This window comes from Toxotes jaculatrix, chromosome 15, assembly GCF_017976425.1.
Source record: "Toxotes jaculatrix isolate fToxJac2 chromosome 15, fToxJac2.pri, whole genome shotgun sequence".
Taxonomy (NCBI): domain Eukaryota; kingdom Metazoa; phylum Chordata; class Actinopteri; family Toxotidae; genus Toxotes; species Toxotes jaculatrix.
The window spans coordinates 3,462,260-3,606,438 of record NC_054408.1 but is presented as its reverse complement, the minus strand read 5'-3'; the positions used below and the strand labels follow the sequence as shown (position 1 = coordinate 3,606,438).

Sequence of the window (144,179 nt, the reverse complement as noted above, 5' to 3'; positions counted from 1 at the left end):
TCCGTTACTAAAAATAGCACATTACCGTTAAGGGCTTGTTCGGGGTCGCCTTCTTTGCATCCAGAATCTCTAACACCTGTAACGGGTTCGGGATTACGATAAAAAAAAAAAAAAATGCTCTCGTATTTTTGGAGTACAAGCCTCTTAATATATTTATCTTTGTTATATGCTCACATTGGTGTTTTCTGTTGTTGTCAGTCTAGTCAGCTATGGGTGCTACTGCCGAGTGTTGACATTCAGTCTCTTCATTGACCAGGGTGTGGTGTTTAAAAATTCTACTCATGGTGTGTGTTTTTTTTTTTTTTTTTTTTTTTCCCCAATTGTACATACACATGCAGGAGGGTGCACATGATGCATTATACATTTCTGTGGCAGCTTACACTGTATTGTGCTTATCAAATGTGGATGTTGGTGAAATGGTAATGGAAGTGTAAAAATGCTGCTGTAAAGGCAGAGAAAAAGAAAGCTGCGAAGATGGATCTAAACAAGACGCAATTTAAAATGATCAAGAAATCAGTTTTGTAGTTTCTTTTCTGAGGGACCAAATACCAAATACAACAAAGAGGAAGTGAGGGACGGTGAATCTAAACAGAGGAACAGTTATAATGTTAACACACTTTTTCCTTAGCAGTGGGATATTTACAGGATTCATTCAACTTAATCACAAAATTGCTGTTTTGTAATTTCCTGGACTGTGTTTACTTACTGACCCGAGGGTGGAGGGATACACCCTGGCAGTCATGTTTATTAGCAGGGCCCAACCTCATTCACCTAACTGAAACCACTGAAGCTAATAACTGCCTCGGATGAACTTTAGATTGTGTGTTTACCTGAAATGAGGACAGAGCACCTGATCATTTCAATTCCAAGAGAGGAGATTCCTAACCCATCCCAAAACTGAGGAGAACAAATTATAGTTGATAAACGGAAGTAACGTATACCCCACTAGCCCCAAAATTAAAATACCAACCAGTTCATAAAAAATCATTTGACCTGCCTGCTCCACCAGCTGTTTTGTAGTCTGACTGACTGTAGCCCTTGATAATTAAAGTAATTTATGACTGTGAAGGGAACACAGGCAGCTATTTTTCTAATGAATTGACTTGCTACAGCAATATTTAATGTGCACCCCCTGTGAAAGTGAGAGTGAGAGTGAATGGTCTGTTAGGCCAAATACGGTTACAGTTAAAGAAAGAGCAGAACTCTGCTTCTGGGTTGTTGCATTTGTGAACAGTTATGTCCACACTCGAGAGACGCTTATTACAGTAATGAGCCAAACAGAGACACTGATTTACATCAGGCAGCAACCCACATTGAAGCCTTTCAAAACAGTAATGCAGCTGTTTAAGATAAACAAGCAGGGGCTGAGCTGGCGAGGGCGGCGGCAAATTCACCGCTCTAAGATGAAAGAGAACAAAGTACCAAACAGGCAACTTTGTTTTTGATTAATGAGAGAATGAAACTCCAGTAATCTGTGAAATAACTTGTTCGGGTCATTAATAAAACATGTGAATTAGCTAGATGAAAAGAAAAGTCACATTAAAAAATGAGCATATACAGTATGCTGTGAAACTAAGAAAGCTCACATGGATAAAAGCTTATTACATTTTCATTGTTCGTTGCCCCTTGAGCTGCTTCACAGAGGAAGTCATAGCATTTTCCTGTAGACTGTGGAGTCCCACCACACTCACCACATTAGTGGAAGGAAGCTAATATTAACACAGGCTAACATTTTTTTTTTTCTTTAAATGGTTTCTCTTAGTTATGGTAATAATAATAATAATAATAATAGTAATTCAAGATTTGAAAGTGCATAAAGACATATTGTTACAGGTACTGAATGAATCCCAGTTTTGGTGTGTAACTATCTTAATGCTGGGAAAATGTTTTTAAAACATCTAACTTTGGTACAAAACCAGTTAGCTCCAGTGCTGTTAGTGGTGCTGTCAGGAGACACATATAATGGCTTTCTACTCTATGTAAAGTCATGTTCTTTTGCTCCAGACTACTTAATTAAGCCACAGAGGAACACAAATCTAAAATAAGATTATGATAGTAACTTTGACTGCAGGAACTTTTAATTAATTGATGATTTTTAGTAATACTTTACTCCTGCAGTGGTTAAGACAGATGAAAATGAAACCCAACCCAAGACCATGTGTTAACCAAGTAAGATTTTCCACATCATACCTTGTAATAAAATGTCAAAACTAAGGTAACTGCTCATTTTACATAGAAGCGCAGTGCTAGAAGTGGTGCCACTTGGATAAGTGATGCACCCGACTATGAGATTATGGGGTGCTATCTTTGGTGCGCAGTGCCTAATGCGCCAAGGGCACGTTGTTGGCTTTTTGGTACTATTGTTGCTGGAGGGTTAGGGCTAGGATACAGGGTGAGATAAGTAAGAATCCATTACGATGCATTATAGGTTGGTGTGCAGCTGGTTGCACTCATGGGCAATCACACCTGCTCCTTTCCTTACCCCAACAGTTGTCTTGACAGTTTGGTGGTGAAGTAAAGAATCTTACATAGAGCAAAACCTACCAGCAAAAAAAAACTATCCAGGTCAATTTTGATTTACAATAATTTCTGATGCGTCTCTGCCGGTGATTCTTCAGGGTGTCGTACACCGGGAGAGTGAAACGCACTCAGCTTCAAATATTCTGTACTTTGCAACAAGCTGAAACTCTGTTGCCTCACACAGGCAAAGTCCCCGTCAGTCTTCTATTTCAGTGACAAACGGGGACATGCACCAACAGGCCATCTGTGCTGCATTACTGTGCTGTATACGCTGTCATGATTGACAAAACTGGTAACAGCGACACCCATTCCAAACTCCTGTTCGGCTCTGGGTCGCTGGAGATGAAGAGTGATGGCCTGTCACTTGGACTCTCGGCGTATGACTGGGGGACGGCTTCAGGCGGGAGGAAACAAGCTCATCTCTGGTGTGTATGAGGATGACAATATGCCACATGCTTGATAATAGCTCCCCTAGCTTAGGGAATAAACAGAGGGATGTTTATAATGAGATTGTGCTGTAGGGCCTCTGATGGTCCCGGGCTCCAGGATTCTGAGCAAACCATTTAGTTTGCATGCTTGCAGTATAATATAAAAGCCTGGATCCTTTTGAAGCTATTTATTTATCTGCGCAGTGAGGAATTGCAGGGAAAATGAGAGAAAGTGTCAGGGGAGAACTTCATTTGAGGTTTGAAGGTAAATAAAGACACATGGTTACAAGCACTAAATGTTCAATGCAGAATGCCAGCTTTGGCATTTATCTATCCTAATGCTGTTAAGATAGGTGTTTTTAAAACATCTATAAAGTTTAATGAGAGTGAAGAGAGGTTGTGTAAGGAGAAGAGTGATTTTAACACCAGCAATGGGAACTGCCAGAGTTAGTGAGGATACCATGAAATATGTTCCATATGTTTCTAGATCACTTCTCTTTGTTTTCTTAAAATTCCCTTTTTAAACCTTGGTCTTATATTTGTTTTTATCATTATTCCCATTGGTTGTGATTACATTTCACTTATTAACTTTAATGTGAGAGCTGGAGAAGTGTTGCAGAAGTCTCCAGTTACCATAAATCATCTAAGACCATTAGCAAAAAAAACATAAACCAAACGTAAACATTAAAGTAATTATGCAAAGTGTAAAGTTCTGGCTTTTTACTTCTGCAGAGCTACGCTTTGTGGTTTGAGAGTGACACGCTGTACAAAGTATAATGTTCCTGAAAGCATTTTCTCCTCTAAATGATGACTGTAATGGACATTTCAGGACAATGAAATCAACATTTGTTTAGATACTAATATGGCATAACTATGTTGACACCTAATAGCCTGCCGCTTAATTTGCTCACTGTATCGGAACCCGAATCTGTGCCGTGATGTTAGTGATCATATGTCATGTGAATTAAATAGACACAGCGTCAGTTGTTTCAGTGTTTAGTTGGTACAGACCTCGGGACAACCTTGGACTTCGACATGGGAAACAGCTGTTCACTTCTTTTTTTTCTACCAACCACACTGATATGAGCATAACCATTCCCTAACCTTCACCAAGTAGTTATCATTTTAACCATGTTGATGGAATTTCCCTGACCTTCATGAAGTAGTGATTCACATTGTTTCGCAAACTATAACTTATTATTTTTACCCAAACTATTGTTTTTGCTCCGATCCTAACCAGTCCTTTTTGTGCCTAAACCCCCAGACCTTAATCACAGGTGTCAGAGATCAGAAAGCTGTTTTAGTTTTGCATCAATTTTAGGAAGTTGATCGGAAAACACCATGTGTGTTGTTCTGGAGGACAAACACAAGTGATGTATATTGGCATTTTCGTGGACACAGACTTGTTGGAATTGCAAAGAATGATTTGTCAAAAATAAAGACAAAGAAACCCGTGTTTTACGCCTTTAGGGTTTTATGCAACATTAACCATGCATATACTGGAACTGAAAATCCTGGATGCTTTTCAACATCAGCATTGGCTGGAGTTGCACTTTAAGGGAAAGTGTTCAAAGGGACACCGTGAGCTAACAAAGGATTAACAGAAACCACAATGCAATTATTTGCCTCTGTTCAAACAAAGGGGGCTTATTCGTGTTCTGTTTACAGCATGGAGAGGAAGGAACTGTTCCATAGTTTGCAGCAGGCCTCCACCGGTCCAAACCTTGTTGTGAGAAATACCATATGCACGTCTCTCTCGATATGAATAATGGGAAAACATGTAATTACATCACCAAGGTGCCTTGGGATACACCATGCACTTGTGTTTAAATTAATTCCTCAGATGCCCTCTGCTTGACATTTCTGTGAGGAGGCTGGAACCCCATCAAGCTCTCAGTGTTGAACCCCTCCCATGGGGCGGAACAAGCCGAAAGCTGAATTTCTTTCTCTTTTTTTTTCCACTGGCTCACATGTGCTTTTTCCTTTACTGTACCTGTATCAGCGCAGCCCCCAAGGTGTCCTTCCCCGTGTTTACTGAGAGACCAGAGGCCTCAGATGATTAATCACTGCTGAGACACAGCAGTTCACTAGTTAAAACAACAGCAGCTCCCAGCTCCTTCACCTCTACCAAGGTTAATTAGCATCAGCGTCTCACTCTTAATTACATTACCAGCTTCCACAGAGCAGATAAGAATAAATCATAAAGATCTCTGACTGAGCCAGTTGCTTTTTGCTCATTTAGAAATGAGGATTGGCTTAAGGAAACATTGAGCAGATTGCTCCCAGAATGCTTTGCACTCGCCTGTGACACAGTTTCAGCTGCTTTTGCGATGCTAGCCATGCTAGTGTCGTGGCGTCTAGACTTTGCAGTGGGTTTACCTGTTTATTCCATGCTGATTATTCAATGCAACCATGAGAATTAGTTCAGACATTCATGGTTCTCAGGGGATTAATCTTTATGTCTTTGGCGAGCCCCTGACCTTTTCCTGTAGTGGCACTGGCAGGTTGACATGTGGTTCAGAGTTTTGTTTAAATGGATTACTGTGCAGTTTGGTGCAGACGTGTATGCTCATTCATACGCTGTAATGATCCCCCGACTTTTCATCCAGCACCATCATCAGGTCCAATTTTCAATTTCCCCAATCGACAGTACAGCTTCACCGAGGCGCTGGTGTGGCTCTATAGACTCTTAGTGTTGTTTTGACTGTAACAATAAGCCTTGATTAGAAAGACCCATTTCAGCCTTCAAGGAATTCACAACATACCCATTTCAGCTACTCTGAGGAGCAGTGGGGGGATAAGGGAAATCATATTCTTTTTCCTTTACTGTGATATCTCAGTAAACTGTAGTTGTAATTGGAAACTTGTAATTACAGCTGGATGTGGTTAATTTCCTATTAATTACAGTCCCATTGCTACATCAACCCTCTCTCGCTACCTTCATATGACCCATAGGGGTCGTTAGACTGGAAGAGATTGTAAAATAACTCCACTCTGATTGGAAACAGCCGACAGAGTCGACTTGTGCCACCTAGTTCAGCAACCTAAATGTGACTCTTGGCAGCTGCCTGCTCTAAAAATAAGCCTTGCTAGTTCCTGCACTGTGAATATGAGATTGTCATATCACTACCTCTTCCCATTAATCAAGTGTAGCTGAGCTATCCTCAAATGATGTTAGCCTTTCCCCAGGAATCAGAATGGCTGGCGCTATTGTGAGGAAATTGCCTTTTGAGAAATGGCTGTATTTCCCACTACAATATCTGAGTTTGTCCTGAGAGAACAAGAGAATCATTTTCTTTCTGCAACAGGGTTGTGCCAACAGATTCTGGTAGCATTTTTAATAGAGCAGGCCTGTTCATCCAGAATGGTGTTATTTCAAGCTGAGGGATACATGTGTGCTGGTAGCTTGTTCCCAATCAGTAGAGAGGAAAAAAAAAAACACCACTCAATCAGTACTCAATACCACTATGAACCGATGGAAGTAGCAAACTCAAATGTTTGTTTTGATCCACAGACTCAATTTGGTCAAAATGAAATGTCTCAGCATTCATGCCCATAAAGTACTCAACCATAGTTTACAGAGAAATATTTTTTCTCTGGAAGGACTTTATACAGGAAAACAGTCCGAGGTGTAAGGGTGTGAAAATCTCCCGTTTCATTGTCCCATACAATGGAAATGCAAGCTGTGAAATCTGAATAGTTTATTGAAAATGCTGTTAGAACCAGCAACAACCAGCAAACCGATAAAGCCAATGCCCTTCACAGGAATGTTGCGCTCTGACAAGCATCTACATATAATCACTATCCTCCAACGCTTCTCTGAACCCTCTGTCTGTTGATGACAGTTTCCAACACCAGACCAGCAGCTATTCCCACAAACATCAGACCGCTCACTGTCACCATGGCGAGGGTCAAAGTATAACAAGCTTACTGTGGCTGTGGCTCCCAGTTTGTAGGACAATTCATTTAGCTGTATAATATTAATGTGTCTGTCTATTATAAAATAATAATGGGAAATTAAGAATGCATGCATTAATTAAAAGATATTGGAATTTTTTTTTTTTTAATCAAATTTTAGTGAGACTGCTGCACCTGTTCTTTTATAATCCCTAGAAGCTTCCCAGTTTTTTTGCAAAGTGATTTTCTTTGTAAACCAATGTATGTCTGCAGTTTAACCAATAAAACCACATTATTACAGCAGCCATAGTTACATTTTTATGAAAACATGTTTCATAATGCCCTTTCAACACAGTAAATCACATTCTGACAGCATCATTGTGTTATATCAGAGAAAGAATAGGATACAGTTGAACATAAGTATCTTAACTTCAGCTCAACTTGCTGACCTTGCATTGAGTGCATCTCACTTTCCTCAGCAGATGGAGTTTGCTTAGTTGTCATGAAGTGGTCCCTGGCTCGACTGTCTTCATGTCAACAACGGAGTCATCTCCATGACAACTGAACAAACTCCATCCACTGAAGAAGACTGGGAGATGTGTTTGAAAGCTCCAGAACAAGGTAGTAACTGTACTTTAACTGTACCTGTTTCTCCTTTAACAGTGACATCCACCAACACTCACATCTAATCTGGTTTAAGCTGCCTGTAACCTCTTATGTTTTAATAAGCATCTATGCCATTTTTCACTCATATAGTGTCTGTCAGTAGAGTCTGTCTGAACCTCTCAGCTTCAGGTGTTATTTTTAAATTAAATACGTGGATCAGACATCAGTGTGATAGTCTTGTGTAAGGAAAGAATTTAATTATAAAGATTTTCTCCTCTTCATCCCACCTCCCACTGTCTTAAGACTGTGTAACATAAATATACAGTAATGTATATTAATGTGCACAATGTGTGCTAATATGTGTAAAAGAATATAACTGACAATATAAAGGAAAATACGGAGCGCAAAACCAAATCAAAGAAAACATGAGAGGCATGTCCGCACCCCAGGTGGATCACTGCAGTAAACACTGACAGTGACGGTAATTGAGATGCATCAAGATGGCTCTGTAAATGATCTGTCAGAGATTGGATATGGAGGTATATGTCTCACAAAGGGACCCAGTGAAATCCACCTTTCCTCTCGGTTTGGTTTCTGAATGCATGGAGGTGTCTTGGCAGTCAGCAATATTCCAGCTAAATGAGTTTGCTCTCCTCGCTGGGAAGCCAAATCTATAAAGCAGCTACTTTGGCATTTAGAAAATCCATTTACCATGATTGAAACTATCCAGCTGAAACCACTACAGTCAGTCTTTTCATTCCCAAGAGCCAGTGCATAGCACATATGATATTCTGAAATACACTGAAAAGAGAAGCGATCTCCATATCAATACAAAAAAAAATGACATCATTGCTTTTATGCCAACACAGTATTGAATCCTTGATACAGGTACGCATGGGACTGCAAGAGTGACAAGGTTTGAAGCGTATGAAATAGTGGATGTATTTCCATGGAAAGACTTGTTCAGCAGGGGGCTGATGCTATAGTCTCATTTCCTTTTCGTTTTTGGCGAGCATCTCCTCCCTCACAGATGCATCACTTTGATACTGGGAGTGGTTCAGCAGTAGGTTATAGGTGTGTCTCACCGCTTTTCTTTCCTGTTCCTTTTCCTTCTTTCTTTAAACCAATTTTTGCAGAAAAATTCTAATATGTTTTTAAAGGCAGATCAGTTTAAACTGATGGGATTTAATATTCACAAGTATAATAAACTTGTAATGTGTAAAACAATTTGTAGATGTTTGCTGGAGCAAGCCTGTCTCCTGCAAATTATGTTTCAGTTCAACCAAACTGCTGCACAAACGTTTTGTCGGAAATGTGATTGCTGGCTGGGTTATTTTCAGGGGATTTTCCGAATGTATGAAGACGCACATTTATTAGCTCATCATGAGGCGGCTGGGGTGGGTGGCGTAAGTGCATGACCATTACACCACAAACCACAGTTCACATCCAGAGTCCAGTCTGTGGTTACGTTAGGGTATTTAAAGCACTTTAAGGTTATAGGTAAAGATTGTGGTTTGGTTTAAATGTAAATAAACACGTTGAGTTCGTTCCCTAACCGTAACCAAGGGCTGTGTCTGAACATAAGCGTAAAAAAGTGCACAGTGCTGCCACAAATGGAAATTGTACTGCAGAGTTTGATGCTTGAGCGTAAAAGAAACTCGTTATCTGTGAACATTTTCTTGATATGTTCAGTATCAGCGTATTTTTGTGATTTTCCAAATACGTAAATTAATAACATATCCTTATTTATAGAAAATGTGCTGTCTTCACTATTGTGTTTCCAGATAACATATTTACCGTTGCAGCACAAGTCACCAGGCCAACTTCAATCGGACTGAACCTTGGGCCAGAAATGTGAAACACTGCTCAGCCGTTGCTGTAGCTAATCAAATACATGCAGGTGCACTTTCCTGGTAGTTAATATTTTAACATGAACGAGTAATTTCCACCAGTTGCTTGGCTATTGTTGTAATGGAGAATAAAATACTTCACAGCAGTAAAATCTTTCCTCACAGCAGTTAAACCATTGTCCAGAGTTTTGACATCTGAAAGCTGTAAAGCTCGTGTCTGTCCCTCAAACTGGCTTTTCTGGACTGTATCTCACCCTCTCACCGCTCCCTATAGTGTAGAATTACAGCCTCATTTGTTGATTTAACAATGTTTTCTGTCTGACAGCCTGGTAACATACTTATATTGTAAGAGCTATGTAAGTGGTTGTGATCAACAGCATGCAAACTGAGTACAGGGTGAGTGTTTTGAATTCAAACAGCAGGTCAACAGTCGAGTGTTTACACCGACAAAAAGAAAGTAACTAAATCAGTGTGATGGAAACAAAGTGAAGCTGCTCCCATACTGTACAAAAGTTGTTGTATATGCTTTTGATCATTCTGAACGGGGTGTAGTGATGGATAATATTCTCCTTCTCAAGGTCTCTTTGAAGACGTCTCTTTGTCTCCGGATCTGAAATCATCAAGCGTTGACTGCATTTAAAGGAAAGTGTTCAGTACAGTAACCAAAAAAAAAAACAAAAACAAAGCAAAAAAACAAAGAGTCTTTGGCAGAGACTGCAGCTCAAAATGTGATCAACTAATAGATAGAAAATAGAAAAATGGAGACTTTAGCTGATCTGCAGCGTGATCAACATGATTTGCCTCCAAGTCACTAAAAGATCGCAAATGATGAGACTGGAATATTTGACTTGCAGATGTGTCTTGTTCTGAATTCCATAACATTAAGAGTTTGACAGGGAAAGAGGAGACGGTGGTGAAGTGTGTGCATGTGTGTGTGTGAGACAGAGACAGTGACAGTGCCTGCATAATGTTATCTGTGCTGGAAAGTGAGTTTTAATAATATGTAGCAAGATGCAGCAATATTCTCTATTCATGGAGTCTGAGTATGTTCAAGACTTTGAAAGCAATCAGAGAAATTTCTTTCTCTCCCTGTAAAAGCCTGAGGAGCACGTCATTATTATTGTTAATATTATTAATATTATTGATAATAATAATAAAATAATAACAAGTGCAAATTAATTCCAATGACAAGTGTTTCTCTGCTGTAACTCTGATTTTATAAATATAGACTGCATCGCCTCAGATCAAATCTCAGTGACTTTGACCGTGGCAGGATTGATGGTGCCAGACAGGCAAAAACTGCTGATCTCCTGGGATTTTCATGCACAGCAGTCTCTAGAGTTTACTCAGCATGATACAAAAAACAAACCAAAAAAGAAAAAACATCCAGCGATTGGCAGTTGTGCTGAGATAAGAGAGGTCGGAGGAGAATGGTCAGGCTGCTTGGAGCTGACAGAAAGGCTACGGTAACTCAGATAACTACTCTGTACAACTGTTTTGAGCAGAACAGAATCTCAGAATGCACAGCACGTCCAACCTTGAGGTGGATGGACTTCAGCGGCAGAAGACCACGTTTGGCTCCGCTCCTGTCAGCCAAGAACAGAAATCCGAGGCTGCAGTGAACACAGGCTCAGGAAAATTGGACAGTTGAAGACTGGAAACACGTAGCCTGGTCTGATGAATCTGGATTTCTGCTGAGGCTGCAGATGGTAGGATCAGAACTTGGAGTCAGCAGCATGAATCCATGGACTCAACCTTCCTTTTGTCAACAGTTCAGGCTGCTGGTGGTGGTGTTATGGTGTGGGGAAAGTTTTCTTGCTTCACTTTGGGACCTTTAATACCAATCAGTCATGGTTTCAGTTCCACAGCCTGTCTGAGGACTGTTGCAGACCATGTGCGTCCCTTTACAGCCGCAGTTTACCGTCCTCTAATGGCTTCTCTCTGCATGATAATTCATCATGTCCCAAAGCAAAAGTCTTCTCAAGCTAGTTTCATAAACATGACAGTGAGTTCAGTGGCCTCCCCAGTCACCGGATCTGAATCCAGTAGAACACCTTTGGGATGTAGTAGATTGGACGAGGATCTCTAAGGAACGTTTTCGGGAATAAGGAATTATTCGAGAGATATCCGAGCCAGCAGTAAATTACCAAAGGGCTTGCTGAGATAGGACTGTTCTCCCCAGGCTGATGATGGATGTTGACCAGTCGGTCATCTCCGGAGCCGGGCTGCTGGCTTCCAACGTGACCGGCCAGTCTCTCCCTGCAGGCGGGTCGTCGCACACCTCAAAACATCTGAGCAAATTTCCAAATAGGGATGATTTGAATGAAATAGCTGCATATTCAAAATCTAAATGATGACTTTCTTGCCTGAATGGATGTTTTTTGATAAATTATCTGAAATGAAGGCCAGCGATGGTTCTTTTTTCAAGGAAATCCACAGAAACAAATAATACAGGCTACTACACAGAGATAAAATACACACTTATTATTTTGTGCCCAAAAAGGCCTCTGACAAATTATAACCCCATCTGTTTACATAATTTTAATATGCATTTCTAAAAAATTATAGACTGAAATATATTTCCTTCTCCATATCATCCTAAGAACTATCACTACCTAAATGTTATCAGATATATGAGCATATTTCTGGTGATAATCTGTCCTTGTCAGCAGGAATTGTAACATGCATGTAATTCTGTGAAGCATGAAACTCCCTCTGACACCGAGCAACTGCAACTTTAAAGGAGATGCTGTTTTTAGGGGCAGACGTTACGGCATGGTTAAGCCCGGAAGGCTTAAATCCATTAAGATATATTTCAGCGCAATTCAAAAGGATTACTGTCAGCAGGAGTTGAACTTCAAACAGGTATTTTGTGCATTGAGACTTGCTTTTGTTTCTCAGTCGGAGTGCTGTGAGAACCATTGCGACTTAGCTTCCAGCATAGAGGGCAGCATCTCTCTGTGCAAGACTTGACACTAATAATTATTTTATTTTCCTGTAGTCTATGATTAAATGACAATCATTTTATTTGAATAAAATCCAGTATTATTAAGTGAACAAATGCATCTAATGGAGAACATGGAAGTGAACAGACGTTTTGAGAGGCAGTGGCTCTTGACAGTTCGATAAAAATTCCTCACAGTGAGGAGGTTCGAGGATTACTCGAGGTAATGGTGGTTGTTACGTGAAGGACAAGTTGCTGTCAAGTTTCTCACGTCATTTTCTTTACGCCTCCACTGCACGGGGATGGCAGCAGAAATCTCAGACACACAACAACAACAACAACAACAACAACGCAAACCTCAGCAGATAGAATGATCTGCGTGGTTTTATAACCAAAACGTATAACTGAGAAAATGTGTTGTTTATGGTGTGAGTTAAATAACACTTTCATAGGCAAGGGAAGCAAGAGACCAAACAGCTGCAGCAACTAGATTAACACACATACAGCACATGACTTCTCTGCTGCTAAATTGGATTAGTAATTGCCACTTTCACTCTTGCAGGAAAAGTACATGACAGCACTGAGTTTCTAATAACCTCTCAAAGTGCCCTCGGTGGATTAAGTGGTAAATATGTCGGATGAAACAGAAGCTGACAGCCTTCTTTCTTCAGCTGGTAGAGAAGAAATGATCACTCATTCATCCCTCTGATACACAGAAAAGAACTTCCTTTAAAATAGCCGAGGCCAATTTAGCCTGTTACAGGTGGTATTTTTAATTTATGATGCTGACTCAATCGTCTCTACAGACTGTGACCTTAGATTTGACCTCAGCCAAACACTCACTGACCACAGACTCGATGAACCACAGACATCTCAGTATAATCTTCTAATTACAGGTGTTAGCAGCGGAGCTACAGCCGTTTCGAGGCTCCGCAGGGATACATGAATCTCTGCATAGTTCATTTGTAAATAAATGGGTGTTAATTTATCGGTTATTCCATCAGACACTTCACCAGTTACTGTAATGTTAATTGCAGGTGGGTGTAGGTGTTGAGCCTCTTGTTGGCATTTCTAAATTAGCACATGCTTTCTCTTTGTCTCCTCAGATACATAAATAGTATAAACATAAATAGTGATTAGCTTTTCAGAGGGAGGGGGGTGCGGGAGGGGCACATGATTCTCAATGTTATTTATTTATTTATTTATTTGGTTCAAATGGTTATTTGATGTTTTTTGAAACTTCCAGTTGTTTACACAGCACTTTATATGAGGCATATTGAAACTTAAATTGAAAAGTTAGGGATGGAAAATTAGCAATTTGTGTGTTACTCGTTCGATTGAAATGAAAATATAGGGCTGTTTTATGACAAAGCATACAACATGGTATAAACACATCTAAAAAAAAAATATATGAATAAATAAGCCTTTATCAAGCTAGAGGCAAACAGATGGTGAAATTGCAGATCGTTTCCCAGTAATGCCACTTCCAACAACGGCAGAAAGCTTGACACACACAGACCGGGATTTAATGCTCAGGATGAAATTCTGGGCTCCTGGTGTGAAGTTCTGCCTCATCTGTTCTGTGATGAATCCATCACCCATTCCCTGGCTCGGCTCTGTCATTTGAATTCATAGAAAGGCAACATTAGCATAAATGTGCAGGAACTTTAAAGATGCTCTGACAGAACAGTGCACCTTTACCAGAGGGGAAAAAAAAAAAACGTTTCTCCACAGTGATCTTCAGAAATCTGTGAAAGTGTCCCTCAAGCCTCCATCAAACATCAGACAGAGTATGGACATAGCATTATTTTTGTTCCATTTCTTTAAATGAGCTGTTAATAATTCTTTTTCATGCTTTATATGAGTCCAACATGACGGAAAGACATCCAGAGACTCTATCAGCTGGCGAAACGCCGCAGCATTAGCAACAGTGATGCTGAATTTCTCTTGGGGTTTTTTTTTTTTTTTTTTTTGCATTTGTGATGAGGTCTCCCACTGCTTCTCTTTAAAGCAGCATTTCCCAGCCATGAAGTCGCTCTCAGTTGGAAAAGTGTTTTCCAAACCCACAGTGGAGCTCAGCAAGGATTTGAAGGACGGTTATTTCATGTCCTTTATCGTCAGTTTTCAGGCAGCTGATGCCCAGCCAGTGGAGATTGTTTACTGTTTGAGGGTGTGAAACATGTTATCTGGCAGCCTAATGGAGCGTTAGAATAGAATTAATGCTATTACTCAGTGTCCCAGTGCGCTCATCTTCCCCTGTTTTCTAAAGGCAAGATGCTGTAAAAGTTGTGTAAGAATGCGGTGCTACCTCCTGAGCTGCAGGAGGACAGATCGGGTTGCTATAATGGAGCAGAGAGGCTGAAGACAGCATCCCTTTTGTTATCTCTGAGCATGAGGACAATGTCCTCTGAGAGGATGTGGCTGCTCTTATCTTTGTCACCTGACACACACAAACCAGCTGTGATACATCACCCTGCTTTATCATTGTGCTTCTCAAACAGTGGGCAAATCTGGCCCATCGCGGCTGCGAACAACGCGTTATTGTTTTCACAACAAAACAGAATCAGATAGCGCAGGCCGTCAGTTAGTGATTCATTACAGAAACATGGAAGCTTATCGCCCAAAACAAAAACATGCAAGCTTATCATCAACAGCGAGGAAAACTGAAAACAAGAAAATATATCCATGTTTACACGTATTCATTGACCTGATCCTGATCTGAGCGTTTATCAGATTGCACAGTACATGGACTTTTTTTTTAAACATGTGGCACGTGGATGAAAAAGCAGTGTGTGAAAGGAGCTGTGTGGAACAGGCGTGTGTTTATAAAAAATAAATAAATAAATAAAAAGAGAACAAAAACGATTCCATTTCTGTCCAGGAGCCATTGCTCTGGAGGTTACAGTGTGTCCCTGAGATGATGTGTCATTAACAGCTGCTGTTTTTGATGCAGGCTGATGGCAGCCTCCACCTTCGCAGCCAGGAAAACGGCGTCCTTCACCGTGGCCTCCACACTCTAAAGCTGGGAGACAATGTCTCTGACTTTTACTGTAAGAGGAAAAAGACAAAGTACTTTATTTTCTTTACAGTGTAATAAAGCTGCACTGAAAAACCAGAGCCAGGGGGTTATTCCAGCCCAACTGTTTGCCACAGTTTAAAACTTAATCAACCGCATCCTACTCATGACAGAGCATATCTGAGCAGTGCAGGTCCACAGTTCTCTGTAATCATAGAATAATCCTGCAAATTCAGCCAGGGCTCTGTTTTTACTTTACTCCTACACCAGGTGTAAAAGGTTATAAGGAAGGAGGACGATATCTGCAGTGTAGCGCTCACAAACAGAACCATCGGGCTGAGAGAACAACAAGGTGAAATCTTCAAAGATGTCCGAGACATCTTTCACTACACTGACTGTGAAGGGAAATCACAGTCTACTCTCCTCTCTTCTCTCTCAGCTCTACCATGAGCTGTTGCTGATGCATGGCGACTAAGGCTAATCAGGCGGCAGTTAAGCAGGTTTGCATTCACGAGGCCTGTTATCGGAAATGAAAGTTTGTCTCTGTGGATGGAGGAGCAGATTCATCGTGCTGCGCCTCCGCGATGTGTCGCATTGCTTGCTCCGACCTGATGGGCCACAGCTGTGCAGGCAGATGTTCGTACTGGGGATATAATCCTCATGTGACATGTTAAGTTTGCCACATACACTGAGATAAACAGTAATACACTGTGAGGCACTGTGATCAATCACATACCACAGTAACAACATATATGTGTGTGTGTGTGTGTATGTAGACAGTATCTACAGTATGGATGTATATATGTATCCTTTACAACGTAGGGCTCATTTATTTTAATGGTTAATAATGGCTCTATTCAGACATGATGGGGCCATTATAGACGGCATCGCTCGCACTATATGTGTCAGCTGGCACATGAGAGGGAGCAGTGATGAGAACAGCATTGTTTCTTCTCGTGTTCATAACCGAGTGTAGCACCGTGAATGTCTCTGAGGATAGACTTGCTAAAAAATGTTCACCATTAACCAAGTGTGTATGGTTTATTGCCTTGCACCCCCCCCGCCCCCACCCCCACCCCCGCCCCCCGACGGCTAAGCCCTTAGACTTCGTCAGATGCTAATGGGCTGACAATTAATGCTGAGTTTATTTAAAGCACACTGATGCCTTAAAGTAAAGAGAAAATAACCATAATGAAGCCTGTTAAAGGCACCATCATAATGCGTTGATGCTCCTCTGCTGCAAGCCCCGGAGGGACTGTGAAGGTGGATGAATGAATGCAGCAAAATACCAACATAAAAAAAAAAAAGCTGGAGGAAAACCTGCTGCAGTCTGACAGAGATCCACCACTTGGGAGAAGATTTATTTTTATAGCAAGACAACCAGCCCCAACATAAAGCCACGCAGAAGTGGTTCCAAAACAACTGCATCAATGTCTCGGAGAGACCAGGTCAGAGCCCAGACCTCAGTTCAGCTCAGAATCTGTGGAGTGACTTAAACTGTTCAATCACAGTCTTCATTGTACTTGAGTTAACAGACTTGACAGACCTGAAGCCATAGACTCAACGCTGTAACCGCTGCCTCTGCTATTTACCATCATTTATTTTTATGCTTCATACAGTAGATGAAGCTTACTGTTGCGCTTTATTTGCACACAGATGGATGCCATTCGTCTTATTGTGGCACGTCTAAAAATATGTGGCTCCAACACAGGGAATATTTTCTATATGATCATTTATTTATGTTTCGTTACCTCTGCCAAGTATGTCATGTTTTTCGTCATGTTTGTCGGTTTGGTACCAAGATATCACAAAAGCCACCGAGCAGATGTCAGTGAAATTTGGTGAAAAGTTCAGCCACGTGCCCAGGAAGAACTGATGAGTTTTTGGTGCCAATAGCAATTTTCATTTTGGCTTAAACCTCCAGAACATTTAGCAACGACTGCTAGGTGTGAAAACAATCCATGTTTTTGCACACAACAACTCAGAATGGAAACTATCTCAAACAAGAATTTACACACAACAAACCACAACTTGTGCTTGTTACTGTGCAGACACTAAATGCATGAGACATTTCCACCAGCAGAAAAGCCTTTCTCTCTTCATTTTTACATCTGCATTTATTGTTATTGTTAAATTTTAAAAACCCTGATTATAATCAACCTAAACAATTTGAGGAAAAAATGGCAATGGTGAAATTATAGCTCACGTCAAAATTGTTTCTACATGCCATTATGATTAATTTGCAGCAGATTGGAAAATGGCCACAAACCCTGAGGGGAACTGGGCATAAAAAAAAAAAAAAAGTTTAAAACAAGAACAAAGAAACAAAGCTGTCAAGTCAAGATTTATTTATAACGTAGAGGCCTTCATCACAAGGCACATCTCAAAGGACTGTAGAGAGAACAAGCCCACCTAGATCTGATAAAAGTTGTGAAGCTATGAATGCAATAATAAAGAAAAAAAGGACACCAGAAAGTTCTATTTTAAAGGACATGATGTCTAACTATGTTTAGTAAAATTGATTTTGTGTTTAAGTGTATGTGCAAATTTAACAGAAGAAGCAGAGGCGTTTTGTCGGGAGGAGAACCAGATTTCTGCCATATTGTGCTTTAACACCTATTGACACTCTTTACCGTTCCTTCACCAGGACAGATGGTGCCTCACACAGCTCACCTCACAGTTCAGCCACGATAAGATAAGATTATGGTGGATGTATTGGCACCAATCTCTCTGACCACTTCCTGTGCCCTTTTTCATTCTACCTATTTGACAATGTGCAGGTATGTTAAAGCTGAAAACAAGTAGAGGGACATGTCTTTGTTGCATGGATTGTGTTGCCTTACAGCACAGGTCACAGATACTAAAGTTTCTTTTATTTATTTATTCATTTTCTTTATTTCAGGATCGACCCTGGTACCAGCGCACTGAATTTTTATCTTTGATGCAGTTTGCATTTATTTACAGTATTTAGCATAAAACAAGATTCCATTACTACAGAAAGAATCGCATTTCTTTGCTGCATAAATTGTGCTACCTTACAGTAAATGTCACAGAAATAAATCAGAAAAGCTGCAGAATGCTTCTAGTAATGCAATACAAAACCATACATATTCACTATATATATATATATAACACATGGATAGAATAGCCACAGATATAGAACTACATCAGGCCACAAGTTCTCATCCACATCACCCCTCATTTCCTCCTCCTCTTCCATACACCATCTTTCTGCTGCCAGATTCATCCTGGCAGTCCACTGCAGATATGTCCAGACATCCAACCTTCATTGCATCCAGAAGTTTCCACCTCCATGAGGAAAAGTATTCCTCTCTCTGGCTGAGGAATGAAAATCGAGGTGGAAGTAAAAGTGACTCTGAGTCTCTGACTGCAAGAGAACAGGGAAATACCACATTATCCCATACGATTACAAAATGTTCTGGGTTCAGCCTCACCTGCCTCCTGTCCTCATCAGGCACACGTCTTTCACAGAGGTCCTCAAGGAATGAAAATAGACGCTCAGTCCCAATTAGGAGTTTGTGCGTTTTAATGTTTTTTAAAATGTGTTTCCAGCAGTACGGCAGTGCGGTAAATGTCAGTGTGATTTACAGAAATTTGGGGTCTTGAACGTAAATGAGAGGTTTGGCGGTGGTTGAGTTTGAGTGAGAAAACAGTTCATGAGTTTTGGAGGATATGGTCATTGAGTGAATTTTGTGTCAAAGCAATGAAAAGTGATCCAGAGTTCAGTCCACACTGACTGCTGATGTGCTGAGTGTGTGAAGGGTTTTATAAAAGTCAGCTCAGTAGATAAAAGTACATGTTAATTAGTGTAAAAACAACTGTAGTAATAATGATTTTCTATAATAGTAATGAACTACAGAGCCGATTATTGCTTCTATGGCCTAAAGTTTTAATGTTTGAATAAACTTAATCAGCTTGTGTAGACAACAAGCAGATAGAACAGTAGAGTGGAGGTTTGATTCCACAGAGAATGCCTCCAGGACACTTATACAATCCATCCTCATTCTAACAAACTCCACAATTATTCTGCCTCTGTTGTTCTTGCTCTGGATATAATGATCACTTCTCAGTATTTTGCATCAGAAACATTAGAAATGAAAAGCCCATCAACATCTGTTATAATGAGTTATGTCCTTCTGTTGGTAAAAACACGCTCTGTCCATGACCCAGATTATTTCTTGCCGTTTGTGGAAGAAATAAACTGAAGCATAGGTGCACTGCTCGCGCTCCGGGCACAAACACTGACTAACAAAATTTGTGATGGCAGAAGAACTGTGTCATCACCTTGATAAGGACAGCAAAAACCTGCCTTTTACATACACACCTGTCTGTAAATGCAGTGCTAATGGAAACACATTGTGGAATATACTGAGGAAAGTCGTCCACGCTGCTCTCACCAGTACCTAACACAGGAAACTGGCCTGTTATTGACAGATGTGATACGGTTGAAGCTTGCGTCATGAGAACTGTTTGACTACTTATCTATACACTCCACTATCACACCGTCTTTCTTCTTCTCCCTGCAGACATAATAGAAAACTTTCATAGAGATATGATACGTACTCAGAAGTATATAACGCACTGATAAGCAAGTCTCCCGGTGAGGACAAATATCCCCTGTGGTTCTTTACTCCTTGATGCTACTGTTATTTTTTATCACGTTTTAACTCAAGAAAAACATTTAACATAATTGAGTAAATAACTGATTAAACTGGCTTATGTGTTGGTGTAATGGTAACAAAAAGTAGAAATGCTATGCCATGTAATATTTGCATTTTAGCCTTTGATTGATTTTGTTTTTTTAGGTTAATGTTAACTGTGAATTGGAATTTACTGTAGATTGAATGATTTTTTTTATTATTTTTTTGTAAGCTATGAGAGGTGTCTGCAGGTTTTCATTTCAGGCTGCACACTTCCTCACCAATTAGGTAGAGCGGCCAGAGTGCAGTCTGAGAGGCAAGACCCAGGGCAAAAAGAGTCTGCAAAGGACTCGGCTCAAACCTCGCAGCCGTTCGGTATCGGTGCTCTGTGGAGTTTTCTTGTAAACAAACAAAAGTTATGTTCACGTTCAGTGTAACTCATCAAAATGCGCTGAGCTCTAACAGATGTGTTGAATTCATTTCTCTCTTCATGAAACATTTGCAATTTTGCATTTGTTTATTATTAGTTTAGTGTTATTGTTCACATCCATGTTTACAGTCTTTTTCTTCTCTGTCTTTGTTGGCACATTGCTCCATGTCTTAGCTTGTCACCGTAACCTGTTGATCAGTGTGACACCACTGGTAGGACGATGCGTTGCATCATTCATGTGTGTCCTCATTCACCAGATAAACAAAACACAACAAAAAATAAGGAAAACAAAGAGGGGCATGTCCTCCATAACCTCTACTGGAAAGCACTTCCTTGCTTAAACAACTATCAGCCAATATCAAACTTGTTTTTCCATAATGCTAAAATTACTGCTGCTACTTAACTACATGCCTTTGTGCAACGTAATAATGTCCTTTAGCTACAGTACCCGGGCTTTTACGTATTACAATAACAACTGCAGCTGCTGTTTTGAATGACATAGTGAATAACTTTGTTGTGCTCTCTTTCTGGTTCCATCAGTAACAGCACTTTGTCAAATAAGCTGCTCTCCACTGGTTTTGATTATTGTGATGAAAGCTGGCCACATCTTTCTGGTAGAGTTACACCCGGCTTTGTCTTTGGTTTCCATCCTCCATCCGGCCGTCCGCCACTGTGCTCATCAGCTCTGTCCTTTCAGGAGCGCAGCGCAGTTATATTAAGCTTTTAAAAAGACAGCAGCCTGCATCAGCCTCAGTGTCTTCACCAGGAGGATGTCAGAAATGCCATTAAAATTATCGATCAGTTGAGTGGACATCGCAGTTTTCAAGAAGACTACATGAGCGCACAGGCAGAGAACGTGTGTTGTTTTTATCCATTGATTCCAACCCCTGAAGCTTTGTGTCAATAGACTGGAAGGCTCTTAGAGAAACTGTGGATATGTCGATTGATCAGGAAAATAGAAAATGGAAGAATATCTGTCCTCTGAAATGGACGAGTGACAGGAAAAAAAAAAAAAAGACTCCAGAAGAACCTTGTCCCCATCAAAACTGTAAATATACAATGGATTGTTGTTGAATGCCACATGTGTTTTGGAGGATGCATAATTGCAGCCTGGATAATGTCTGGTTATGATTTATGCCTGGCCACAGTTTGGGGACAGCAAATCGCAGGACTTCAGCAACGGAGGCTGGGGTTCACATCCTGAATCCAATTTGTGGTTAGGCTTTGGATTCTAAAATGCTACTAAAGGCTTCTGGAAAGTAATTTTGGTCATATTTAATTTAACCTGGCCGGCAGCTTTTACCTGCATTTTTCCATCTTAAACCCAGTCCTCAGAGTTGCTTCAACTACCAGTAACTGAGTAACTTGCCTCTGGGCGGCAGCAGAAATTAGTTGTGAACACAACATGTTTTCTAGTTTGACAGACTTGTTAACAAACAGTTGCGTATTGACACATCCAGCAATAAATTTAGATTATTGCCACATTGAACATTATCAATGTGGCAATAATGTTAAGTCTAAACATTTCCTCTTACATTAATAATAAATAGTAGTAGTCTGGCCAGTGTTTGGCAGTGTGGATTCCCCTTTCCTGTTAGTATGATCTGTACTCACGTTTACAGCTTAAACCATGAGCACGTCCAACTATGAGCTTTAATTCACTGATGCTTTATTTAGAACAAGGATGCTATATCACAGCTGTGAGGTCGCCTGAAAATAATGCACACCTTCAGCCAATCAGAATCCAGTATTTTGTGTTGCCATGGTGTAAATCCATAGAAACCAAGAGTGTACATTCATGAGGCAGGCGTTCCGTAAGGAAGGCCTCGCTTATAATTAATGCTGTCCCCCTCTATACTGTCTCCTGTTCCATAGTATCACAGCTCTGCGGAGCAGAGTGCCGTCTGTGGCTGCTGTTGATTGGCAGACTCTCTCCTCCCTGCAGTTATTTGATCTCACAGGCCACGCTCTAACCAACAGCCAGTCAGCAGCAGCAGCAGCAGCAGCAGCAGAGGAGGAATCGGCAAAAACCCAACTACTTTGTCACCCAAGACGCCTCTCTCAAGTTCTTCATCTTAATCACATCTTGTAGCTGGCGCTTGCATTTTTGATAGCACATTAAGGATTCTGCACACATTTACAGCCATCGAGTACACACAAAGATCAGACCAGTGGTCAAGTCAAATCAGCTTAGCAGAGGAAACATAGAATACTTTGCTGTGCCTTCGTGGGAAAATGTGGTCATTAAGTGCGTTTATGCAAATGAAGCTGCTTTGTTAGAGTAATGGCAGGCAGGGATCTGCAGCAGCATAATCAGCCATGGAAGGTCATGAGAAATGATGGAGCAGCAATTCTCTGTCTCTCTCTCTCTCTCTCCTCGACCGGAGGAGAGTGTGCCACCTGGCTCATCTATCACAGCTGGAACTGCTGAGACGGTGAGAGCTGCCAATAAACAATCCTCACAAAAATGGAGCACACAGAAAATCCACTTACAAACAGAGAGAGGGGCCTCTGTGGGTTCCATAACATCTCATGCACAGCTATGAACACACCGCAGTCATTTACAGGTGCAGTAATGCTTTGCAGCCATCGTGTTATTAGGTGTATTGAATAGTGGATGTATATGGATTTAAAAATATACACTCTATATTTGGCCCAAAGTATGACTTTTATTTTTGGTGTGAGGCTTTTTTTTTCATCATTTTTCTTTTCTACTTAAGAGAATTCTTAATGCTACCGCATACTATGGTGTTTTGGACAGTCGTGTGCTGCCTGGCTTTGTGGCAACAGCTTGGAGCAGGCTCCTCCCTGTTTCAACATGACAATGGGCTAAAGGCAAGGTCATAAATGGCTTTCTGAGTCGGATGTGGAAGAACTGAAATGGCCTCAAAGAGCCCTAATCTAAAGCCCATTGAAAAACAGGTCTTATCACCCAACACCAGTGCCCAACCTCTCTAATTCTCTTGTGGTTGAATGGGGGCAAATCTTTTCAGCCAGGTTCCAAAATCTTGTTGAAAGCCTTCCCGGAAGAGCCGAGGCTGTTAGAGCAGCAGACTGATTCCCATTGGTTTTGAAATCATGCGTTCAAGAATCACATGCTGCACTGTAAGGGTGTCATGTCTGGCTGCTCACATACTTTTGGCCATGTTCTTTATATTCCATTATATACGGAATTTGAGATTTATTGCAAATGTTTGTTAGAGCAGTAATCATTGTATGTAGTAATTATCCGAACTAAATGATATATGGATGAATATATCACTTAAAGCTACAACCAATCAGAGAAATCAACAGGAAGTTGGGAATGGCAGAGCGTGGCTGTCAGTCAACACGTAAACACGCTTACTACTCCTCTCGCACCGAGGCTTCGACGCTATGGCCGACCCACAGGCTAGCAAGCTCCCGATTCCTGCGTTAGCTGAGACCGTGAACACGATGAAGGTGAAGGGCTGGGTGGAGCGTCAGGGAGCGGGGAGAGGGAGTGGAGTGGTTTGCTTTTGAGTCTCATGCTAGCGCTAACTTGCTCTCCAGAACTGTTGTATTGTGGCTTTATTACCAGGTGAACTGTAGAACTTTGTGTGAATGTGGCCTACCCCAGACTGGTTGCCAAACATTAAATTATGTGAGGGTTAAAACCATGATGTGATACAGTGGGGGAAAAAAAAAATGAAGGTGAAACTCTGCTTCTCCTGGTTCTAAACTAAAAATTGCGTGGCTGTTTCTTTCATACTTGTACTTAATATGTTTACATATTTATTTTCATATGTTTCGAATCTGCCTCCCGTCAGGAACTGAATCGACAAATCATCTCGCTCCGGGTCCACACAGCTCAAAGCTGAGATTTGGGGAGGTGTGCGTGTCGGCTCCTCTTCGAGCCTGTGCCACCCACCGTTACCCATAACACACTTCTCAGGGTGCGTTCGCAAAGAGTTTATTTATATCTTTGCAGAAGCATAATTCCTGCTTTAGGCTCACTCTGGCATAAAATTTGACAAATCATTGCTTGAACTACTGAAAGTGTGATGTGTGTGTGTGTGTGTGTGTGTGTGTGTGTGTGTGTGTGTGTGTGTGTGTGTGTGTGTGTCTGTGTGTCTGTGTGTGCGTGCGTGTGTGTGTGGGCTTTATGATCTACAGTTTAGAAGAAATATAAACAGAGTGCATCCTTCACAGAGATTGTGCGATGTCAGGGGGAATCTCTTCACTGCTGACATCTTCACCATCTCCATTATCACAGTATTACTCATGTGAAGTATGCAACACATAGCAACACTTAAAGTGTCTGTGTGGGGATCTCGCCACTTCAGCAAACATTTCAAACTGCACTCCATCCTGCTCTGCAGAGCCTGTATAAGGTAGCCTGTTGCCATATTCTGAGGAGAAGGTTTCAGTAACCGCGGAAATAATGGATGTGCTCCATCCCACAGAAGTAACATCGGTAAAATCACGGCACTGTGAAACAGGGGAACATTGTGCTCCACATGAATCCTGTCCCAGAAAATCACTTTGTCTACGACACGTTGGAGAATTAGTGATTGTAGTGATATGTGGGGACTGATCCGTTTTCTGTTGATCTGTAGACGTTTCCCAGAAGCTTTTCTCACTCACATTTGTTGCATCAGTTACGTTGTGCAAAACAATCACGAGTCTCGTTTTGTTAGGGAAAAAGTAAGTAAGTCTTTTAACCAGTGGCAAAGCTGCTGCTGCAGGTGAAAGCTTTTAAATTATAGATGACCTCGTTAATTGATTTTTGCAAGACAGTGTCAGGAGTGTGTCTGGTTACGTCTGACATTCAGGTACTCCTTAGTCATCCAAAGGTTTTTTTATTTATTTTATTTTTTTTAAGGTCGTATCACATATTTACTTATGTGCATTACTCCATATTTATTACCTTATTATACACAAAAATGGACTTAAGAAGCACTATTTTTAATTTTTGTAGTGAAAATGACATATAAAGCAACAAAAAGTTAAAAAACTTTTTCATCATTTTATTTTGTAAATAATTGATGTGAGTGCACAGACATAAACATTTACATGCAAATGTGTTTCTATAACAAATGTGATTAATGGCTGAATTTAGTCTTTCTTCTGGTAAGAGACAAGTCAAGAGAGAGTTTAGAGATGAACCATTCATTTCAGTAAGACACACTAGTACATTTTTCTTCCCCTTCCAGTCTTCATTCCCAGCATCTTTGTCACTGTCAAACATTTTCCCACACTGTTAGAGACCTTTCAGACCCACTGTTACACCACCCCTACTCCCCCTCCATCACCACCATGATCTTCAGATTGAGATTCTGCAAAGAGGTTCAATTTTCCACCCTCTGGCTTTACTCCACCACCACCACCACCAGCGTATAGACTCTGGGGAATCGTGTTCTTTTTATGTTCGTGGGTCTGTCTGGGTGTGCCCACGTTTTACAAAGATGCTCAGTCTAATTGCCCAAATCATTACTTGTCACATCATTAATTACTTTATATTAATGTTCAGTTGGTCTCTCTTTATTGAACTAATTCGGAAATCGTTTTAATCTGTCAGACTTGGCTTTCATTAAAAAAGATTATTCTTCATGAAGACATTTCTTCTTCTCTTCTTTTGTAAGGCCTCATCCTAACCCGCGCCTGTCAATTAACAAATTAGATGCTGTTTTTCTTTCTTTTTTTTTTTTTTTTTTCTAACTGTGACCTTTATCTGAGTTAGCAGGACAGCGCTAATGTAAGCTTACGAAGCTGAATAGGTGACATTATGGATAATTGCATTACTAGGTTTTTATTTAGCACCTGTATCATAGTGAAAATGCTTCACCACTCCGTTATTTACAGTACACCCTCACAGCTTCTCGCAGTGGTTAGGTCAGCTCACCTCCTTCTGTGGTGAGCACTTAACTCCAGACAGACCGTTTACATGTCAGGCAGCTCGAGTTTCTCACGCCTGTGTGTTTCAATGAGTTCCCTCACAATCACGACCTGACCTTTTCAGCCCAAAGCTGTGTTTGAGCTTGTACGGCTCAGTGTCCTCTTCATCTTAACCTGGCACAGCATGTCTTCTCTCTCTTCAGCCTCTCAAAAGTATTGCTCCCTCATCTTGCTACAGCTCAAAGACTTGAGAGCTTCACAAAAACAAGGTGCACAGTTGTTTTGATCTTGACTCTGTCCTCTTTTTTTCCCTCTGTATCAAAAAGGTTGTCATGGTTAAGCTTTGTTTCGGAACAATTTTTCATCCTGTCGTTGTTCTGCAAGCAGCAAGTCTGCATGTGGGGGACAACTACAGGCCATATTGTCATGAGTATGGATATTCATAGTTCCCCAAGGATTATTCTAAATGCTTTGGGTAACCCTTTGACCTTTTGTCTAGCTCCGCCACCAAATTAAAACTTCCCCTTGACTGAAATGAGCCTGTGGAGAATGTATATTCATGTCTGGGACCTGTTTTGTCAACCCTGTCTTGTCGAACTCATGTTCAAATACAGCTTCACGGTTTTCCCAGTTACGTTGTGGTGGCAGTGTAATCACTGGCTGCTACATTTATCCACCACGATCACCTCCTGGTGCCTGTCCACCACACTTTCAGTGTTTAGTGTCTTGTCTGATGCCACACACTGTATTGGGCACACCGACTCCTGCTCTGGCACTGAACGTTGGTGTTGGACGCCGGTAAACGTGAGGTGTGCGATTGTCCAACACATATGTAGTGTGCTTGTTGTGTGGTCCTTACACCAAGTTAATGTGAGGTGTAATTTCAGCGTTTACACAACGTCTACCATCTGTCTTTGCCGCGGGGAGGGAAAGAAGGGGAACAAGAAGAAGAGCAGAGGGACCAATGGCCAGCTCCAGCTGCATTTGGAATGATACAAGAGGGGACGATTATCTGTCCCCAAAGGGCCAGCACCACTCAAAGCCAGGACCAGTTCCTTGGCAAAGACAGCTGCGCTGGTATAGCCCCACAGAGGTTTGAAGAGCTGGAGAAGCATACTGATCCACCGCTCCAGAGGGCTAATTTCACATCACTTTATGAAGCTGTAGGAAATTAATTACAGAGACAGTTTCTCTCTGTGGACACTTTTGGACCAACATCACATGCACCGATCATCCACAATGTTAAAACCCTTAACTGGTTTTAATGTTGCGGCTGAATGGTGCACGGGTGTGTGTATGTACATATATATATTAAAGCCAGTAACTGGTTTTAAGGTTGCGGTCAGCATGTTGGTCATTGCAGAGGCTGCACTCACGCAGCCACTGGTCTTCATTATGAGCAGCTTCATTAAAAAAAAACTATGCTGGGATGCCCTGCTCGTGAACGTCCTGGGTAATTGGATGACACTATCATCAGAAGTTAATTTCGCAGACAGAAAAACAGCAAAACAAACCAAGTCATTTGGAAACCTTTTATCAGAGCTTAAGTTCTGCCCCAGTTTCCACAATTGGCAGTGTTTTTTTTTTCTGCCGCTTCATTTAGCGAGTCCTTTGAGAAGAAATTCTCTTTGCTGTTTTATTTGACATATCTTAATGTTTAGCATCCTGCCGCTTGCATCTTTAAGCCGTTTCCTTCAAATTGTCAGTATTTCCAAGTAAACATGGAAGCAAGGCAGAGAGAGGAAATGGGATTTTTGTCTATAAGTGACATCGGTTTGGCAGATGAAAACAGACTGACTGCCAAAATTAGAACTGAACTTTTACTTTTAAAGATTGCAGGATTGGAGCCAGTGTTGTTTCAAAGTGTTTGTGAAGAGAAGAGAACAATAACCGTGACCTTTTCACGGCCTTTACTTGGTAGTTTGAGTTGTCTAAACTTATCTAGACCTTAACCACAGAGGTGGTGGATCAGAAAATACACATCATCATTGAAGGGTTTAAAAAAATAAAAAATAAAAAGCTGTTGTTTATCTGTGAGAGCACAAATTTAGTCCTGCCAGTAAACAAAACAAACAGTGTTTTTGATGATATCAAATTAACATTATTCACAAATAATGAAAAACCTTCAGCCGTTACTGTAAGTTCAGGGTCACTAAGTCCTGTGTGTGTGGGCAGAGCGTGAAGAGCTCAGTAAATCATGTTTTCATGATTGAATTCTCTCCACAAGTCAAAATTACAATTGGACAGACATGAATTATAGAGAAACATGAATATTCTGAACTCTTCTAATTTATATATCTTACTCAGCAATGGTACACTTACACTATCTAACAGGCAAGCTTTCATTAAATGAATCATATACATATTTTAATGTGAATGTGGTAAGAAGCTTTATCCAGTCTGAAGGAAAAACTGCAATGAACTTGACTAACACTGCTGCTGAAACACCAAACATATATGTAATAGTAAAGTGAAATGCTTGTCCTACAGTGGACAAGATTCCAATTCTTAGTCACTGATCTTTCTCTTAAGCTTAAGCCAAGTGCTGCGAGTGCTGAAGCATAACCAAAAAAACTTTAATGAAGCTGTAGTCACAACAAGTGGATGTTGTATTGCACAACTGGTATCAGTGTATTTACAACTTGTAGAACACTTAAAAACATAACCTCGTTATATTAATAGAAACCTAACCCAGCTGCGGTTGCATGTCCGACAAAGCATATTTGCTGTTTGCACATTAGTTGTATATAAACAATAATAGCTAGGAGACACCGGTCCTGATGTGTGTGTGAGTATGCTGCATGTCTTCTGCCCTCAGGTTGTGTACACTGAGCGAGTTTTGCAGTAGAAAAACAACTTCTTTCTCCTTTGTTGTCGCTGCATATAATCTTGCTGTTTGTAGTCAGAAGCCACAGTAGAATTAGCAGCAGAGAAATGTGCAAACATATCACTGCGAGTTGTCTTACGTCCCAGCATCCGCCTGCATCTTTGGCTGCAGCGAACTAAAAATCTGTGTGCTTAAAGTAAAGAGTTTGTTCTGAAGGTGGTGATAAAGGAAGGACAATGAGTCATTAACGTGAAGATTCATCCCATTAAAGTTTGCTGTGCGTAAAGTTGAGATTTTGGCCCGACGCCTTCACCAGGGGAAAGCTCTGTCAGTTTCGTGACAGCCTGCCCGTTAGATTTAGAGATTTCTTGCCTGCAGGTGAAAAATTTGGTCTGATGGCGGAGATGAGGTGAAGAAAGGTCACAGGCTCACTAAAAAAGATGAGGAGTCATTTATCTGGGGACCGTGAATAACCACAGTGACTTTCATCACAATCTGGCCAGTTGTAGTGGAGCCATCTTGTGTTTGGGCAGACATCCATCTATCAGACGAGATCGAAGTGGTATTCTTCTGTTGCTTGTGGGGCAAAGAAAGTGATGCCGGTATCATTCGTTAAAAATGAACGTGTGAGTTTTTACCTGGTAGATGAAATGAGGCCTGTATTTCTCTCTTTCTGGGAACAGCCTATAAAAATGGGGGGAAAAAATGAAGCTGAATTGGCAAATTACGGCACCACAAGCCGCCGAAATGACAAAACATGGACCAAAATTACTTTTTCTGCTGTCAAGTTCACTTTACAAAAAAAAAAAGTGCACTTAGCAGAGCTAGAATCTGTTGAGAGGCACAAACAGTACAGAACTCGCAGCTAGAACACCCCACCAAGAGTATAGCTGTGATTTTTCCCACAGCTTTCGGCACATTTATTTTAGGACTGTTCTGGTCTGTTGCAGTGAGAGAACAGGAAATAATTTTGAGTCCAAAGACAGTAATATCTAAAAACCACATCTTAAACACATACTATTTTCATCAAGTGTCTCCGCTTCGTTTTGAGTACACGATTTGAGGAGTACTTATTTTGAGAACGCTTTCAGACCTTCAATCTGCGCAAAGGTTAGAAGCATGATAGCGTCACTCGAATAATACATGCATACTTAGATTGGTGACCTGAGGCACTGTGACATGACTGCAGGGAAGGATAATGCACAGCGTGGCTCATAGCTGCTGATGTCTGTGCCTGGCTTCACTGTAGAAGAGTGCAGAGGTGCATACCATGGGCCCTCTCATGCCTGACTGACACCACTATCCATCATCTGCTTTATCAGAGTCCACGTCCAAGTGGCAGTGCTGCTGCAGTGTCCTACAGCTGTCCATTATGTAAAGAAATGGCCCTCGGTTCTGATAGTGGAACCAGGTAACAAAAAGAAGCACAGGAGCTCTTGACCTTTAAAACTGGCAAATTTCAGAGAACAGATGAACTCTCACTGGAGTTCATCCAAATTCAGCAAAAGGCGTTTCACATCAATCTCCCCGGCGGCTTTGTGATGCCCTTTAATCACTGAAAACATAACACTGGATCAATTTTAAGGTCACCGTAGCCCTCGCCCGTGTTCTGTACACTGTATTTCATTTAATGTTTTTAACTGAAATAATTAAAACGTAACATCTGATCAAACAACGATGAATTCAGAGACCGGTGAGTGATGCCAAATCAGAAAACAAATACAGTAATGAAAGAGATCCCTGTCAGTGTTTCTGTGTCAGCTCAGAGTGCACAGGTTCAAAACCTATAATTCCACTGTCAATATGAGGTCAGTGATAAAAGAGCTACCCGCCACCGGTTAGTTGTTTTAAGTGAGATTATTTTCACCCACACAAACGCTCAGGTTTGAGAGAGGAGTCGCAGTTGTTAACAAATACATTAATAAACACTTATATCTGCTTCTCACAGCATAATAGTTTGTTATAAAACATTAATTAAATGTTCATATAGCACTTAGAAATGCTACCTACGTTACTTAAAGTGGAATGGAATATCTAATCTGGAATAACAGACACCTGATCTTTTGATTTGGTGCACTGTGTGTGTCATTTTGCTGTCTGATGGGGAGATGCTTGGTAGCACATTTTCTTTTCTAGACACAACGATGTTTACTTTTGTTGAGTAGTGGAGCTGACGACACAACACTGTTTCAGGCATGCTTCTGGTGTTTTGGTGACGCCTAGTCTGAAAACAAGGTGTTGTGTGTTTGACAGCGCACATACAGGGGAAAAAAAAGATTTAATCACTGCTGAATGACAGGTGTGCAGGTGTGACCTCGATGATTTGATGTTGGAAACGAAGGAAATAAGGCTCGTTTTGCCTTACCAGTTTGTAATGGTACTTTAATGGTAATTTTATGCACCGTACGAAACGTGTTTTAGAACACACAGTTTTTTGGCAGCCTTCTGGTGCTTTCTCCTTTGTGTCACTGTTTCTCTATAACCTGCTTCTTATTTCCTGCCTTTTTTTTTTTTTTTTTTTTTTTTTTTTTTTACAGCAGGTGTGAGATGACTGATTGATGATCAGGGCTGATTGCATCCATCATGTCTGGGCAGGGAAGAGTGTCAATTCTTTCCCCTGAGCCAGTGATTGAACATGGTGGGGAAGCAAATGTAAAACCAGTCCAGACCCAGTGAGGCTGACGCAGCTTGAACAAAAAAAAAAACAAAAACCCCAACCAACAAAAACAGACGTGTCTCATTTTGAGTTCAACTCATTTTTTCAAACAAAATGTTTGCGTTTATGTATCAGTAGCTGGGATGAGATATGTACGACACGGCTATATTTTTGTCTTTCTTGTGATGTGTTACTGTGAGAAAACACATAACAGATCCAGCTACACTTTGTCATTTTTATGATTTCACGAGTGACTTATGAAGCAGTAAATCTGACAGGCCATCTGCATACAATGTGTGGAGCTGCAGTCCTCCAGTCTGCTCTGAAATCTTTATAAAAACCTTTACAGAGGGCTCTAAAAGATTATTATGTCTTAGAGGTTGGGGTTTTCCGTTTAGAGCATCCTTAGCATGCTTTAAGCAGAGCCATTGCAGCAAGATAATAGTGGCCGTAATTACACAATTAATCAATTGTATTGCTTTGTAGATTCACCACGCAATGAAGACAAGCCAATTTAGCATGTGTCGGGATGAATCGCTTTTCTTTCTACGTCAAGGGTGTTCCAAAATCAGTTTTAATACTTCAAGTGCTTTCTTGAGCATCATCGTTTGAGTCACGATTACAAGGAATTGATCAATACGTTATTTAGCTATGGCGAATTTGGAAAAATAAAGGGACCAAGGCTTTAATCAAGTGCTTCAAGCAGCATTTGTCACTGGCACCCTCTTTGTGAGAGAATGAACTGCAATGCATCACTCCCTTTGTCTGGTTTTAGTATCAGCTTCTGACTGTACTCTGCCAAGAACCAGCAGCAGCCGACTGAGTCAGTATCGCTCAGCAGTAAGTGTGATTCACACAATGAGCAACAGATGGATGCAGCTTAATTTAGAAGAAGTTCTTAAATTAATAGTCGCACTGTATTTTCTTGTTTCCTTGAAATAATGTAGCGTCTGCCTCCCGTGCTCTGCTTGAGACTTTCACATGAACCAGTTCGACTGTAAAGACATTCAGAAAAGATTAGAGCCGAGTCTGTCCTGACTTACGCTGATACACTGTGTTATTTCCACTGCTCGCCTCAGTCCTTAACCACTCCTGTATATGACTAAACTCCTTCTCTGTAATCGCCCTGCTTGCTCCCAAGGATAAGGCCACTTTCCACAATTGCTGCATTCTGGTTTTTACTTCAGCCCTTCCTTTTCTGCTGTTCACGGTGAATGTACTGCCGCCCCAGGTCACTCTATCAAGTGACTGTAGAGCATTAGAATTATTGTTGGCACCTGGCAAATGCAATGCTAAGTTTTCATTATTGTCTCTTATGATAATACGGCCGTTGATTACGTCGGTCACCGCCACGTTACCAGTTAATCAGAATCTAATTTTGAGTCAGTTGCTGTCCCAGCCCACAGCAGGGATATTTTAGCCACAGGGACACGGCTCTGTTTTTGGAGGGGCCTCCTCCAATCGATGGCAACTTCAAAATAATGGAAAAGGTTAATGCGGAGCAATCGGAACAAAGTCGCAGCCAAACCTCAAACATAACTAAGGCCTGTTCTTCCTTAAATTGGTGCAGATCCACCACTCTTTGGCCCCTCACCTCACTGCAGTCAATAATTATTCAGCTCAAATGGAAGAAGTGACCTGATGATCTCATGTCCTCTTGTGCCAATAACAACTGGAAAAGAAATCCTTCCAAACTCTTGAACTAACACTGACTTAACCTACTTTCTCCTTTTTAAAAAAAAAATAATCAATGTCTCATATGTGACCTAAACTGAGTTACAGAACATCCTGGGGAAAACTGTCAAACCGCTTTTAGCAAGAACACTGCTGTCTTATGGAAGTGACTCCAGCAGGGGAAACATTTCTTTCACTGAAACCTGAGGTAGTGCAGTTCTTCTTAAGCATTTCATAAGTATTAAGTTTCAGACAGTTATGCAGTGGGCCGGTGACCCTGAACTGAAGTCCACGGAGGAAGTGCATGACATCAGGGTGAGAGAACAGTCGGAGGGACTGCATCTGTGCCTCGTAGCCTCTTCCACTGCACTTTCTTACCGCCTACGCAGCAACACATTGTCCTAATTGTCCTCAGTGGATGTGTTTCATAAGCAGTACTATATAATCCTAAAATCCTATTCATAGCACATATATCTATCTTTTTTTTTTTTTTTTCACAGCAACAGTTATACTAAAAAGTACTCCTCATTTAAAGCTGCAGCAGCACGTATATAATGGTGCATTTCAGTGTTATTTGACATAGGACTGTAAAAGTAGATGGAGAATTATAAAGACGCGGTCACATCAGTGTAAAGACCTCAGTGTACATTCAAAGTTTGAACCAAAATCCGTTCAGTTTTTTTGTTGTGGGAGAGGAAAAATCTTAAAGCTTGTGTATTTCTTAATAATTAATATTTAAATTAATTCACGACTAGACCAGAACATTGTGAATGAATAGCTATAACATCAGTAAATGAAGCAGCGTGTCGACCAATTTAAAATCACCTTGAGAGCGCTGAGCTTTGAGGGACCAGAAAAGTGGAGAGTCCAAAATAGACGAAGGGATCGAATGAGCTCTGTGACACCGCTGGGGCTCACATTGTTTTCTTACCCCTCTGCCTAATGCTAGAAACCACCGCTGAGTTCAGTGACCTAATTCAGTGTGACATTTGTGACAAGAGGTGCTCACTTGATAAGCCCAAGTGACATATCAGTATCAGAGCTGAAAATATACTGAACAGTATTCAATCCCGCACTGTTTATGTGAGGCAGCTGTTGACTGATGCTGCCTGTCTGATGGGCCTATGGATTTATGACAACATGTCCTGATGCTCTTTACAGTCATTTGCGGGTTTATCGTCTATCTGACATTTGAACCGGGGCTCTGGATAAAGTGAATGAAGGACAGTTAAATTCCCACAGAGGTTATAATTAGTCTTAAGATGTTTTTTTTTTTTTTTTTTTTTTTTGTCATACTAAAATATTCATGATGCATTTTTTTGTAAATTCTGCTCAGATTGCAGCTCGTCGTAACGTCACGTAACACCAATTATGACCAGAGCTGTGGACGGAGGCCGGAAAGTTCTAATCATAACCTTATTCTTATTAACAATTTGATCATTTTCAGCTTTTTCCTATGGTCTTTGAATTATTCTTTGAAAGCAGTGTATGTATGTTTCCAGCGGTCTGAAGCAGCAGCCTTTTCCTCTATGCATTCATGCTCTGTTAACTCCAGTTAACATTTTAGCTGATAATAAATCATACCGGGATCTCTGCTCCAGTGATAATCAAGGGGAATTATTCAAGGACTAAATTACAATACTTATGGTTAGGTGGACAGTAATGCAGTTTTCAATGTGCTATTATTCAGATAAGAAGGTGACACCATTTATCACTGCTTGAAGCACATATAGAATCAAGCAGATCACCAGACATGCATTAGGAACATAATCCACAATATTACACAACAATACACAATAATACACACACAGTATTTCATGAGAAAATGCATCGATATATAAAACAGGATACAACTCAAGATACATCAGACGAAAGTTTTAAAGGGCCTCTCTCTGGTTAAAGCATGAGTTAAAAATAATTACATATTCTTTATTTAAAAAAAAAAAAAAAGGAAATCAAAGTTTGTTTTGCAGTCTTTACCTGTCAAAGCACTGGTGTCTGACCTTGACTTGAGGACTTATGGTACAGAATGTTTGTTAATATTCATTCAAAGGCTTTGAAATGAAGTTATATAGGTAATAAGAAAAACATCCAATGGACATACCAATTCCAGCTTTATGTGTTAGTGCAGATAAATTATTGACAAAATGCAACACATTCCTTTGACTGGCCGTGTGTCACAGCCACAGAGAGACAACACTGCAGTTTAATGGACTCACATTAACACACAGTCCTGTCATTTAAATCAGGTGTGGCCAGAAAGTGTGGCCTATCTCATAGAAATGACATTCGTACGCAGCTAATTAGGAACAGCAATTACATTTTGTAGGGACTTGATTACATTTTCTATTAACGTAGTGAGGACATGTTCATAATTTGCGAATTTGGTAAGTAACACTACACTGATACTGAATGTATCTGTAAAATACACAGACTGTGTTTTTGTTTTCCACGAAAATATCTACTCTTGCAATACAAGGTCCACTTGCAGTGACAACTACATTATTAAATGCAGTTTTGGGCCATTTTTTCGGTGCATCCCTAATATGAACATATTTTTTTTGGGAGACGGCTTTAACAGCAAACACTCTGCAGTCTGTGTATCTTTATACAGTGCAGTCAAACAAACTCACAATTTAAAAAAAAAAAAATAGCAACCACAACAGTGTCATTGGTTGGAAGTGTGCTGCCTTTCGCCCTCAGCTCTTCCTCTGATACAGGACTAGAATAAGGCTGATAGGAAATTAAAAACAGTAACGCTGGATTACGGTCAATCCCTCGCGTGTAGGAAGGCCACTTGAGTCCAAGATGGGACTGGCAGAGACAGCCACGAACAATGACAAATAATATTTATAGAATAAAATTACGGAATTAAGCACGTTAAATGGATGTTGCTTAGTTTTTTTATTTCTACATTGAAATGAACACGTATTATGTTTCATGTCCTACAGATAACACAGACTTCAGTAAACTTCACAAAACACCAGGAAGACTTTAAAATTTCTGTACATACATTATGTTCCTCCTCTTCTATCCCTTTAAGTTTCCTTGCTTGATGCTGGTCTGTGATTCTAAATGTCAACTTTTCAAATAACAGTGAGTCAAAGCCAGAAGTGACTGCTCATTATAGCCGTGAGACTGGTAGAAACTCTGGGGTCCTTTCACACTGACCAAAGACTGTCAGTATGTTCCACAGTGTTAACCGTGTGCTTGTTATTATGACCATGATGCCGAAGGTCCAGCACGCCTTCGTCATTTGACCTACAGATCCTGTGGGGTTAGTAACACGGGACCTATGTGGTCATTTGAGTTGGAGGACTTGTCTGTAGCTGGAGTATTTAACTACCTTCCACTTCTAATCAAAGTGAATGTAGGCATGCAGCATTGTTCCAACTACAGTATGAACCCACAGCATGGGTGCGTTTAAATCATGTGGCTCTAAGTCCGGTTTGTACACGACAGGCTGCCCTTCTGCGTTTGGGAAAGCTAATTTCAAATTCACACCTCGAGACTTAACATGTTTCAGCGAGGCAGGATTACAAATTTGGGTTAGGTGATGAAAGAAGTTTGTAATTGGAGGGAAAAATACGGTGGAAAAATCTGATCTCACTAGCAGATCACTTTTTACTTGTTTTAAGAAAATGGTTTTATATGTGATGTGTCCGCTGCAGCTTCTCATGAATAGTGTGACTGCTGAATAGGTAATTACTCAGGACTGTGTAGGTGCTGTTTCAATAAAAGTGATATTCATCTTGGAATGTCGGTCAGAGCACATGTAATACTCACAGACAGTTACCTCTTCTTTACCGGCTTTATTTTAACACAATATCACAGCTCTGCTCTTACTCAAGCTTATATAAGTACAGTCTGTATTAGAGGTTTTGAAATGTAGATAACTCAAAATAATTTAAATGGCTTATTACCACAATTACAAATAAACTCTGTACTGATATGGTCACCAATGTGCATATGCCTTAAAAGAGAGATGAGCAGGAAAGTTACATTAAACTAGTTTCAAATGCACACAATGAAAAATAAATTGTCTGATCCTTTAAGTTGCACCTTAGTGTTATTGTCTGTAACATGTCCTGTAAACCACAGACTCTCTGGCTATGCTTTCATACGGTTTAAATTTAAGAATAAAAAATTGCAAATTACAATAAACTAAGAAGTAAATCAGAAACTTGAGCTGTTATACTGTCTAGTGAAATGTGATGTGACTTCCACTGTGACGTAACATGAGGCAAGCAAACCCCGACATTTGATATTTAAATTTATACAGTGTTGATTTTGCTGATGCATTTACATACACACAGGACTCAGGCTGGACGAACTGTTTTTCTCTTTTGGTGAAATGATTTCATCCTACTGATGAACGTTCTCCAGCAGCAGCAGCAGATAGCAGAGGGTCCGCTAAGGTAGTCTGGTATTAGGCACAGCCAGGATCTCTCAGGTCCCTTTACCCTTTCTCCATGTTCTTAAGTGATAACAGCAACAGACAGTGTTCACGCCTCATTTCGTTTCATTATCATGTCCCATTCGCCTCATCGCCTCAGTTCCCGGACTAGTCTTTTATCTCAGTATGTGGGCAATCACTCATCGGCAGCATACATAATGGAAGTAGGGGGGATTGTCTAATCAAAGGTTTGTGAAACCAATTTACCATGCTCTAGAAAGAGTACTCCAAAGAGGATGCACTCACAAACTGTGCATAATGCAGAGTGAGAGGCTACAATTTCAGTTACAGTATAGACTCAAAAACTAGATGAGACTCTTTATTATTTAGCTAACTGCAATGCTTTCAACTCCTCTTGCGTACAGCTAATTTGTGGATGCACAATAACACAGTAAACAGCAATTCATTGTATACGTAGTAGCTACACTAAGTTTTCATAGTGTACCCTTGAGCGCTGTTCTTTTCCTCAGTGGAGAAAAGAAAAAGAGAAGGATTCAGTGAGCAGTGAGACCTGTGAAGGTCGGATTTGTCCCTCATATCTCTTCATTTGGAAGGTTCCTGGAGTATCACCTGGTCTGATGGATTATGGGAAGGTGAATGGTCCCAGTCCTTAGATATATAACATTTATCCAAACAAATTAGCCTGTAAACTCCTTGACTTCATCCTACCTGGAAATTGCAAATCATTTTTTTTTTCATCCATTATGCGAACGACATTTTGTTAGTCAACACATTTACAGAGCCAATTAGCCCTTTTTTTGCCATCACTCATTATGACAGTCGCTGTATTGAAACCTAATTTGAGTCTGAGGATGCAGTGTGGGGTTTTTTTTTTTTATTGTTAGAAAACTGGGCTGAGAAATTTCTCCTAAGAGAACTGTGAAATTGATCCGGCACCCGCTGAAAAGCATGGGAAGAGACCACTGATTAAAGGAGACATCCCATCCCTTTGCCTGACCAGTGTCAGCCTCAGAGCTCTGAACTAATAGCCATCACTGCCACTTTTCTAACAAAGAATGGCTTTGTTCACTATGGTTTTTTTTTTTTTTTTTACCTTTGTGAGCCGCACTCAACAACAAATTAAACTTTGTGTACAACTCAGAGGAGCTTGTTCCATGATTATGATTCAGTGGCTGTGTCGTCTGAATCGATCAAGGGGTGCAACATTATCGGGCCGCAGGATTGATGGAAGTTATGAATTATTAGGTAGAGAGGAAAGTAATATTGGAGGACTGAGGATTGAAGACCTGCAGCAGAAATGACCAATGACTGCAGTGCTGTGGTATAAAACAGACATTCATGTGATTTATAAAGTGAAGGGAGGCCCCTGGAGAAAGGCCAAGGCTTATGCAATTAGACCGGACTAGCCAAGCCCAACCTTTTCACAACACCTGGCCACTTTTCAGTCCTTCAGACAGAGAGAAATTTGCCCCACTTTACTTTGATGGATGATTTTTCAGATGCTGTCACAACTGCATCAGAGCATGCAGCCTCAACCCCACGGTGCTGCTAAAACTAATAACCTCTCTCCTCATAATTACATTTATATACTATTAATTTGTTTTGCGTAATTCATTGTGAATCAAAGATAATTGTTACTCGCTGCCAAAGATAAATGTTCGCTGGCCACGGTTTGCCCCCTTCTCACATGTTCTACATTCCTGTACTGCACAAGGGGTAGATGATGGACATACAAAGCACAAGACTTTGATGCCAGAGACTGGGCTTCGCACCCTGCGTCCTACATGTTGTCATTCAAGAAGTTGAATGAACATTTTACAGTCTTGTAGATTTGTCATTTGACAGTGTTGAATTTTGGGAGTGAAACTACCATTTTATTTACTGTACTGTGTTTGTGATCCTGTTGACAACTGTTGCCTTTTAAAAATGGGCTGCAGGTACTTTCCAAAGATCACCTCATGACATTTTAAACGCTGGGCTCAGACACAGTGAAAACAGGACTGCAGCCAAGCACGAGGCTCTGGTTTTATGGTTGGTGGCTCACAGATTTCGACCTCTTGATGTTGCCTGTACCAAATTTCATGTTAATTCATCCAGTAGTCCATCCGTTAGCTGTTCATTGGATGCATCACAACACAAAATGAAACATTTCCGACTCTTAATGTGTTTGTAAACATGCATACATACCATCCATAGGATTTCCCATAATGCTTATCACATAAAACCTACAGCCCAATGAAAGGAACAGGAAATTGTTGGATTTTTTTCTCCAGGTAAATTTTCCAGAGGCAAGTGCACAGTGCAGTACACACATTTTCACAGACAGTGAGTGAGAAAAAAAAAGAGAAAACCTAAATGCATGGTCCTCTTTGAGACAACCACATAGTGGAAAACTATAGTTCAATACAAACCTTTTATAAAGCTGTGGACAGTCTCTCTGCTTGGCAATCTGACAGAAAATTGCCATGCTGTTTTAAGGAAAAAATCTACTTAAACCACCTATAACCTTTGAGGGAATTACATTATTTGAACCCATTAAGTCAAAATAAAATTATATGATTTTATATTCTGTTAAAGCCAAGCCACAGAGACTTGAATGTGGTCTGACTTGTATAATTTGTCTCGTGGTGGCCACTGAGTGACAAGAGAGAGACCATCAGAGGACTCCTGTCTGTTCCTCTAACCTTAAACAACCAGGGCCTCTGTCGCTGCACAGGCAGCGCTGGTGGAAGAATGTGTCGTTAGGTCCAGGGAGTTTTATCACCGCTGATTTTCTTCACAGATTTAGATTTACGACCATTTAGTTTCAGATTACAGCACATTTGCATTAAGCGTGGAACTGACAAGGTGAATATATGTCACACAGATGATGCACATACAGGCAACTCATCATGTTGTCTCTGCGTTCACACAGCATTGACACTGCAGTGCAGTCGGTACAGTACCTCTTCAGTGTCGCGTTAGTCACCTTCCCACATTTCTATTCGAAAAATAACAACACAAAGTCAGAGGCGGTGTAATGAAGTATTGCTCTTAAGACTTTGTTCAGATGCAAAGTGGATTTCTACAACAAAGTGTGAGCTACCTAAGAGGAAGCACAGTAAATATCCAATGAATAAAGCCTTGGCTGTGATTGTGTTTGAAGCACACGCTCTGAGAGGAGCTCTACGCTGTGCACTGTGCTGACGTAACACATTTGTATGGTTCCTCTATGGTTTCCAGCTTTTGAAGAGCTTACCCATAGTTTCTGTAAATCTATGGTAATGACATCCAAGCTGCGGGTCTCACTTACAAAATCACGCATGGTACCAAGCAAGTGAACAGCAGTTTTTTTTTTGTTTCTATTGAAATTCTTACCTCTACTTTTTTCTTTCCTCACTCACCACTGCCTCCACCGTAGATTCACACATTGACAATGTTGAACATTTCTCATTTACACTCTGTCAGACCGAAACTCAGAATAGCTCCGTCAACATCAGCAGGAAGCCTTATGGCAAATATAGAGCATATCAACATCAACAGCGTATGATAGCTATAGTGTAAACATTGCATAGGAACAAGACTTCAAACCCCGAGGGAGTTCACTCTCCACTGTTAAGGATAACTTTAACTCTGAGTTAATGGTCTGGCATGTTCACTCAGCGTGAATTGAGCTGGTGCTGTGAGGTTCTGATCATGTGGACCATCTCTTCAGAACAGTAGCCACACTTGTGAACAAAGCCTTTTAAACTGAAGGCCTTCTCTAACTTTTCTAGTGCACTAGATAAAATGATTCAAGGAAATATAGCCAGAATTCAAGGTGATGCTTTTAACATTTCCCTTTGAAGTCATTTCTAAAGTTTGTCTGTTCTCTCTGTTGTTGTTTTTTTTTTCCTCCACTGGGAGACAGTGTAATATGCTTGTATCAGTCCTGTTTGCTCTCCCACAGCTGTAAACTCAAGTGGGTGGAAGAAGGCGACGGTACCCCCACCCACCCACATCCCAAACATAATTAATGATAACTGTTAATGGTAATAAAACACATGTTATCTCATTGTAACATAATTATCTGCAGTAATTTGTGGACATCACCTTGGGCTCTGAGAAATTATGGAGGCTATCTTTCACGATGGTTTGACATTTTATAATCGAAACAAGAATCCTGCCGCCTCAACCATTTTTTTTCTTTCTTCTTCTTCTGTTTTTTTCCACCTGTATAAAGACTTCAAGTGCTTTCTGTTTCTGCTTAGCCATGTACCTCTTTCTGGAGACTCTTCTCTCCTCCTCTTTGCTCCACTTGAGGATGGCAGGCAGCAAATATCTGACACACCACACTGACAGAAGAAGCTGTCAGGGTGTAGTAGCTGAGATGTGGCAGTCTGGAGAGCAAATGTGATAAAACTGCCGCTTTTCTGGAGAATTAAGGGGCACAGCCGCTGTGTAGGGGTGTACATAGAAAACATGGGACATGAGACATGGGTAGAAACTAGGCTTTTAATCTTAATTTAAAAAAAGAGATTTGGACTAATGTTCTGTAGCTCAGTTAAAGAGCAACATTTCAAGCAACAGCAACCAAAAATAGTTTGCATCACATGGTTTAGTTTTTTTTTTTAACCTGAATTAGACATACATTAAACTGAACATTATTATTATTATTATTATTTATTTATTTATTTTTAAAATCATTATATTTTGCTCAAAGCCAAAAATTGCACTATAGTTCTAGAAGAAAATGCAGGAGAACTGGTGAATGCAAATTTGCAAATATGAGGATCCATTGTCCCATATGTGTGAGTTGGCGTTTTTCTCTGGCGAGACTCAGTACGTCCTTACATACACGGCAGAGTGGCATTTACCCAGGTCTAGGTCATTTTTTAAATCCAAGTCCTGGGCTGTATGGCTCCTTACTGATGCTCACCGACGCCTTTAGAAACTCACTTTCATAGGCAGTAAGTAGGGTTCACTCGCTCTTTCCTTTCAAGTAGCCCAATTATGGGTAAATTGCATGTCTGAGTGTCCTTCAAATGTTGTACTTTTTTTTTCCCCCTGCAGATTTGACAGGTACAGTGAGTTGCTTGACATGGTGTGGTTCACTAGCACCACATTTCAAGAGTTTTATAGATTTACTGTGGCCGTCCGTGGTGGCCTGAATGGGGAAGACTGAGGCCCAGCTCCAGTGTCCGACTGTAACATCACCGTGCAGGAGGGTGTGGATGAAGGCCGTGTGATAACTGGCATAGCGCTTTGTGAATTCACATTCCCTAGACAGAGGAATTTCTATGCACAGCAAAGTGTGAGGCTGCGCAGTTTAATGAGGTGGAATATTCATTGTTTGCTTTCTGTTGATAAGTAAAACAATTCTGTCGGACTAAATCATCATATTTGAAGTCAGAATCGTGCACATCAGTACACGGTGCTGGTTAACAAAATGTGTGATTATAATTACAAGGAAAATGCCATCTTGCTGACTCATTCCATGTTTTGTTTATTTTTTCTTTTTTTCTTTTTTTTTGCTGCACATGGATTTTTCCCTTCAGCGTAGTCGGCAGAGTTGCAGTTTTTATGGAAAGTGTGCATAAAGAGCTCAGAAAGTCTGTGACAGAGCCTCCAAACACTCTGTCGATTTCACAGTGGGAGAGCTCTGGACCCTCGCGGACTTAGCGGGAGTGCGCGCCAAAGTCTTTGAGTATATAAGGGGGGACTTTGGAACGGGGCCCGAGTCACCAGTTGGACAGCAGAAACGTTGGCTCAGAGCGTTGCTTATTTTAGCTCTGTGTGATGATCGTTCTGTATTACACGTTTGCTTTTATCTTTAACCGCCGCTGCCAGAGACCCTTTTCAGGTCTGGTAGCTGCCATGTTTTTTCCGCTGCTGCTTGGACTCTCTTGCAGTCTGTTCATCCGTTCTCCTTCACTTACCCCGGTCCAGTTTGCTGTGGCATCAGCGTAAGCAAAGTAAACCGTGCACCTTCCTCCTGATGTGAGTCACCGTGTCCTGCAGCTCTTCCTGCGGTATCGTAAGGCGTTTCTTGACGAGATGAGATATGTAATTCAGATATCGCAGATAAAACTGAAGTCTTGATTATTGCCCCAGATAACCTTCACTCAGCAATCAGGCAGAACCTTGGTGCCTTATCCTCATCTTCTCAGCCTAGTCTGCATAATCTTGATGTGATTTTTGACCCATTCATAAGTTTGGATGCTCCCATGAGGACGACTGACTTAATCGTGTTTGACCATCCTACGATATCATGGACCCTCTGGACCCCCACACCACGAGCTGAGCTCTTAGGCTCTCCACCCAGTCGGTTGCCCCTAAGCTGTGGAATGTTCTCCCAATAAGCTTGAGGTGTTTGGACTCTTTTGTCTGCTGAGACAGGCATTTAGTAACATGTATTATTTTATGTTTTAACTTGTGTCTTATTCCTGCTCTCCTTGTATATTCTATCCGCTGTTCTTATCTTTATTTTATTTCTTTCTATCTGATTTTATTTGATCTTATCTCTTTGATTATGACACACTTTGTGACTGGTGTCTGTGAAAGGTGTGATATAAATAAACTTTGCTGGCTTGCTTGCTTAATAATTCCTTCTGGGTGCTCTCTCAGTTGGATGTCTCAGGATCACCTCCACAGTGAGGTGTCTGGGAGAGTGAGCCCAGCCGCCCGGGGAAGGAAACTCATTTCGACCGCTTGTAATTGCCATCTCATTCTTCAGCCAAAGCTTCTAACCATGTGTGAGAGTTGGACGATAGATCAGCTCAAGAGCTCTGCCCTTAGGCTCAGCTCCCTCTTTACCAGTCCACAGTAACAGTCCACAGTCCGGTACAGCGTGCATATGGACCGAATCTCTGTGTCCCATATCGTGGCCTCCACATTGCAGCCCTGCTTTTTGCAGATGTTGTGGTTCGGCTGGATTCATCAGACCGTGACCTCCGGTGTGACTGGGATCATTTGATGCTGGTTGATTTGAGCCAGCACCAAGTTTCCAAGTCTGATGCCATGATACTTTGCTGGAGACCAGCATCACGATCAATCGATGAATCGGGCACACCCCTACAGCTCATTGATCTTTATTTGTGGTTTGGCTTTGCCTCTTTAATATTTGTAAGGCAGTTACCCCGAATCACGGTCAGACGATCGATCCTCTCCTACAAACATTCAGGACCAGCTGAGAATTCGTAAGTATTACAAAGTTCTGTTCAAGCAAGTCACATGATTGATTAATGATTTCCAATTCCCACATCCTCCCTCTCATAACCGCCGTCAGCAAACTGTATCCAGTTGTTTGTTTTGCTCAGTCTTTGTTTTGCTCGCTTCTTGTGTGTATCTCTGAGTTTTACATCCAAAGATAATATTTCACACTTGCAAGCACTAGCAAAAGCAGCACTGCACACACTGCAGAACATTTACCTGTAGAGCTGAAGCATCTCTTAAAGACCCATCTACTCCATTTGCATCTCACCTGCAGTTTGCAGCTGCCACAGTGTAAATGCTCGGGGGGCATGTATGTTTGCCCCCCAAGCATTTCAAGCAATAACAAGAAAAACGGTTGTTATTAGAATACCTCATAAATTTTCTGGAGAAAAATCAAATTTATGTTGCTCACACCAGTATAATTTCCACCTGACACGCGTTGATTCAGCAACCACATCACATACTGAATGGAAATGAAAGGGATGGGCAATTAAAATGTGTTTTTCGCTGATAGACAACAAGCAAAAGTGGTGAGAAATGTTCCCTTGGAGCCGTGATGCAAGTTAGAAAGGGAAAACGACAAAAAGAAAATTCTTTTGAATACAAGTTGTTTATGGTTTCATTGTTAATTAGGCCTACGGTTAGGCCATAGGATGATGATGAAGAATTAAATAATGGAATTGGCATTCACCTTGTGTGTCATGTAGATAGCACGTCTGTCTGAAGCCCTCCAGGTCTGCAGTCTGCCCCAGTTCCATACCAAACAGTCGTTTTTATGTCGCGCTTATGTTTAAATGGGCGCACCGCTTTCAATTAAAGGAAAACAGACAAACCAAATAAATCGGTCTCATAATCAGCTGTGAACTCTTGATACGGGGATCTGTGTCTCTGCTTTGAAGGAGCACACAAGGCCATGGCCTGGCGACAGCTGAGGATATTTATTTATAGCTAGATGCCTAAAAGCAACCGAATAAATGAGTTAATTAATGACGAACACACAACAAAGAGGTCAGAATCACACAGATGAATAAAAATGGATCTTTTGAATAAGAAAATGAGCCGGTCACTGAGTTGGTGATAGTGAAGTGAAGTGTGTGGTTCAGTTGCCAGAGAACACTCGGGGGAATATCTGTTTCTCTAGGACGTAAAAAGAAGAATTCAGAACATCAACTCGTATCACAAACCCACAGTAGTTGTTTCGGTGCTGGCTTACCTGGTGCTTCTCACGTCCTGCTGTAAATTTGATTATCATGTCAAAGTATCGGCCTCTCTGGGTTTGACACTTCTGACACTTTTATTGTAAGAGGTGAGAAGATCATTCGGCAGTTTCTGAAAGAATCTATTCAAACCCACCGTCAGCGGAAGCCGGAGAAAGCGGGGGACCTCATGACAGTGTGTTCATGCTGGAAAAGTGACAGCTTATTGTCATTACAACGTTAATGTCAGTGAGATAACAACGTGGAGCGTTGCCTTTTTATAAGCCCCTTTCACCCTGGACAAAAAAAACCCCCACTAACATCTGGCTTTTGGGTACAGTCAGGATTCATACCAAGGCCAAATGACTCTCCAGTAGCCATGTGTATTTATCAGCTCCAGCTCTGATCAGCAGTAATGGAATTTTTGCCCCTTGTCCTGTGCAATGCTGTGACACACGTCAAAGTGCCGGATGTCGCTGCGTAAATAGTGCGGGTCTTTTATTGTTATTTAAAGTCTATGAAAACAATGTGCGACGGCTTTTTTTGTTCTTCGTATGCAACGTTGGCAAAACAGTGAGGTGAGAGTAAGTAAAATAGTCACTGGCTGTCATGCTGCTTCCTGCTGTTCTCTGACACTGATTTCTGGCACATTTGTGACGTTGAACGTGAAACATCAGAAGAAGAAGCAGAAAGGTGAACTCGTCCGCTGCCAGTGGAAAAGGAGCCAGTCGCACATTTAAAAAAATCACGTACATATGTGCTGTTTCTGATGTAAAAGTGTATTACACAGTAATTTTAATCAGTTACAATGATTATTACAATAAGGCCTTTATATATTTTCATTAATGAATTGTAATTCCTCTGGTCACTGGCAGGAAACGAAGACCTGAATCTTTCTCTGCGCTTCAGTGGAACCAATATTCATAATTCATACTCTGATTTTAAAATGGCTCCACTTGCGAGTGTTTTTTTTTTTGCGGCTGCTTTGATGTGAGAGGCTTGAGCTGTTCTGTGCAGAAGCCAGACAATAACGGCTTCAGTGTCAAAGCGCAAGTGAGATAAATGACTCACGAGCATCTGCTGTGGAGCTCCCCTTGTCTGACTGTCGCTGGGTCAGGGACATTTCCTCTGCTCCGGTCATAATCAGTGATGAGGCAAATCAGCTTCACCACTTTCTTGATGCTGTGCTAGAAGTTGTTTAGTTGCTTAAATCACCTTTAATGCTGTAGTTTACCAACCTGTTTGTGCACTAACTTGCAACAAGTCACTGAGGTCTCACTTTTCTAGCTGGTGGGCAAATTATTTTATCCAAGAGGTCTGTCTGTGTGTTTTGGGGTTCTAGTGCCTCCTCACTGGCCAATATGTTAATGCAGCTTTATAGTTTAAGTTTCTGTTTATGTTATGTGTACTGTTGTGGTCTTTGAAATGTATCTCACCTCGCAGCACCTCACCCATCAGGTGAAACTTTCAGGCAGAGGTAGCAGTGAAAACACGGTTTTCATGTCCGTCCAGGCGCTGGAAGTTCTCCAGCTACTTCGAAAATCTACCTCTTTTACTTCTAAAACCCCAGACATCCAAAATATCACCCCCAACCCCTCCTTCACTGCACTATTGGACACTGCTGTTTAACAAATTCACAGAATTGGTAACATTTCAGAAAAGTTCCCAAACCTGTAGTTTGGTAGGATTTCCCCTTTTAAAGGTCAGTTTGGAGCCACCGCTGTTAATGTCACTCACTCCAAATACTACCTCAAGAGGCATTCGTGTTTTTTCTCCTCAGCACAAGTTGATTGCACTTGATGACCTGACATTTGTTTCCCCAAAGCTGTCAAAGTGGCGGTGGTGCTTTTCCACAGGAGTTGATATTGTGGTGCCTTTTCATTTATTGCAAATAGTCGGGGTGAAAGCACAGCTTGACCGGATGCAGAGCCCATTGTCCAAGTTCTGAGGAAAATCAAGTAAGGTCAACTTCCCTGTGACAGACAGAAGGCTGTGAGTGCTGACCCCTGAGAGGAAGGTAGCTCTGACTGAGGCAACAGTGAGAGAAGGTCTGTCTGTTTTTAAGAAGCTGCTTTAGATGAAGGCCATGTACCATAGGGCCACGTCACATACTGAATGGAAATGACAGGGATGGGCAATTAAAATGTGTTTCTCGCTGGTAGACAACAAGCAAAAGTGGTGAGAAATGTTCCCTTGGAGCCGTGATCCAGGTTAAAAAGGGAAAAATGGCAGATCACAAAAAAAAGTTTTTTATAGTTTCATAATCTCCTCCATCCCTTGGTCGAGGGATTGAACCACCCTCCAATCTCAGACTGGTCCAAAGCCACACTCTTTACTTGCTGCACCACAGCTGCCCCCATACACTACTGTTAGGCCTAAACACTACTATTAAATAATGGAATTGGCATTCACCTCGTGTGTCATGTAAATTGCACGTCTGTCTGAAGCCCTCCGGGTCTGCAGTCTGCCCCAGTTCCATACCAAACAGTAATGTTTGTGTGTTCACACAGGAAAAGTGACAGCTCATTGTGATTACAGCATTAATGTCACTGAGACAACAAGTGCTATGTGGTGTGTTATGTGACACTTGAAATACTCACAGCATGACCTTACCTACACAGTAAGTATTTTTAATAATTACAATAACGATAATTACAATAAAGCCTTTTCATGTATATTTTATATGAAATGTATTTCTCTGGACACTTGTGCTCTCCTTCTTTCTCTTCATGAGCATTTTCCTGTACAGAAAATGAAGACCTAAGCCTTTCACTGCACTTCAATATTCATAATTCATACTCTGATTTTAAAATGGCTCCATTTGCGAGTGGTTTTTTTTTTTTGCGGCTGCTTTGATGTGAGAGGCTTGAGCTGTTCTGTGCAGAAGCCAGACAATAACGGCTTCAGTGTCAAAGCGCAAGTGAGATAAATGACTCACGAGCATCTGCTGTGGAGCTCCCCTTGTCTGACTGTCGCTGGGTCAGGGGCATTTCCTCTGCTCCGGTCGTATCCAGTGATGAGGCAGATCAGCTTCACCACTTTCTTGATGCTGTGCTAACAGCAGAGCAGAGCTCTCTGCAAGGCAAAAGTTGTTTAGTGGCTTAAATCACCTTTAATATTATAATTGAGTAACTTATTTGTCTGTTTATTTGCAACAAGGCGACTTGTTGACCACAGATAACTTCGTTATGTAAGTTCTTTGTAAGTGTTACACAGACTTATCTTTTGTGATGCGTGTCTTCATTGTTTATATTCAGACGGCCAGGCCGAAAAGAAACTGAAGCTTTATTCAGTTCAATCACAGCCTGGTGTCATTCCCTCCTCCTGAAATATGATTCAGAGAGTAATGCAATTACTGATATACTGGGCCTTTAATGTAACTCTCAGTGTCAAATGTTCCAAATTCTTACATATATAAAATTGCTTTGGACAAAATATGACTTAAAAACCTTAAATAAATGATAAACCAAATGGATGTGGATCCAAATTGGTTTTGTGGCAAACCAGAGACTGAGAGAAATTATTCCTGATGCATTGTTTTCTGAAGAACGTCCACAAGTATCCGCGTCAGGTTATAACAGCATAGGTCTGTGTTCAACTTACCGTTTCCCCTGATGCAGATATTTCTCTGTAATTCAGAATTGGTGCTGCTGTGCCTTGAATTGTATTACCAGGACACGAGGCGATTGTGTATTGTTTCCACGGTGCGCTCCCAGGTCAACTGCAGAACTGGAGTCCTTCCACAGTCACATACTTATGTATGCGAGCGAGCGCTTCAGCTTCTGCCCGCCTGTTTACGCAGCTCAGGCCATTCAGGCTGGCCTGGACCACGATTAGCACATCCACAGACCAGCCAAGAGAAAAGCGGATGGCTCGATTCACTGTGTCGTATTGCAAGTCCAGGCAGATCCAATAGTCTGACAGATACAGTTGGAATGTTTTGTTTTTGTGGCGAGAACAAAAAATGCACAGTGTTGATTTAGCTTGCCGAAGAAATTTTATGTGGAAATGCAATTTACTGTTCAGTGTAGGGTGATATGAACGTTTGACTGAGCGTTAACTCCTCTCTCTGCCCGGATACCATTCCAGATCCATCTGGCAAGGTGCAGGACCCCCTCCTGTAAAATGTAAGCTTCCATATGTGGCAGTGTGGAAACACAGGACTCATAATGTTGTCCGCAGCACTTTCTTTCCACATCTGTGGGCATTTCTTTGCAATTCTGGCAGACACGCCAAATGGGCCGACCCGTAACAGGAGGGACTGGTGGAGGAGCGTCTGCCGATGTCCAGTGGAGAATATCAAAGATCAGGCGTGGGTCACGTGTCATGCAGAGCTCCAGCATTTGATCGGTTGATTGTTCCAAGCTCAGTCCTCGAATTCTGGCCTGTAAAGCAACAGATTTTAAACATGATTAGATATTATTATTGGACATAAAAATAACATAAAAATTTCCCCTTTTAAGGTCAGTTTAAAGCCACCGCTGTTAATGTCATTCACTCCAAATACTACCTCAAGAGGAATTCATACTTTTCTCCTGGTCAGAAGATGATTGCACTTGATTACCTGACATTTGTTTCTCCAAAGTTGTCAAAGTGGCGGTGGTGCTTTTCCACAGGAGTTGATATCGTGGTGCCGTTTCATTTATTGCAAAAAGTGGGAGTGAAAGCACAATTTGACCGGATGCAGAGCCCATTGTCCAAGTTCTGAGAAAAATAAAGTAAGGTCAACTTCCCTGTGACAGACAGAAGGCTGTGAGTGCTGACTCCTGAGAGAAAGGTAGCTCTGACTGAGGCAACAGTGAGAGACAATTTGCTTTTAAGAACCTACTTCACATCAAGGCCATGTACAGATAAATGTACTAACCACAGGTTTATAGATGAACCTGGAGACATTTTACTCAAAGCATTTCTTTAATTTCTTGAAAACACCAAAACTGACATGACTTGCTGTCATGATTTTGACATCACAGATGCTGCAGACAGGGAGAATGATTTTCATTTCATCATGGCAAATGAATTTAGTTGACAGATGAATTGAATTAAGTGAGCTCACCATCAGCTCAGTCACATCGTTGAACCTGATTAGGCCACAGTTCCTCTAATCGAGATGCTCTGCGGAGGCTTTCTAAATCAAAATGATGCAACCCAGCTGAATGAAGCTAAGACGTGCTGCTGGAGACCTGTGGCCAGCAGAATAAAGTTTAAGTCCCTCATGCTCGCCTACAGACCGACTTCTGGGTCCGTACCCTACTCTACTTGAACTCAGTCATTCAGGCTAATGCTCCTCCTCAGCCGCTGCATTCCTCTGAGGAACGTCGTCCGGCGTTGCCACTCGCAGTCCAGGCTGTTCTCGTTTGTGGTTCCCCGGTGGAATGAGCCACCAAATGTTACCAGAGCAGTAGCTTCCCTTTCTGTCTTCAAGAATATCTTTAAAACCGTACTGTCTCCATCATACTTTACTGCACTTATTTCACTTCTGCCTTTCTTAAATCCGTATTTCTGATTAATGCTGTTTCTAATGTATATATTGTATATTTTTATTCCTTATCTGTATCTGCAGGTCTTTAATTCTGCAGTTATAGATTTAAATTTTTATTTCTGTTGTTATCCCTAAACTGCTGTGACACACAAATTCCCTCATGGGATCAATAATTCACCAAATTCACCAAAATCTATCACAATCTAAATATTTATTTTTATCATTAGTCAGGTGGGTTTTTTTGGACTTGGTAACACATGGAAAGTCTCCACTGATCACATGAATTACACAAGATAGAAGAAACATCAATTTAAAACCTCAATATAAAGAAAGTGGACAAGATTTTTTTTTCTTCTTCAAACCTTTGCATTTTACATCTTAAGATTTTAAGGGGCACAAAACCCTTGTTCCCTTTTCACGATGTTTTAAAATAACTGTTTGCAGTCAAACAAAAATATTCTGTACATTTTCGAGCCGCAGATGAAAAAACATCATCTTGACTTTATTTGAATTTTGACCATTTCTTGTCCTCCTCCGTCACCGCTTACATTCTGTTCCACATTCAAGTGCAAATGTCTCTCTGTAAGACGCATCCATCCGTCTCTGTCCCCTGCAGTTTGTGGTGTGAATCTAATTTAAAAGTAACAATGATTGCTATTCTTTGTATATCTGGCTCTTGAATATCATATCGTGTTCAGGTCTGATTAATATGGTGCATCTCATGCGCCTCATCCACTCGACCCACTCCGAGAACAGAACTTGAGCCTTGAAAGATTTGCCGTTTCCTGTCAATTCATTATGAATATATGTTGATCCATTGAATTATTCATGATATGAATGGCATCAAAAAGTCAGATGTGGGCACTGATTCAGAGGTCTGGCATCCAGCAATGCAGGTTATGGCCGTCACCACGGCACCCTGCTGTGTGGCTTTATTGTTCAGACCTTTCACATCACCGCTCCGCAGAGACTGCTCCAGTCTCTCAGCCGTAGCGAAGCCAGGGGTCACTCTGTGGTAACACTCACAGCATGGCCGCGGTTTGACAGTCTAATTTCCATGATGAAAAAAAAAAAAAAAAAAACATGCATTTGATCGCAATGCAGACAGAAAGCATGTAATTACCGGAACAGAATGCAATGAAACATAATCTGAGTGGCCTTAATGGTCTTTGAATTAGCTTGCGTAACAGATTGGTAGATGGTAGGTAGGTACCAGCTCACTTAAAGTTTGACACATGTCGTATAGAAAATGTTTGGTCATGATTGGTTACTTTCAATTTGGTATTCAGGTATAATTGTATTAGAATATGTGGCAATGATCTAAAGCATAGCTGCTATTTGGATTCATAGCACAGTTGTCACAATGCAAAACACATGCAGTCAGGATTAGCATATTAACCATGCTGCATATTTTAGAAAACATTTCCCAAAAATGTGACAAGAGCATTCAGCAGAGTTCAGGACAATGGCACAGTAGTACAATAAATAATAGATTACTCGAAGCTGACTTTTAAACTGGGCTAACCATTTAAAGCATACAGAGTAGATGCAACGCTGACAGGTTTGCATTATTCATGGTCCACACACACACACACACACACACACACACACACACGCTGCTGCAAAGCCTCAGAAACAGAGATGAAGAGCAGCTGGGCCGGATAGTTTTTGTTACTGGTACAGAAAAGAAGTGGAAATATTTGAAGAATGATTCAGGGGAATGAGAAGCAGCTAGCGTGCCAGTATTTCTTAATGGAAGGATGGAAGGCATCACTTCAAAAGGTTATTTCTCTGTGCTGTCCTTTTTTTTTTTTTGGACACTTGTGACTGATGGTCTGAATTTAGATAGCCAAACTATTACAACAAGCCTTCCTCTGGTATTGAGTGAGGGGTTAAGAGAAAATCTCCTGCCAGAACTGACAGATAAACAGTGTCTTAAACTGGCCACAGGCAGAGGCACTGAACTAACTAAATAACTAACTTAAAATTAATCCTTCAGAGACAAAACACTTTTTTTTTAGCAGCTACTTTATCAGAAATACAACAGAAGAGCGACGGGTGTCTGTGTTTACAGTGCGGCCGAAAAAACTCTTGTTTTGATAAAGAAATCAGTCAATAATTGGCCTTTTCTCATCGTGCCGTGATAAAACCGCGATCTGATTTCAGCAGTAAAGTTGGTTACCTTGCTGAGGAGTTATTGCGGCTGCTCCTTCTCGTTCCACTGCTCGCTGTTATATTTAAAGACGGTCGATGTGTTTTTGATGAAAGAAAAAAAAAAATAAAAACATTGCGTTTCTGTCGACTGCCTCACAATTAAAGCCACTCCGTGTTTTGCCAGTTGAATGCTTTTACCGAGAAACATCAGTCATTGCAAATAATTGGTTTATTATCGCTGACGTAATACAGCTCTGATACAGCTGGAGGAGAGCGAACAGTAAACAGTGAGGCTGATATCAGTGAAACGAATGTTGGATTATGTGCGGCATCGTTTCCTGTGAAACCCTCATTTACAGTTGGATAATTTGCAGACTCCACCACCAACACTGAAAACTGCTTTACAGAGAAGAAATGACAGAATGTACATAAGCTGAACAACAGACGTGATGATCTCAGACAGCATTCTGGGAGAAATATGACTTTCTGATTGCTTTCTAGTGTTTTATTCTAAATCACGTGACGGTGAAATCAACGTAAACTAGCATCAGTTTAATCTGAGTTCATACGCTGAGAAGGAAAATGGTTAACTTAGAGATTGGCAACATGGATTTCTACTGATCCAGAAGCCCAGAGCGGATTTGTCTTTAGAGATTGTTGTTGGGCTTCCTGTGATAAAATTTAAACGTATTGTGTATTTTATTTCCAGATTATATTAAGTCCCTGAAATTAATTGTCTGATGTTTTATGATCTGACGCGGCTTACAGCAGGATGGCATCGTTTGTCAGTGCCTTCCAACACCCGTGGTTAGGTTAAGGCAGAAAACCACCTGGGTGAGAGTCAAGGGCGTAATTTCCACTGGGGATCGGTGGGACGTGTCACTTTTATTGTTTCAGTTTGATTTCCTCTCCGTGGACTCTGGACATTGTTGATATGGTGGTGAGCTGTCCACTGATTTTAAAACTTTAACGTGATGCAGTTTTCTACGTCACTCGCGTTAGACGCTCAGACACTCAAACGAGAAGAAATGTAGTGGATCTAACCACACTGATGATCTAACACTTCGCTTAGTAAGAAACGCATGGAAAATTACAATAAGGGCAGAAGACACTGTGGCATTAACACCGCAGGAACATGCATCAGCATGAAATTTATGTACGTAACTCCATCACCCGGTAAACCAGGAGGCTGTCCCTGCATGCTCATGCCTTCAATTATCACCCTCACTGTAAGCACTGAGCTTAATGAGCAGCAGTAAGTGGTGCAATGAGTGCTTTGCTCATTTTGTTTTGCTATTTAAATAAATATTTCTCTTTGCAGTTTGTATTGCTCTACAAATATACTGCCTATAGCTGTGGAACTGCCGCTCAGTTGTGGATGAACACTGTGAGATGAGGCTGAAAGCTCTGGAGAGGGTAGAAAGTGAGATTATTTTGTTCATACAGTATATAACAAATGTATTTGTATAATATTGTTTTCTCAATTGATCATAGTTAAAATGATAGAATTTTCTACTTGTAATAAGCATTTATCAGTGTTAGAGGACATAATTTAGATGTAGCTGTTGCACAGTGTTCGTGCCTGTATTCAAAGACCAGTGAATCATTTTGAGAGAGGGAGCAGGATCTGATTTGTGTTTTGAATTTTACGTTGAAGCCACTAATTTGTTTACATTCAGACCAGATTGGTCCTTTAATTGAGATAATGAGCTTCTGTAGTTCATGGCCTGTTTAAGGGAGTTGCATAACAGAGTCATTCCTTCACGCCGTGAGAGGAAGAGGCGTTCCTGAAGAAAAGCAAAGCAAAAATACATGAGACTGAATAACAGTGGGATTTCAGTGATTAACACATATCCCGGGATTATGGGGTAATCATAGTATCAGGATACGCAATCATGAGAAAACGATCCGATAACTAACGAGATGAATCATTATTTATAACTGAAGATGTTAAAAAAACAAAACAGAATTTAATCATTTTGGGAAAAGTCACGATCACGAGACACAATGTGTTGTTTTGAGATAAACAGATAATTAAACCGTCAGCTTGAGATAACTGCTGTAAAAAAAAAGAAAAACAACAACAACAAATAAATCAGCAACATCATGTAAAGTAAGTGGAGATTCACGTTAAGAGCAACATTGTCAGGGTCCCAGTCCTGACCATGAAATACACTCTTTTCCTATTTGCTTTGTCATTGATAAAGTTTTGAGTCACAATTCAAAAACCTCCACCCACAGCGTTTGCTAAATCATCCCATCCTGTTTCTGAAAGTCTGTCACTGTTGCAAATGTGGCTCTGCACAGCTTTGTCTGATGTCTCCCAACAGGACGGATTGAACAGGTGCCTGAAAAATTTTCTCTAGCCAATTTATTCTCCCAGACATCTGCTCATTGGTGCAGCACTGCCAGTTTCTTCCAAGACACTTCGCACATGAACAGAGCAGCTTGAATTTAGCCTGATAGCATTCACAAATCCAGGTCAGGGAGGACACGGGAATGTAGAGTTGCACTGAAGTAATGAACTAGATAAAACGTGTGAAACTAACCCCAAAACTCCTGATTTGCCCGCCCGATGAAATTCAACTTTTTTTTTCTTTTTTCTTTTTTCTTTTTTTAAATTAACATTCCAACTTTTATGACACATCACATTTATATTCTGTGTCCACTTGTAAAAGCTTTAAGATTTAACGCCACGTGAAACCCGGACTTCAGGCATGCGCAGATCATTCCTGCTTTGCATAGTGGAGAGTCTCCGTGTGTGACCAGCGTGCAGTGTCAGCTCAGGAGACGCCTCTAATAAAGTTACAGTGTGTAGACGTATGAGCTGAGAGTAGTAGGAGGATGCAGCAGTCCCCGCGGTGTGCAGACACTGATAAATATTGATGATGGAAAGCAGGCCTGTTGACATAGCAAGTGGCTGTGACACAGTTACGGCTGGCAGTGAGATGGGGAGGGCTGCACTCTTGGCACTCGTCTTTCTCACTGAATGCTGGGAGTGCTGAGCTGTGCACCATTTTATATTAAAATGATGGAGAGTCATATTTAGTCTTGTTGGTCAACAGAGGAAAAAAAAAAGAATGGGAATAATTAAGAATGGAATTTAATTATTTCATTTATTGTTTGAACTGTTGGTTTAATCCTTTTATTTTTTTTACAAAAGGATTTTACAAGTACAAATAGGAGTAAATGGGAATGAATTACACGATAAAATTAAAAGGATGCACAAGGCCTCAGACCAGCAATAAATCATTTTAAAGAGTAAAAGCCTAGATAATCCCAAAAGAAATACTGTACAGTCACTCTGACTTATCTATTATCTGCCGTGCCTCCGAAAAATTACACTTCTGTGCAGCTAAACTGAAACAGAAAATACGTATTGTACGAAACATAATTGCGACCAGATTACATTTTCTGTTAACATAATGAGGAAATGTTGTTAATTTATGCATTTGGCAATTTGCAAAGACGTTGATACTGAACACATTAGAATAATCTTCTCAAACAATACATTTCCGATCTTGCAGCACAACATCCGCTCGTGTTGTCGACAGCAGTATTCAGCTTTTTTTTTTATGGCTGTGTTGAGACGCTCGCAGCACTTGGTTAAAGTTAGGAAAAGACTGTGGTCTGCTTTAACTTCACTGACGCTGTGACACAACATGTTTATTTACCTTCAGCCAAACCCACAAATCAACCCCCAGCCTTAACCCGTCAGTGCTTTTGTTGACTGAACCTAACCACAGACAGGACTGTGGATGTGAAGCCTGGTCTCCGCTGTGACAGTTGTCTGATTTGCACACCCACCATCCACCCCAGCCACCTCCCGGCTGCTTAGTAAATATAGTACTGTTTTTCTTCCTCTGTGCCTAAATTTAAGTACCAGTTGGAGCTGGTTAGTCCTTTTTTGTAGTGCTTTGTAAATCACAGGCTGTATATTATTATAACGTGTTACCAGAACAGCTTATAATGACCTTCAGAAGCACAGTCAGTGCCAAGCCGTCCTAATTACCGACCACACAACTTAAATGTGATCTTAAGACGATCACTTATCCCTCATCAGTGAAGCACGTTGAATTAAAGGGTTAATCCCGCTGCAGTGTATCTCGAGTGCAGACCTCCCTGTGTACCAGAGCACTGGTCCACAAAACATAAACCCAGTCAAGCAAGGCTTCGCATGTCAGTGTGTCGGGTCTATTTCCATAATGCTGTGATCCAGAAGGCAACTTCAGCCTGGTTACCATGGAAACCGATCCTTCACGTATAAGCTTCAGGTCGAGCTACGCCTACTTTTCCTACAGATTACTTTATTTGCAGCTTATTTTATTTTAGAAAAGAAAATAATGTTTTGGACAAAACATAATGCCGTCCAGATTACGTTTCTGTTGAGTGTATGCGGCTCAGGCTTGTACCAATAGAAGAAGAAGAAGATCTCTGTGTACTTTTCTTTTTTTTTTCCAAATCACAATAAAAATGCTACAACAACACGTTTTAAGCGTCTACAAAAAAAAACCCCCAACTAATTCCAGCATCAGTCATACGTGCAAACCTGAGTTCCTTTCTTACAAAACAATCAATTACATGCAGTATATCAAAAATAATGATAGTATTTATAGGCAGTACCACAGCTGAGAAAATGATGGTAATTATGTAGTTCATTAAATAGCTCATACAGTTCATGAGCAGTGTGTCTGCAAAGAGGCACAGCTGACACTTCAGTTCCATTTTACTGTTCAAATGAAACGTGTGATGGTGAAATTATAACATTATTGTTATTAAAACATTTTTACTGATAAGCTGAGAGTGTTATCATGCGTCCTATAGGGCAGTGAAGGCGCCTTGTGTGATCTGGCTCAGCAGCAGCAGCAGCAGCCCCGAAGATGCAGCCTCTCCCACTCAAGGGAGCAGCTTGTTTACAAAAGCACTGCCTCTCTGCGCCTTTGGTGTTGTTACGCTGTGATTCGATTTTTTATTGTTCAAAGAGGTCTATTATTGCCATCGGGGTTTATATCTCATCACAGAAAGACATCAAAGGGGGACGGAGCGTTCTTTAGAGAGAGTGCCTTGTGGAGGAACCCAGCTCCATGTCTTGGGTTAGGGCGACTCCTGATGATCCCCTTCCTCCATCAGTCAGTTTTTTTATATTTTCCTTTGCCTGTTTTGGGATTGCCTTCATTTGATTCCTTTTGTGCTGTATCAGTGCATGTAAGGGAGAATATAAACTGTAGGAAAATGAAACTGAAAAGTAGCCGCAGTGCTTCAGCACTATGGGCCAAATGTATGTTCTGCTAAACAGACTGAAAACACTCAGTTTCTGAATGTGGCATTAATGTGGATACGTTTCAGGCCCCAGAACCGACTGCAATGAAACTTAATCAACACATTTATGGTCCATGTTTAATTATCATTGCTGCCTCTGGGGGCTGTTAAGGGGACTTTAGCCTTCAGTCTACTTATCACTATAAATTAGTGCATGGGTTTCGTAAGACTGAGGCAGTGCCACGCAGTGTTTTATTCCTCGGAGTGTCGTGGAAGCAAGCCCACGCGGCTCCACCTGTCCCTAATTATTCTGAATTCTCTTTGTGTGCGTCAAAATCAGTGCTGACACTCTTCCTTGTTACAGGGAAAGCATCATGCAAACACACCACAGACGGGAAGATCAATAGGCAAGCGGGAAAGGGAACAGGGGGCTCAGGGTAGAGAGGAGCAATCAAACGCTGATTTGCACCCAGACAAAAAAAAAGGCTGAATGATATTACGTTGAATAGCATTACAGCGTCAGCAATAAGCAGCAATGTTGGACCCTCTTCATCGTGTGTGGCAGTAGGTTAAATGGCAGCTTTACCTCTCACACACAGTTATTTAAACATGACCTCGTTCTTGACTCGTTTTCTTTGTCTTGCCACTGCCTATGCTAATCAAGCACTGAAAATAGAAATGCATTTGCTATAATGAGGACAGACTCCATCTGAGCATGTTGCAAGAAAGTTAGCGAGATCAGATCAGATGCTCCGTGTGGCTGCCTCTCTCAGAAAGCAGCACACAGACTGATTACGTCGGTAGCGTATAATCACACTTAGACCCAAACTGCTTCTCGACACAGAGCTGTTATTGGCAAAATCACACTTCTAGACATTTACACTCTGCACCATCCCTTGTGGGAATGAGCTTTCACTTTCTCCGGCATTAACCGGAGTGGAGGAGGTGAGGTATCAGATTAGAGATGTCCTCAGGCAGCCCAAACACACTCGCATTCATCTTGAAATGACCCACTGTGCCGAAGAGAATGCCACTATTTTTAATATAGCACGGAGCAAAAGTGTCTGACTGCTCAATCAGCTGATGAAAATCCAAAACCTCACCTCTCAGTGTCACAGCTGAGGTTTACAGAGGTCTGAAGATTTTACTTTAAATTCCCATCAGCACTTAAAAAGCGGGGTGTAAAGCATTTCCAACATTTCACACCAATTAAACAACCTTTTCACCCTCAGCTCGCACCGACTGACAGTCCTCCAGCAGGACCAAGCACGATGGAGCAAATTGGCACTTTCACTCGGCCGCATTTAAAATTAAAATCCTTCCAAATTTCAACTACTTATTCAGTGTTGCAGGTCTCTGGGCTCATCAACAACTCGGTGGTTTAACAATCCAAACAATTCATCATTACAGAATTCGGTCAAAGAAAAAAAAAACAAACTCTACACATGGGTGGGCACAGACGAAGATCTACCCTTTACTGACCACTAAATCAGAACCATCCTACTTTGAAATGAAATGAAGCAGCATTTGTCCATAACGGTCCTCGGGCGGCACTGATGCATGCTTGTGAAGACACAAATGTGAGGCGCTCCGGGCTCCACACACACACACACACACACACACAAATATAAACATAACAAAATGGTGTTAATCTGTGAGATCTATAAGAGGTGGAGCTGCTGGCAGGAACATTTGCCAGGGGCCACTGCACGAGATCTATACATTGATTGCAGCCTCAATATAAATTGTACATGCTGTAATGTTTATGTGGAACACAGCAGGTGCTGACACCTAACAGTGAATTGGTCTTGATCAGGGATAATGGAATAATATCTGTACTCATACCTTTCGTGATCTTCTCAGGTTTCCCTTTGCCGTTGCCAAGACTGAATTCCACATTGTGAGAGAAAGTTGGAACGGAAAGTGGTGAAGCGGCAAACCAGCTCCAAGTATTCGCTTAACCTCAGTGGGTGGAAAGGTTCATTAATTAGTATTTTCTTTTGCCAGATTTCTTGAAATTCAGTTCTAATTTGTGCTACATTTGGATCGACACCGAGCGAGCGTGAGTGAGCCGGTGCTCAGGTCCTTCAGGTCCCAGGCTGCACAGGTGAACCTCAGCGGTTGACTATTTATCTGCCAAACTAGGAGAAGCACTGGTAGGTACAGTACAGTACAGTACAGCAGCCAAAGCATTCCTCAGTACAGAATGGGAGGTTTATTGCTTTATGTAAAATTCTATATTTTACTAAATTATTGTTGAACTTTATAAGATATATAGATTTTTTGGTGTGAATGACCCTAAAGACCCTTCTGAGAGTCTGCTGACTTCTTTCTAAGGGACTGTTATTGGTCCCCATTAGAGACGTGAATGTTTTTGGGCTAAAAGTGGATTTATTGAAGTGATTTGGACAAATAAAATTGAAGGATTTTTCTCTTCGTCCCATGTGAGTAGTGGAAATCCCACGGCTTCCTCTAATTTTTGCCAGCAAAATATATTCTGCGTTAATGTTTCCTGTGTTTCTATTAACACCTTTTGTCGTGGTGTTGACCAAGTGATTATAAACACAGCGAAGCAGCCTGTTCATACTCCCAAGGATCTATCAGCAAATGAAAGACAGGCGTTAGAAGAGCTGATAAATCACAAAGATATGATTATAAAACCGACAGATAAGGGAGGAGCAATCTGCAAATAAGACACTGTTAGATTTAGAGTGGAAATTCTCACTGAGTTATCTGATCAAAAATTCTACTTTCTTTGGATCCTGCCAACTCTTTGCCACGATTGGATTTTCTTATCTTAATGAGGCCAAACAAAAGGGATGGATTACAAATTCAGAATTTGACTTTCTGTATTTGCCAGCATCCCATAATTCCTGTTACTTTTAATGCCCTTCCAGAAATACATAAATCATTAACAAATCCCCCTGGCAGTCGTGTAGTTGCAGCACAGACGGATTCGACACTTTCACCCTTTTCTGAATCTGTTAATTTTCATATCAGACCCTGGTTTTAAAAAAAAACAAAAAACCCTTGCTTATTTAAAAGATTCTGCAGATTTCATTAATAAGATCTCAGGCGTCCGATGATGTGTTCTTTAGTTTCTGTTGAGAAAGCTGAGACCCGATGGCCAGTCCCCCTGTCCAGCTTGTTATTAATTTAGCCAACTGAGTTAGGACATACAGTTGCATCAGCCTCGGTTTTTATTGGCACCATATATATTAGAATACTAGAAAACGATACAGAAAATTGAATTTTCCTAACAACGTTACATGGATGAGGTGCGCCAAGGACCTCTTCTGAATTGTAAATGACAGAGTTGATGATTTGAATGATTTTTTTATTATTACTTCATGGTTTTGTTCAGTACTTCCACTTCACAACGAAACATAGTGGAGGCATTTTTTTAGAATGTGGGTAATAAACAGCGATGCCACTTTAATTACTACAATATATCGAAAAGATACAGATAAAAATAGCCTTTTATGGGCCTCGAGCTCACATCCTCTCCCTGTCAAGAGAGGTCTTCAAATAAGTCAGTCTTATAGGTTAAGGAATCTTTATCGCAGGAGTTTTCCAAAAAAAAGTTGGAGATATAAAATTGGGATTTTCCCTGTGTGGTGATCGTTCCACGTGGATCGATGAGGCTTTTAATCAAACTCTGATTCCAGAACCAAACTTTTAAGTCTGGACCTCAAAAAAAGTTTTTGATTACCCGCGCAGCTGCTCTCTCTCCTTTTTCACAAGCCATTAAGTCAGTTTTTAAAATGCTCTGGCGTATTTTAACGTCAGACCCAAACCTCTCACCTACTGTCTGTGATCCCCTTCTTTTTATTTTCAAATGTCCCCCAGAAACCTGAGGGATCATTTAGTCCATGCAAATTTCTCTCTTAATAGTCCCCAAACACGTCTCACTCCCGTCCCCAGCGACAACTGTTTACAAGGCAACAACTCCTTTATTATTAGATTTTGTGAGCTCTGAAGATTTGTGGTCTTACCAGGTAATATAAATGTTCTCATTGAATTGTACTAGTGATAATTATTGATTATAGTATGGGTCTGACTTGACATGAAATAATATGTTCTTAGAGTACCAGATTTTTTAATATGAATCTATCTTTAGTTAAATGTCTGTGTGCTGCATTGGTGAGTGGTAATTACTGTATTTCTGTTTCATGAGCTCATTGACCTTAGTTTGTATTATTACTGTGTGCACAGCTGGTGTCCTCTAATTGGTTGCATTTTCCCAGGTCAGAACCTATTGTCATTTTATATATATGTGTATATATGTGTATATATGTGTGTGTGTGTGTGTGTGTGTTTATATATTTTGTTCTTAAACCCAGAATCCGGCGCTGAAGGTGTGATATCCATAAGGTTGAACAATGTGGATGTAGATGTGTATTTTTGAACCCAGCTCATTGCTGTGGCTGTGACTGTGTGGCCCACCTACCCCACAGTGGGGCTAAACCTCCAAAAGTCTGGGTCAGTTCACAACCATGTTTCTGACAAAGCTGACCCGGGATAACAAACGTGCCCACTTCAAAAATAATACACTGCCAGCGTAGTTTGAAGCAGCACAGCAGTTTCTCAGCAGTTTCTGAGATGCTCAGATGGGAATAATTATCTCGGTGATGAGAGCGGAGAATGTAATTGTAACTGTAAACTCGTTTTTTTTTTTTTTTTTTGTCTCAGCAAAAACAGAGTTTCAGTTATGAAGAGGTGGTATGATTTGCCAGTGTCAGCTGGCCGTGGTGGAGAATCCCCAGTTGGGAGCTTAGCCGTTCTCAATTAAATCCACGACTGAGCACTTTGATGGTGGAGGGCTGTGCCGTGAATTAGCCTCTATGTGAAGCTTTTGTAGCCTTGCCACTGGCTGAGTGCACTCGCACTGACCTCCTTCCTTTCCCCGAGACAGAGACTGAGAAAATTATAATGAAACAGCAGCAGTGTCACTGAAAAAAATGTTTTATTATGCACCACTTTAACAGAAGACATGTAAAAGTGATGTAAATTATAGGACGCTGCACTCATTCATAATGTCAGACTGGCATCTTGAAAGTTGTCATCAGCAAGTAGATTTTAGAGCACACTGGTGTTTAATTTTCTTAATCACTGTTATGAGGTCCCGGAGTAGTCAACCTTTACAGCCAGACTAACTGGTGCATTTTCTGTGTCTGCACATTATTCTTTTGGAATCCAGGCTACTTGTATGTTCTTACGATACCTATGACTTTTTTTTTTCTCTGCTTTCTTTCTAACATCAGTGTGCGTGTGGATTTTCCTCTGCGTTATTGTAACGTCGTGGAGACGACTCACAGTGCTGCCAGGAGTTTTGAACTTTTAAAGAACTTTTCAACTATTTATAAATCAGTGATAAACATCAATTTTTACTGTCAGGAAGTCAGACTGAAAGAGAAATGCTTGCAGTGTTGCATCAGTGATCATTAATAACACAGGGACAAACTCATCAGAGAATCTAAAGAGAATCCCTAAATAGAACAGAATATAATTGATGCAACCTGCTGCTTTGTGACCGTAGAAACTGTCTGACTGCACAACAGAGAGAATACATCAGTTCATTGCCAGGCAGTGTTGTATTTTTTAAGAGGAACAATCACAGGTCCCTTTAAAACTAACAGATGAGGGGGATGTGTTTACAAAACATCCCGAGACTGAAAGTAGCTTTTAACTAAATAATGCCGAGATACGATAAACCCCTGAAATACTGAACCAGCCAGTTTTTCCACAGAACTGACTTGTTCATTACTTCAGGGGTTTCTTGTTTCTTGATCTGCAGATCGAGGTTTAACTCTCTGCTGCTGCTTGGCCACTGAGGAAAATGCGTATTATAATATTTTGTCCAGACCCAACATTGTTCAATGCTTTATTTCTTTCCATTATATGATGTTTGTCTTATTTCTTCGTCCTCCCCACAGCGTGGGACCGCACACACTCATTTCCCCTCACACACCGACACACACTTAGGTGCAGAAGCTAAATCTGCAGCTCCAACTTGTTCAGCTTTGTGATTTTCAGCTGAGGTCTCTCCATTCCCACCCTCTCTGTAATATAAGATGGTAGGAGCCCAAGTATGACAAAGAGTATATTTCTCTGTGTTTGACAGGGTGACCCAGTGGGCGAGGAAAAGCTTCTACGACCGGGGGGAACGCATCTGGCCGACTTGGTATTATGACAAATCTCCCTCAAAATGAGAGTATGCTTGCAATATATTACAGTGCTGGATGGGAGCCTTGTGGCCCAGAATGATACCAGCAACTGCGTCCACCTGCCTATTCCATTACGTGCTCGAGCAAATGACAGTTTCTCTTGAATGGAATAGGTCACATGAATATGGCATTATTTTAAACAGGGATTCTGGGTAATTTAGCAGCAGAAAAATAGAGATGGGAAGCACACGAACACAGTCAATAACGCTACAGTGAAAATGTAAAAAATACAATTTGCAGCACAAACGTTTTGCAGACAGATATGCACCGTTGAAAGAAGCTGTTTATGTTTTGTTTGTTTTTGTTTTTTTTTCTTTCACACTTTCTGCTCGTGGAGTGAAACGTGACCTTGGGTGTTCAGTGCAGACCTGGATGATCTGGTTTTCAGCGTTCTCCTTTGGCAAGCACTACAACCTCATGTTACCAGGAAACGTCAAATCAAGACGCAGGTGATTTCCAGTTCAAACTACTTCCCTTTATTCCATTTCAAGTATAAGTGTGATGGTTAAAAACTGAAAAAACTTTGAAGAAACTACAGAAAATGCCACAAAGGAAGGTTTTTTTCACATGAGGATCTTTATTTAACAGTTAACAACACACACACACACACACACACACACACACAGACAATCTGAGAACATCCAGTGGAAAAAAAAAAAAAAAAAAAAAACAGTTCAAACACATGGTTGTAAAAGGCGTCTATGTTTGCATGTGTTACACATTGTTCCAGTTTCACCTCAAGAGATTAATCAGGATAAAATCAGCTTAGTTTTACAATATCATGACATTACTTACTTAGTGCTGATTGCTGGTAATACTACAGAGATGGGAGTTAAGTTTTTTTTTTTTTTTTTGAAGTGGAAGCTGCTTGTGTATAAAGGGTTCTGTTGTACAACGTGTGGATCACTATAAATTAGGGATGCACTGAATATTCGGCCACCGAAACAACATGGCCGAAACAGGATGTTGTGATGACGCAAGCGAAAACCGCGGCCAGTACGAGCGTGTCTGGAAAAGACCAACATGTCCGCGGTGTGGACGGATTTCATTAAATCTGAGAAAGACACACGGATAGCGATTTGCAAAAATCAAGAGGAGGCGCATCTGCAGAGAATTTCTCCACGTCGGGTTTAATTTATCACCTGAAATCCAAACATGTCGGTCGCTGTGCTGAATATGAGAGGAAAAGGAAAATCCCTCCGAGCACGCCCACTCCGTCTGTGGCGGACGTTTGAAAAGGCAAGGAAGTTTAAAACCTAGCTTAAAGCGCTGCAACTCTTGGTGCATTTGTTGTTGTTAAAGGCCTACGGTTAACATATGGACTATGGCAAACTGTGATTTGATACACTACTATGTTGTAGTCCTGCAGCAAAAATTTTAAAATGCACTTGACTTATATGCACTTTGTGTTTTTATTGCTGTCTTATTAGTGTTTTAACATTCATATTAATTTATGTAATCGCAATGCCTTGCAATTTTCGTGAGGTTAGTACACAGTCATAGCCGTAAATGCAATGGTACTAATATTTGGCATAATAATTTCTTTCGGTGTTTCGGTTTTCGGCCTTGGTTTCCTCATTTTCGGTGCATCCTTACTATAAATACCTGGGAGTGATCTTCAGTGACAGGCTGAGATGGGGCAATCAAGCTATGTTTACACTGCCGTAGAAATTTAAAGGCTTTTAATGACTGAGGTTGATTTTGTGTCTGTAACTACTGCGTATAGAAAAAGAGTGTTAGTACAGTGTAACTGACAGAGACAGGATAAATGACATTTCCAGAGGAGCTTGGCGGCTGACAGTGGACTTTTTGTATCGTGATCATCTGTCTAAGATGTTTTAAAAGATTATTGAAGATGAGGGACATCTGCTGCACAGGGACTGCGTAGATTGTCGTATTAAATGAAGCAGCACGCCACCTCTCACACACGCTAAGTAAGAGGTGGTCTTTCCTCTCTGTCTGAGGAATTTGAGGAACACCGGGACATTTGTGGTGAAATGTAATTTCATTTTAGGTCGTTGTTAAAGAGAATTTCCGATGGCGCAGAAACGTCAACCCGACAGACCAAAACCGCTCAGAGCCATCACACCTGGTAGCTGCTTTTTAATAACACATTCACATCATAGCTTCACTTAATCGGTGCAGAGGATTAAACCATACTAGACGTTTGTTGTTTTTATGTTGTTTCAGTCTCCGGTTTCATTCTGCAGGTGTTTATGTCTGATCTGTTGTAACCAGTGTTGGTAGATTATAATGAGAGAGCTGAAATTTCCATCATTTTATCAATGAATAAATTAGGTCTTGAATAACTGTTTACCCAGCATCGAGGTGTCTCTTCCCACAGCCAGAATTAGGACCTTACAGCAGGTACTTATTCTGCTGCGATAACATTTATTCAGGTGTTAGTCTGCAAAATAACTGATCTTATCTCACAGCCCGTTAGAGCCGTTCACTGCTGCTTATGAGATATGGAAGTGATGCATGTACCTGAGACTGTTACAATTCCAGGCCAAACAACCAGAAAATATTTTTTAAGTGACAGTTTGTTTTTTTGTTTTTTTTAAATGTGAGCCACTTCAGACTCTTTTGTCACAACTTCGCAGGCATTACGTCCTGCACTTTTCTGTAAATGCCAAATAGCATAAAAACAACTAATGTGCTGACTGGCGACCTATACAGATGATAAAAAAAAAAAAAAGGTGTAGAAAGAAGTACTTCCTGCGCAAGTGAACAAAAGATGAAAAACATCATTATCACAACACTGAAGAAAATCTGTTCTATCAAAATGAGAGCGAGGTGTACTGTACTCCATTTAATTAGCTGCTGTGTGAATGCACTGCAGTCGTTATGTGCGTTAGGCTGGTGTGTATAAATGTCTTGTGTCCCTTTTTGTTACTGGACAAACTGAAAACAGCCCTAACTTTGTGCTCAGCGGTAAGAGGAGGTCAAGGAGGACAGAAATTCATTCATTCATAGATTTAATTTAATATTTGAAATTAAAGAAACTCTTGTGAACTCTGACCCCAGAGTTATTAAAACTCCACGGCCAGTTAGTTCAACAAATCCCCTGCCAGATATGATTCCTCTGCCACGTGCAGAGGCAGATTACAGTGTCTGCAGTGAGACATGAAGGAGTATAGTGGACAACCATGCAGCTGCTGAATGTGGAAATCATGTTAGCTTGAATGTAAATAGACCATTAAACCATTAAACGTGCGCACACGTTTAATGGTTTATTTCATATCACTGAATGAAAAATGAAACTGTCGTGATTACATTCCTCATTTCAGGCATTTTATTAAACTGTGGATTCAAAGCATGATTACAGTGCAGGGAGCCCACGCACGGGTCACATGCAGTGACTGAGTGGCAGTGGATGAGGAAGCTGCTGCAACTGTTCCTGCCAAGTTGTGTTTCTTGATTTAGTCCAGGCTGTTTTCTATTTATTATCCATAATGTTTTTTTTAATGGCATGAAGTTTCTTTCTTATTGTTGTCTTGATATCTGTGGTGTTCCCAACCCCCCCCCCCCCATCCCCTCTCGAGCTGCAAGGGACTGAGGACACATGGTGAAAATCATGGGAAGAGCAAACATGTTATGCTGCTACAGAAAACTGTTGTTGTTTCCTTTTCTCTTTGCTTTTCATATTGAAATAATTGGAGCACTCAAACCTTTCATGCATCTAAAAATATTAAAATTAACAATCTGAGATGTGAAACTTAACGTACGCAGCCTCTAACAAGGTGCTGACAAGCCGAAATCATTTAGAACTACCTATCTAACGCCTGCTTAGCTAACTGGTGCAGGGTTTCATTTTCGAAACTTAACACAACCAGGTGGGAATGTGTTGCTTGCTCTTTAGCATCTTCTACTTTTTTCTTTTGCACCTTTAGACTCTATGTGTGATTGTTTGATTACTTTGCTCTCCTTAAATCTGATTTCGTGTCTGCAGAGCAAGCCTTGACTTGCTTTTCAAACACCTCCACAGGCTGTTTTCTGAGTCCCTGTTTTGACAATGGATACTGTCTCCACCAGAGAATAAAGTCAAGGAGTTCTGTCAGGTTACAATAGAGGAGCGGGAAACTCTGTCCGTGCCGAGACCGGGACACCATGTGATCAGGCGGAGAGAACAGTAGCTATGATAGGTGGTTTTATTTTAAAAAATCAGTTTATGTAATTATTTCATCCAGGTTTTTGTGGTAAGGAGAGATTATTCTTCTAACCTACAGTCAGTGGTTTTTAGTCAGTAATTATGACTTCCACGTCTCCCATGTGGGCTTTTTTATTTTTTATTTTTTGAACCAAGGAAAAGAACCATGTGATTCAAAAGAAAGCATGAAGGGACTTAATTGGCTTTTCAGTGGAAAGTAAAGCTATAGAGAGAGCAATAAAGCAGGGAGGAATGTGAAAGGGAATGAAACAAGAAACATTAGCTTTGGAAATGAGCTCCATAATCTAATGCAATTAAAATGAAGTGGCTGACAGTGTCAGTTAGCCATTTAGCCATTTGCCATTGTAGCATTTCTCATGTTCGGCTCCTCACAGCGACATGTTCCTTTGATCCTTTCATGACTCTCTGGAGCTCAGTGCAGAGAGTTTCAGTGACTAAAGTTCTGGACAGTTTGAATGTGAGAACTAGATTTATATAATGTGGACAGAAAGACCCACATAAAGACACAGGGAAAACATTATGAAGCTGATTCAAGCTGAGTCTAATTCCCTCTCTGACGCTGGAATCACTGGGCTTTTGTCCACTAGTCAGCTGTGAAATGGCTACGTGGGGGAACAAAGTGTAGACCGAGACAATTACATTTCCTGCTTTAGATGAAAATCTCTTCCTGATTTCAAGGGTGGACTTTATCATTCAAAGTAGGCAACTGCAGACTTACCTCCTATTCGAGCAAACCTGTGCTTTATCAACTTCTTGTTTCTAAGAGGAAGAATGTGGTACTTCTTCTTGCACAGTGTTGCTTTAAATTCATTCTTTTTTTTTTGTTGCATCCCCTCAAATCACTAGTATAGTATCTAATGTCAGTTTCACTTAACATGATGACACGGCTGGAGTCTGCTTGAATTTGTTATCAGTAGAGAGCAGTAACAAGGCTCGGTTCACAGTATCGGCAGCACATAGACAGACTGGCATAAATAAAACATGTTGCACAATAAATAATTATTCAGTGTTCCTGCGAAGCCGAGAAAGTTGTACATTCAGAACAAGCCGCATAAATGCGGAGGAACATTCCGGAGTTTCGCTGCCTCACCGACTCGCTCGCTCGCTCGCTCGCTCGATGAAAGCTCCACTGTACCATCTCTCCCTGATCCTAATTAAAGGGACAAAGATAATGCAAGAAAACTGCTTTAAAAAAAGAGGGAGAGAGAGAGTAAGAAAAAGTGTGACGTCGCATCGCTGCTGTGTGAGTGCTGGAAGATTTTTTTCAGATACTTTATTTAAAGTTGCTTCAAACTTTTTTTTTTTCTTTTTCATATTAATGAATGAACCGACTACGTTTAATGTGAGACGCTTCACCGGACAGAGATTTATCACCTGACTGTGCGGGGACCTTGAGCTCCGTGTTTCGTTTGCCTCGGTCCCAGTGCTCTTATTAGCAACTTATTTAGCCTCACAAAGCAGCTGTTTTCAGCAAAAAAGCTCCACAAACCCACTGCATGCCTCCTGCCCAGCACCAAGCAGCAGTCAAACTCAGCAACTAACTGCTGAACATAGTGAAGTATTTAGCAGCTAAGAGGCGGATACAGCCCTCAGGAGCTGTTCACGATCAAAACAGAGTGAATATTGAACTTACAGTCGCCAGGTGGACACAAACAGGATTCCAGAGGAATGCTGGTTTTGCTCTTGTGTCTAGGCAGCTGCTAACACATCCACCATGTCAATATTAATAAGGTGAGAATATGTCAGCGTTGTGTATGCAGCTTCCTGGGCTGCACCGCGGCGTCACAAATAATCAGTGAATACAGATTTAAGTAAAAAAAAAAAAAAACAGGACTATATGTAAATATTACAAGACAAAATGTACAGTGTACTAACTATGAACATTAGAATAATACAGAATGAATTTACATAGTAATTGGGGGGGTAGTGTAAAGCTCTGAGACATTTTAATGATGTCCACAGCAGTGTCTTTAAAAGAAAACGGTCATCGATCATGTATTTGTTATTTGAACAAATTATTTTTTAAATGATGTTTTTGTATGTTTTGTACGCTCGCCTGGAAACTGTAACGATCACATTTTCCAATGTTCCGTGGAAAGGGGAGGAAACATTAGCGGACTGAATAATGACTCAGGGTTACACTGCAGTTAACTGGATCTAATTTCCTGGAAGTGCATTATCTCAATTTTCTCATTTTTGTACTAAATTACATTGTCTTTTCTCCTCCTGTGAGTTTACAGGTCAATATATGTTCGTTTCTGGTCAATTATGTGAAACTGGACTTAAAATTAAGAGTTCCTTTATTTGCACACAGATATAGTTTATGAAACACACTGATTCCAAGCGATAACAGGCCAAAGAGCGAGCATTTGTTTCCAGCGTGTTTGTCTGTGGTGCTGAACAGATGTGAGGGCGAGCTTCTCTCTTTATTTTTCACTTGATGCCTTTTTTCTTCTGTGTTTCTCACCATTACCGTCACATTCAAATGTAAAACCACTGTATATATGTATATATTTTTTTTTTTACGACGTGTTTGCAATGATTTTTTTTCCTTTCATTATAAAATATGAAAAACCACAAATTCGACACACTCGCACATCAAAACAAAATTCAGCAATATTTGGGGAATAAACTGACATTGCTGGGGAAGCAGCAATATGTGTCAGAGCCTGAGGGAAAACCAACAGAACAACACACGGAACTGTACAGAGCTTCTTCAGAAATCTGCCTCTCTTTTTGATCTCTGTCTATGGCTCACTACTCACTGTAAAAGAGCCATTATTAAACTATATTTCATCACATCATATCTTACTTTCTCTGTCTTCAAGAGTATGTTTTTCCTCCATTATGGTGGACTGCTGTAACAGAGTTGTGTAGTGTAGTATACTGTATATTGTACAGAGTACATGGTGTCGAGTAATTTATCTTGTAATGTAAAAACTTTTTTGTTTATACTTTCATTATATTTTAAATATTGCTTTATAAACCTTGTACATGTTTCTCAAAACTATCCTTCACCATGTTACTGCCAATAACTAACATGAACTCTGACTTTAAGATGTATGAGACGATTATGTCTCATACACAGCCGATCATGGTCCAATTTTGAAAAGTAAATTTGAAGCCTCCAGCACACAGACGTTTTCAGAGAAGTAGGAAACATCTTGTTTTATGAAATTAACAATAGGTGCGTATCCACAGAGTCTGGATTTTTCAGTGAGGAGAACGAGTGGATGTCATTTTTAACCGATTAAATGAACTCTCGGGGGGAAAACCCTTATCAGACACATGTTGTTATTCAGAGCAGATTAGTTTTATATGTTTTAAAACATGTCTGAAGAGAGTCTAACAAATTTTACAAACGTTGCTGACAGGAAAAAAAAAGAAGAAAACAGAGTGAAGTTCCCTTAACCACCTGGTCATGAGGCTTAGCCCCCACCACCACCACACACACACACACACACACACACCCACACACACACACACACACACACAGCTGACGGCCTCAGACAAACCAGTTTACAGCCAAATAAAAGAAAAGAGCCTCAGCCTTGAACATCTACACCATGAACTCACAAACTTTAATGCTGTTTAGCACTGAACGTACACTCCAGGCTCAGTTATGTGGGCAGAGTGAGCAATCAGAAACTGAGAAAGACATGAATCCAAAAAAGAGTGAGTGACCACACGAGTGACCACGCACTGGCCACTGGGACTGGCTGTCACAGAGGGAAAAAAAAAAAAAAACCTGGCAAACCAGAGACCACAGACTGAGCCAGTTCTGCCAACGACCAAAATGTGGAGACAGAGCAGCGTGCACGAGGACGCGAGATTCAAGTTCTTTAGCAAAATAAAAGTGAAATACCAAGAATATGACTCAGTCTCAGACCAAAAGATTAATTCAGTATTTAGATGCTGACCGTTTCATACAACCAGCAAAACAGCCGGAGGGAAAACCAGCAGAGCAAAAGCACATAAAGCTGCAGTGAGCTCCTCTGATTTCTGTTTCCTCTCTTCTTTTTTTTTTATCTTTTTATTTCTGTGGTTTTCATTATTACCATTGCATTTAATTGTTGAACTATATCTTATATTGTTTTTGTTTGGTTTCACTGATTTGTTGCAACCATTAGTTTTTCTTTATTACTGTATACTATGAAATAGTGCATATCGGTGTATACAGTGTAGTAATGTGCAAACGTGCATCCATGCAACAACTATTGCCTGGATTACCATGAAACTGTGTGCAGACGTTCATGTTCCCCAGTGGATGAACTGCACTGACTATGCTGATCTCTTTATCGTTCCATGTAGCATCATCATTAGGTCAAAGTTTATTTTATACTTTTTAACTTCAAGTTTTACAGATATTTGTAAACTAGTGACATTCACGTCAGTTTCGGCTATGCTCTGTGTTTAATGCTATAATTATGCTCCTAAAACACTGAACTTTACCACTAATAAGATGTAATCAGTGTCTCTGTTCCTTATACTCTTAGATCAGTTGTCAGACAGTAGCTTCTGGGCTGTCAGGTTGTGGTAAATCAACACATTTGTCTTTTCAGCACTCTACTTAATTCATTAAGAAGAGAGGACAAGGGCTGCAGGACAGCTGGACCAAAATCCACATATAAATAGCTTATTAACATTTATAACCACAGACTTGACAGATTATTGTAGAAGACTTTATTAATTTTTCTTTTTTTTTTTTTGACATTTATAGATGAGACTATTTTGCTGATGGCTTATTACAAACTGAAACACCCATTAGCCATTAATATCCTTTATTAATGGAATTCCAAGATTTATATCTGCAGACTGGGTGGCTCAGAGGGGGGTCTGCCCAGTTGTGAGAGGATTTTCCAGAACCCCAAACCGAAACGTCTTATTCATGTCATTCAACTGACCTGTAAAGCAGCAGTAAACGATTTATTCATTATTATTAATACCGTTGATTACATCTTATTACCGCTTTATAAATGATGCATTTCCAGAAGATGGTGCACACTGAGCTAAGATGTGACCATGGTAAACATCACAAATAAAACCGATCATGACAAGATGACTGAAGTCATCCCAGGACGGTTCCCAGTGATCGCTGCCCCGACCTGAGAGGCTGTGGTGCTAATGAGAACGGGTTCGTTGTCAGCATGGAGCCTGCCGTACTTGTTATTTTTACAATAAAGTTATCTGAATTCACAGGAGCGCATACAGTAGGAACCGATGCTGCACACACTGCCTTCCTCTGAGCATCTTTGCCATTGTTCTGCATTTTTATTGCAAGTGCTCGGGCATCACAGTGCTCCTGTTCTTCCAATAAAGACTGAAGGAGAGAGGGAGGTGAGGGAGGGGGGAGAGAGAGGGGGGAGAGAGAGTGAGAGAGAGAGAGGCTGTTCCTCACAGTAAGGGAGTGTCGTCGCTGAAGCGGTCTGCTCCTCCACACCAGACTCCTTCTATCCCTCCGTGCTGGAGGAGCAAGGAGGAACCTGTCCTCTGTTTACCCTCTCTGCGGACGCACGGATAACCGCGCCACGGCCGGGAAGATGGTTTTTCTGCTGCCTATGGTTGTCCTTTACACTCTGAGCGTCTTTAGCGGAGCATCCGCCGCCGCTCACTGTGAGTATTTCACCTAAGCTCACCTGTAAGCTCCGCTCCTCTCCTCTCCTCCTCTCCGGTCTCTCCAGTGAAAGCTGGCGGCGGCGCTGAGCTATAGAAGCCGACAGGAGCTGGTCAGACCGGCGGAGTTTTCGCGCCTGGCTGGTACCTTCGCCCTCCCATTGTTGCGGGGGAAGCATCTTGACTATTTTAATCTGCGCTGCTGCTCTTGTGTCGTTTGAAGTTTACTTGAAGAGCTTTTTTTTTTTTTTTTTTAAAGAGCTGTGTCTGTGCGTTAACATCACGCAGGAGAACAAGTTGAAATCTCCTCGCCTGTGTTTGCGCTGAGCAGAACGGACTCAGTGAGAGATGATGAAGGTCAAGCAAACAGGTTCATTTCTTTTTCCACCAGCAGTCAGATGCAGCCCGGAGAGGCTGAGCTCAGTCCGAGCTCCGTCTGCAGCCACACGGGGCTTTTCTGTCACCTTTTCTTTGGACGTGTTTTGCTGATGTGTGATGGTGAATAGAAACTGCTGACTGGCCTCGGTTGTGCTGTACAGGCGGCTGCTGTTATAGGTCGAGTCCGTCTCCTACGTGAAAATACCGAACACACACCCTCACACAGGCTGCTGAAGCGTCCACTGAGGACAGGGGTGCTGGGGGGTGGGGGGGTGCTGCGATTTAAATCTGATGCTGTGCAGTTTTGTGCTTAATTGCACGAGTGGTGCAGATGATTTGTGGGGATTAGAGCCAGTTTGATAATCCGTCAGTCACTTAAGTGATTTTTTTCAAGCGGAAAAAAAAAGAATTTGCTTCTTCCAGCTTCCAGACAGTGAAGGCTTCTGATTTTCTTTGGTCTCTGTAGCAAACTGAATATCTCTGGGGTTTAAATGTTGGACTTTACAAGCAGTTTGAGCTCATATTGTTGTTATTATTATTCTTAACAAGTTCTTAATGATCCTATAGGACAAATGATTAATCGATCAACCAAGAAAACAATGATCTGATTAATTGATAATGAAAACAGAGGTGATAACCCCAATGTGTGCATGTGTGTTTGTTAGCTACGCAGCCTGTTTTCAAATGCATCACATCAGAGCTAAAGACAAACCCTACACACACACACACACACACACAGCTGTCTCACACCTGGCTGAGGTGTTTCTGATGTTCAGTCTCCCCTCAGTGATGTATGAGAGTTATGTAAGTAAGGTGGTCAAAATATTAGCAACGCCTCTCACTATAACGCCACCACATCTCAACAGCACCACAGACCGCATCCATCAGAGCCACCGTAACGTCGAATCAGCATCTCTCTGTGACAGGTTCAACAAAAACTGAACATTATAACCTTCATCAGTGTGGGATTTATTGTTTCATTAGGCTGCGTTAGATTTACGGTAGCTGGGCTGACCTTGTAAACCGGCAGCCCAGTGGACTGTTACTGTTGATTTTACAGTAAATGTCAGATCTCATAAAACACTGTCTCCTCCAAGTGCGATTTCATGAAATCACAATACACGTGTGCGGCGTCTGTGCTGCAGTTTATCCGAGCATTTGTTTGCAGTAAACAAATGTTTCAGTTTCCATTTTCTGCGTGATAACTGTTCTGCTAAAGCACAGATGAAAATATCTGAAGAAGAAACAGTGGTCATTATAATACAAACTGCCAACATAAGAACAGACATAAGACAAACACAGTGGTGAACCTGGATGCCTCAACAGGTTTCATCACCAGACCAGGTTTGAGTATTCTGACATTTCTATATCTATATGTTTTGCTCCTGTCTGTTTCTGGTTAAACCTCTGAGGAGTCTGAGCCCTGTCAGCCGTGTTTGAGGCAGACTGACATGATACTGACATGCCTTGATATTTTTATATACTCCCCCTATTGATCCCAAAGTGCTACATATGCCTGTATTCAGCAGAAGCTCCACCAATAATCAGAATGTCATTTATCTGTTTTGTTCTCCTTAAATCAACTGTAAACATACATTTTTTTCAAAATCTATAGAAGCTGTAAAAAAAAAAAAAAAAAAAAGACTTTATTAACATTTCTGACCAAGATGTTTGAGAACAAACAAATGTGTTGGCTTCACATATGTGATTGAACCACTCAGAAATTTCATGTGGTTTGACGACTAAAAGCGTCAGAACTTTGGAGTGACGCTGGGGCTTTTTTTTTTCTTTTTTCCCCAAAGCCAGTGGCCTGCACGACGAATATTGATGAAGTAGGTGTCAACACAGCGTTAATGGTGCCCCTCCCCACTGTCAGAGGTAATGGACCATCAGTCTGGAATGTCACCGTGGCCTTCTCTGCCCCCTCCCAAGCCCAATCAGTTTGGAAAGTTAGTGTGAATTGCAGGAAAAGTAGAGACAATAAAGGCCTTTTTACAGTTTAGTGAAAATGCTGCTGTTCGATAGATAAAATTTTAATGAATAGAGAGTGAAATCATATTAAATTACTGGAATAATACAAAATTTGAGCAGCATCAGGCACAAGAATTTCCTCTGGGATGGATAAAGTTCTGTGTTTTCTTATTTTTATAACTCTGTGAATCTGATGTCGTTGGCTCCAATGAATATTACAGTCTTATTTTGTATAGTTCACAGTATTAGACTACAGGAGCCTGATATAAGGATGACTAATAAAATTATTAATCAGTGAGAGAGATACTCTCAACATTAATGCATTACAAATAACATAAGGCAGCACAGACTGAGAAGGAACGTGAGAAAGAGTGAAAAAATTTTAATTACACTGTCTAACTTTAGCTTATGGTTAATGAATGAGTTCACTTTGTCAGTGTAGCTTAATGAAGAGAAATCTTGATCGACTCAGCTCTTTGTTTCATGTGCCACTGGTCCCATCTCCATGAAGTCTCCTGTAGATGTTCATGGCCAAAGCTTTTACACAAAATGGGCAGATTTACTGTAGATGTTCATGCTCCCAAGAGGATAAACGTTTTTAGGACAAAAGTTTTGATTTCTCACTCCGCTGCTAGAAGCAGCTCTTCTGTTTATTTCAAAGGACAGCAGTTCGTGTCGTGGAATGTCTTGTCAGCGGTTTCTCTCCTTTCGTGTCGCGTTAAAATATAAAAAGCGATTCCCCAGTAAATAAATACACCAGAGGCGTGACCTCACTTGATCTGTTTGGCTATCTTTGCTCTCTGAGGGCAAGTGTGACACCGGGCTTGTGTCGGGGTTTAAGCACTTTATGTTAAGGTGAGGAACTGAGCTAAACTGACAGCTGCATTACTCATTTATGACAGTCCTGTGGTTCTCAAATGTGTGCTGTGATCAGGTCTGACATGCTGTGCGGAGATGAAATGGCGAGATGCTCCTGGAGGTCAAAAAGCTGCTCTCATATTTACCACTCAGAAACAGATGGAGGGGGGGCTAGAGCTGCGTCATGGTTGGTTTGTGTGGCCTTTGTCAGGTGGCAGATGCACTTCCTCTCAGAGATCTGTCTGCACTTTCTTTGGCTTTACAAAGAGACACGGACATATTCGTGGATATGTCAACATTTAGTCTCTCATCTTTCTGCAGGAGTTAATTGATACCGTATTGGCTTGGCCTTTACAGTAATTGCTAAATGACTAGCAGCAGAGGAGCTATCATTACAAATTACTCTAATTGTTTTTGTTAAAGCACTTTATTAGGAACACCATACTAATACTGGGTGGGGCCTCCCTATGTTATTAAAACAGCCTCAGGTCTTTGTGGCGTTGATTCCACAACATGTTGGAATTATTCCTCTGAGACTCTGCTCCATGTTTGACATGTTTGCATCACATCGTTTCTGATCTTCAGAGACCGAGGAGGCCACAGAAGTACCGAGAGCTCGCTGTCATGTTAGTGAAGTTTGAGAGAGCTATGCCTTCTGTGCATTATCATGCAGGAAGTAGCCATGAGAAGATGGTAAACTGTGGACATAAAGGGGTGAACGTACTCTGACAGGCTGTGGCATTCAAACCATGATGGATTGGTATTAAGGGGCCAAAGTGAGCCAAGAAAACATTCTTCACTCAGCGCTGACTTGCGATTTTTGATTACCCGAAACAGAAATACCATAGAGGTTATTTAACTGGAAACATAATCACTCAAAGAGTTGAACTGCACGTGCATGTAAAGAGAGCTGTATAACTCATCTCCTTCTGCCTCAGGCCACAAACTGATCAATCGCCCCTTGCAGGTGTTGGCAACACGTGGGTGATTAAATCATCCAAAAAATTTCATGTGGTTTGACGACCAAAGTGTCAGAACTTTGGAGTGACACTGTATTTTGCAAAGCAGGTGTCAACACCGCGTTAATGGTGCACTGTCAGAAGTAATGGCCCATCAGTTCTGAATGCCCCCCCTCCCCCCCCCCAAGGCCCATCAGTTTGGAAAGTGTGAATTGCAGGAAAAATACAATAAAGGCCTTTTTACAGTTTAGTGAAAATGCTGCTGTTCGATAGATAAAATTTTAATGAATAGAGAGTGAAATCATATGAAATTACTGGAATAATACAAAATTTGAGCAGCATCAGGCACAAGACGTTCCTCTGGGATGGATACAGTTCTGTGTTTTCTTATTTTTATAACTCTCTGTGAATCTGATGTTGGCTCCAACTAATATTACAGTCCTTTTTTTTATAGCTCACAGTATTAGAATAATAACAATAAAGGCCTGTTTACAGTTTAGTGAAAATGCTGTTATTCAAATCCAAACATACAATTGATAAAATTAAGATAAATTCTATCCATTTTCATCCATATGAGGTTGATTTTTTTTTTTTGGGTGTAAAAATCAGCTGAAATTCAAATTTTAACAGAAACATATAAACAAAGATAAAAAAAAAAACTCTGTCCTCATAAACAATGCCCAGAATATTACAGTTTAAGGTAAGAAGAGGTGTGAGGGATTACAGTTTGAAATTCATTCATTGCACGACAGTTCCTTATCCCAGTAAAGCTTCATAACTTAAGACATTTTTGAGGTTGGCCTCTTCGCTGTCTTGCCAGGAGCTGACATGAGGACTGCTGTCAGTTTTGTTTTGGTGCATTCAGTAAAGAGACCTGTGAAGAGTTTAGCTTAGCTGAGCTTAGCTTAATTTAGCTTAGCTTAGCTTGGTGTTAGGATTGGAGGCTGCCTCCCCCAAAAGTGCAGGGATACACCTTCTTGTAACAACAGTCTGATGTGTTACCCACTTCACCGGCTGGCTCACCTGTACCCAAAATGAAAATGAATCCCAGTCCTTTGTCCTCACTGGTGTTCACCGTCTCTCTCAGCTCAGCTGCCTGCGTCTTTTACCAGCTGCCTGTATCACGACCTTTACTTTTTCCACGGCGTTGCATTACGTTAATGCATCTCTGTGTCAGTTGGTATGAATGGAAATCATCCCTACGGGAATCTAAATGCTCAGGTATACTTTAACACTGCGATACCGCCCAAGCTTATGTTCAATCAGCATCGTTCATTTAGCCAGCTTTCCCTCTCACATCAGCTTTTTCTGTGTGTGGCCTACACTGTCACAGAGCAGTGTTTCCTACTGCGAGCGGTAACACGAGTTTTTTCAAGTTTCCCGGCTGGAAAAAGCAGAGGATTAACAGCACCGGCTGATCTGACCCTCTTCACTACGGGTCTGTTGGAGGAATAGTCTATTGCTACAATTACAGTGATTCCCTCACAGCAGGTGGAGTCCGCTGCTCCAGACATTCATCTTTCATAAGCCAGAATCTGTGTCCCGCGTGGCAAAGCACCACACACATATATTTACTTAAAATTTCATGCTTCGAGTTAGCTCAGCAGCCAGATACTTCACAGCTAATTATTTCCCATCTGAAGCACCTGCAACGTGCTCGAGCGGAGCTGGCGTTCAGCACAACGGCAGAAGTGACGGCGTGTGTGTGCGTGCGATCGAGATGATGCCGCTGCAGACTCGCTCGGCTAATGAATGTGGAGCAGGCACTCAAGGAACACCTACCGCTGTACACATTCAAGGCCTGATGAATTTATCAAAAGGTAAATGAGGCAGAACACCGCGGTGTGACAGCGCAGGCACTTTTCCTCATGTTTAAACATACAGTGCGCTTCTTCTTCTCAGAGACAAAACCAACTGCAAGGGCTGTTGCAGTTCAAACAGCTGGAGATACTGTGCTGTGATTGCACTGCATGACATACGATGCAGTGTAATCACAGCATATAGAGGAGCGGTGTATGATTATGACACAAGGATTACTCACCTCATCATCCTGATCCCACAGCGAACGTGAACTGTTTGTACAAAAGCTTTTTGATCTATATGATATATATGAAATGTCGACTGATCTCTTTATGTCATATATTCTTCATTTTATTTTGTAGTGTTATTATTGTTGGGGTTTTTTTTTTCCTAGTAAGTAAGAAAAATCTTGTCAATATCAAAATGCCACCAAAACTAACGAGTGGCAGCATTTTCACAAAAACGTGACAGAAAATGTTCACAATCATAATTTAACTGGTAGTTATCAGGAAATCTTGATGAGAGAGAATTCGTTTCGGAAATTATTGCAACACAACTGTTACACAAATTTTTACCAATTTTCTACTCTCCTTCTCTCTTGTACACCACTGCAGCGGTGCTACATTCCTTCACACAGTGTTTTAATTTGACAGCATCACTGTTGTCAAATTCACTTTGGCTCTGGACAGATTACTGTGTTGACTTCATGTGAAAGACCAACAAAGTTATGCTTCCATCAGAATCAGTCTCCATCAGAATGACTTGATTTTCAAAGCTGGGATTGAGTAGCGCGCCGTGCTGCAGAGGACTGTGTGTTTACTGTATTTGGTTAAAATGAGTGAATGCAGCGTTTCTGTGCTCTCTGCGTGATCTCTGGGTGACTGCAGCTCTGCAGAGACATGAAATGAAGAGATGTACAGGTTTTATTTTATCTTGGGGAGAGCGTTTTACTTTCTTCTTATCCGTCTCTTGAATTATTCGGCTGTGCCGTGTGGAGATGCTACACACGCTGCTGTCTTCAATCTGTTGTTTCATGTTTTCTGTTCATTGTCTGAGAGCATGAAATGTTGGTTTTAAAGTGTTTCACCCCAGAGTCAGGGACGGATCACAGCATATGTCATTTTATCTACCCAGTTTTAGCTAATCCTGTCAATTTAATACCTGAAAAATTACTTTGGTACAAGTGTTTTTACTGTCAGAATTCAGTGTCCAGAAAGCTAAGGGAAGAAGGAAGCTTTTACTCTACTGACAGCTGCAGAGTCAGAGCACAGAACAAAATGTTTTTTTGATTGTAATGAGTAAGAAGAAAATACACTGGATACATGATATAAGACTATTTAGAGAAATAATTTCTGCCCGGTCCCTCGGGAGCAGAAAAAAAATCCATTGTGATGAATATGGCGCCAGTGAAGGCCCTTCCATTTCCAGCTGCATTGGTCACACAGTGACGTTGTGCTGATGCCCAATCTATAGAGTGCAATGAATATGCTTCAAATAGCTGTAGAGTCTGAAAGTTTCAGCCTCTGTTTATTTTCGGTGTTACTGGCAGAGGGTTTGAAAGGATTATCAACACCCACTTTCTATCGACTGTGCCAATAAGATGGATGCAATAATCAGCAAGAGCCGGTTACAATGATGAAAAATGAGAATGAGATCCTGTTTTGAACATTCAGACTCCAGAATGAACAAACTGAGTGTCAGATCAAGGAGGGGAGAAATGCAGAGGTCTGCTTCTTCCCTCGCTGGGTTTCTCATCCTGTATAACACAGGTTATTATTGTATGTCATTACACTGTGCGATTATCTGTGAATCAGACACAGGCCTGGATGTTCACACTCTATGATTTGATATTGATTATGTTGTATTCATATGGAACAGACAACAACAACAACAATAACAAAAACCACTTGTACTTTGGAGGCTCAGGTTCACAGGATCAGATGTGAAGGTTCAGAGGTAAAGAAAATGCAGCTGCACTTTCAGTTTTTCATTTGTTTTCAAAGAAGACAGAGAAGAGTCACTTTTGAAATATGAACACCAGCGTCACTAGACCAAGTAGTACACTGCAGCACAGGAAACATAACAGCTGACTGCCTGTGCGCTGCACATTGGTCTAAATATTAACAGATAAGCAATCAAGGTATTTATCTGTTCACTTTATTTTCTCAGAATAAGCCCATCAAGTTTTTGGCTGTTATCACAATCCAAGTCCTTAAATATTGGATATCTGCCGATGGCTATTCTGATCTAACACTTACATTTACCTAAACTTTGATTTAATATAAATCTGACAATTTGAAATAAGTGCAGTCTTCTAAATTTGTCCCAAGTTATTTTTTTTTAATCTACTTGATTAACTTAGTGAAATGATATGAATGAAAGATTAACTGGGAGAGTGAAACGCCTGAGACTCATGTGACGCCATCCACCAGAGAGAAGACGTGTGTCTCTGTTGGGAGCTGTGGGAGCTGCAGCAGAAACACCACTGTGCTGTGGTGTCACAGAGTGATGCTTCTGTTGGCTCATGAAGAGTCTTTGGCTGGGTGCAAACATCAGACATCCACACAGACCCAGCAACAGCCAAGTTTAATTTTGGCTGCTCAAAGAATTAATGTTAGTCAGTAACAGCTGATATAATGTGCTGCCCTCACTGGTTTTTTTTTTTTTTTTTAACACGAGAAAGTGATGGTTAGCGAATGAGAAGCTAGAGCTGCTGCTTTATTCACACAGTATTGGCAGAATGGGAAGAACAGAAAACTCACCCCGTTATTCGGAGTGTGAACACATTATTCCAAGCTGGTAGTAACCTTGTCATAGTATAAACAGCCTAAATGAGCTGCTTTTGTTAAAGTTTTAAATACATGGCAGCTCATTACCAAGTGGAACCAGATACAAACAAACAGTATATCATCTTATTAGTCTTAATATTGGATTTTCCATTCCCAGAATCTCAGACTCGGACTGACGAGCCTGTGGCTGACGTGATCCGTTTTTCCCACTCGACTGCTCATAATCACCGTTTAAAAGATACGACATGAACGTGGCGTTAGTAAATCCATGTATTTCGCCGACCCGGGTTTCAGAAAGAGTTATTCCCTGTGAAGTAAAGAAAGGATGAGATGTACGGGTCGGCCCCTGGTACTAATCCTCCAGCTCGGAACATCCCTGATATTTTCTGTTCACAGTTCAAACACTGGCCATCAGGAAGTTACCACATTAGGATGTTAATAACACCTGCAGCACGTGGACCAACGGTGTATGTTAACAGCAGTCTATATTCTTACAGTGTGTGGATCCGGTTTTAACTGTTGGGCTTATTCAGCCTGTTGCAGCAGCTTTGAAGCAGTAAATATTTCAGAGCAGACTGAGGGCAGCACAGTGGCACAGCCATCCTGTCTAAATGTGTCTTGTCTTGAGTGACTGCCCACCATAAGCTATGTAAAGCACTGGTGTGAAATTTTCCTCCGTGAACCATTCCCTCCAGACCAAACTGGTATTTAAGAAAGTCTCTTTTTAATCTATACCACTCCACAGGAGCTACTCTCTCCAAAGATGTTTTCTTCTAGTCTGAAATAAAGTCAAACTACTAAATCAATATTTGGATCTCTTTACTTGAAGGCAAATGGCGCTTTTATAGCTATCTTTATAATCAGATTGGACTGGATAGATTTCAGTTACCTCGTTTCAGTATTGGAACATTTAAAAGTAAACTGCCGGCTTCAGGACAGAGGCGTGAACAATGAAATCATGCGATAAACACAGTAATATAATCAGTCTATTGTCAAACATTATTATAGTGTTAAGATATTAGTACTTAATAGTTACTACTTCTGTAATTACCACAGCTTTAGCTCATTGTTGCCCCATATCGTCCCATTTTTAACGAGATAGTGTCCCAGTATTACCTTGTCTTTAGCGAGATGTTGTGTAAAATGCTTCTAGAAATGCTATAAGCCAACAGAAAATTAACACAAATCCTGCTTCACTACGTTCCTGAGTGAGGGTTGAATAATTCATGTTTGGCAGATGAGATGTGTATAATCACTAAAGCTGTCGATAGTCCAGTAAAACATCCTGCAGACTGCCTGTAAACGCTCGTGGGTCCCTTTAGATTATATGCAGTGTTCAGAGAAATGAAGTGCTACAGTAAACCGAGCAGTGTTTCTCAATCATTCGTATCGACGTGTGCTTCCTCGAATTCAGCCGGTGTTTGGTGCTAATTGTCAGCCAATACCTCAGCTCTGCTCAGGCTCACGCAGAGGTCACCGAGCCCCTCGACCCGTTGGGCCACGCAAAGTATCATATGAAGCTTTATCGGTGCCACACAGAGGGTCTGAAGCCGCTCTGTTACCAGATACTGCTTTACCCTTTGATGTTATTGATGCTGTGGTCTGTGTTGACTGAACCTGTGCTCCCTCCCACAGTTCTGCCTTAGCTCTTATGGAGTTTATCACTGTTATAAAGGTGCCATATTTATTAACCTGATCATCCCAATGGTTTTATTGACCCATAGCAGTTATGTTGTTGAATGTGTATGTTTTTGTTTGTTTGCTTTCTTGTTGTGGTTGCTAAATTTTTTTTTTTTTTCTGTGTTTCTGTTTGGACCTTGCATCACTTTGATCAAAACAAGTGAAGAAATGGTTAAAACAAATTTCTGGCGTTTAATAATCTCCCTCTGACGGCTCGATCGCTTCTGTTCTGTGTTGGTGACACAATTAGTCAAAATAATCAATCAGAATACATTAATAGATGACAGCTTTGATAAACCGCTTAACTCATTTTTCAAGTACAAAATGCAAACTGTTTCGTTGCCATGTGAATTTAGGCTTTGAGGGTTTTTTTTTGACTTTGTGAAAAAAATCGAGCCATTTGAAAACATTTATACAAGTTATATATGTATATATATTACATATGTCACCGATGTTATAATATATATTGTACATAATTCAAGCAGTAACTCCAACTGTCAGATACATTTAATGGAGTAAAAAGTGGTGAACAGTCTGATGTGAGGAGCACACTGAATATCTCTTTAAGCTCAATGAATGTGAGATGCACTCTTAACTGTTTTTAATCACAGGGGTTTGATCCACCCAGGGAAGAGGATCAGGTCAGATTGAGGAGTCTGCTCCGCTCGGCTCTATCCTCCTCCTGTCTCTGTTGCATGTTCTATTTTTACGAAATCCCTTTGGCATGTTTTTCATTTCCAACTGTTTGTACATTTCCTGAGACTCGATATCCAAGAGGAAACTCAGGCTTCCTCATCTCTGGTGAGCCATGTTTATTTGATTTGGGCATGTAGTCATCTTCAGGTACAATGACGCCTCTGCTGCTGGAGCTTAAAATAACCTGCCCATGTGTGGTACAAAAGGCACTTTGTTGTGATAATTGATTTCTTTGTGGAACAGCATCTGTTTTGTGCGCTCAGGTTAAGGCGGCCTTTCTAATGAGCAGAGGAGAGCAGTGGAAAAGGGGCTGTATGTACAGTATGGCAGCCTTATTTCCACTCCCAAACACTGAATCGAATGTGTAGCTGACCATCAAGAGTACGTGGTGTCGAGGATCTCATGTAATACCACCTTAAAACGAAACCTGTAGGTCAAACAGTATTTCTGTTCCACTTTTCAGAAACGGGATGTTCTTGTATTTTTCGTCCTTCCTCTTTCGGCTGCTCCCGTTTTCCGCGTGTTTAATTTGGCGTAGGGCTTTTACGCCAGATGCCCTTCCTGACACAACCCTCCCGGTAATCCGGGCTTGGGACTGGCGCTAAGAATGCGCCAGCTCGTGCGTCCTCAGCGGCTGGTTTTCGAGGAGCCAGGGATCGAACCGCCAACAAAGGAATCAGCGGACAACCTGCTCTGCCACCTGGGCCGCAGCCCCCCCCCCCCTTTTCTTCAGTTCAAAAGATTATTTGTATGAAATAACTTTCTGTTCCATATTTCACATATTTTGATTAAATGATGAACGTCTAACAGGCCAGAGAGCAGAGGGAATGTTTTCAGTCATTCATTGGGAACAAGCAGTTTTTTTAATTTTTAAAATGTAAGGAAAGTAAATAGTACAAGGATATTGGGGGGAAAAGACATTAAAGGATGAGGCTGGCAAGATTCTGTATTTTCCTATTGCCAGTAAATCATGTGAAGAGACCACAGCCAACAAAGAACTGATAAAATGTCTGCGTAACCAAGCCTGACGTACTGTAGCTTATTCCTCCACTGTTGTCCACAACCTATTAAAAATACATCGGTGAACCACACTGTGACATGCCCCTTCATTATGGTAAATACAGACACTGCATTGTATTTTGAGCGGATCACACATCACACTGTTCTAATGCTTTAAATATTCACCAGAGCATCGAATGTGTATTAACCAGCAGCTGAAAATAGTTCCCAACAAATGCTCCACTTACTCTTGTCAGAGTGAGATTTGCTGAAACCTAAAGCGCCCAGCTGTTTTTAGGAAATTGCTTCCTCTCACCTCTTCAGTAAGAACCAATCAGGTGGGAGCTCAGGCCCGAAGCACACAGAGGGTGGGGGTGTCAGAAAGTAATAGTAATATGATAAACTGACGAACACACTGTTGATTTTGGTCTTTTTATGAGATGAGAGAATTGTCAACATTACACTTCTGTGCCGTCCTTCTGTTGCTCATCCTCGCCGTCGGATGTACAGTTAAGATGTACTTAATGTGCGATTTCCAGAGAGATTAAGTGTTCCCGCTCAGCTAGCAGCTATGTGAATGCGCTCAGATGCACGTCCGGGTTCATTTGGCTATGAGTCTCAAGCCCCCGAGACCTGCAGACGAACGAGCCTCCGTCCGTAAGTCTTCCTGACTGACAGCCAGGCATCTGGCTCCGTACCAAGCCTGCAAACAACAACAACAGGGTTTGTACGAGGCACACTTTGCACAGGGAGAAACTTCCTCTGCGCTCGCACAGAGAGTCGGAGGGTTATGGTTCACCTGTCAATTTGACAACGCGTGTTACGCCATCAAAAATATTGTTGGTTTGTTTTGCCTTTTTTAAGCTGTCAAGGTCTCATTTGTTGTATATGGCTGTGTCAAGCGTAGATGGAATGGAGGAGCAAAGCAATTGAACGCGCTTTTGAGGTGTAAACTCGCATCAGAGAGGTTCTGTCAGCTCTTCAACCAGAGATGAATCGTTCAAGAAAGGATGGATGGATACAGATTGAAAGGGAGATGAGAGGAGTTCTCCTTCAGGGATCAAACGCAGGATCTGGGAGACTTTTGACAGATTAAAAGTGCTGTGCTTGCATAATAATCCCAGTTCTTGTAGTGGTGTGTTAAGATGCCATGCCAATGTTCTCATTTCCCCAGTGAACATCTGCAACTGCACTGCAGCTCAGCCATAATTTGAGTCTTGGACAAAACAGCTTGATCCACTTTAGTCACACTTGAAATCAGGATTAGAAGAATCTCTTGGCAAGCGATCTGAGAGCAGTCAAATCAGGTCAGTCGAAATTCACAGGGACGCCCAAAAGGAGAACGAGCTCATGCTGTCAGTTCTGCTGTGCTCTTGTCGGCCAGATGGATGGCCAATTGCCACTCCAGATGTGCTCAGAATCCATCTGAACTCAAACAAAAAGCCTCTCACACTCTCCATCAACGTGAACTACACGCTGATGGAGAGAGTACAGGGATAATTGTAATCAGGCTGGTGCCAGTTTTCATTACGCTCTCAGATACGGGCCATAATGCAGCTCTGCACTCAAGTGAAGCCAAAAAGCAAAGAGGATGTTGTTGTACGACTCAGTGCTTTTGTGGCAGGCAGGGCTGGTGAGAGGAAGATGAGGCCGACAGCTTCAGATCACTGGACTCTTAATCTGCTCCTGCCTGTTGGACGTGATGTAATCTCACACTGCAGGATTAAAGAGAGCACACACATACGCACAAAAGGAGTCATGGTGTTTTCTGTGTGGTTTTCAGGGGTCACTGCATGGGTTAATAGACTGTTTGAGGCACCTGAGCACTGGATAAGTGAGGCAGCCTTGTTATTTTCTCCAGTTCTTGCTTTAAAACTTCTCCACCGACAGGTTAAGATGCACTTTGAACCAACATGTTTAACCAGTCCTGGATGCATTTTCCATTTTCAGCGAGGCGTCTTCAGAGCTGTCTTTTATATAGTCAGATTTGCATGTGAAATAAGTTGTATAAAATACACACAAGATTTAAGCAGCACCGATGTTTGGAAGTTAATGGCCTCTGAATTGTCCGTGTTTTCTCTCCGTTCTCTTTCACAGATAATTGCAACGGTCCTCTAATATCAGCGTTACCCCATTCATCCTTTCAGAGCTCCACTCAGTCCTCAGCCAGTTATGCTGCTTACAATGCCAAGCTCAACAGAAGAGACGGTGAGTACGAAAAACAATGTTCCCGCGCAGATTCAGATTATTTCTGAACGCTTCAATTATGCACCACCCACCTGCCGCACCCGCAGCTACCAGTGAGCGTGAACAATAGAGGTAGCAGAGCAGAAAACACTCGTACGAACTGTTTTTGTTACGGTCCTGTGGGTTGTTTCTGAAGACAGTGACAAATGAAATGTGAAATATGGGGACGTGCTGCATTTACCACAGGTTCTAGCTCAGGTGGACACTGTTCCACTATTTTAAAGAGATGGGAAAGTAATGGCTGTGTATTAGCTCACACAGTAAAACTAAATAATAAAACTAAATTTTAAAATAAATAACTTCCATAAGCAAATCAGAAAGCAACAGGAAATATTAAACTGATAAAAGACAGATGGCAATAAAAAGCGTTTCACTGCGGCTATTTTCAAATCGGCCAAATTGTCAAATCAGTCATAAGGAAAAAAGCCTCAGTAACTCTGGTACAATTTGTAGTGTCTCGAGTAAAAGGGAACTGCTGTGGAATAAATAACATTCAACAACTGCAGCTCCCATGAGTTTTGAGCATGCTACATATGCCATCAAAACCTAATCAGAGCTGAACAGTCGGTGAATGCTAACAAGATAATCATTTTTAGATTGTGGGAAAAGAACCAAAATATTTTAGCAGGTGCGTTAGTAGCGGCTGAACACACTTCAGGATGAATCAGCTATTTTGCGAGAGCTGAGGACCCCCCCCCCCCCCGCCTGTGTTTCTCTGCTCTCCCCCAGGAGCAGGAGGCTGGTCCCCCATGGTGACTGACCAGGAGCCCTGGCTCCAGGTGGACCTCAGGGAGCAGATGGAGGTGACAGCTGTGGCCACACAGGGACGTTATGACAGCTGGGACTGGGTCAGCAGTTACCTGCTGCTCTACAGTGACACGGGCCGGACCTGGAAACAGTACAGGCATGAGGACGGTGTCGGGGTGAGTCCACACGTGGATGTTTTCACTTGACCAGCGTTCTGTCCAACTTTTGCTCTGTGCTGTTTACAGCTGAATGCCACAAATATCTGTGTTATTTTCTGTTTTATTTCGGTCGTAAAACAAAATGAACAACTTGAAATGTGCGGAAATGTCCAGATGTAGAGGCAACAATGTCTAAGGTTTATTCTTGGCAATAGGTCGACATTTTGGAAATATACCTCTATGCTTCCTTGTTGAGAGTTAGAGGAGAAGATTGCAACTTGTTTTCGGGGTTTTTATGGTCACAGTCAGATCATAAACACTGAGAGTAAGAATTAGATGTGACCTTCTGTCACATGAGATGATTCTTCTTCATGTGTTGTGCTCTGTGGACCAAGTGATTGATGACATTACAGTTCAGCGTCAGATAACAGATCCTCTCACGTTTTTCAGACAAATTCCAAAGTGTGGCGAGTATCTGGTGTCAACACAATTATGATACCACTTTTTTTTTTTTTTTATCTTTCATGTAACGTCACAACATTTTCTGCCAGCCCGTGCGAGGATTCGGAGCCTAAGAAAATAGCCTCACGTTGGCACATGCCATTAATTCTTAATTGTGTTTGCCCCAATAATGTCAAAGGCTGCCAACAAGATGGTAAATTGTTTTTCAGTGTGTTTTCTACTTGGCAGTCGAATTAGCATAGTGTGTAGTTGCCCACTGGCGTGTCACTGCTGCAAAATGATCTTTTTTCATTGTGTTGAAACTAGAAGGGCGCAAAGATGTGAGGGCGAACAATCTGTCTCACGCTGTGTTGCTGTGAATTATTTATGTTCCCCCACATTTAAAAATGCATTATCTAAAGTCCACTAGAATATAGGAATTAGTGATGAAATCAAACATCATGTGGCTGAAAAACAGGGTTTTAACTCTGAGCCAAGTCAGAAACTTCCTCCACAAAACCCTGTAACAATATAAAACATACTGTATTCATAGTGTTATTGTCACTAACACAACAAATGTGCATTAATCTGCATTTGTTGGTAGTCCCCAACAAATATGCCATTTACTCTTGTTATAATCAGATTTTTTTAGAAAAAAACTCCCTGAAACAATTAAACAGTTTTATAGAAAATGCTCTGGAATTCATTCACCATCTAGAAAAAAACTGTTGCAGGACTTTTTGTTATCTTAGTGATGAAGTTCACTGAGACCTTATTGTACGTGTTATCCAGTGACCGATTTTGAGAGATCTCGTGTTAAACAGCTCACAGCTTCTTCAGCACACTGTCAGTCCTCATATCATTATGCCCGAGAAGAGAAATAAAGCTGCTGCGCGGTGAGAAGATGAGGCATTTTGTCTCCATATCGCCGACAAGACCTGCAGCAACCGCCCTTTGTAACGGACTCACGAGAGAGACAAAAGAAAGATGCTAAACTTTCACATAATAAGATTCATGTTTCACTCAGCCAGTGCTGCACCATACCAGTCAAAACAGGCAACATCCTCTGGCAAGCGGGCTTGGCAAGCATCAGAGCCAGGCCTGACTGCTTGTTTTGCTTATATTTACTGATGCGTATTAAACGCACGCTCACAGAAAATTTAGACCTCACGCCTCCCCGCTCTTCTCTGGTATACACGTGAACTCGGATTTTAAGATAGTGGAGGTTGAATAGCAGCCAATTAGTCTGCCGTCTCCAATGAAACTCACACCCAAGCTGACTAACTACAGCTTTCACCAAGACCTTTGGCTGATACTAACCCACATCCGTCTGGCATTTTAACAAGTGAAGCTCAAAGGTAACAGCTCACTGTCAGAAAGTGAACTGAGGGGGACTAATGAGAGAGCAGCAGCTGCTGATATGACTGCTAGCTCTCAGCCACTCTGAGCTAATGCTGAGCCAAATTAGCTCCATAGAAAAATTAGCTCTATAAAAATAAAACCTGGGCTGTGGGTCGGTGATCCTACCAGCATGCTTCAGGTTTCTCAAAACAAAAATGGCATGGGACTTTGATACTGCCTCAGTAGTCTGCATTAAAATGCGTAGTATTATGTAACATGAGACAATGCATTATAACTATCCTGAGGGTGGTAAATATGTTGTTTGCAAAGTCGACATTTTGGTGGTGGTGAAGCAAAGCCCTGGAGAAAAACTCATCCTGCTCTCAACTAAAGCTGACCCACTGACACCTGCACCCCTAAGCTCCGCCCCTGGGTGTGAAGTAAAACACTGGAGATAGAAGTTAAATCACATACTGGCTTTGACATGTAGGAAAACATACATGCATACAGCCACTTTTTCTTTTTTTTTTGCGTCCGATCTTAGTGGCAGCGTTGACATCTGCTCCTGTCAGTCTTCTGTCTGTGGGAGTGTTCTGAGCAAAGCCTTATTAAGTACAAGAGGAACATGTGAAACAACAGGACGACACTCTTTCTACAAGCTGGTAATGACCTAATTAGTGAAAGCCAGGGGAGGAAATCTGTGAAAATGACTTATGTCTGCAGAGGCTTTGATGAGTTGAAATGTGGACTTTTATCACCGTATGTGCTGTCAAACACAAAGAATGACTGACTTATAAAGACATATTCTTGAATGTCTGTCCTTATGTGAAAAAAATAGGCTTGTACTTGACGATATTTTCTAAGTAAACTCTCTAAAAATGGCAGAGCCGCCATCAGTCTAATTCCCTGTATTATATATTCAGTCGATTTCATGGTAAATTAGCAAGATGGTCTTTGCAAATATTCAAAGGTGGGAAGAGGAAGCGAGGGGGCCAGATTAATATCATTATCCTTAGAAAGCCTTATTTAGAATTCTCTTCTGAATGTAGCTGTGAATGAATGTGTGAAATAAAATCTCCTCCTTAAGGGGGAAATTTTAAACATTTATTTTCTTGCAGGTTAGCTGTTCAGGTAGATGGGGATCCAGCGAGGATTAGAATGATTAGAATGTGTTTGCACGAGTGCTGCAGAGCAATTTTCTGCTCCCAATAACGTTTTCTTTTAACACAACAACAACAGCAACACTTCAGATTGGCCTTGCAGGATGATAGTACTTGTGATCTTAAACAACTTGATCTCTTAGGAAGTTTAAACAATCTTTTGTTCACTAAGCATGAAAATTGTCGGCTCAGTTAAGAGCTGCATTGCTCTGGAGACGGCAGTGTAGTTGGTTTGGTCGGTCAGTCAGGTCCAGACTGACATGGCTCAAGAGCAGTTGGAAGACAGACATTCATGGTCCCCAGAGGATGAGTCCTACCGACTTTGGTGATGCCCTGACTGTTCGTCGAGCGCTACGATGAATTTTTCCAGTACGTCGCTTCCACTGCTAATTAGCAAATTAGCTAGCGTTAGCACATTAACACCTTAAACTGAGATCGTAAATATTATACCTGCTACACATCAGCATGTTTACATTGTCACTGTAAACATGTTTCCCGTATTGATGCTCAGCGAGACCTGAGTGCAGAGAACGCAGCACATTAGTAAGATCAGACTTCAGTCGTTTCTAACTAAGATATTGAAGAAATATCTAAGATCTTGTGGATCCTGGTCAGGGACTATATGACTGGAGACCAGGGACTGAAGTAGCGTTTTCACTCGTGGCAAGGTCATGTATTGGTAATTTCCACTACGTGTTTCCTGAGGCAGTTTATCTGGCCGCTGACCTCCCTGAACACACTGCAGCGTCTTCATCGCCAGCAGCAGGATTTATCCCCCAGTGAGTTGATTAAAATAAACTTATGTGCCTGAGCTGTATGCAACATAAAGGAAAAGTGGCACAAGGGAGCTCATCACTGGAGAGGAAGAGTAAAGAGTCTTAATGAACAGGGAGGGAGACTGTTCCACAGTGACAGAAACATAAATAGAAATAATGAAGTCACTGTGGGGTTAGGATTGTTTATGCGGATAAGGACCAACGCCGGTCCTCTGGCCCCTCGGAAAATCTCCTGCACCCTCAGGCCTTTATTCAGAGACGTTGCCTCATCTCCCGGCTGGAACGCACAGGATGTTCTGTCGTAAGTTTTTCCAGAGAGGACAAAACACAAACGTCATAGCTCAGGACAGCCTCAGCGGTGTTCTTGGAGTGGTATTGCTCTTGAATACTAATGACTCGTGCTGACGTGTGTGAGCATTGTTAGCTAATGAACTGTTAGAATGACTGCTCCGCAGCCTCAATCAGAGTTCATTTGGTTCATTAGATTTTCCAGAAGTTCAGCTGGGAGTTCAAGTGGAAAGACCGGGCTAATAATTACGATACGTGCACCATACACTAAAAATACCCTGATCTTATATGGTGTGTTATCCTAACCAAAGAAAATAGAAGAAAAAAATGTTCTTTTTTGTTACTATTGTTATGTGCAATGTCCTCCTACAAGGACACACATATTTTCTGTCCATGTTGCAACAGTTTTGGTTCCTTCACACGAGTTTTTTGTTTTTCTGAAGTGGGCAGGACTCATTTGGGGAAAAAAAAGGTATAATTTATTCTGAGAACTGAGCTTAACGACGTCTGAATCAGAAGTTAATGATAGTTGGTGGCTTGATTGCTTATGTCGCCAGCGCTGTCAGTCAAATCAGCTCAAACCACGCCCACCGAGTCCCGATGAAGAACATCGTCCAAGTTTTTCGCAGTTTTTGATTAATAAATAATTCCTGAGGAGGCTTTTTTTCCCCCTGAGCTTTAATTTTGATTGCTGCTTATCTAGTCATGAATATTTGATATGACTATGCTGTAAAGAAATACTTAACATCTGAAACCATGGTCTTAGGGGCTTTAAATTACAGCTTTTGAATATCTCCTACTGTCCTCTACTGTCTTCTACAGCAGTGTATCTTACACAGAACCTGAAAATAACAAGGTCAGGACCACACCCCTGTACGACACAGACAGCAGCATGATTTCATCAGCCTGAGCATTTGATTTTGTGGCTGAAAGCATTGAGAAAACCTTAGTTTTGTGAAAATGTGTGCCTTGTTTTTTCGACGCTAACGTGTTTCTCTTTTTTTTGTGTGTGTGTATTTTTAATTTGCTGTAAATGCTGTTTGCTTTGCTACTGTAATACATTTTCCTCAACCAAGTGCGAAAGCCCCAGTGCCTTTTGTTAATCCCTCCTGTGAATTACTGTGCATATATAAATTAGGCTAGCTTGTACGTGTTTTAAGACTCAGCCACCGGGCTCCTCTCAGTAAAAGGCTCAAAATGGCAAAGCAGTGGCATAAATCACAATAACAGCCTTAACAGTTGCACTGTTGCCTTGATTATTTACCGAGAAGCAGCATCCCAGTGTTTTTAATGATTCCTCTGCTTTGCAGCAATCCACAAGCATCGGACGGTCATTTGTGCCGCTGGTCACTGTGTTTCTGTTGTTGCGGAAAGCTGAATTATCTGCCTTGTCTGACTGTGTTGAGCTATTCACAAAAGCCTGGAGCTCTACTGTCAATGATCTGTCTTTTCTGATCTTTATAGTGCGAGTAGCTATTGATCGGATATGTCACCTGCCTAGAATCAGTTATGAAGAAGCCGGTGATCAGTCATTTGAGGGGAGAAGTTTCTTGTCTCTGTTTCTGTCTCCATCTTTCATTCGCTCTCTGTTTCTCTATTCATGTCCCCTGGCGTTGTTTGGCGCAGACTGAAAGTAGACGAGGGCTGGAAAATAAAAAGAAGAATGACATCTCACAATTGCACTCAGAGGTTTTCATTTTTAGCTCTGAGGGGAGAAAACACAACACGAGAGCACTTATTTTACCCCAGCCTGCCTCAGTGGTCATTTTTCCTCCGTCTCACATGGACTTGTTTGAACGGATATGCTCATATTTCCACACCGCACAATGATTCTTATCACTTTACATTAAATAGTATGTTCAAGGATAGGAGGAAGACATTACCCTTGGGTTAGCCTTGTCAGCACTTTGTTGCTGTCTGTGCTATGCAAGGATTTAGATTTTTATTCTGCTTGTATTTCAAGTATTCAGCTAAAAACAGACTTTTCTACTCCCTGGTGAAAATATTACTATTCGTTTCAGATCTGAGCTCGTTTGTTGTTTCCCAGTGGAGCGCTGGTCACTTGTTCTATATCAGGTTTTGGTTTTTTTTTGTTTTTTTGCTGCCATCACAGCTGCAGTCTTTGTCCCTCTCTGGTCCTGCAGAGGTTTGTCGGGAACGTGAATTCAGAGGCCGTTGTCCAGAACAAGCTGTCCCACCCAGTGAGAACACGCTTCCTGCGTTTCGTCCCTCTCGGCTGGAACCCCAGCGGCTGGATGGGCCTCAGAGTGGAGGTGTATGGCTGCTCCTACAGTGAGTAACGCACACCCTGCAGTTAATGCCACGCTAAGAAAGCACTCGGTCTACACATCAAACCTCTGTAGTTACACCACCTGCAAGGATTTGTTCATTTATACATCCAGCTGTTCAGCTACACTCTTGAGTTTAATGAGGACTGTTTTCTTTCCACCTGCTTTTAACACGCTGTTTAATACTCCAGACAAGCAGTGAAATGACTAATCAAAAGACAGATTAGTCACATATAGGGTGAGAAACACATATATGCACAGGGATCTTCTCACATTTAGCAGTAAAACTTTAAACTAGATGCATTACATTGTTTTGACAGGTGGTAGCCTGTGGTATTTTACAGCTTTGTTTTACCTTATAGCAAACAAATAGAGCTTTGAGTGGAGCTGATGTTCTTATTAAATATTGTTGCAAAGAACAGTATAATTTGTAAGAACTACTGTGACCTAGAAACACACACACAGAGTTGAGACAGATCATATAAAAACAGGCTGCAGCTTAATATAGATGTCTGTGTTCATGCTTACACTCATGCTAACACAAATGGGTTGACAACTAACAAAATCAGAATGTTCGTTTGCTTGTTCGTTCTTTTCCACCTTTACTTTATTACCTTACCGCCTTAAAGCGTCTAACAAGATACCAATTTAATTGTAAAAATGTGTTGAGATGTCAAACGTTGTTTTCTGGTTGGCACAGCTTATTTCAGGAAGCACGCTTTTATACTGCAGAGTCTATTCATTTGGGTTTCACCACTGAGTCATTGCTCTGCCGTGACAGGAAAGGGTGTCCCACATAACGGACACAACAAAGTGACAAAGGAGCAACTAAGTGGGCCTGCTCGTGAAGTGCTAGCTCCAGCCAGCGTTGTGCCAACTGATGCATGTTGAAACGTGTAATATGCACCAGATGCTCCTCACAGACAGTAGACAGGATGTGCCAGTCCTGGGAGAAAATGTGAAAATTGCTGCTTTTCTGGATCATCAGGCCGTGATGACGCGCGCCAACACACCAGCGACGTGCGGGTTTCCACAGACAAACAGTGCTGCTCCACAAAGGCCAAACACAGCAACGACATGTTTGGTCAAAACTGAGTCATAACCCCGACCTGCCATCAGTTGTGCTGTTTAAAAGGAAATGTTATGCCACAGAAATGTGTCAGTGAAAACATATGTTTTTTCTCTGTCACAGAAAGATGCTGAATACAAGGCCAGTTTTAAAAAGTAGAAGCTAGCATGTGAGGTAGCCATGGCTATAAGAATAGTTATTGATTTTCCCCGAGTGGTTATCTGTAAATGAAAAATACCAATTTTGGTGAACTGAGATTTTGGTTACTCAGTTTGTTATTTCACAGAATTAAATAAGGCAGCAGCGAAATCAAATAATGATGGACAAAAAAAAAAAAAAAAACGATGCTAAATGTAGCTAACTTAGCTGCCATCTTGTTTACGCTTTGGTGATTCAGATACCTTTAAATCACATATTTAAATGTATTGAATTGCAAATAAAGGTATAATATTATACAGGTAAATAATAAATAAATAGTACTTGGACACAGAAACACTCAGCTCCACTGATTCTGTAGTTACTGCACTGTGTTGTCATTAATGCTCGGCTGACTGTCGGTTAGTGAAGTTGTTTTAATTCTGAGAAGAACATTATTAAATCATGATTTCGGAATAACTGTCCTAAAAGATTTAATATTAAAAGACTACATTAAAATAATTCCATACTTGTGATTGTGATGAGAAACAAAAACAGACCGGGCCTCTGTGAGTGTACTTCACACACACACACACACAGTGAAATTAATAACCTGAGCAGTCCTCAATAAAAATACATGTACTGGGGATTCACTTACACACCTCTCCCACGCGTTGTGAAGCAGCACTAACTAGATGAGCCAGTGAATTACTGCACTGTGAAACACCCTCAGAATATCCCACAGTGAGCGGTTTTATGATGACCGACCACACCGCACATCCTGAAATGTATTAGTGTTGTATAAGCAGGTATAAAGCTAATGTGGCCTCATATACTCCCCCATATTGTTCAATATAAATGTATATGAACTACTGAAAATACCATATGAATTACATATAACTGATGAATGGCATTAAGTTAGAGAAACCGAGAGAGAAGCACAGGCAGGTAACACGTCTGCGATCATGCAGCTGTACACTGTGTGTGTCTCTGTGAAGCAGGATTATTTGGAGGTGACACTGAGAACGCCTCACACTATTAACTGATCTCAGCTCTGTTCTCCAGGACTCCCTGAACTCTATTGTATATGAATGAGGAGAGCGACACAGAGGGACGATCGCGGAGACTGAGATCCCCTTTATTTTGACAGGGAGCGGGTTAGTTTGGGTATCATGAGTAGGGCAAAGACGTGCGTAAACGGAAAAGTCCTCGTCACTGCGTAAAAATAATCTGCCCGTGTTCGTTTTGATTTCTGTAACAGCCTGGGTGTCAGCACCACTGCAGTGCGACAGGCAGAGCGGGATCACGTTCAGACAGTGATTAACGGAGCTACGCTTCTCATGACGCCCTGTGTGAGAGCTGATAAACCTGTGAAGTCTCCTGTAGACCCTTCGTATCGCACAGGTGTATCAATGGCTTCATTTCAGTGTGAAGGAAAAGAAATGGCCTGTGGACACCGCTGTGGACAGAATGCACAGACTCTTACCGTATGTTGCTTATATACATTTACAGGAAAGCAGTATTAGTACTGAGAGGATTATGCTGGTGCATTGAGCTGAATTTCATAGGTCTTTACTGAACAGAAAGCCAGTGGCAGCGACTGTGCTGTAAATTAAATGGCTTGAAGCAACATTTCCACTGAAAATGTCACCCTCCCGCCTTCTTTATCATTTTGTATGATTCTTGTTTTTTTTTTTTTTTTTATTGTTGTTGTTTCTGTTGTTGCTCCTCTTAATAGTGTTTGCCGTCACGTGCCACAGCCACTCTATTAATATCTCGCACGCTCACAGACTTGTTATTCTTCCACTTCTTGTTTCCCAAACTCCTCCTCCCACAGTTTTGGCATCATCTAAACATAACGTGTTGCCCATTTAGGATTTGCGTTCTGTCACTTTTGGCAGCAATTCGACAAAGTTTTAACAAAATTAAAGAAAAAGAGCATTTATTGAGAAAAAAGAGCAGTGTTAGCACCAATAGTATCAGTATGAGTCGCAGTAGTAACAGGAGCAGTAGTATAATACCAGCTTTCCACCTGTGTTGGTAATTATTTTATGGATTTTAACATGTGTCCAATTTTGAGCAAAAAATAAACGATTTAATGCTCAAATTAATTGACAGTGCTCAAACATAATTTACTGAGTAACACGCTTACCTTCATGTGATTATTTTCAGAGGAAGCAAAGCAATAAGGCTGCTTTAAATTTATCCAAAAGAAAGAACAGCGAAAACAAAAACAAAATGAAACGTCCTCAATTGAAGAGGAAATTTTCCAGACAGTGACACCACTGTAACTACTAATACTAATTTCAGAGGCACTCTGATTTCCTTTCAGAGTCGTATGTGGCGGACTTTGACGGCAGAAGCTCACTGCTGTATCGGTTCAACCAGAAGTCCATGTCGACAGTGAAGGATGTGATCTCTCTGCGGTTCAAGAGCCATCAGGCCGAGGGTGTTTTACTGCACGGAGAGGGGCAGAGAGGAGATTACATCACCCTGGAGCTACACCGAGGAAGACTGGACCTCTACCTCAACCTGGGTGAACTGTGCCTCACGAAGCTCTCTCATCAATGTTTTATTTACAGAAGAATTTAGGCTGAAATGTGAATGAGGCTGTGGAGCCTTTAACATAGGTGTATCTGAGATTGAGCATTATTATCATAGCGATGTGATGGATTTCATGTGTACATCTCCTCCTAGTAATCACAAGAGTCTTTTCACAACATACCAAAGACCAAAGTTATGTCTTCAAATCGATAAATTTAGTTGATGAAACATAGAAAAAAGAAAAGAAAAGAAAAAAGAGGTTTATGTATCGTCAGGTTAATAAATAACATAAACTGCTGCTAATTCATTGTCCAAATAACCATTTTAGCAGCATAAACCCACCTCCATACCATTTTATCTGTTTCTGTGCTGGTATACATCATCCAGATGAATGGATGGAGAATAATTGTGTTTATATATGGTTTTTTTTTTTTTTTTTTTGCCCTTGTTCTACACACCAGCTCTGTCTGTCTGCCCTCACACATTTACAGCTTCTCTGTGGGAGATATAAAGCTGCTCACTGTGCTCCTGCTGTTCCCTTTGTGTTTCTCCAGACGACAGCAGGCTGAGGTTCAGCAGCGGCCGTGTTGCTGTCACTGTGGGCAGTCTGCTGGATGACCAGCACTGGCACTCTGTTCATATAGAGCGCTTCAACAAGCAAGTTAACCTCACGGTGGACTCCCACACACAGCACTTCCAAACCAAAGGAGAAGGGCACTCGCTGGAGGTGGACTATGAGGTGAGTCCACGGGTTGATTAAATTACATAAACTGGAGGTGAGATAGCAAGAGCAGCTTTGTAAATGTGAGTGTACCACTTAATGAATTTATCCAGTGTGGACCAGACAGCCTCACCACTACCACTGATAACACAATGATGAACAGTGGAGTTAGTAATGAGCCTTGGAGCACTATGGTGAACAGAGCAGTCCATGTACGCCCCGGAGAAGGGACATGATTTGAACATGTCCATAACATATAATAACCTGAAAGGAATAACACATTAAACTGTGTAAGTTTAGTGTGTTATTCCTGTCAACCTCTAATAACTGCTGCACAGCATTTTACGCTGCGGAACCTTTTCACTTTAAGTCACAAAAAAAAAAAAAACCTGAATTATTTGCAATCAGATTAATAATGTAGCAATTAAGTGCATTTTTAACCCTTTTACAGGGGATTTCTTTTAAAATGCATCAGCTTGAGACAGTGATTTCAACGAGGGGAGGTAGCTAAGGATAATGAGCCAGAGCTGATAAAAATTTGCTGGTGGAAGTTGTCATTTCAGCCGGCGAAATCCACAGTCACTGGCTGGAAATGCGAAGCCCGTTGCTTCCGTCTGCGATCAATCAGAATCCATTGTGTAAGAATTACTAAGAATTTGACAGGCATGGCAGCAGCAGTTAAGGTGCAGGCGTTTCATGAGGGCCATTTTCTGAAAATATCACCCTCAAAGATGCAGTTTGATTTTGCATAAAGTGTTGAAATACAACAATGTGGACACTTTAACATTACAATAATATCATTCCAGAACTATGGGCAGCCTTTTGTCACTATAACAGCACCCACTTTCCTGGGAAGGCTTTCCAAAAATATTTTGGAACCCGGCTGCAGGGATTTTCTCCCATTCAGCCACAAGAGCATGAGTGAGGTCAGGCGCTGATGTTGGGTGATAAGGTCTAGCACACAGTTGGTGTTCCAGGCATTAGATGGGGTTTGGGTCAGGGTTCTGTGCAGGCTAGCCAAGTTATTCCACACCAAAAAAAAAGATTTCAAGATTTCTCTCGATTAGAACTAAAGGACAAACACCAAACTATGGAAAACAGCAGTACACATACTGTATTCATGTAGAGCGTAAATTGCATTCAGAATGTATTCAGAACCCCCCACACCTCGTGATATTTCAGTTTTTCGTTTTTAATTAATTAGCATTTCTAAAATTCTGTCTTCGCTCTGTCATTTTTGGGGCATTGAGTGTAGATTGATGAGGGAAAAAAAAAAATCTGATTTTAGCATAAGGCTGCAGCATAAAAAAAAAAAAAAGTGAAGGAGTCTGAATACTTTCTGAATGCACTGTATGTTTGGATCCAGTGAGTGGGTGTTGTTTTCTCACTTGCTGAATCACTGGCTCAGCTGTTTATGCAGTAACTGGTGAGAATACATGTGTGGGCCTCATGTATTTTGAGGCTGTATTTACACTGGTGATGGTTTAACATACAGTAAAATACAGAACAGAATGCAAATTTCATTTTCTGCCATATTTATGAAAATAGCATACATGAATATGCATTTTTATACTTGGTTATACTGGATTAAATCCAGTATCCAGTGAAATCTCGTGATATATCCCAGTCTTCCTCTGTGGTTCTCTCTTCATCGTAGCTGAGTTTTGGAGGCATCCCGCTGCCTGGAAAACCTGGCACCTTTCTGAGGAAGAACTTCCACGGCTGCATGGAAAACCTCTACTACAACGGAATCAATATCATAGACCTGGCAAAGAGGCGCAAGCCACAGATACACAGTGTGGTAAGTTAGATTTTTTCAGAGCTCTGATTTTTAGGCAGTGTTTATACCACGCTGCAGCTCTTTCAGTGAGTCAGCTGCTTGTGCACATATACTGTGAAATGCATCCGATCTTCCTTTTGAAGATGTTTCCTGAAAAGCTTGTTTAATGGATAGAGCCAGACTATCGACTAATATACATATTTTGTAAATATAACACATAATTAAAAGATACCTTAAATTTTATTATTATTTATTATTAATTACATTTGTCAGCGGAAAAATAAACTTGTCAGTTAAAGTATTTCAAACACGTATTTTGCGTTTCAGTGTGAAACCTGTTTACTTCATAGTGACATATACACAGATGCATGTGAGATAAGGGAATATCAGCCAATATATTGACCTGTCTGTGATAAAAATGAATACTCGTTGTATTCCCTGGAGCACCTTATGGTTCTTGTGTTTCTCGTACAAGAAAAGATTTGAAATGTGAAAAAGCACTTTGCCATTCGCGAGCCATCTTACAGCGCACAACATCCCTCTCACAAAGGAAAATTGATATAATAATATTTAAAGAGAGGGAGAGGAACAGAAAGGGCGCCCAGGTGGGCGAGTAAGAGAAAGTGGGCGAGCGTACTGGGGGTGACAAAAGTCACGGTGTAATATAGCTTAATTTGGTAATCATGTATTGCAATTCATTGTAATTCTATTGTTTAGCAGTAAATTGTGTAAAATTACACTGTGGAAGAGAGTCTCTGCTAAGAATGGCATATATAAATGTGGGTTGAATGTAGATTCATATAAATGTCTCCTGTAAGACTTAGCGTATACAAGGGTTTTAGCTCCGTTTGCTCAAGAAATTGCTTCTCATCAGGAAGCGATTAACAATGAGGTGATTTTATAATGTAATAAAAAAGACAAGAGTATATGAAAGAACGAGTCATATAACATATATGTAGGAAAACACGTACATGCAGGTTGTTCGTAAATGAATCTTAGTAAAATGAACTTAATTATTTGAACAAATAAGACACTAAACACCAGCATGCTCACATGCTCATGTTTAGGTGTAATGTGACATCTTGGGTTAGCGTGTTAGCATGCTAGTTACTGAGATATCTCTGTCTGACAAAGACCAACAGACCGATGTCACCCTTCAGAATCAGAATCAGAAAAACTTTATTAATCCCTGTGGGGAAATTCTTTTGTTACTTGCAAAACTCCCAATTGGAAAAGAAGAAAATTGCACATTGAGTGTGTTCACAAGAGAAAAATGTTTCTAAAATAAATAAGATTAATGAAGTGAAACAAAAATAGAAAGTATAGTATAGTGAAAGTAAAGTAGGATATAGCAGTACCCCCTTACAGTATACATATACTCCAATATCAAACAGAACAATATAATACAAATAATATGAAAATATACAAAATAATGTAAAAATAGAAAACATAAAGACATCTTAATATTTTCTTCATGTACATGAGGTCGAGAATGAAGTATGCACAGTATACATGCGTCTGTGATTTTTCGAGTAGCTTGATAGCGACAGAATCAGGCAGGAATGATTTCCTGTGTCGCTCTGTTGTGCAGCGTGGAACAATGAGTCTGTTGCTGAACGAGCTTCTGTGACCGATCGGCACACGGTGGAGAGGGTGTGAAGGAGAGTCCAATATTGTTGAGTCTGTTCGTGTCCTTCACCTTCAGGCTGCTGCCCCAGCAGGCAACAGCGTACAGGATGGCACCGGCCACCACAGACTCATAGAACATCCGCAGCACTGTCCAGCAGATGTTAAAGGACCTTAACCGTCTCCGAAAATAGAGACGTCTCTGGCCCTTTTTGTACACACTGTACACACTTCCCAGAGCCATGATTGATTATTTGTCTTTGTTGTTTGATTTTTTTTTTTTTTTTCTCTCAGCTGATTTGTGATCTGATTATATTTGATTAGTCAGATTTAAAAGATGGTGGTCAGAAAGTGGAAGGAGAGGATAACTTGAAAACAATTGTTATATCCATTGCAATCCTAACCGCTATAATCATTCAGTCCGAGTGCGTGAGCGGATTCATTTAGAGAGTCAACCTCCTACACAAATCAGACTGGTCGGCCCGAGAGCCACGAGCCACATCTCATCTGAGACACCTCCCTACATTTAATGTCTGATTGCTGCGTTAAAAGGCCTTTACTGACAACAGAAGCAGAGAGGTGGAGAGAGAGACTGTCATGATGGAAGCTGTAATGGAATTTCAATGGGACAATCTCCCTGAGGTTGATGGAGGAATCACATTGAGAGTCAAAGTGCTGTGATTGCTCCACGCTGCCCTGCGGGCGCTAGGACTGATGGGACTCTGACCTCGGCAGACACGGCCGGTCTGAGTTTGAATGTTCCTAACACAACCTGTGAATTGCACAGAACTAAACTGAATTGGGTTTTGTCTCGGCTGCTCGACGATATCGGTTCGGGGCAAACAAATTTCAAATAAATACATGGATTCGCATTGGATCCAGCCTTTTCTGAATTTCTGCTTGCGTTTCAGTTTACGCGGCCACTGAGCCGTATAGATTTCTTCACTATGTGAGGAAAATCTGTCTTAGCTTCACGGGGAAAAGAACAATAAAAAGAAAAGAGCTGTCATGAGTCGTTAGTTTCGATTGGCTTCATATGACGTTCTTAAAGGAATAGTTCAGCATTTTGGGAAATATGTTTATTCGCTTTCTTGCCCAGAGTTTCATGAGAAGAGTGATACCACTCTCTCGTCTGTATGCAAAACATAAAGTGACAGGCGACAGCTGGTTAGCTGGGGGTGTACGCATCCAACCAGCCATGCACAGCACATAACACCCTGCAAAAAAATGAAAAGATTAAACAAAGGAGATATAAAGTGTTAATTAGTGAGCTTTAAAGGTGCTGAGAGGCTGACGTTGATACCTTGGGACTGAGAGTGTTATCGATCCTTTCATCTAAATCTCAGTTAGAAACAAATGAGCATAATTCCCAAAATGTCAAACTGCTGTAAAATTGTGATTAATTTACAACTGTTGACAAATAAGTCAGTTTAACTGGTTAAAGGTTTCATCCAATGATCCTGTTGGGGTTAAGATGAGGTTTTACTCACGGTTCTTTAACCATCTGTGCACATCGACATGACATTTATTTCCAGCCATATCACAGTGAATTCCACATGAGACCAGCCTTTCCTAAACATAGCTGAAGACACATGCAAATCTGCGTCCTTGGCTTTGTCGTCCTCCAGGGCAACGTGACCTTCTCATGCTCACAGCCCCAGCTGGTGGCTTGCACCTTTCTGAGCTCCAGCAGCAGCTTCCTGTCGCTTCCGTCAGCAGCGTCTGCCACAGGGGGCTTCTCCGTTCGCTTCCAGTTCAGGACGTGGAACCCAGATGGGCTGCTCCTCTCTGTGCAGCTGAACCCGGGGCCCCAGAGACTGGCGCTGCAGATCAGCAACAGCCGACTGCATCTGACCCTCCGCAGCTCAGGACAACAGAAATCGGAAGCCTCTACTGGTGCGTCCACAGCTCACACACACACACACACACACACGCAACACCAATCAGCCACAACGTTAAAACCATTTACTGGTTTTAATGGTTTAATGTTTTAAGAGTCCCTGTGGAGATACAGGCAGTGCTGTGTAGCTGTTTTTCTATGACTGGGTCGCTCTTTTGTTTTTCTCCCGCATATGCACACGGTGGTGACCTGCCAGGATACAGTGTGCTGCACAGTGCCAGCAAAGACTGGGAAGAAACAGATGAAAACATGTAAACAATGCTGGATGTAAAATACTTTGCAAATGTTTTATGTAGAAGGAAATTCATTCAATAAGGCGCATTGAGTTCAAGGATACACACAATGCGTTTTGGTGACTAACACGGAATATGAACATAACTTTTGTTTATTTACAAAAATGCACTGCGGGACACCTTTAAGTCTGTCACTGACTTTATTTTCTGCATTAACTGAAGAAACAAGCAGAAATCTGGCGAAGGAAACACCAAGCGCAGCACCTAAACCTTAAACCTGACCTTGAAGATGCGTATACCGGTGTATTTCTTTCCTTCTTACTTGTGAGGAACTTGAGACACAAACATCCACATGAGCACGCTGACCCCAGAGTGTCCCATTTGCACAACGAAGTGCACAAAGTCGACGGGGCCGCTTGTTTTTGTGCTTCACTCACCGAGGCACACAAAGACAGACAGTGTCACCCTAATCCAAAATCTGGAAGCAGAGCACGCTGAGTGAGCGGTGCGCGGAATTTCATCCGACTTGCTTTTATCACCTTTGTCCTCAATAAACTCAAAAAAGTTTATTTTCTCAGAATTTCTCAGATAAAACATCATCCAATCCTCTGCGTGGGATTGCTTAGCAGAGATAACACAGATAACTGTGATTGGTTGGGTAAGCCAGAGTTTCAGCAGATGGTGGGGCTGCAGGGAAATATAGATAGAGGAGACAACCGCAGCTAAGGGACAATATTCCCATTTATATAATTTACCTCTGATTGCATTAAATTATCTGCTCGAGGGCCTATCAGCGATACAGCTGCAGCACGTGAGGAGTGTGACCTGGAGTCCTCCTGTTGTTTGCAGTGATGTGAAAAGTAAAAGTTGCAAATGAATTTATCAGAGTAATTTCATATTCGTTTTGGCATGAATTGACTTCTCAGTAATGGGGGGTATTTATCTCTTTATTCACCCACTTATTTTCATTAGGAGTCCTTGTTTTGCTTCCTCTTGTGTGGACGGTGGACTAATGTAGCTACTCAGCACGGAGACCATTAACATTTTAAATGTACTAAGAGATAAACCCTGGGATCTAGTCTGCAAACGTGTATAAAACACAGACTTGTGAATGTACTGCATCAAACGCAGACAGGAGAGAGGTCGATTCCCTAACTGCACCAGGGTGCTGAAATGCTGATAGTCCAGTGTGAAAAGGGCGTATGATACTGGGAGCAGCTGGAAATCTTCTGTATGATGGATGAGCTGAATCATTACCGAGCAGCGAGATCCAAGCAGAGAAACCTGGACTCACTGCTGGTAAATTTTTAACGCATGCTGTGTCGGGTTAGGGTCATTTTAACTTTAAAGAGTTACCTGTTGATGCCTCTTCAGTGCGCAACATTTTTTTTTTTTTTGATAACTTTAAATTGTGTGCATCTCTCTGTGCGTTCTATGCTCCGTTAACCAGAAAAGAGGGAAGCAGTGAATCTTAAACTGAGGATTTTAATTAAAAGCAAATCAAGTCAGGTGAATATAGAGCATTCTCACCTTTCTTGCCACTCTCCTCCCAAGGTACAGCAATATCACACACTCCATATCAATGTCAGATGCAGCGCAGGTGTCTCCGTGCAGTCGTTAAAGGGAGCTGCAAAGTTGTTGCAAATCAGGCAGTTTTTCGGTTTTATTAGAAATATCACTCAGTTGTTTATTTTTCAGGCTGACGTGGACAATGGAGTAGCTTAAGCCTAAATGCAATTGGCAGGGTTTGATAAAATGCTGTGAGTGCGCACGAGCAGTAGTGTGGAAGGAATATTGATCCGTATCTCCCTCTGTTCAGCCCAGAAATGATCTGCATCAACAGCCTGGGCTTAATTTTCACACGGACAAACAATCTTTGTCTTCCAGTCAAACCAAGAGATGCACAAGTGTCTACAATGGGTAACAACAAAGCAAATTAGCTTTTGTTTCATTTAGCTTACGCTGCATCAACTGCCAGTTAGAGCTGTCAGTGGCCTGAGGCAGCTGCCACTGCATCCTGGTGCAGTAATGGCATGAAACTGTCACATGAAACTGTGTATTTCCTGGAGGCATCGTTGGGGCTCACAGATGTAGCCTCATACGTAAGAAGAATAAGCAAACCTTTTTTATTTTTCCTAACTGTTGAGCAAAAGTCATGCAGATCACTGACACGATACAAAACACTTTAAATCTGTGTCCTAGATAGTGCCATGACACTCCCAGCTTGGCCAGGAGCAGGACAGCGAGGAGATCATGATATATATATGAGCTGAAAGGGGAGAAAGGAAACTCCCACTGATGCTCATCAGCAGTCCCTCGCAGCTACACTGTTTATTCCGTGAAACAGTCAATGGAGTGGAGAAAAACGCCCATGGCACTCACAGTATTCTGGGATTAAAGGTTCTGCTCTGAGCGACAGGCGTCAGTGGACTCTGTGTGAAAATCTCATTTTCCCAAGAGCTCGGACATATCTGATTTTAGACTAACTAAAATAACTCCCAGGGTGCACTCTGCATGACCCTCAGGTCCCCTCTGAGCTCCCAGGCAGCAGCACAGCTCCATCTGGATGCAAATTTAGTCTGGGACCAGCACCGTCAGGACGAAGGTGTGGCTCAGTAATTTCAGGTCACAGCTGCCATTGTGGCCTTGAAAGCTACAGCTCTGTGACGATGAGCTGTCGCTGTCAGTTTAACAGAAATGCTTTGTGGATCATGCTGAGTTGGATTATTACTCATCGTTTTGGGTTTAAACTGATTTTCAGCTTGATTTGCTTACCAGGTATCGAAATATTAGCTTTATCAGGGGGACACCTATTTGGAAAACGAGACTCAAATTTGGTGGCGTTTGAAGGAAATAAATTGGATGCAACTTCAAAAAACAGAAACGGCAGTCATGAAATACAATTTTCAGAAATCAGGCAGGGAATTTACACAACTGGCATGAGGGTGATTATATGCAGAAAGTTAAAGATTAAAAGTGATTCAGCACCAGGTAAGAATACACGTGTGTCTCACATCTAAGAAATAACTCAGTATGGAGGAAGTATTCAGATCCTCCACTTATGCAGCAGCAGCAATATTGTTATATAAAAATAAATTTCTTGAGTAAATAAAAATTGTTAAATATTATCTTGAAAATGTATTTAAATGTGCTTGAAAGTATCACTGTGCAAGCACAGTGTTGTATTATTGTATACTGTAATATTGTAATATCATTATTACTGAGCAATTAGCATGATGTGATGTCGCAGCTGGTCAAAGTGGAGCTTATTGGAACTATTTAATATACGCTTACATACGCAGCTGCAATGAAATAAAAGCTACTATAATCCCATCTGAAATGTAGAATTTATAAGTATAAAATACAGTAACTGAGCACAGTACTTGTTTACCTTACTCCACTGGTAGTGTTTCACCTACAGTGTTCGTCTGTCAGGTTCTTGGTGTTAATTAACACCAAGAAGAAGAAGAAGAAGCTGACTTTAGAGTCGCTCTTTCTCATTTGCACAATAACTTAATCTAGATGATAAAATATGCAGGAAGATTTTTGTTGACAAGTGACAGAGCGGAGGAGGGAGAGTTTTTGTTTGAGGCGCTGAGCGTTTGAGGCGCTGAGTGTTTGTGACTGTCTCTCGTGTCGGTGATCCAAAAACAACTGTGCGAAGGAACAGTGCTGAGAGGAAAGGCAGGTGTTACAAAACTATCAGTATCAACAGTATGAAAAGTGTGTTTTTAATTAAAGCCAAATACCGATGAAACGAATCACTGAAAGTCGTGTTTTCCTGGGGCCGCTGCTGCATGGCGCCCTGATAACACAAATACTGATGGCTACTGAGGAAACACCATTATGACCGTACCACATTCAGATAAAACAGAGAAACTTCTCACAGCTTCCAGGTCTACGACAGATAGCTTTCTGTGCTGCAGCCGACTAAACCGTTTGCAAATGTGAAATGTTCTTCTTTAGGTCACAGAGTAAGCGATGGACTGTGGCACTCCGTAAATCTCGACACGAGGAATCTACAGATGACTTTGACTGTGGACGGTGAGCCGTGCTCCCCAACTGAACTGTGGGAACAAGTGGAATCGAGAGGAAACTTTTATTTTGGAGGTTGGTGGATTCTCACCGTGTGTCTGCAGTATTACGATACCATGTTATTTCTGTTTAACACGCGCTGTAACAGCTTATTGCTTGAAAGGTTGCATCCTGTGTCTCTTCCATCCAGGCTGTCCCACCACGGACTGCGAGGTCCCGACCCCGAAGTTCCAGGGCTGTATGCGGCTCATATTCATCGACAACCAGCCAATGAATCTCAGTCATGTACAGCAAGGACTGCTGGGAAATTATAATGAGCTTCAATTTGACACCTGCAATATGAGAGACAGGTAAAGTAGTCTGAATTTCTTATTTGCACTTTTATTTAATTAGAGGACGGGTCTCTCGGGGACAGAGAAAAACCTTGATGTTCAAAAGACAAAATGTGTCAGGCATAAAAATCTGAGCGACACTCTCCGAGTTGGCAGCAGAGTTATTCATGCCCACATTGTTAATTTGTGGATGGCAGTATGTTGTCTACAGAGCAGCCTGAGAGTCACTGACATCTTGTCCCATGTAGACAAACATGCTGACAGGATCATCCAATTAAATTGCAACAGAAAGTCGGTAACACCTTCTCTGGCAGAGGACTATGCTAACAAGCTGCTCCCTACTGTCCTGCGTGGCATGCTATCCCTCATTACCCTGCACAGCTGTGGGCCCCGTGCATGGGATCAGCAGACCTGCGTGCTCTGCGAATGTCTGCACGTGGCTCGGAACATTTAAGGGACCGAGAGAAACACGCAGACTGCCATTATTCCCTTGTATTTGCCCCGAGGAGAAATCTCTCCTTTGTCAGATTTCAAACTACCTTCTTTCTATGCCAGATTGTTCGCTGTCGGAGGATATGCAAACACAACAGCGCTGCCAGTCTGTTGTGTCAGTGTGCGAGGGGATGCACTGTAGGAAATGACAGAGCGATGGAATGAGATGGGGTTTTTTTTTTTTTCCCCCCCGAGCTCAGATGCATCGTTTGTGTGTATAAGTGTTTCGTGTTTTTCCCTAAAAACTGAATACATTGATGGATGAGTGTAAAGTGGTGTGGCAACTGGGCTGAAATAGAGTTTTTATATTACAAAAAGCTTCTTTTTGGTGAACTCTTTCAGATGGTTAAAAAAAACCCATTTCTAACCATTTGTATCATATAAAGAAAAATCTTTAAAGCAACTCTGGGCACTTTATGGTTACGAGGAAGCAGAAGACTTCCACAACAAGCTGAATCTAACTCTTTAGACATGACATGTTCTGCTTTCTTCACCAGCGAGATGAAATCTAAACGTGGAAAAATTACAAAATCAATAGGCACTTCAAAATGTATTTCAGAAGAAATATGCAAGTACAAATAATACAGCTTACCTGTATTGTACTGTATGCACGATGCTGTATATGTATATACAGCAACAAAGAACGTAGTGCAGATTATCAGCACTGTTCCTCGATCTGCAGTTGATGCCTCTGTGGTGTAATCTGTTGTGAGGACATGCGATGTGATGTGAGGCCGATGTCCTGTTTATTATATTGACGTTAACTGTCATTTCACCCGCCGCGGCGTATTAATGACCCCGGAGTATGAGAAAATTAACATTATCAATGTTCATTTCCTTCTCTCTGTGTCTAATTAAATCTTGTGACTCAATTTGTGGTTAGTGTGCATTTAGGTGTGCTGGCTACTGTAATTTCATGACCTGTAAGGGCACTCATGAACACAAGAAGAGAAAATAGCTTGATGGTAATTAAACCAATGGGTGCAACCTTATCTGTGTTGCGGCTGGCCCACTCCGCTGCAGTTAATAGGTGAGAGATGAAAGTGTATGAAATTATAGATGCATGCTCGAAAGGCTGGCAATTATGTGAAACTGGAGGAGGCTTGAGGAAGGGACTATTAATCAGAATAGTGCGGTTTAAAAATTTCTGTGAAGCGCTCATTGTGGTAAAATCCCATTAACAGGCATTCTAGTCTGAAGGTGACAGCAATGCTTTTATTTTTAGAGAAACGCAGCGATGTGTCAGCTTTTTCAAACTCAGACAAGGGCACAGTATGAGACACAGTTATTTCACAGTTATTTAGAGATTTTTAATGCAGCTTCGCAAAACATGAATAAACAGAAAATTATTCTTTTGGGTGAGTTCAAAAGCTGGTGTTCGTAACTGCACGCAGGAGAATAAAGAGAACGGCGAACAGGGGTCTTGCTTACCTGATAAATAAAAGATCAGCTTTGTAAACACTAACAAAAGAAGTACCTCTACAGATACCTAAGACAAATGCCTCAGACGTTTGTATGAGATTTTGTTTTTGTCATTTTTTCTGCTCCTCAGAGCATAATTTCTTTAAAAAAAAGTGCTTTAAAACTGGAATAAACAAGAGCTGAAGTTGAGTTTTGTTATAAAAAATATTTATATTATGATACATATTTCAATTTATATTGTTTTTTATTTTTTTTAATATCTGTATTCTCATTATTTTCTGCTTGTCACCAGAGTGATCGAAGATGAAAATAAGCTGTAACTGTTAAAAATGTGTTTTTTCAGATGCCTCCCCAACCTGTGTGAACACGGCGGCCGCTGCTCTCAGACGTGGAGCTCCTTCTCCTGCGACTGTTCGGGAACAGGATACTCCGGAGCGACCTGTCACAACTGTGAGCAGTTCATCTCGCGTTCATTTCTTCACCTTGTCTCAAACCTGCCATTACAGCCTCTGTACCTCCCCATGTATTCCAGGCCTACTGAGCTGTGTCATTTGATTCAGCTTTCTTTACTATGTGCAGCTGAGAGGCAAAACCAAAAAACTCATCCTGCTTCAGCCTGACGTGACCTTACAATCACTGCTGCTATTCTCACTTTCAAATTTCTGAGACTCTGTTTGTTTTTTGTTTTTTTGCCACATCCTTAAATAGCGTTAGGTTCCCTGAGTTTAGACTGACTCCACATGTAGGAGTTTTTCCTCACGGGTGTCTTTTTTTTTTTTTTTTTTTTTTTGACATCCCCCTACATCGTCTTGATATTGGCTGTGGAGACTGATGTTGTAAACTGTGTGTGAAATTCTCTTTCCCCAGAATGCTGATTTCTTGTTTATATGCAGTGTTCTTTGCACGTTGGAGGGAACATGACAGAAAAGACTATCTGCTGAATTAAAAATAGGCCCTTTTTTTTTTTTCCTCAGCTCAACTGTCACAAGCTTCCCCAAAAACACATTTTCCATCTACAGCTGAGACATGAATATCTGAAACCTGATTATTCGGAACCAATCACCAATGGAGTGTTTGGTCTGGCGCTGTGCAAAGGAACATTTAAGCTGTGGTCTTCCAGCATTTGTGGTCATCAAGTACATAATCAAGAGAACTTGTACTTAGATCTAGTCAGCTGGAAACATTAATTAATGAACCGAGCTAACATTAGTTTAATTATCTACGTAGCCACACCTGATAAAAACTGCAAGCTGCAGTTGTAATTTTAACGAACAAAGAAGATGAGAAGGCTGATGTTGTCTTCCTCTGTCTTAAATCATGGACCCACTGTTTTGAACAGTACTAAGAATGTTGAGCAGTAAATCTACTACTGTTGTTACTGTAAACTGCACATGTGCTGTGCAGGAACTGGGACTAACGGAGGCGGGCTAAGCCAGTTTGGTGATTGGTTTCACATGCTTAAATGTGGAGGATTACATGTCCTTTGGTTCATACGTCCTGTTCGTGTCCATAACATTTTAGAGAGACATGGTTTTGACTGGAAAGTGAATATACCTCAGTATTTTATAGTAAAGAAAAAAAATAATCCACTGAGGCCTTTCGGTTGTCATTAACTGTAGTATCCAGACAGGAGTCGTTGTTGCTGTGCCATTATCTGCGTCAGCGCAAAACCTGCTAAAATGTGGATGTAGATAGAACAGCAACATATGTCACCAACAGCCCCCGCTTAACTTTTTTTTTTAAAGTATGAAAACAATAAATACATAATAAGTATGTGTAGAGTCAGATGACTCAGCCAGGAGAAAGCTGTCGCTGCGTGGGCTGACTCTTGGAGGAATAAGTGAATTGTGTCCCCGCTCTGCTTCTTCCAGCCATTTACGAGTCGTCCTGCGAGGCCTACAAGCTGATTGGCAGCTCCTCGGGCTTCTACTCCATTGATCCAGATGGGAGTGGCCCCCTGGGGCCCGCACAGGTATACTGCAACATGACAGGTGAGATCACTTTAGTCCGCACGTTGTCACCTTTGCTCTTTTTGAGTTTCACAGAGAACTGACGGAAAGTTCAGGGTCCACTCGCTTAAAGATCACTCTGCATTAATCCATACCACAGCTATCTGACAGTTTACCATCCAATACGCAATCATTACGGCCACTCAGGGCAGTTCCTCGGAGTTTATCTGTGGAAAGTCAATACCGTTTGTAAATGTTTGCACTGCATCAGTGCAGTATCTTAAATAGCCATTTAGTCTATTATCGGGTTATAAGCTCCTATTTTCTTAAAACAGCTAAAAAGAAACTTGCAGCAACAGCATGACGAGTGGTTGTGTTTATGTAACATTAAGTTATTACAGCGCCCCGAGTAAATAATGCAAGCACCCTTTAAAGTTTCACTGAAATCGGCCATGCATGTAAAAGCTACAGCTTCTCAGATTAAAAAGTGTCATGACAAGATTACAGTTTAACAAGCTTAGTCTAAAGCCCCACTAGTGGCCTCTAGAGGTTACAGTTTTCATTAGAGCATGTGGTCATTAATGTCAAAAGGGTTAATCCCCACGGAAACATTAATCTGCTCAGTTAATTTCATGGCGCTGTGCCAGTAAGTTATGATATTTGGTGTGCAGGGCTGACATTTTGAAGTAATAATGATGCTATGGAAAAAAAAATGATCAAAATGAAAAGTGTTAATCGTCAGGAAAACACAAAGGTGTGCAGTAAATTTAGCAGGCGTCCACCTGTTGTGTTCGGATGGTATTTCTTGTGTACATGTGGTGATTTTGACCTGAATGTGGTGCCACAGTCATTAGCATTCGTCGTGTGGTGAAGAGAAATATGCAAATCAAATTTCACAGAAATTTATCTATTGATTTTTGAGAAAAACCGTGTCCTGATATTTATGTGTTGCTCAAGGAGAAATCATTGACCTTTTAAAAAAAAAAAGGAAGAGAACGAGTAAGGAGTCACTAAAATCATTACAAACCAAACTTCACTGTGATGGGTTGTGTTTCTGAGACGTAGTGACGTTTCCATTTGACTTTTAATTATCTACAGGACACAGTTAGTGTAATGGGGCAGTTTGGTTTTAAAACCAGTTTCATGATAATGGTGTAGAATCACAGGGCTTTGACCCTTTCATTTTACTGCCCCGTCAGACCTGTTGTGTATCTGTATAATCTTCTGAAGGCAAGTACACAATGTGCTGTGTCTCACCTGAACTGTCACCTGAGATGTGACATTTGACAGACAGGGAGAGGGACACAACCTGATCCGCAGTCTTCGTGACATATAGGGCAAAGCACGTTCAGTGAAGTTTTCAACGCTCCGGAGGCAGTGCTCATCAGCTGACTGTCAAAACTTTCCAGCTACTTTGTCCTTTGCAAGGTTAATGCGCCGGTGATGTCATCTTTTGCTGCACGGCAGCGGCTTTTTACGTTTTCAGTCTTCCCCCTCGCTAATCAGAGTTGTTTGGCAGCAGCCGTGCCTCAACTTGACCTCAATTAAAGAATCTATTAGAGATGTAAATAACTGTAAGCCGCGCAACCTAATGTGAATAATCACAAGGCGGAGAGAGGGATTTCCTCTCAGGTAGAGTAAACATGAAATCCATGTAATGAAAATTGAGTGTGGATGGAAATAAGATGGAGTCCTCGTTTGATTTTATCGCACGAGGAGTTGACTCCTGTTTGAAAGTAAATGCATGTGAAATCAGTCAGAAGCAGTTAGAAATTCAAATTGAAGTGCCTAAGGGTTTATTTTCAGGACGCTTAAGGGTTTCATTTCACATATGGAACAAGGGAGTCAAACTGATGCATGGAAACAAGAGTATTTATTAAAATTTGTGAAACACAGATGGTTCAGCCAAGAACACAGCGGACCTCACTGCCTCACTAATGAACCTGTACAGTAAATGTGATTCACAAGGGAGTCAAAGCAATTGCATAACTGCATAGCAACTTGATAAATAAACATCTAAAATAATTTAAAACTTATTATAATAATAATAATAATAATATATTTTTTTAAAGTTTACATGGTCCTGTCTCAACCCGATGCATAGAAAAACATTTTCTGGCATGGTGGCACACTGCAGCTAACACCTGAATCTAGAAATGTTGTATTTCTGTCAACCCTGGATGTGAGATTTCATTAACTAATGTAACAATGAGTTTTTTATAATCCATAAATGACATGTTTTGCCTCCTGGGCAGTTCAACGTTTGCTTGAGAAAATACAAAAAATATGTGATTTTTGTATTCAGAGTAAACAGAGCAGATGGTGTATTGATGCGATAAGGCTATATCAGGTTGTCTGTATGGTGCGTGGGCGGAATGCTAACCTCGTGACATGTTTTCTGTATTAACACATATCTGTTGCAGTGGGTCTATGCTAACAAACTGTTTTATATTTAGAGGACACGCTAGAGGACATCGTGTTCTGGTTAATAAGCCTTCACACCTTTTTGTGTTTAGAGTAGAAGGTGTGAACTGCAGGGTTCAGGCAAAACTTAACACATTTTATTGTTTGCAGGGTGTGGATAAGATCATGCTAACGGGTAACTTCTTTTTTTTTTTTTTTTTTCTTTTAGAGGAGAAGGTGTGGACGGTTGTGACCCACAACATCACAGCTCCGGTCACGGTCCAGAGCTCCTCTCCTCAGAAACCTCACGTCATGAAGTTCAACTACAGCGCCACGGCCGAACAGCTGCGTGCCATCGTATCAGGGTCGGAGCAGTGCCAGCAGGAAGTGGTGTACAACTGCAGGAAGTCCCGCCTCTTTAACACAAAAGGTATTTATTTCACTCGCTCAGCCGTGGTATTTATGAGCTGCAAACACATCCTTGATGTATTTTGGCATCGAAATTGTTCAGTAAGTAAACAGTCGCCCCAGTGCCAGGTGACGTTACTGTGCGATGGGGCCAAAAGTTGAGCCAACAACCCTTTTTTTTTTTTTTTTTTTAATGTAGCGTCCTGCGCACTGGGTTGCCACACTCGTTCATTCAAATGAATGAGGAGGCTGCAGTTTTTCACGCAGGGTTAAACTCAGCCTGGACGTGTCCTCCGTGTGCAAGTTCACTGTTCTGTACTCTGCAGCCTCGGGGGAGTGTTTGTTGTTACATTGTGAATTGAAAGTCAGGTTGTTTGTGTTTTGTCACATTGGGAGCTGCTGCCCCTTCGGTACCCTCCCTCACTGCTTCGCTCTCCTTGTTATATTTTTTACAATAGCAGGAAACGCGGTCTCCAATCTTTTTGTGTGCATTCATCTTGAACTGCACTGGCACCTACGCTGTCCCAAACATCTAAATATTTGCTCCTGAATCATGAAACATTCATGATGTCCCAGTTTCCGCCATTCCCTGGGTGTGCAAGCAAACAAGTTCATTATCACACCAGACTTCAAAGAGAGACAGAAAACAAGCTTTTATACAAGATTTTATTTTATAGCTGCACGAACGCTCTCAGAAACAGGCTGGATTTATTTTTTACCTTTACCTTTGTTGTCTGAGAACAGATATCTCCTGTGGAAAAGGGTCAAATGTGTCTTTCTCCATCCCTGTGCTGAGCGCGTAGGTACCAACAACATCCCCATGGACAACAAACATACAGACAGTATATTCAAATTAATTATTGGACAAAACTGCGCTTGTCTTACTTAGCTTAATTTACAGGAAAAAAAAACAACAACAACAACAGCAGCTGTTCTAAGCAGCACAAATGCAGGTATGTGCCAACAACGTTCGGCTGATGTTCACATCCATTTTTGCAGCTTATCTATATAACATGTCTCCTCTGCCGTCTCTCCTGTCAGTGTCTGGTGTTCACTTACAACACAGATGTTCAGTCACTTAGTGTCCTTGTAATGGTGTTCAACTGTCGTCTGATCTGCACTTTTTTTCCCCTTATTTAAAACCCATAAAGAAAAGTTTGCTTAAGTACAACTCTGTGGCTGTCAACATAACGGTGAAGTGACAAACAGCAGTTTAATGACTGCTCTTTATTGGTGTCCTGTTCTTCAGTCCTGCTTGTTATTTCCACAGTCCTATTTTTACCCAGCGATACATTTGTTTAGGTATTTATTTATTTCGAGTGTCAACATGAAACCTGCAGGTTCCTGGATGAAACCCTTAACGCTGCACGAGGCCGCTTGGCATTTAGAAAACCTTAGTTAAAACCTACAACACAACACACTCATCTTTTTCCGCCTCACTGCTCCGGTTGGTTTTGGTTTGTACAAAATGACACCAACAGAATGAAGAAGCCGGTTTTTACTCTTGTGTCAGTATTGTTAAAGATCTTTGCTGGAGACGGGGTGCAGCTGAATGATGATGTTGGCCTATCCAGTCACTGGCTGCTGAGATGTGTCTCTTGTACTGTAGCTCTCAGTCGTTTGTTTGAGATTGATCTCGTTCCTGTGGAGTTTAACGGCTCTTACAGTAAATCACTTTGGATAGAAGTGTCAAAATAAATGTCTTTTTATGTCTTAGTTATCAACTCATCAGCTCCTAAGAGTTTCAGTTTTTAATTACAGTTTCAGTCTGAATATTCGTCTGTTTGTTCCCAGCTCTTTTGTATTGTGGACACTTACAGGGCTTCGTGCTGCGGTTATAAAATAAAATAAAATAAAATGAAGGAGTGGGATGCATTTGCTTTCTTGCTGTGAACAAGTCTTGTCAATATCCAGCCAATTTAAGGGAGAGAGTGAGACTGACCTCTCCTTCAGGAAGTATTGATTGTTGCCTTTTTCTTATTTGTGTACCTGTTCAGTGTCTGCATAGTGGTTTAAAATAAGCAGCAGGACAGAGGGGATGTGGTGTGTCTGCAGCGAGTGCAAGGACAGGGATAGAGGGTAAAGACGATAAAGCGTGTATTATTTTCAACCTTTGTAATGTTAATGTTGGCGTGGCAGCCAGGGCTGTTCAAGCCCCCATTTCTGCCTCTACTTTAATATTTCCAGTTATGGTCTGAACGTGGCATTAAGCTGCTGTTTAGACTGTTGTGGTACCTGATGAACTGATGGCAGCTCACAGTCTCAGCTCCATTCTGTGACTTGGACTACACTGACGTGTATCCATACAGAAAAACTTTGCCTAATGCAGCTGTAATGTATGTGTGTAGGAAGAAAGCAGCGTAGCATGTGGCACTTGATTATGTATTCTGACACGCAGCTTAATGGGCTTTTCCCTGCTTGCTGGCCTCGTCTCTAATGCAGGGTCACATTGTGTGACAGATGACTGAAGCTGGACCACTTAACCTCATCGTGGAGGTAATGAATTGTGCCTTTACGGTTTCGCCGTAGCCTCGTTGACACTCGCAGAAACGTTATCACGAAATGCCAACGGAGAATCAAAACAAATACGTTGATGCGATGAAGAAAACAGCCCATCCGGGTAAAGTTCACGGTGTTTCATTCGTGATGAAATTGGCCAATTGAGACGATTTATCAGGAGTAAACTGTTTGGACTGTGTAACCAAATCTCTGTGTGAATTAGTTTTTTTTTTCTTCACTTGTTCTCTCTTTCCTCTCCTTCTTTTCTTTGACTTTCCACACCACACCGTATAATATTTGTTCAGTGTTTATCTTGGCTTGAGTGTGTTAATGCGTGAAAAGGTTTTTTATATAAGCCTTCAGCTTCCAGCTCGGGTTTTTTAATATACGTGTGTGTGTGTAGCCACATCTGTTGCATTGCGTATTGATGTATTTTTAACAGCACAAAAAAGTATGTTTTTTGTCTTTTCCCGTCTTTTCTCCTTTCTTGAATAATACTTCATCTGTTGACCAATGTATGACCAAAATGTTAAAACTATGTAAACCCTGTGTTTTTCTTTATTTTATCTTTATTCGCCCATTCCCAGTTTTATTTGCTCATCTAAGCCTCTTACCACAGCTGTTTCTGACAGAGCGGGATTTCTGAAAGTCTTATCTTATATTTTCTTATTTTTTTTTTTTTTTAATTCACTACCATTTACTCTTTTTTTTCCCCTGAGATTTTAGAATAAAGCCATTGAAGCAAAACAATGCAATCCTCCAAATATAAACCATGACCTTGACCTATTTGTGCTGCACTGTCGGGCGTCAGGCCGTTGCGGTGGGGACTGACTGTCGGGGCTGGTGTGCTGTTGCAGATGGCAGTCCGCTGTCCTGGTGGCTGGACCGCGAAGGAGAGAGGAGGAGTTACTGGGGAGGCTTCCTGCCTGGGGTCCAGCAGTGCTCCTGCAGCCTGGAGGAGAATTGCATGGATATGAACTACTTCTGCAACTGTGACGCTGATGCAGATGCATGGTACATAATGCAGATACACAACATTTGGCACTTCTAGTCCCAAAAGAAGAATTTCTTTACCATTTTACGATATGTTTTTATTGAAAGAGGCGTTTCTGTTATTTTGCCCTTCCCGTTTATGAAGAATGATTGATAAGCTTGTGGCCAAAGGTAGAAGGAGTCAGTTTTAGAAAACCTGGTACATTTGTTTTACATAGTCCATAGGTCATGAAGCATACAGATCCCTTCTTTGTAGAAGTGGGTTTCTTGGACCTTCAGAAAGTGGTCTACAGCAGCAGCAACGTCATCATCGCTGCCAAACTGGCAACCACTGAGCTCCATCTTCATCCCGCGGGAGAGGAAGTAGTCTGGTAGTCTGAGGGAGTCAAATCAGGCCAAGGACCTCCTTGGGTGATAAGCCCTTGAGACCGAGGTAGCGGATGACTGCGCGAAGGCTGATGTCGTTCATTTTCTCAGACAGTGCTGACTCGCCGTTTTCAATTACCCGAAACAGAAACACCACACAAGTTATTGACTTCAAACTTTCTACATAATCACTCAAAGAGTTGAACTGCACGTGCATGAAGCAAGAGCTGTATAACTCATCTCCTTCTACCTTAGGCCACAAACTTCTCTATCAGCCCTCGTATGTCAGTGAGAGTAAGATGAATAACAGAAACACCTTTAACACAAAACAACTCAAAAGCACCACAAACTACATCCCAACACATAACCTTCATGAAGGGAAGATAGTTGTATTAGACTGCATTAGTGTACCTAATAAAGTGACAACTGAGTGATATTCATATTATTAGGTCACAAATATGAATTAACAAACAGGAAAAAGAAAAAAGAAACAGGGAGTCCACTGAATAGGATCAGTGCTCTCTCGTAATCGCTCTGTGGTGTGTGATGAAAGACTACAGATACAAGTTATGATCGTTTAGTCATTTCATTGATAAGGCATTCAACAAATAGAAAACAACAGAACAGAGTAGAATTGAACTGAATTGAACTGAGATATTCCTAAATCACCGAAGCCAACAGGAGCAGCTCAGACTCTGTTTGGTGTTTTTCCTCTGCACCTGTCTGCGTCTGCAGAGCTCTCAGAGCGTGTTTCTTGAAAATTAAATAAATTTATATTCATTTCATTTCCTCACTCCAATTTTCTGAGCTCATTATTTGTTGTGCAATGTGTGAGAACAGCTTCATATAACAGTGTTTTCTCCAGAATGATTAATTACAGCTCATACGTAATATTACAATTATGATCAAGCTAATCACAGTTTCTAAGCGCTGAATGGAGAAACAAAGGCGTGTCTCTGCATGCTGCGTGTTAATTCACTCCAAAGCTTCTCTGGATTCAGCTCAGTTTGCATATTTCCACAGGCAGTTGTCTGCATTGTGATAGATTACTCCCATTTTAATGTGTTTACTCTGCGTTCTGTGCTAATGCAGAAGAATGGATGCCTTTATCTAGACCCCCATAAAGGCATCCAGCCCTCGAGGGCTCTGTGTGACTGTTTATTTGTTTCTGTTTTTTTTTTTTTTTTTTGTCTCACAGGACTAATGACATGGGAATCCTCTCCTATAAAGACCACCTACCAGTCAGCCAGATAGTGATAGGAGACACCAACAGAACGGGCTCTCAGGCCATCTACCACGTCGGCCCTCTGCGTTGTTATGGAGACAGTAGGTGATCACCTCAGTGCTGAAGCTACTGTGCCAGATTTGGTTGCAGATGGAGGCTTAGTGCTGATAAGAGGCAGACCACGCTCAGATGATGTCTTTATGCCGCGCGCTTTTGTGTTTATCCACAGATAGAGAGTTCTCATCTCATCTGTTCTGTTCTGTTGTGTGTGCTGACTATAACCTCTAAAAATCTGCTGAACCTACCAGTGGGTCTGTCTTTACAAACTCATGTTGTGCAGCAAGTTGGGGGGTGTGGAGGGGAGGGGGGGGGGGGGGGGGGGTGGGCAGAGCTGGACAGCAGCGCTGGAACATGAAAGAGATTGTAGATATTTACTGCTTCATGTCCCACAGTGAGCTGTGGACGCAGGGCAGGGAATTTTGATTAGCTCATCTGCAGTCAAATGTAGTTCAAACCCCACCATTTTATTTGAAATTCAAGTGGAGATAGAAAAGTTTCCTAAAGACATCGAGCACGTCAGGCTGAATAACGGATAAAATTATTTAGAGAAACAATATAACTCAGTCTGGCTAATTTCATAATTCGAATTGTTGTACAATAAATGTATGAACATGTGCTGTTAATGGAAAAACACTTAAAGTAGATGTAAATAATTGGTAACGTGCATTTATTTTCTACTAACTCTGCAAAACTAAAGACAAAGTGAACACCTTCAGACAGTGCTTGGTTCCGTAAATAAGAAAATCTTAGATTAGTCGTTTCTTTTGTGAGAACCTCAATGATGAGCTCTCCAAGTAAAAACTGATTAAGCAGATTGATTATTTTTTTTCTCGTATTCCAGTGAAACAGCTCATTGAAAAGCTGGTGTCTGGTAGAAATCATCATGTTAGATACAGAAACAGCAGCACTGGTCCTAATTCTGGTCAAATACTTAAAAGACTCAAAGCCAAGGGCACCGATTCGGTTTTATCTTTGGTAGGGACAATTTTTGTTGGAAGGCCAAAATAAACAGTTGTGTTAACTCTGTTTACTCATTCAGATGCACACGTGTTGGCACACAAACACACAGCCTGAATCTGCAAGAAGTTTACTTTATTGATTATGTATTCGCTGAGATAACTTCCCTGAAACTGGAGTGGTATATCGTGATTTTCTCTCTGATTTTGAAAAGGTATTGTTCATTTTTTTTTAAATAATATAAAAATGATAGATTTTCAAGGAAATGCCACAAAAAGAGAACCAACCATCTGCCTGAGATTCTGCAGCTCTGTCTTTTTCGTGAAACAACTCGAGTGTTTCATGACAGAGTCACAGCGACGGTCAAACCCATTTTTAAATCATGTCAGGAACTTTTTGTTGTGTTATTTTTCATTCAGCTCCTGCGCTCATGTCAGTATCTTTCACCGGAACATCAGAGCTCACCTGTCTCAGGCTGCTGCTGACAGGATTTTCAGAATAAAATGACACCTGAAATTAACCAATCATTTGACCAAGCTGTGGCTAATTTACTTGATAAAATAATGTTCATGTCTTACTGACCCATAAACAGTAATAACTCTGCTCTTGGGGGATGGGATGAAATTTAAATCTAATTTATTTTGATTTAAAGGAAGAGAAATGTTTTGATTGATTGCAGAACATCCTTAGTAACTAAGCTCAGCTGTTACTTAGACTGTGGTTCCTCTTTAAAGACCTGATGTAGTAATTCGCTGTGGGAGGCTGAGGATCCCCCAGATCACAGTCTCTCACTCTTATAAACACAAACCTGGCATCTCAAAAAATATTGATATGCCTAAAATATTGGTAGGGACATGTCCCTGCTGTCCATATCCAGATCTACTCCCAGGCTTAAAACTCTGTTTGATGCTTTCCTAATAATGGGTTTCTTGCACTTCCATGAATAATGGCTGTGCTTCAGTAGGAAAGGAAGTCTGAACCTACTCGAAGGGAGGAAGTTGAGGCAGATTGTTGGGTGTAAAAAGTGTGTGAATGTTGACACCAGAACTCACAGTTTGACTCGTTTCCTATCAGAAGTCAACACTGAGAATATTGGCAACAGATCTGGTGTCACATTTTACTAAAAACCTCCTTTCTTGTTTTTCATGGCTGCAAATGTGAGGAAAATTAGACAAAAATAAAAATTAGACACGGTCAGGAATCCTCCTGCTCCCGCTTCACTTTCAGTTTCACTTTCCTTTCACAGCACTCTTCTTTCTTTTCCCTTTTCTTTCAGAGTCTATCTGGAACGCAGCCTCTTTCTACCAGGAATCGTCGTACCTCTACTTCCCCACCCTGCAGGCAGAGCTCGCCTCTGATATCTCCTTTTACTTCAAGACCAGCACTCCTTCAGGGGTGTTTCTCGAGAACCTGGGCCTCAAAGACTTCATCAGAGTGGAGCTCAGCTGTGAGTCAGCGTTCGGGCCAGAATGGGAGAAGTGCTGCATGCACAAAGTACATGACAAGGGCATGCACACGGGCTGCAGAAAGAGTAGCCATACATAACAACGGCTACAAAAGCTGTCAGAGATTTTTTTTTTTTTTGCTTTTCTCAGATGGAAATGCTAGCTGTGCCGTAGTTGACAGTTTAATTTCCCCAAGAAGCAGGCTGTCAGGTCTGCACAGCATGATGTAATCCTAATGACACAGTCAACAGCAATGTCATGCTGCCACAGGAGACGTTAAAAGCATTTCCTTATTACCCATCCACTGAAGCTCAGATCCTTAATGAATACACCAGATGGATAAAGAAGCCCGACATAATCGAAATACCTTGTAGATTTAACGTTTAAAAAAAATAAATAAATAAAGCAGATAAAATGCTGCAAATAAGATGTTTGGATAAAAAAACTGGCGCTTGTTTACAGGAGAACCAATAAAAGCATGCACTGTAGTCTTTGGTCTTTTAGGGTTGTATTAAAGAATTCGATACTGTACTTACGAATAAACAGCGGTACATTTCCACTGATAGGACTGGTGGTTCAAGCAGCACCGGTTTAGTTTATTTATTACAGGTACTACAGAGATGTGAAATTGTTGATTACAGTGTGTTTTGTTCACAAACCTCAGGGAGGAGTTCTCAGGATATTTGTAGCCATTATGTATTACTGCAGCATCAGAGACATTGTGAAATATTGACAAGCTGTCAGCCGAGCCCCCTCATAAATCCATTCAGGTCATCAAGTTTTCCCAGCAGCATTGTATCACATTGCATCAGAAAGGGAGGATGGAGAAGAACATAAAAAACCCAATATCACATTCAGCCCTCGCTGTGTGTGTGTGTGCGTGTGTGTGCGTGTGCGTGTGCGTGTGCGTGTGCGTGCGTGGCCTCCCAGCTCCCTCAGTGGTGACTTTCTCCTTTGATGTGGGAAACGGTCCGGCGGTCCTCTCCGTGAAGTCCCACCTCCCCCTGAATGACAGACAGTGGCACTACGTGAGGGCAGAGCGCAACGTGAGGGAGGCCTCCCTGCAGGTCGACCAGCTTCCCCTCCGCTTCCTGGACGCTCCGGCCGATGGACACCTCCGCTTACGGCTGAGCAGCCAGCTATTCATAGGTAGGCTCGTCTTCTGCCTCCGCGTACCTCCACCAGAAACACGGGTTTGCTCAAACCTGCATTAACCGACTGCGCCGCAGTCTGTTAACACTGACATCGTCTTACCAAACAATCGCGTGTTTACACATCTCACCCAGGTCTCCTGATGACTGTAAGTCCAGAATTCACTGTTTTTAGTCTTAACCAACTCCCGAGTTGTTCACATAGCGGCCGTTTGGTGCTGAGCACATCCCATACAGCTCTGTGCAGTGGGTTTATCAGAGATTGATGAGAGCGACAGAACAGTAAAACTGTGGGGAAGTAAAACCAAGACAATGAGCTGAGAGTCAGAGAAACAGTCCTCAGAGCTGAGGGGAGCTGCAGAGTTGGGTGATAATACATGATGAATACAGCTTTAATGGAAAGGTTCAGATTTTTTGAGACCTTGTCTTAATACCACGCCGGGTGTGCTTTGATTTTGAAAGAGCTATTTTGGGAACCCCCTGGTTCTGGAAGTAAAAGCCCCGTTCATGTTCCCACAGATGATGTTATGTGACTCACAGTTAGAGCCGCTTGGATCAGCATGAAACTCTCCCCATTAATTCATCAGTCCAAATGATTAACAACTGCGTTACGAGATATCTGCTTCAGTGATTTAAAAAAAAAAAAAAAAAATCTGCAGCTTAAATCTATTCACGTTTCAGCTGTGGGTGAATTCAGCTTTGTTTTGTGGTTTTTCGATTCTTCACTGTGCCGAAAAGTCGAGCAAAACATGATTTCTCAGAAATAATTAAATCTAGCAGCCGTAACATAAACCTACAGTTAAGTTAAGTAACTTTGAGGACACCATAAAAAAATGGACATTGAAATCTTCCTCCTCTCCAGGCTCACCGTGAATGGATTCTTTTGTTTGACACTGTCGACTGAAGCGAACATGAGGATTCATCTGTCTGTTTTCGAGAACAAAATTTTTCCCCCTTGTTTCCTCCTCTGTTTCCCTCGCGTGTTCGTAACACGGCCAGGACAAAGATACCCACTTGAGTCTAATTCAGGCTGCAGACGTCTTCTAAGCACCAGCTGCACTTTAATGCCGCTTTCCACAGAACATGGACTGGATTTTGTCCTCCGTCTCTTACTGTGTAGTCACACTACAAAAGGCATCTCTTCACAGCCAGTGTGCAGAGGAGAAACGATAACAGCTAACAACAGCTCTTTAAATGTCCTCCGACTACTGCATTGATATGGACGTGTAAATGTACAAACCTATCCCACAAGCTACTGTGAAGAACTAATTTATCTTATGGTTTTTTTTCATTATCACTCTGGTCGAGGAGTGTGGCTGCTCTCTTTCCCCTGTCACATTTCTCCAGCAGCCTTTCCCCCTCTGACATTTTAATGTCTCTCTTTAATAATATAGCGTCTCGCTGGAGGAGACAGAGATACCAGAAAAAAGTGTGGAGAGTTTGTGAATGAAAGGAGATTAAATCCACCCGTTTTCTTTTTTTTTTTTTTTTAACATAAATTATAGACATAACAATGTTTTACATTTTCCATCCAAAGTCTCCCACTTCTATGAAACGTGTTGTATATTAGCGACTATCACCGAGTCACCGTTTCTATGTGCATCTCATGGTGACTTGAAAACCTACTTAGTCTGTTACTTCGTATATTTTAGTCTTAATGAGGTTTCCGATGCTACATGCCTACAGAGTTGCCCTAGATGCACATTGGAATTAAGTAAATGCTTGTCGTAAATCCTCATCAGCCTTAAAAGGAACCGTGATTATAAGGTCATTATAGATGCTTCTTAGCCTTAGCACAGCCATCGAGCCTTAGCCTAACTAACACCCATCCTCTTCCCAGGGGGAACAGCGTCCCAGCAGAGAGGCTTCCTGGGTTGCATTAGGACCTTGACCGTCAACGGCGTGAGCTTTGACCTGGAGGAGAGGGCCAGGATGACCCCGGGGGTGAGCTCCGGTTGTCCGGGTTACTGCAGCGGCTCCAGCAGCCTCTGCCACAACAGAGGGAGGTGCATCGAGAAGAGCAACGGCTACGTCTGTGACTGCTCCCAGTCTGCGTACGGGGGAACCACCTGTAACCAAGGTGGGTCCTGCTCAGCTCCTTTAAACAAAAGCTGCACGCTGGATTAGATTCTTTTAACAGATTAGTGTTGATTATAAGAAACCAAAAAAAAAAAAAAAAATCAATGATTGTCAAGGTTATTCCATTACAGCGCACCAATAAAAATGCGAGTAATGCAAGAGACAGTTAATACTTGTCCTGGGCCCAGACTCCAAGAACATTTAAAATGCATTAGACCGTATTATCTCCGGCAATATGTGAGCACAGAACAGAACACAGACACCAACACCCATCGCAGACAGAGGAGCAGTAAGCCGAGCGAACAGCCACATGAATATGGTAGAGAGAAATAGTCTGAAAACACATTCTGAAGGGGAAGAGAAAATCAGCTTATCCGACTTCTGTTTAAAGATATTTCTGGTTTAATACAACCAGAGAATGAGAACATTCACAGACAAACCAGAGTTAGATGTGATATTTTGGTGAAGAGTAACAGCAGGTTCCAGGTTATACATGATAACCTAAAATGCTGTTTTCAGATGGATGCTTTCAGTTGTATGATCGTATGATGGCAGATTTTCAAAGCTCTGCGTTTGCTGAGAGTTTTGACATAATGTTGAAAGAGCTGCACATTAAAAGCAATTACATGAATGAACAATGGATGTTCCATCCTGAAAACAAAAGCTGCCTGGACTTATTTTAACTTTTAAGTGCTTTTATCCAGTGTTGTACTTTAGTTTTGTGGATATCGCTTGTTTGGTTTGTGTTGTGTTTCAGCAGGTCTGCATCTTATGTTGGTCTGAATCTGTGGGCTTTTGTTTGTCTGTTTGTTTCCTTGGTGAATATGTGAAAAAGTGCGTAATGTGCAGACTCTTCACAGAATGAAACCAAACCGAGGCAATTTCATTTTTCCTTTTATTCATTTAGTGTATAAACCAAACACTTGCGCGTTAAAACAAGCCAGTCAGCAACGATACACAGCTGAGCAGCTGTTGCTCAGAGATTATCTGCTTCAGTGGATGTGCTCGCACCTACCAGGGTGCGATGCAGTGTTAAGCCAGACAGTGGTGTAATGGTGTCTTGTTATGTAGACATACTCTGCCTTCCACTCTCCGTTAATCCCAGGAGAGTAATTTGAAAGTTTAAAAAAAAAAAAAATTAAATAAATACAATTAATTAATTAATTGTTGTAGTGTTTGTTCACATCACAGATGAACTTGAGACTAAACTTTCTGCTGGTGTTTTAAATATAACCGTCTATTTCATACTCCACCACGTGAGTTAAGAAACCACAGCAACGGGAAGGACTTTGTTCTTGGAGTTTGTCCTCAGGACAGCTCTTCTTCTCAGGCTTGGTGCTGCGTTGGTACTCTTGCCTGGGGGCGACGACAGGCTACCTTAAAGGAGAAATCCACTAATTTAACACATCAAAGTCTGTTTACACCACAGATAATATGAAATATTCCAAGATGTTTTGCTGCAGCCTTGCTCTGAAAGATGGACGCTGATGCACATCTGTTTTTATGTAGGTGCATTGTAAATCCACCTGAGTCCGTGTGCACCTGCAAATACTGAATGAATTTGGCTAAAATTGACTCAGTTCCCATTAAACCCAGTGGTTTTGTTCAGTGTTAATATCAGAAATATTCATTATTGCAGTTTAAATGACCCCATGGCCTTATCTGTAGCTGTACCCCTGAGGCAAACTTACTTTTTTAACCCCACTACTGATAAGGTTGTGTGGATTGTTCTAATACTTTCATCCTAAGCGGTGTAATGGAAAAATGAAAATTGCAGCCTCTGTGGGATGTGAGCTCACTTTTAGTCTTTTAATCTTGTTTCCAAAAGAGTTGTAACAGAGCTTCCTGCACTGAAGCCCTTTTTTCCTCTTTGTTCCTGCGCGTGCAGAGGTGTCAGTGTCCTTCGACCGGGAGTCCTCGGTGACCTACACCTTTCAGGAGCCCTTCTCAGTGATGCAGAACAGAAGCTCACAGGCCACCAGCGTTTCCACAGAGAGCAGCAGCAGAGCCAGAGAGGATGTTGCCTTCAGCTTCGTCACCTTCCAGAGGCCGGCCATGCTGCTGACTGTCAGCACCTTCAGCCATCAGTACATCGCTGTCATCCTGGCCAAGAACGGTACGTACAGGCTTTGCGTTTATACATGTATCTCAAAGAATAAAGCCAGCTTAAATCCTGTCATCATTTATAGAAGTGGTAAATATAGTTACGTAATTACTGACTTCTTTGAATGTGATCTTCATGAAGTGGTTGTGTTATTTATATTAAGATTTAAATGATGAAAACATCAGTTCTTTAACCGGAAAAGAACTTCAACCGTTTCTTTAATCAGAAACTTTCGGATCCTTTTCGTTAGAAGGATCCGGTCATAAACCCACTGCTCTCCAGTTACCATAGTAGCTGTTTTTTTTTTTTTAATTCACCCCCAGCAAGATCCAATTGTCAGAACATGTGCAGACACAGTGTGCCTATCAAACATCGTGTGAATGTGGGAGCCTCAGAAGGTCTGAGGCTGTGAAACTGAAGCTTAAAAATCTGAAATTGAGCAGATTTCCTTTGAGCATTTTTTTTTTGTTTGTTTGTTTGTTTTTAGTTTATTTGCATGTTATAATTTTGGCAGGTGAGGATCAGGCCAGGAAATTAAGTTGACAGTGAACAAGCAGCTAATGTACACCACAGCAAACATTAATACAATACCAGAGCTGCTCCCACAAGTTTGTGCAAACTGATACCAGACTAATGAAGAGATTTAACCTCTGCGGCTCTGTTCCTCCTTTGCATATTTGAAAAGACTCTTTCTTCTTACAGTGTAGTAAATTTCAATCAGTGCTAATGCAAAATAAAAGTCTTCATTTATCCAAAGGAAAACATGTGACGGTCCTCGTATCTTTAAACAAAAAGAACCAACTGTGCTCAAACTAAATTTTAAGATAAGCTCCTCACATGTCTAATACTTGCTACGGTGTATTTCCTGCTGTCAACCCACAAAAGGCCTCGAAGCTTTAAGCCGAGAGCCTTTAAGCTGAATCCAAACCTCAGAGCGTCACGTTGAGTGACACCTGTGTGCGGTTTCTAGCCAGTCAGCGTCCTAATACACTCTTTTTGTGTTAAATCTGAACGCCTGTGTTTTTCAGGTCTCTGTAAAGACTGAAGGGCAGATGAGGCTCTTCATCCATACTGACCTTCATCTATAGGTGCACTTGCAGGATTTGAAATGAAGCACAACACAAAGCCCTTCACCTACAGACTGGGAATTGTAATATTGACCCAGCTCCACTTGACAATGCATAGCTCTCTGACTCTTTGATCTGGCAGCAACTGTGTGTGTGTGTGTGTGTGCGTGTGCGTGTGTGTGTGTGTGGGAGAAACAGTGAACACATATTGACTTACTCCGTGTAGGAGTGAGGAGCTATGAGATAAATATTTGTATATCTCAAAAGGCATTTGAAGAAGTGTAGAAATAGCGATATATTAATAAACAAGCAGCCACATCGTTTCAGTCAGCCGGTGTTTTGTCTTCTCGTCTTTGGCATCATAACACAATGTCCACGTACTTGAAATCAAATTAGAATATGTTTACTGTAAAATATAGCTTCACGTTGTGCGTTTGACTTGAGCATTGAACACTGTGGTGAACTGATCATCCTAACGTGCTCACAGATATCTGATTAAAAGAGAGAGTGCTGCATGTCTTTTCATGCTCTGTATCCAGGGAGTCTGCAGATCTGGTATCACCTTCAGACAGACAGGAGTCCAGATGTGTTCAGCCCCGTCCTCAGCAACATGGCAGACGGACGTCTTCATCGAATCAGAATCCACAGAGTGGGCAAAAACCTGTATGTTCAGGTGAGTAAAAGGCTCAGGAGGACTGATCCATAGGCAGCTGTTCAGCGCCAATGCTTAGTGCCAGTGCACGGAGAAATGTGCAGTTCAGATAGTGCGGTGTAAAATAAAGATAGAGTTGTGTGTTTGCTTTCAGTGGCGGCCCTCAAGAGTTCACAGTCTGTTTCGTACCAGTGGTCAGTGTCAACATTTTTACTATTGATAGAATAATTTAACACCAGGCCAAAAAGCAGTTCGCTGCGCTTCTCTGGGTTATAGTTTCAAGTCTGTTTTCACCTTTGACCTCGCTTTGACAGTGATGTCCTGGTAGACTGATTCAGCACTGGAGTACACTACACACCTACTGCAGCAAGGTGAGAAGGTCAGCGAAAGATTTTCAACAAGCTTTTTAATCAGGGCCACATTTTCCCCTAATCTTTACCAAGTGGTTTTAGTGACCTGACATTAAGCTTTCTTTCTTCTTTAATTCTTTTTAAAATAAAAGAATTAAAGTGTAATGGCACTTGCTCAGCACTAAAGAGCAGTATTTAACACTGACGGGTTACAATCGCCCCCTCGCATATGGCCCCCTGTTATCATGTGACCACTTTTCCACATTTGCTTCATGTGATGTCAATTGAACAAGCTCCATCTGCTGACGAAGACCATTTAGATGTTGTTGAAAGTTCCCTGAAAGGCAAGGAGGTGGGTTTATATATATATAAATATTCTTAATACCAAAGTCAGATTACGTTTATATTAGATTTAAGCATGTCAGCTATGAGCAACTTGTTTCTGACAATTACTGTACAACAGACAAGTCCAACAAACAATGTGTATATAAATTAATTTAATTCTGTACAATGACACAACCACATCAGCAGGTTGAACTTAGCAGTGGAGAGGGTTTTCAGCTGGTCCACACACACGTACCACCGTTCTACACGTAATCAGAATCCTGCAGAAACAATTGCGGATCATCAGGTTAAGAGATGCATCTGAGTCAGCATGGCAGAGCAGATGTGAAAGGTCTAAATCACTTCAAAGCTAACAGTGGGCGGATATGGTGCTGTGCGAAGCTGCAGAGAACACTATTCTCAATCTATAATGTATTGAAATGTGCTGCTGCTGCTTTTGGTGTTACCTCGGTTCAGATTTCTTGTAATCGGCTTGTTATTTGATTTCTCCCCACTCAACCAGATCGACCAGGACATCCACAGAAAGTACACGCTGTCATCTGATGCAGAGCTGATCTTAATCAGATCCTTGACATTGGGCAAAGTCACCAGTAAGTGCTCCCCTGATGTCCAGAGCACTGCTAAACACCCCCACGTCACCCCCCTGTTGTGGTACTTGATGTACCCATTCATCGTTTCCTGTTATTATTTTCTCACCATTCTTGACTTGAAAAGATAATTACTGCAATAAAAAAGAAAAATCAAACACATCACCATCAGTAACCATGTGCCTTTTCACCTAACTGTGTCTGTGCAGGAAGGGAGAACCTCAACGAGGAAGTAATGCAAGCAGCTTCTAAAGGTTTCATCGGCTGCCTCTCCTCGGTCCAGTTTAACAACGTGGCCCCGCTGAAGGCGGCGCTGACGAATCGAGGAAGCTCACTGGTCACCATCCGTGGTCCACTGGTCCAGTCAAACTGTGGAGCGCTGGCTGAGTCCACCTCACACACTCTGCAAGGCAAAACGCTCACACACACACACTCTCTCTCTCTCTCTCTCTCTCTCTCTTTATCTCTGCTCATTTGCAAAGACCAGTGTTGAACTCGAGTAGGCAACGTTAGCAGCTTCTCATTTGTAGACAACGCTGACCAGAGCTTCCACTCGTTAAAGTGACCAAGGTCACATCAGAGATTGTTTCAGCTGTAGCTAATGAATGTTGATTCTGTGACAGCAACACTGACACTTCTGTCTGTTGGTTGACGTCCTCTCTCCAAGCTGCTGAATGTTTGCTTTTGGAGGGATCACTCTGTAACATCACTCTGTGATGAGACTCCAGAGAAATAATGAGCTGATCACAGCTCGTTAAATACAGCAGAGTCCCGGTTCAGCTTTTTATTCAGACAAAATCAGTGTTTTGAGTTTGTTAAGTTCATAATTCTGAGTCAGAACCTTCGTTATTTGCATTAAAGTAGTAGCTTGTGAAAAGTCAGGTTTATAAGTTGGTATGTTCCAGCTGCTATTTCAGTGTATCAGAACAATCAATATCAATCGATAATCAACATTTCATATTTGCTGCTGCTCATTTTGATTCATTTAGCATCTGCCTCTTAAAACTGCCATATTTCTTCCTTCCCACCCAACAAACAACAGCTGACAGCAGATCTAAACTGAATCTGTGACGTGTAGTTATTTATAACATGAAAGATAAACTTAATGAGATCTGATAAGGGATTTGAAAGGATTCAGATTTGGATTCGATAAAACGATATCAAACATCAATCCCACACATTTTGAAAACTGTATCGTCTTTTGAGCGACTTAGCTCTACGCAGCATCAGGTGCTGTGCTGATCTGTCCTGTTTGTCAGTGATCTGATTATGTGATACTAGAAAACTCGTGTTAAAATGAACATGTCACCTCAGAGCACAAGAATCAGTCTAACTGGCTTCCTGTTTTACTGATGCAGCTTTGAAAACTGACTCTTATCTACCGACTTTTGAATTCAGCAAATTTGAGTTTTGAATAAACCAGAAACGTGTCAGATGTGTTCTCTGTTGTCTCCAGCACGAATGTCTTCACACTTCAAATCTGTTGGTTTTTTTTGTTTTGTTTTGTTTTTTGGTTTCTTTTTTGTAAATTGTTTGTGTAAGAACAACGAATGAAAATGATAAAACACAGGTTATTTTGAGTTGTTGTCCTTATTGTCTTTTATGCTGAGGCACCAGGTGGAGCTCAGAGTTGGCAGAGATTCTCTCATCCACAGGATAATGTGAAATTTAGCCTTGTCATTGTTTTGGCAGTTCCCTGAAACAGCTCATCTCGTGGAGCTGCAACATGCAACCACCAGCCACTTGCTTCAAGGCTCATTCGCTCTCATGGCCCATTCAGTCTGACACTATGACATGGTTTAAAGGGGCCAACGTACACCAGCTAACCCGCACTCATCACCACCCTCCTCCTGACCGAGGTCTAACGCAGGCCAGACTCTGTTCGGCTTTAATGAAAATGAAATGAAAACTTAAATCGATGATATTGTGATGAGATGAGGTTGATGACATTTAAATGTCATTTAATCAACCGCAGAGGTAGAGCGAGAAAAAAAAAAACAAATATGGTGGTGCTCATGCAAAGAGTGGGAGAGAAATGAAACTGAAGCTAAACCTAATTTGGTTATCACGTAATATAATTCTGTGTAATTCTGGAGCTTAGCAGGGAAACGTATTGAACTGTGCTAGACTTGAAAACCACAGATTCCAGTAACCTTGACATCAGAGTTGGCTGATCTGTATAATGGGGACATTAATGAATTCACTCTTTCTCGGATCTGCTTTTCCAGATCAAGCGGTAACAGCCACTAAAGATAAGGAGCAGCGTGGCAATGGCACCCAGAAGGATTTGGCTGTGATAGCAGGTCTGTTTTCCTCTCTTCTGTGTTGGTTTATTTTTCTTTGCTTAATTGAAAATAAGTCCCAGCTGTTTGTGATTTGTCATTCTCTCCATTTGCCTCCGTCTTAATTCTTTCTTCTATCCTCTTGATAACTCAGCCTTAGCTCAAGCTCATTTTCATCATTTCGTTGCCACTCACGCAGTTTTGTTTGAAAGGAAATTTAATTTGATGATGGTAATGTTAAAGGATTTCTGTGTGCTTTCTTAACAGGGAACGTTTTCTCCGCATGGAACCATGTTGTTGTTGTTGTTGTTGTTGACAATAAAGATGTCCCAGTCTGATCTGAAAGATCCGTACGAGACCAATAAAGTCTTTTTAAAAGAATAGGACGAAAATATTAGTTTAAAAAAAAAAAAAAACACTATAAAACTAACTTCAAATATAACAGAACGGTTTGATAGACATGACACCTGAGGACTCGATGGAAGACTAGATGGAACATCATGTGGTAGATAAACGCAGTATACTCAAAGAGCAGTTTATTAGGAACACCTGTGCACCTGCTGGTTCATGCAATCATCCAATCAGCCAATCATGAAGCAGCAGTGATGTGGACTGTGGCAGGATTGTTGGTTCGAGTGTTTCTGAAACTGCTGATCTCCTGTGATTTTCACATACAACAGTCTCTAGAGTTTTACTCAGAATGGTGTGAACAAACGAAAAAACACTGAGTGAGCAGCAGTTCTGCAGACTGGAACACCTCGTGACCGGTGCTAACAGAAAGGCTACGACACCTCAGATAACCGCTCTGTGCGACTGTGGTGAACAGAAAATAATCTCAGGATGAACAACACGTCCAGCCTTGAGGTGGACGGACTAGAGCAGCAGAGACCACGTCGGGTTCCACTCCTGTCAGCCAAGAACAGAAATCCACAAAACCGGACAGTTAAAGAGAAAAACAGCGCCTGATCTGATGAATCTGGATTTCTGCTGAGGCTGCAGATGGTAGGACCAGAATTTGGAATCAACAGCATGAACCCATGGACCCAACTCGCCTTTTTTCAACAGTTCAGGCTGGTGATGGTGGTGTAGTGGTGTTGGGAATGTCTTTGTGTCACAGTTTGGATCCCTTCATGGAGTATATCAGTCCATATGAGTGTTGTAGCTGACCATACTCATCCCTTTATGGCCACAATTTCCCGTCTTCTAATGGCTCCATGTCACAAAGCAAAACGTCAGAGTCGTCTCAAACTGGCTTCATGAACATGACAGTGAGTTCAGTGAACTTCAGTGGCCTCCTCAGTCTCCAGATCTGGATCCAGTTGAACACCTTGGAGATGTGGTAGAGACACAGGAGATTGGAGCTTGAATGTGCAGCTGAGAAATCAGCAGAAATAATGTGATGCATCATGTCAACATGGAGCAGAATCTCAGAGGAAGGTTTCCCACATCTTGTGGAATCAATGACATGAAGAACTGAGGCTGTTCATATGGCGGATTCGTATGGCGTTCCTAATAAAGTGCTCCCAGAGTGTACCTCATCATTTTAGGAAATACACGTATTTGGTTTCTTGCCAAAAGTTACAGAAGACTGTCAGTACAGTAAATATCAAGCTGTAACCAGTAGATGATTAGCTTAGCATAACACAGTTAGCATGGCTCCACTCAATGTGCTATGTACGGTACTGTGTGACACCAGTGTGTTTGCTATGTGTAGGTGTGTTTGTGAACATTGTCTAGAAAAGAAAAGCTAACTTAAAACCTCATTTAGCATAAACAGTATTATGTTTATGCTAAATGCTAATGCTAAATATAATTATGATCAAACACTAAAAAAACATAAATAAATAAATAAATAAATAAATAAAAAGATGGAGGACACTTAGACATTGTCCACTGACACTGATGCACCTTCCCCTGCTGTGTTCTCAGGTGTGGTCACAGCTGTGGTCTTCATCGCAGTGTGTGCTCTGGCTGTGATAAGCCGCCTCCTCTACCAGCAGCGGCAGGCCCAGAGGAGCAGCAGCAGCAGCATCAAAGAGGAGCACAGACACAGCATGTACACAAACTACAGGACAGAGCTGCATCTCCACAACTCAGTCAGGGACAACATGAAGGAGTACTACATCTGACCACAGTGTGCCCTCTCTGGCCCTAAGTTGCAAACTTACCTCTCTCTTACACAAGGATTAACAGGTGGACGTGCTGCTGCAGAATTTCTTACATCAAAACATCTCTGTACAAGTACGAGCAAGTGGCTGGATCTTTACAGCTGTTTGTGTATTTGATGTTGGTGAATCTGTCTGAATCAAGCTGCTGTGATTTCTGTCATTGCAAAATGTGTAAAGCAAAAGATGAATGTTCTGCAGGGTGGGACAGGGTGGGACATGAGGGGACGCCGCGAGTGCAGTGAGTGGATGGCTGCCGTCCGTCCTGAATGCGCACAACTTAAAAAATTTTTTTGTTTAAAACCCTCAAATGCTGAATATTTCTACATTTCAGTGGGACTCACTAAATTGTACTCGCAAGTCAGGAAATGTAGGCCAGGCCTGTAAGATATGCGTGCGTTTGCTGCTGTCTTTGTTTTTTCAGTGGTGGTGAATGTTGTAGAAGAAGAAAAGGGGACAATACTGCCTATACTGTATGAGTGCCTAATTTGCATACGAGTTTTTATTTTAACATTTTAGAAATTATTCATGTGATTTGCACAAAGGCAGTTGCATTTACATAGAGAGCAGCTTATTGTCATTCAGTTTTGCAACCCACACCACACAGAATAAAAGGAAACTGGAATTTCCCCGTCACGCACAACATCTTCCAGTTGACCGTTGGTAAAGCGATGTTGCTTTCACTGAGCTGTTTTCCACTGCGCTGTCTGAAGTCGCGTGGAGATTCACAAACCTTAAGAAGTCCCGATCTATTCTAATCTTTTGTTAACTCGACACTTTAAAGGGTTTCAGGTTTTCGAGTCTAGCATTGTGAACCATTCTGGCTTCATGTATTCAGTCTAATTCTTCTGTGTATTATTTTTTCAGTACATAAACATCTAAAAACACTTGTGTATATTGTACCATGAGAGTAGCAGAAATAGGGAATTAGTGGGGAGGATTATAGTATTTAAAAAAACAGGCTAAAAACCACTGCATACACTGTCTGATACTGGTATATGAACAAATCTGGGGATGGGCATGAAGCTCCTAAGTGGTATCTTTGGTGTTCTGTGGCTTACAGGCAGCACTTTGGTGTTGTATGTACACAAAGCATTGGGTGCAGCAAGTACTTACAGAAGCTAATCTAACCAGCATGTGAAGTTTGCAGTAGTATGAAACAATCACAGCAGCGAGTTTTTCGGGGCTTGTACAGCTGCGATAAGCTCCAGGGTTAAAGAGCGTGACTCAGAACTTTGTCACAGTACTTGAGTGAGTTTGAACCACTGTAGTGAAAGCTGTAATTCTTTTATCGCCATTTCTATCTTGGTGATATGCAAAAGCCAAGTAGGCAGGAAGTGGTAAATCTGTTTTGTTTTTTGTTTTTTGTTTTTTTGCAGTGTCGGACTCAGATGGTGAGGCTGCCATAGTTCTTGGAAGTTTTACAGAACAGTGCAGACCCAGCGCATACCACACTCAGAAAGTTCTGGAACAAAACTTTAGTTACTTTATTTTACAGCGCCAGCCAGCAGTGCTTAGGGCTTTTTGCAACCAAGAAAAAGGCCTCTATGTTACCTGACATCATTCGTTTATTTACTTACTCTTTGGATTATAGGGACAAGTGGTGTTTTCTATATATTTAAAACAGAACACTTTTTATATGCATCTTACACTGGTTGATCATAAGAACAAAACCATAAACTTACACAAGACAAAAAGTCTAAAAAGCCACCTAGAGGTCCTAAGAGCACATTGCACACCCAAAAACAAAATTAAAGCATGGCTAAAAAAATGGGGATGATTTTTTTTAGATCCTTACCACCAGTGAGCAGAAAATACTAAGTTTGACCTAAAGGTGGCGCCAGAGGAAAAGAGTTGTTTCCTAAATGTCAAAATCAGCTTGTCAGGCTCAACCCTGCATTATCAGATATAGCTCATTATCCACTGGCTTCAGCTGCTCTTAGGCAGGTTAGCCGTCTTTGTCAACATCAGTTGTACTTTGAGCTTAACATGCTAAGCATAAGGGTTAAGCCCCAAGAAAAAACAAAAAAAAAAAAGCTGCATCTGCAAGCATCCTGTCATGACCTAAAGTGTTGGACAAGTCATTATACTTCGTCCTCTCGGGATCCTAAATGTCTGTATAAAATTTCAAGAGAAAAAAAATCTAACAATTGTGAAGCTATTTTACTCTGATTCCAGTTTTTGGACCAACGCGCTGATGAACTGATGGATGAAAAGACTGACAAACAGCATCACCCTTCCTGGAGCCCCACCGCTGCGATGGCGAAAGATCACGTGACTGACAGTGACATGGGAGTGGCCTGGTCAAACGATAGGGTCTTCAGCCTCTGGATCCTATCTCTGCATGTCCTTGTAATCTAAGTATGTCTCAAGATGTGATAGTCTGCAGATCTTCAGTAGGCTATCAGAGAATGACTACATACCTCTCAGAGTGTTTAGGTTATATTGCAATGGGTAATATCACGTGGGTACTTCTTCTTAATGATTTGTATAGCTGCAGTTTTATTAAGGATCTATTGTATAGATGTATAATTTAATAATAAAAGTGAATATATTGTTAATCATCTGTTGTAAAATGGATTGAATTCAAACAGGGTCTTGACTTGTTGATAAGATGTTTAAAGGCTCTGTAACTTTGACCTCTGGGTCTTTTCTTCCTGTGGCAGCAGGAAATCCAGTGAGAAGCTCATGGTGATTGCAGGTGGGAAGCCAGTGAGGGATCATGTCCTTGAGGCTGCACTAGTGCCCCCTATTGTTTGGACGATGCACGTGCACCGCGAGGAGTGAGATCTGTACGAGCTATCCATAATGTGCCCTCCAAAGTAAAGGCGCTTGCTGACAGGTGAAAAGATTTATCGCTTGCCTCTATTTTAAATGTCGCTGCTATAGGAGTTAATTTTTTTTTTTTAATCAAAATACATACACAGATAGACGGATACACCATGTAGCTGACCTGAATCCTTTCCAGCAATACAAAGGGCTTTTGATAATAATGCAGTGTGCAAAAATTTAAGTTGGTCATTCTCCAGACCAATAACCTGTTTTCATATTTCATACTTTAATTAAGTTTGAGAATACTGGCATCAAATACTCCACACCCATACTATTCCTATACTAATTTAGCAAATACACTGAAAAGAGGAAACAATATTAGTTTTTTTAAACGAATTAACAGATTTCACTTCATTCAAACATGTCCTGTGCTAATTTTGTCATTAATATGTCATGAATTTTGTAAGAGTGGTGAAAAAAAATGGAAAATCTCGTAGCTTTACATGAGGTCACGTGGCCAAACTTTCCTCCATATGACAATATCGCTAACAGGCAAATGTATTTGTGAAGATATTCATAAAAAGCTCTCAGCAACATGCATGGTGATGAATTGCAGGACTAAACAAAACACCACCTGCCCTATCAATAACCTGGTGTGCACTGCTGCAACCGCCCACATGTAGTGTATATGACCAAACTCCTGATGGAGAAAGAATTGAGGTAATGCACACAGACTGCAATCACAGGTGCAGAAGATTTCCCTTTTTATTTTATTTTATTTTTGGGGGAGCTATGCCTTTTACACTTACTTGATTACTTACCGAATTCCAAGACATTAGTTTCTTGACCACTTTTGAATCGAGTAATAATGATCACGTTAAGTATTCAGTCGCTCCAACAGTGATGTGCACAGTCAGTGGCCACAGTCAGTGGCACTGCTATAGAACCAACCAACCGGTGCCCTCTGAATGCGCCCGAGGGACTGGACAATAATCAAATGACCTTTTTAAAAGCAGCTCTCACCGTTGTTTCCACATACTGCCAAATCTTCTGCTAGCACAGGATGTCAGGAGTGTAACGTGCAGAGGGACTTTGAAAAGCATCCAACAGGCTAAACCATGCACAATTTGTAGCTTAGGTAAATGTTTTTATTTTGTACTGCTTATCTATTCAAAACTGCCTGTACAGATATTTCAAAAGGAAAACTATTTGGTATGTGGTGCTTCTGAGTATCTGCTACTCTAAACCTCCTTTTTATGTTCTGTATGCCTCTTAGTGCCTGTGTTGTGTGCACAAAAGCAAATAAAATGTCACACTTTTTTGCCTTTAAAGGCTTCCTTCCTTTGTTTTAATTCAGGGTAAAGTCTTGCAGGCCATTGTCCAAGCAATTTTACAAGATGTCTACACAGTTCAAGTAACAGGCACTATTTTTAAAACCTCCAGAGGATATGTGAATCACTGCGGCGTTGGCAGTTTATACTCGCCTCCTGTCTTTGAGGTCACATATGAGGTTTTATTTGGACCTGATTAAATCTGAATGCAGCCTCCAACCTGATGAAGCCTCATTCAGGTCAGTAAATCAGTGTGTTTTGACTAACTGAATGAAGATGCAGCATGTGTTGCCCCTGTTGTCTGATTTCCATCGGGCTCGGAGTAGCAGTCAGGTTCAGCTTGAGCCTGGAGACAAGTCAATTCTACAAGTTGCAGCTGCGACTGTAAAAGGAGTGATCATCATCACGGGGGATCAATAGGTGGCCCCTCTCTGACAGCTGTCCCCTGTCCCAATCGTTGCAGGATCATTGTTTTTAAGCTCCTGGAACAATTCGACAGTGGTTTACAGTGAAATGTAGGTTCATTAGATTAAGTGTGTTGCATTGTGTAACATGACAAAACTCAAATTTATTACAAAAAACATTGTGGAAACATTCCAGGTGCATCTCTGCCACATTATTAATTGGCAATGCTGCAAAAGGCAAAACTATGCAAACCAAAGTCAGGTCTCCCCAAGTTGTCTACCTGCTCACCTGTTTCCTGTTCCCAATCACTGAAAGCTCCCATATACCTGCACACCTGTTCCTCATCTCCCTCATTTTCTCCATCTACTTAAACCAGCCCCTTTCCCCCAGTTAGTTTCCAGATTGCTGCACATGCTGTCTCAGTGTGTGTCCCTTTGTTCTGTCCATGCTGTGGACTTTGTTGTTACCTTACCTGCTCCCTGCTGTCTGTCTGTAAGCCTTGTCTTCACCATTTGTTATTCTGAAGTAACTTCCCTGTCCTCCTTGCCTGTGCTCCAACCACCAGCTGTGACAGATCCCTCCTATCAGTCTTACTATAGAAGTCCAACGCTTGACCTACATGCCTGGTTAAGACTGGAAACACAAGCGGTCAGTTTATGTGGCCTTATGCCTCAAAGGGGGTCACGCTAGAAACAGAATCTGATATTGATACGTGTTAGTATGTGTTCGCACTCATCTCTGCATAGATGAGATGTGCAGACTACGTTAGCTGTATGAGTGGCCTCAATCTGTGTTTATAGAGGTTACTATACATAATTATCCATATCAATCGTGCTAAATTGGGCAGAAAATATACAGTACCAGACACAAGTTGTGATAAGTGAATCTCTGTCAGTTTGATATAATGAAATAATAATGCAGTAAAGTAATGACTCCATGTTGGTAACAGCCTCACAGCTGGTGCTCATTTTAAATTACCCCAGATGCATTCACATGTGTCCCATTCACCAACTGTTGCCCTCCATGAATTTCTCTCTCCTTTGTCCCAAGATGAAAACACATTCACACACACACACACACACACACACACCCTTGTCTGACAAACATGAGAAATGAGATGAGGCGGTTAGAAACACCTCCACTGCTTATTCATTAGATTCAGTGCTTTCTATTTTGACTTCAGGGCCACCTACACAAACTCCTCGGAGCACAGTTACTGTGTTTTTTTGGGGGGTTTTTCTTTTTTTTTTTTTTTTTTTTGCATTTAGAAAAGTTGGAGACAAACTTCCTTTCCACTAAACTTCTGAGTTAATGAGCTGTGGTGTACGGGATATTCTTTTAACTTCCTGTACGAGAGGTGCTCGACTGAGTTTGCGAACCAAGTTATTAGAGGATTCAGTGTAAATATGTGCACTACGATGCTGCTGTATTTTCGCACCATGAGCCTCTCCATCAAACGAGACACATATAATGCGGCTGCACTATATGTGTGCCGGTTTGCAGAGAGGTTTGTGACTCACAGAGGCAAGCGGTATCTCAGAGATTGCTGCTGTTCAACAGTTATTTCAGGTACTCATTGTATGTCTAATGACAGCCTGCGGCTACTGAGCCAGCGGGGTTGAGAATGAGGCAGACTTTTGAAACTAATTACAGTACATTTAAAGT

General features: G+C 41.3%; 1 protein-coding gene across 3 annotated transcripts; it reads left to right on the top strand.

Annotated features, from left to right (window-relative positions):
* The first annotated feature begins 74,864 nt into the window (after positions 1-74,864).
* On the top strand, positions 74,865-142,081 carry LOC121194576 (contactin-associated protein-like 5). Of its 3 annotated transcripts, none has more exons than XM_041057514.1 (24): positions 74,865-75,054; positions 89,282-89,392; positions 90,161-90,354; positions 96,487-96,634; positions 100,167-100,370; positions 100,933-101,117; positions 102,757-102,900; positions 106,134-106,401; positions 110,605-110,748; positions 110,864-111,023; positions 113,263-113,369; positions 114,791-114,910; positions 117,501-117,701; positions 121,036-121,192; positions 122,736-122,863; positions 125,056-125,226; positions 126,155-126,373; positions 128,216-128,455; positions 130,343-130,570; positions 132,165-132,298; positions 133,475-133,562; positions 133,769-133,969; positions 135,788-135,862; positions 137,771-142,081. In XM_041057514.1, the coding sequence occupies exons 1-24, from the start codon at positions 74,982-74,984 to the stop codon at positions 137,968-137,970; spliced, it is 3,900 nt and encodes a 1,299-aa protein (XP_040913448.1). In that variant the 5' UTR covers positions 74,865-74,981; the 3' UTR covers positions 137,971-142,081. The 3 variants fall into 3 exon arrangements, with proteins under 3 accessions (XP_040913448.1, XP_040913449.1, XP_040913450.1); XM_041057515.1 differs by lacking the exon at positions 137,771-142,081 and adding an exon at positions 136,109-136,185; XM_041057516.1 differs by lacking the exons at positions 132,165-132,298; positions 133,475-133,562; positions 133,769-133,969; positions 135,788-135,862; positions 137,771-142,081 and adding an exon at positions 131,587-131,690.
* Positions 142,082-144,179: the final 2,098 nt, after the last annotated feature.

Bases quoted from the DNA above. Each gene is read 5' to 3' on its own strand.
- LOC121194576 (XM_041057514.1), top strand. From the start codon at position 74,982: ATGGTTTTTCTGCTGCCTATGGTTGTCCTTTACACTCTGAGCGTCTTT. The intron at 102,901-106,133 runs GTAAGTTAGATT...GTCGTCCTCCAG, and splicing joins AGCCACAGATACACAGTGTG to GGCAACGTGACCTTCTCATG. The intron at 126,374-128,215 runs GTAGGCTCGTCT...TCCTCTTCCCAG, and splicing joins GAGCAGCCAGCTATTCATAG to GGGGAACAGCGTCCCAGCAG.